The sequence below is a fragment of the Thunnus thynnus genome, chromosome 18 (assembly GCF_963924715.1).
Source record: "Thunnus thynnus chromosome 18, fThuThy2.1, whole genome shotgun sequence".
NCBI classification, from domain to species: Eukaryota; Metazoa; Chordata; class Actinopteri; order Scombriformes; family Scombridae; genus Thunnus; species Thunnus thynnus.
Window position 1 is genome coordinate 19,264,202 of NC_089534.1, and position 142,427 is coordinate 19,406,628.

At 42.4% G+C, this 142,427-nt stretch overlaps 4 protein-coding genes and 2 long non-coding RNA genes across 7 annotated transcripts; 4 read left to right on the forward strand and 2 right to left on the reverse strand.

Annotated features, from left to right (window-relative positions):
• Positions 1–222: 222 nt before the first annotated feature.
• Positions 223–5,608, forward strand: paplnb (papilin b, proteoglycan-like sulfated glycoprotein). Its single transcript, XM_067572136.1, has 13 exons — positions 223–381; positions 632–729; positions 1,076–1,185; positions 1,316–1,376; positions 1,598–1,700; positions 1,896–2,026; positions 2,278–2,595; positions 2,731–2,907; positions 3,037–3,187; positions 3,273–3,353; positions 3,770–3,926; positions 4,045–4,123; positions 4,615–5,608. Exons 2-13 carry the CDS (start codon positions 673–675, stop codon positions 4,897–4,899), a joined length of 1,710 nt encoding a protein of 569 aa, XP_067428237.1. The 5' UTR covers positions 223–381; positions 632–672; the 3' UTR covers positions 4,900–5,608.
• A 567-nt stretch (positions 5,609–6,175) lies between these two features.
• On the forward strand, positions 6,176–8,894 carry erh (ERH mRNA splicing and mitosis factor). The gene is made up of 4 exons (XM_067573149.1): positions 6,176–6,323; positions 6,786–6,873; positions 7,522–7,642; positions 7,749–8,894. Exons 1-4 carry the CDS (start codon positions 6,321–6,323, stop codon positions 7,849–7,851), a joined length of 315 nt encoding a protein of 104 aa, XP_067429250.1. The 5' UTR covers positions 6,176–6,320; the 3' UTR covers positions 7,852–8,894.
• Positions 8,895–9,202: 308 nt separating this feature from the next.
• On the forward strand, positions 9,203–24,976 carry smek1 (SMEK homolog 1, suppressor of mek1 (Dictyostelium)). Of its 2 annotated transcripts, none has more exons than XM_067573146.1 (15): positions 9,203–10,355; positions 10,675–10,730; positions 10,839–10,937; positions 11,082–11,699; positions 12,631–12,708; positions 12,812–12,928; positions 17,435–17,551; positions 17,771–17,902; positions 18,785–18,887; positions 18,996–19,154; positions 19,281–19,450; positions 20,232–20,374; positions 21,892–22,082; positions 22,748–22,959; positions 23,766–24,976. In XM_067573146.1, the coding sequence occupies exons 1-15, from the start codon at positions 10,214–10,216 to the stop codon at positions 23,886–23,888; spliced, it is 2,460 nt and encodes an 819-aa protein (XP_067429247.1). In that variant the 5' UTR covers positions 9,203–10,213; the 3' UTR covers positions 23,889–24,976. The 2 variants fall into 2 exon arrangements, with proteins under 2 accessions (XP_067429247.1, XP_067429249.1); XM_067573148.1 differs by having other exon boundaries at positions 20,235–20,374.
• A 2,924-nt stretch (positions 24,977–27,900) lies between these two features.
• LOC137169791 (uncharacterized) lies at positions 27,901–69,845 on the forward strand. The gene is made up of 3 exons (XR_010924540.1): positions 27,901–29,068; positions 68,129–68,400; positions 68,668–69,845. It is a non-coding gene; the product is annotated as an uncharacterized lncRNA (long non-coding RNA).
• Positions 69,846–72,326: 2,481 nt separating this feature from the next.
• LOC137169372 (uncharacterized) lies at positions 72,327–75,204 on the reverse strand. The gene is made up of 4 exons (XR_010924449.1): positions 74,047–75,204; positions 73,575–73,673; positions 73,310–73,424; positions 72,327–73,185 (listed from the first exon to the last, which is right to left on the reverse strand). It is a non-coding gene; the product is annotated as an uncharacterized lncRNA (long non-coding RNA).
• Positions 75,205–114,906: 39,702 nt separating this feature from the next.
• mycn (MYCN proto-oncogene, bHLH transcription factor) lies at positions 114,907–120,608 on the reverse strand. Its single transcript, XM_067572463.1, has 3 exons — positions 120,457–120,608; positions 119,367–120,012; positions 114,907–116,991 (listed from the first exon to the last, which is right to left on the reverse strand). The coding sequence occupies exons 2-3, from the start codon at positions 119,989–119,991 to the stop codon at positions 116,222–116,224; spliced, it is 1,395 nt and encodes a 464-aa protein (XP_067428564.1). The 5' UTR covers positions 119,992–120,012; positions 120,457–120,608; the 3' UTR covers positions 114,907–116,221.
• Positions 120,609–142,427: the final 21,819 nt, after the last annotated feature.

The following is a 142,427-nucleotide window of genomic DNA, read 5'->3' on the forward strand; positions in this document are numbered from 1 at the left end:
TACAAAAGCATTTTTATCGTTATAATTTTATCTTTATAATTTTATCTTTATAATTTCTTTAACTGAAACACAAGGTTATAAATGAAAAAACTTTACCATCAGTAGTATCACAGCCTAGGGGCCTTGACTACAAACACCCCCTTTTCCACAGGGGAAACCACAGTTTATATCTAAAGTCATCATATTTTGGGAATAAAAAAAGGCTGTGATTCTCTGTGTGGTTGAAACTTGATACCTCATGGGCTGTGGTGTTAGTGAGCAGAGAGGGTGAGAAGATAGAAAGCTGGGCGTCAGTGCCTACCCTCACTCCTGAGGTACACATCACTCTGAGCTGCTGGTTGAAAAGTTGGATTTCCCCCATTGGGCATTCACGTCTTGAAGGTAAGACACAATAGAATCTGATGATATTTATAAGAAGCTACTGTATGTGGAAACCAGTTTCATGAGGTAAATTTTTCACCCATACATTAATTTAATGTATGGATGAAGGATTATTAAAGAAATCATTGAGCCATTTAGGGAATTGAGCTATCAACTGCTACACATTCAAGTATAAATTGACTAACTGCACAGACATCATTCATATGAAATAATGATTATTAGAAGTAAAAGGTGAGTTATTTGATTACAGTCGTCATCAGTAGTTCTGCATTGCAGTGGCTCCTGGTGAACATGAACATCCTGCAAGTCCTGGGTCTTCTACAGCTGCTGGCTGTACCTGCATTCACTGTGAGTGTTACTTCTAGCAAAAAAACTGCACGTTCAGTACATGTCAGTAGCAAGTATTGCAGAGAGAATGCTTAGTACACTGTGTCCAAAATCTCATCATAAAATGGCTAGATACACATGTGCCAGCAATGATGCTGTTTTTATGTCACAGAGTAAGTTTATACATTATATGTTATGCAATATACAGGGGATGGTTTGTGGCTAAATGTTCCAGCTTCTATTTTGGTGCGCCTAGCGTGCTCTTAGTGTGTGTTAGTGGTTCGTGGTGAATTATGATATGGTTTGTGTGAGTACTATGTGTTCCAGCAGTTGAGTGAGTAGGAGTTTTACTGTATTTGTTTTTCAGCTGACACGTCCAACCCATGACTACTGGGGAGAGTTTGGACCCTATGGGCCTTGCAGTCGCACCTGTGGCACAGGAGTGGCAATGAGAACCAGGAAATGTATTACTTCAAGGTAAGATGTAGGAGGTTAGGATAATAGAATCTATAACTATTATTATTTGCATTTTTAATGTCAATAAAGACAAATGGCTTCAACAAGAGAGAGATTTATATTTGGTTTGACTCTGTGCTTTCTCCTGCAGGACAGATGGAGGACATAACTGTGTGGGATCCTCAAAGTCCTTCCGAACCTGTAATACAAATGTAATTATCCCTTTTGTATTTAAAACTGATTTGTGTCTTTTTTAAGCATGATCACACACACACACACACACACACACACACACACACACACACACACACACACACACACACACACACAAAGAGAAATATATGCTCACACAATCTCAACCAACATAGCTGAAGTATTGTATATGATGGGATATTTATATGCAATAATACCATGATATTTTCTGCAAATGTAGGCATGTCCAGTTGGATCCAGGGACTTCAGGGAGGAGCAGTGCTCCCAGTTTGACAGAACGAACTTTCAGAGCAAACCCTACACATGGGTGCCTTACTATGGAGGTATAAGACTAACCAAATTGTTAATTATACAACAGTTAAATTCACATTACACAAATAGTGAATGACGTTGCTGTATGTTTCTATGTGTCCTATTTTCCTTGCAAACCCTGGAACACCCTAGCTCTTAGCAGGACAAACCATATACTAAAAAATACGTGCAGATACCATTTGACCATTGGTTTATCTCTTCTGTAGCAACCAATCCATGTGAGCTGAACTGTGTGCCGAGAGGAGAGAACTTCTTCTACCGACAGAGACCTGCAGTAGTGGATGGGACACCATGCTACGTGGGCCGCACTGATATCTGTGTGGATGGCGCCTGCAGGGTGGGAGCAAAACTGTGATCAACAATATAATGACACCTGAGTTTTAGAGCTCTGTTCTGTATATCTGTAGACTGTCATTGGATGTTTTTTTGATTAATCCAAGTTCACAATATGTCTTCTTTTACAGTTGCACATTTAGCAGCTGGCCATAAAATTCCTTGCTCAAAGGCACTTCGACTGTAGTTGATCTGAAATCTCTCAAAAACCTGTTTTCACCACCTCTTAAACTGATAATATTTGATCTCTTCCAGATACTGGTCCATGGAGACTTTATGGGCTTGGATGATGACAGTAATTCTGTTCACTCTGCTGCTCCTGTTGTTGTGGCTCCTCACCCGAGGGAGACACTCACATACATCTATAAAGTTGGTGTCTATAGCGAGTGCTCTGCCAGCTGCAACGGAGGCATGCAGTATCGCAGCGTGGAGTGTATGGTTCAGGACCCAGTGAACCCCCATGTGGTGGAAGAGACTTACTGCATCACTCATCGCTTGCAAAGGCCACAGAGCCAGCAGGCCTGCAACATGCATCCGTGTACTGCTGAGTACAGCGTCTCCAGCTTCAGTGTGGTTTGTATCTTGCAGTAAAGGACTTAACTTTTGCGTTTTGTCTTTAATATAGATAGGCATTGAAAATGTTTTTGTTTTTTTTTTTGGTGTTGGACTGACAAGATTTGTTTTACTTTTGTTGCATATAATGAGCAGTGTTCAGTGACTTGTGGGGAAGGCCAACAGACGAGAGAGGTGACCTGTGTGGGGCCAGCAGGTGAACGTCTGGCTGACCGTGCTTGCAGCGGTTTGGCCAGACCCGCCTCTGTCCAAGCCTGCCGCAGACCTGCCTGTCACACACACATCAGCTGGCATGTGACTGACTATGGACTGGTAAGTGAAAGGATTAAAGACATGGAATAACAGGACGACTTATTTCTATTCTTATTATTTCTACATTCTTTACTTATTTTAATACTCAGTATTTATCAGTTGCTGACAACTCCTCTCTTGTCTCTGCAGTGCACCCGGAGCTGTGGTGGTGGCGTGAGGGAGAGGAGAGTGAGCTGTTATGATACAGATCTCAACCCCTACCCAGAGGCCAGGTGTGGAACAGCAGGCAGACCCACTGCTATGGAGTCATGCAACACTCAGCCCTGCCCTGGAGCACAAAGTGAGCTAAATCTGAACCAGCACACTCTTTGAGGTTTGATCATTTGTGCTTTCTTTTGTATTTACTCAATGTTGTCTCTCTCTAGTGGTCCCAAGCGTGCAGGACCCAAGGTCACATGAAAGCACCATGAGAGGATTTGTGCCCTATGTTCAAGAAGCCCACTCAGGTATGTAGAACACAAGGATGTTTTTTAAAAAAAATGTTATTCTCTTTCTCTGCATGCTTGAACATGCAATTATCTTATATACGAAGAGCCATGAACGTGCAGGCAGTAATTTTAGCATAGTTATTATCACTCAGACAGATTATTTTATAATGAATGCCTCCTCTCATGTTTTATTCGTTGCTGTCTAGACTGTGATTATGCTGCTCTCTCGCTGCTTACTTGTCCCTCATTCACAAACACAAAGTTCAAACTGTTTCTTTTGCTACTGAAGCCCATATTTAGATTCTAAAATATTATCTAGCCAAACTTATTACTAAATATATCCCTATAAACCAAAAGGCTAATCATATATTTTGCACAAGTCTATGGTGTGTACAGTATGTTTCTTTGACTGTATCTGTGTTTACTTACTTTAGCTTCCAGGCCACAGACAAACATTGTCTATGATCCCCAACCCTCAGTGATTGGTCCTCACTGTGCGCAGTCATTTTATGGCTGCTGTCCTGATGGCCATACCTCTGCCACTGGGCCTAGAAATGAGGGCTGTCCCCATGACGACTGTGTTCGCACCAGGTAGCACTACTTCCTCAATCCCACACTTGTTCCTGATACGTGACATAACTGACATTGTTGAATGAATGATTGCCTCAATAAAGTATTTTTTACAATGCAAAATATTTCTCTTCCTTAGGTATGGCTGTTGTTTGGATGGGGTGACTCCAGCTCAAGGGTTTGGAAGGACTGGATGTCCTGAGTACCAGACAAATGTGGTAGGAGTCATATCCGTTTCTGATCTTGTTTTTATTAAAATCATTCAAGTTGTTTAGTAATGCTGATTTATTTAAGGGGCACCCCGCTGATTTTACATGTCAAAGTTAATAAACTTTTCATGAAAGGTACTATTCTGCCTGTAAAAAAAGAGGTTTAAAGTCTTCAGTGGCTCTGAGAAATAACTGGAGTCATTGTGATGTCATCAAGGTAAAAGATTCTGATAAGTTGCATTATGGGAAACGTAGGATCCAGTGTTTTCAGAGTTTGACCCATTCTAGCAACTAAAAGTCAGGATATGTCAGCCTCTTCTGCAAAAACTTTGATCATTATTGTTGATTATTATTGATTATTATTATTTACAAGACTCCCAACAATCACTGGAGTGAGCCTTTAAGTTCAACTGATTTAAAATTATACTGAGCTTCTAAAATGCCACTTTATCTGCTATATATACCCAATTTACCGTCTCACTCTGTCTTTCCTCACTCAGCAGCACCAATCATCCCCGGCCGTCCAACCCACTGGTAGTGTGTGTTCCTTGCCGCGCGATGATGGCCCCTGTGATACCTGGAGGGTTCGGTTCTACTATAACTCAAGCACTGGCAAATGTACCGAGTTCTGGTTTGGTGGCTGCCAGGGCAATACCAATAACTTTGTTTCTCTGGAGGCATGCCAGAGAGAGTGTGGGGGTGTGGTCATGGAGCCTCCACCTCCACCTCGCAGAGTGACACCAAGGAGAGGGTCACCCAGGGGTGTACTGAGGGCAAGGGCATAACCATACTGAAATGATATTTGTAGACATGTATTATCTATACATATATGCAGACACACATGTATAGTATAACCACATCCAACATTTCATTTAAACATCTGACTTTACATTAAAAATGATCTAGATAGCCTCACATTATAACTGACATGATCCCAGCTCTTTGTTTTGATTATATTGTCTCTGTGATCTCTGATCATTTGTTTGATGCTCAGTATATTCATTTGTGTACTTTGGCTTATGGCTTACAGGTCTAAAATAAAATAATCTCAGTGTGACCCAAGTTAAATAATAAACCCAATCAATAAATTTTCAGCTAACTGGTATCCTTGAAAAATACTGGTGTGGTTTATCTGTGTCTTCATCTGCTCTTGATTCAATAAGTTTACTTTACTTTAATTTGTGAAAATTTATGAAACTATTGGTCAGTTTTTACAAAACAAAAAAACAGTGATGGGATGCAACTAACTACATTTACCCAACTACTGTACTTAGGGAAGTTTTAAGGTAATGGTACTGTACTTGTGGATTCCATTTTTCTGCTATTTTATACTTCTACACCATTAAAGAGACAAATATTGTACACATATTATGACATTTATTTGTCAGCTGCAGCTACTGGTTACTTTTCAGATCACAATATATAACGTGGTTAAAAGACATTTTAGTTACACATGAATGCATCAGCAATAATAACCAATAATAAATATTGTGATATAACACTGACACGAGGCATATCAGTGCATAATAAACACTTTTACTTTTGATACTTATTTTGAGTGAGATTTGAATGTACTGTGTATGGAATGTACTTTATGGAATTGCTACTTTTACTTAGGAAAGAGACCTGAATAATTTTCCCACCACTGACAAAATGTTTATTTTAAAGTCTCCCTCCACTCAAAAATATATTTGTCTTCTTATTTAACTTACACAAGTGTGTTGTGGAAACTTGAAGCCTCCAGCACTGATAATGGACTTTACAGTGAAGTAGGACACATCTTGTGTCCAGCAGTTAAACTTGTTAAATGAACAATATTTGCATATTTATAGATTCTATTTTTTAATGACGGAGAAGGAGTAGATGCCATTTTAAGGACTTTAATGAGATAATTGAACTTTTTGTGGAAAAACCATATTAGACACGAGTTATTATTCAAAGCAGAGTGTTTTACACATGTCAAAACATGTCTGGAGGGATCTTTTTCTAGATTGGTCCTGTTGTTTTATGGGTAGACATTTATTTTTAAAGTAAGACCTTATTTTGAAGGCACTCCACTTTACAACCGGAAATAAATTTACTTCATTTCCGCTGAATATCTTTGCTCAAACAGCTGCATCGCACGGGGTATTCAAAAGCAATAAACAACGATTTATCACAGTTTGGCATTCCCATTAAACAGACAGGGTCTGCAGTCAACACAAACATGGTAAGCGTTGTTTCGTTTTTCGTTGAAAGGTATAAAACTGACAGTATCAGTTATATTAGCTGCTGTTAATACATTATAGCTAAGCTAACAAGCTACGAGGCTAACATTTACTATACGTTACTCTGTCAAACATTTTGTCCTATTTCTTCTTTTGCCATAAACACGTAGCGTTTACGTTAACACCCAACTAACGTATCTCTGTCCGTTAAGCCTAAATGTGAATGAGATATGTGATTTTTTTCAGTAAAAGACTAGCTAATACATTAACGTCAGAGTCGGTGGTGTGTTGCTTGATAACCAACGTTACATCCTGTTTGAAAATCTCTGGGAAGAAGGTAAACAGTGCTTTGTATCAGATCAAGGCACGAAATCTCCGCATCGACTGCACAACTCGGGTGTCTTGCTGTTGAAGAGACTATTTGCATTGTTGTGTGTATTAAATATTATTAATCATTTTCACAGTCGCACACAATTTTGCTTGTCCAGCCGACTAAGAGACCCGAGGGCCGCACATATGCTGACTATGAGTCAGTGAATGAATGCATGGAAGGTGAGTCTTGAGTCGTTTTAAAATAGTTGACACTAATAAATCACGGTGCTTATTTGTCTTTACCTGTAGAGTAATAAGTGTAGGCTAAAACCATTACTCTGTTAATTGAACATATCATCTTTCTTTTTGACAATATTCCTCAATGAGGCCACTGAAATAATTTAATTTAGCTTTAAGCTTGTTATTATTGGAGTATAAGCTAACTCAATATCCCCCCAAAAATGTTTTTATTATATTATTTATATTATAGGATATGTGGGAGGGAGTGTGAATGCCTTTTTAAAAATTTATTTATTTTGTAATTTCATAGTTATTGAATGGTAAGTACACTGTTCACATAATGCACAGTAAAGTGGAGCTGAATGTATGATATTTCAAATCAACTGCATTTTAGCCTTATGAACTATAGAGTGATTTTAGTTATCACTCCTATCATTGAAATAACTTGCTTGATTGTCAATATTAATCACTTGAGTCTTAACCTAATTATTTTCTTTATCTCTTCTGTTTTACTATCTTTTTAGTGTGGTCTGTAGTGTTGTTAATGACGTAACAATCTCCGAATTGTCTGTAAAGTCTTATCTGTATAATTTTAGCTCTTTTAATGCACTCTGCTAAACGGCTCTGCCTCCTGCCCATTTCTTCCAGGTGTGTGCAAAATGTATGAAGAGCATCTGAAGAGGATGAATCCAAACAGTCCCTCTATCACTTACGACATTAGTCAGTTGTTTGACTTTATCGACGACTTGGCAGATCTTAGCTGTCTTGTGTAAGTGTGATTTGGTTCTTAGACCCCTGTTAATTTGACTGAAATCAAACCTTGCAATGTATGTGTTGATTACTTCCGGTAAATATATCATTTACATTTTACACAGGTACAGGGCTGATACCCAAACTTACCAGCCATACAACAAAGACTGGATCAAGGAGAAGATATATGTCCTGCTGCGGCGTCAGGCTCAGCAGGCAGCAAAGTAAAGGCAAGAGTAACCAGTTGTCCTGCTACACACATCTGGAAGGAGTTAGCGCTGCACTACATTTCAACAGCGTCTTATAGATCTGTGTGTAAGGACAACATTTTCAGTTAGATGAGGGGAGGGTTTTCATATTATACTGTACATTGGGAAGGGAAGGGGATGGAAATTTGGGGTTTATATAGAAGTGGAATCGCCCTTGGCAGCACACACATTTGTAATTTTGTTACACTATAATGCGAGTGGGGCTAATGGCTGCGAGGACTAACTTATTAACGAAGAGGGATCCCTATTGGGAGAAATGCTCCATGGGCTAGATAAAAACGTTTTTTTGTTTTGATTTTTTGTTCAAATTTTTAGTAGTGTGCATTGATTTTCTCTAAAAGTTGTGTGACATTTTTTATATATATCTTTTCTGGACAGTTGGATTTGAACATGTTGCAGATTTTGAATGCAGGTACTTCAATTTTAAAGGTCCAGGGTGTAGAATTTAGTGGCATCTAGCGGTACGGACTTGGCAGAAATGGAATATAATATTCATAAGTATGTTTTAATTAGTGTATAATTCCATGAAAATAAGAATTGTTGTGTTTTTGTTACCTTAGAATGAGCCCTTCATATCTACATAGAGATATGAAGGGCTGCCATGTTGCACAGCCATGTTTATACAGTAGCTCAGAATGGACAAACCAAACACTGGCTCTAGAGAGAGCCTTTGGGTTTTTCGTGAGTTTTTTAGTCACCTTAGGTTCCCCTACACGCTTGGAAGGGAGGGGTATTAATTTGATTGCAATCTGCAACCTCATGGCTAGATGCCACTAAATCTTACACACTGGAGCTTTAAATGACATGAATGTCTGCAAACTGAACCTCTGATCCTTATAGACTTATGTTTCATATTTCATCTGTTGTTGTTATTATGGTTTCTATAGTTTCTTTCATTATGTGAAATGCTGTTTTTGTAAACCTGTTTTTGCATAGCATCTGATTTCAACAATATATTGCTGTTTACTTTTGATTCAAACGTAATAAACTATTGTTTTCTGACTGGTTTCCACTCTTGAATATACAACCATTGAAACGCTTCGGAATACATTTTAAAATCAATCTGTATGTGGGCCCAGATATGTGTAAATATTGCCGGATGATCCATTGAACTGAATAAGTTGCTGAGTCGCCAGGTGGTAAGTTATGTAAACTATATCGAGCAGAATGAAGTTGGTGGTTGTAGCGGATGTAATTTTTGCTGGATGTTGCTCGACGAACCATTTCTGTTGATCACAATAAAAAAAACAAGTTATCGGCCGTTATGTACTGTCTCTTTAAATGTGGCGGGCTGCCCTGTTGTTGCTGTGCGGAAACCCCGTACTGACTCTGAAGGGGCCCAAGATGGCTGAATACTCACGGGGGGGCAGTTAGCAATTATCTGAACAAGACGTCGGGAATGAATGGCAAATAGCATTATAATGTAAAGCGTAAACTTTAAGTAATTATACGAGTACAGTTTGTCGGTTTGCATAATTTTTGGGATGCATGAATACCAGTAAGGAGAGAGTTGTCTCTCCGCGGCCCCGAGCCAGAACATGGCGGAACACTTGGGGAAGAAATAGCAGCTAACGCTAGCTAGCTGGCGTATTATTGAGACACATTTGGAAACATTGGTCCGGGGTAAATACGGCGTTTGCGGTCCGCAAGTGTGAAATAATGTTATCGGTGCACCGCTCTGGTCATTCTGCTTCAAATGGTTGTTTAACCTTAAATATATGGAGCGTAGGCAGTTAGCGTACTAGCTTGCTTGTCAAGTCGTTAAGGTTTGCTATTAGCTAACGTTGGCCGCAAGCGTACACACTGTACTAATAAGCAGGCAGAGTGTTTTGGGAACCAGTGATCGTAACAGCGGGGCTTATTCTGAATACACCCCTCTTAGCTATACGCGAGGACTTTGTCATGTCTGTCAGTCCTTGTTTTGTCGCCTAACACGGTAACTTAGCTAACGTCAATATCCTCCGCACTGTAAATTAGACTGTGGTTAGCTTGCTACAATGGTCTCTAAGCGGCTTGTATGTGGCGCGTTGCCCATTACCGTGGCGAGATAAGTTTTGAGGCAGCTCGTCAAAAATATTCTTGATATCGTAGTTGTAACTGCGGAGTCGGGCAGGTTAATCGACCAGGTGTTAACCAATTTAAAGCTGCTTTAAAGGACTGTTCGCCTGGTTGACCCCTGACACAAGCCCATTACCGCATTGTAGTAGTGAACAGGTGCAAAAAAAGTGAATAGAAGTTGTGGCGTTGCCTGGTGAAGTAGACACCGTTTAAAAGCCAAGTAGGTCCGGGAGTGGGGAAACCGGGTACAACCACCTGCCAGGATGACGGACACTCGTCGACGAGTCAAAGTCTATACCCTCAATGAGGACAGACAGTGGGATGACCGTGGGACCGGGCATGTCTCCTCCGGTTATGTCGAGCGATTGAAAGGCACGTCTCTACTGGTGCGAGCAGAGAGTGATGGTAAGTTTATTTAATCTGCGAATTTAGAGACCACTTGCATTTTACTAGTGACCATTATGTTTGCTAAATGAATACTACACGTCAACAATACCTTCAACACAGATTTATTTGAATAACCTAACCCACCCACCTTATGAAAAATCATTACAAAGGAATTAAGAGTTTATTATACAATAAATATGGCTCTAGAGTATTATGAGATGCACCACTTTATCATTAACTACTCTCAATTAGTATCTTGCTTCCCTGCAATTTGATTTTGGGTCATTGTGAATGCAGATACCCAACTTTCATATTACCTGTGTTTATCACTGGACAGGTTCCCTACTGCTGGAGTCCAAAATTAACCAAAACACAGCCTACCAGAAACAACAGGTCAGTATGTACCTAGTAGGCTGTACTGTAGTGTGCACATGTAGAATAGGGATTTCTTTCCACTGTGTAATGATTGTAAATTTTCTTTTTTTTTTCTCTTTTGAAAAGGATACGTTGATAGTATGGTCAGAGGCTGAAAATTATGATCTGGCACTCAGCTTCCAGGAGAAGGCCGGCTGTGATGAAATCTGGGAGAAAATATGCCAGGTAACTGCACTTCTCTTTGTGTGGGTGTGTGTTTGTCTGCTCCATCTGTGGATGCCTTCGCTGTCAAGTGCATTTGGGTGTTTCTGGTAATAATTTCTGACTAGCCGCATCGTACGTCAATAACACTTGTATCTCAATGTTAAGGTGCAGGGAAAGGACCCATCGGTGGACATAACCCAGGATGTGGTGGACGAGTCTGAGGAGGAGCGCTTTGATGACATGTCGTCGCCAGGTCTGGAGTTACCACCATGTGAACTAAACCGCTTGGAGGACTTGGCTGAGCTGGTGGCTTCCTCACTTCCATCGCCACTGCGGCGCGAGAAACTGGCACTGGCTGTGGAGAACGAGGGTTACATTCGCAAGCTCCTGGAGCTGTTCCGTGTGTGTGAGGATTTGGAGAACAGAGAGGGACTGCACCACCTGTACGAAATCATTAAAGGCATCTTCCTGCTCAATCGTACTGCACTCTTTGAGGTCATGTTCTCTGATGAGTGTATCATGGACGTCATTGGTTGTCTGGAGTTTGACCCAGCACTCCCGCAGCCACGGCGGCACCGGGAGTTTCTCACAAAGACAGCCCGGTTTAAGGAGGTGATCCCCATCTCTGATCCTGAACTGCGTCAGAAAATACACCAGACGTATCGGGTGCAGTACATTCAGGACATGGTGCTGCCCACGCCCTCTGTTTTTGAGGAAAACATGCTGTCCACCCTGCACTCCTTCATCTTCTTCAACAAGGTGGAGATTGTGGGCATGCTTCAGGTGAGATCGGCAGACATGTATTATGAGGTTTGCCTCTGAAAGTTATTTGCTGTTACTGTTTTTAAAAAATCAGAAACAAAACAGAGGATAGAAATATTTGTTAGATTTATAGAAACAAACTTTATAAATAGACAAAACTGTTATGACATCAAAATGTACACGGTTTTTATGATAGTGTTTATGCAGTGAGGACTGGAAATTAGATTGTACATAGGTTTTATTTTTGTCCCATTGTGCTTTACCCAGTCTGAGTTTGTCTGCTAGTTTTTATGGTCATGTGACCTTTGTGTTTTTGTACTGTGTCAACTCAGCAGTGTTTATGTATGGCTGTCTCCATAGAGATGGAGAAGTGTTGTGTAAATCAGTTATGCTGCGCTAGAGGAAAACTAAAACTGGCCTGCTGTTGACTCTGGTATACTGTGCTATGTGAAGTTCTGAAGTGAAACACTACTGATACGAACTATTTCTTCTTCACTTCGCATCAGGCAGTCTTGTGAAGCCAAGATCCAAAAATTTGCAAACCAAGTGTTAGCCGGTGATATGTTGGAGCTCAGGTATCATTGGATGAAACTGGGTTGCCAGTGTAAAACATCCTGTGTACATAATAACAGTGAACAACATGAATGTTTTTTTAAATTTCTGGTTAAGAATGGAATGGAAGGAGGTGTGTATAATGTCACAATATATTAAACAATAACTGAGCCTCTAAATCAGTCATTGGTAAACTCTGTGGATGGTTTTTGTCTTTCTGGTTATTTGTATCTGACACAAATGATCTGACTCAGTCGACGACTTTGTTAGAAAAGATTTGATGCAGTACACAGTTGACCCTAGATAAGCGTGAGGGTCAAGGGTGATTTTTCATATCCTGATCTACTGATTGTCTACATGATGCTCACCCCTCTCATCTCCCCTTCCCTTTTGATGTCAGGACGATGAGAAGTTCCTGACAGACCTTTTTGCACAGCTAACAGATGAGGCTACAGATGATGACAAAAGACACGAACTGGTATGCCAGACCTTCATCAGAGATAGTTATTTGAAAAAAATTTGCTCTTAATTTTTCTCCTTGTTCCTTGTTTCACCTAGCCATGTTGGTTTTTTTCTTGTAGGTGAACTTCCTAAAGGAATTCTGCGCATTCTCACAAACGTTACAACCTCAAAACAGAGACGCCTTCTTCAAGACACTGTCAAACATGGGCATTCTACCTGCACTAGAGGTCATACTGGTGAGTGCAGCAACTTACACAAATTTAACTTTAATGGAACTCTTGTTGTCAGCGGCTCTGATTTTTTTGCATTGTGATAACGGAATGTGGCTTTGTGTCTGTTGATAATTTAAAAGTAGAATTAAGTGACATATATCCAAGAAGACAAAAAAGACAAAACAGAAATTAGACAATTTTTGGTCAAATAACATAATTGAAGACCATATTGGAGTCTAACCCGTATCTTAGATGATACTGGCTGATAATGAACACCTGTCTGTTGTTACAATTGTGCATCTGTTCAAGGGCTGCAACAAATGATTATTTTCATTATTGATTTATCTGCTGATTTTGTTTTTGCTCAATTAATTGTTTGACTATAAAATGTCAAATTAGTTTTTAAAAAAAAAAGTGCATCGCAGGTTCTAAAAACCTTAGTTTCTGTTTCGTCCAACACGCAAAGATAATCAGTTTATTATCAAATAAAATTAAGAAAAGCAGGAAATCCCCACAACTGTTAAGCTGAAACCAGCAATTTTGCTCAAAAAATGAGAACTAAATGACAAATGTCAACTAATCGATTAATCTATATGGGATGGCACGTAAACACAAATACGTGCCATCCCATATGGGGGGGGGGGTGGCCCTTCCATGCCTGAGGGATTATTATGTAGCAGCACAATTAAGACCATTGATTCTTTGGTGTAACCCTGAATATGAGGCCAATTGGAAAAACATTGAATTATCAATATCAGGTATACCTATACAATCTTTGACGGGCTGCCCATGTATGATCAAAAACTCACTTGATATCCAGAATCAGTGGGTTTGTTTTTCTTTAGGCATATGGCTAGACTTCTTGAAGAAGTTTCAGATCCAGAAAGACATAAAATTACTTACTACTGGCCAGCATATGACCCAAACCCCAGCCAGCATACCAAGATTTAAGATATAGATAATGGATAAGGCATGGTTTCACATCGTATTCTTCTTCAGTGAAGGATGGGGAATTAGTAGACCTCTGGTCTATGTCCGAAAAATATGGTCTAGAGAGATAAGATTTTTACAGATACTTGCAAATGTGACACTATTATGTAAAAGAGGTGATGGGACCGAGCAAGGAAGAACCCTCTGATGTTACACAGCTATTTATTAAAGCATACATTTGGAACCCACCGGGTGGATTATTGGGGAACAGTATACAGACAAGTATATTATTGAAGCAAAAGTGGGAAAGAGTACTGGACATTGAAATCTCTCCAATGGAATGGACTCTCATAATCCACACCCACATGACTATTACAAACTCACAAAGTTGGAGAGACTTCTGCAGGGGGAACTAGGATTTGATATTGAGTTCACCTGTCTCTCTTTCTACTAAGGAAATGTCTAATGACTGGATATCAGAGATAAATATTTACTAAAAATTATCATGGAAGCAAGCAAGAAGGCAATTATAAGGCCCTGGCTTTTCCCACCCTGAACCAATGGATAGATACTGTAAACAGCATATACAGTATGGAACATATGACATTCAGTTTAAGATTGCAGAAAGAAAAAGGAGACGAGTATTGGACTGAATGGGATTCATACCTGACTAATAAAGAGTCTGACAGCTGAAACTATAGCAAATGCAATTGCAAAACATGTGACCTCATGTTTATTGTGTTATAAAACAGAAAAAAAACAAATTATGAAACAAAAAAACCTAATTGATTAATCAACTAAGCATTTCAGCTCTTGATTTATTACATGAAATGCTATCTGGTCGTCAGGGACTGTACACAGTACAAAAAGTCTTTATTGAGGAAGCAAAATCCTTTTTCCCAATTCCTATTGTTTCAAAGAATGGCATGTAAACATTTTTGTCACTAGACTAAGGGTATTTCCATACATGCTCCATTTCAACTTCTCATGTGGATCACAGCATTTTGTTCTTTGTTCCAAGTCAAATGAACTCAGACCACAATAAAAAAAAACACATTGGTTGTGAGTGGTCAGTATTACCCTTGAGGCTTCCATATTGAGCACACACAGTTGAGAAAACACAACAAAAACAATCATCAGGATGGCTGATGCAAGTTGTCATGGTACAATTTGGTATGAGGAAGAAAATTTAGAAAGGACCATGTGTTGTTTTTGGTGGTATTTCAGCCGAATTCTCTTTAGTCTTATCAGACACTTTGGTCGGCTTTTGGGGGGGTGGGCTACCGGTGATACACGGTGTTCGGGCACCAATGACATTACTTTACCCCCATACCAGCATTTTGCTTTTTTATATAGGAATAAAACCACTTTTTAGTTAATTTTTAAGCTTGTTATCAATAATAGGACGGGTGCTACAATTATAAACTGGAAGTTCCATGTCCGTCCGTAGCAGCAGCAGAGTCGGAGCACAGAGTAGCGGAGTAGGATATCTGTCCTCCCTCCTGCTCTCTGCTGTTAACATACATAGCTGTTAGTGAGCAACTGCTCTCATGTCTCCCTGGGTCACTGTGCTTGTTTTCAGCAGAAACCCTCCCGCTCTCTGCCTGCTCAGCCTGCTCAGCCTGCTCTCGGTGTGTCTCTCTCCGGATGGCAGGCGGGTTGCTCTGGTTTTGGGTCAAAACGGCAGTCGTCCTCTGGCTTGTCCCTGTGTCTGTGTGTGCCGCAGACTGGTGTCGCTGCAGCCTCACCATCACACACATGCTTTCTGTCGACTGCACTGAGCTATTCCCTAAAGGAGTTATGTTACATGTACAACACATTTTAGTTGAGAAAACATCTTCAAATACATTTAAAATTAATTCTTCAATGCTTGCAGATGAGGATGCTCTCTCTCTTTACCCCCGAGCTCTTTTGCACCGCTAGCCGAGTTAATGCTAGCTAGCAATGTGGCCCCCACCATGTGATGGCCTGCACATGAACTTGGAGTTCTGCCACGGCTCAAGAAACGCTTTCTGACCCACTTGCGTATATTTCCAGAGAGTAAGCCCCTGCCACCAAACAGTCTGCTCATGATGCACAATCCACGATCCATGTTTTTGCTGTTGACTCCGCTTTTCATCACATGAAACCTGTACCTGATGTGGACGTATCAGTGGTCAGCAACACGTATGGTGTTGTGTGTGTGTGGTGGCTGTATAGATTGAGAGCCTGAGGTCTTTCTGGTTGTTGATACCATAAATCGATTTGTTGAAGTCCCAAATGGAACTACCTACTGTCTACCAGGTGTGATAATCTTGAATATCGTTGAATCATATCGTTAATCACAGACATCACTTACAGTTTGCAGGTCCCCTGACCAGTATGGAGGATAGGGCACAATAGTTACTCAAACCCTCCTCCATACATATATATAATATCTCCTGTCAAACCCCTTTCAAACCCCAGCTTTCACCATACTGGTACTCACAAGTATGAGACCCTCTGTTAATTCTAACTTAATGTTTAACCAGAAAGGTCAGTTCTGTTATCTCCAGCCAATCACAGCTGCTCCTCAACCTATGAGTCTCACCATGCCTGTTAATTTAGCCCATATAAATGCAAGATTTTAACCTTACTTTAAACTTTTGCATCCTTAATGAGAGATCTAATAATTTTTCCTCTTGTCTTCTCTGCTCAGTGTAGCAGCTTAGCTAAGTTTCATGATGTAAATGACCTGGTTGATCAGTTTAATTCCTTGGACTCAAGAATGAACTGATTAGATTTTGGTGGTCAGAGGTGAAGGTCACTGTGACCTCATGTCCGTTCCATTCTCTCGTGAATGCAATTCTCAGTAACGCCTGGAGGGAATTTCATTACATCTGGCGCAAACGTCCACTTGGACTCAAGGATAAACTGGTTAGAATTTGGTGATCAAATGTCAAGGACACTGAATTCAGAAAATATTATGAGTCTGGACAGACATGGATGTAAACTGCAATTTGACTGGTTGGCGGAGGCATACAACTGCTTTTTCTCGTTTCCAAAAATAATTTGTTTAATTTATTTTACTGCATAGAAAGGCAATAGAATTCCCATTCAAGTGTGGGCTCAGATAAATTGTGACATATTTTGAACACCAAGAGGGCTGACTTGATTTGCTTTTTTGACTAAGAATTGCATTTGGAACCAAAAAAACCCTACAACATATTAAAACATCAAAAAACTTAAAGGGTACAACAACTGCCATAATATACATCTGTTCTCAGAAATTTGCCACTGCACTAAAATCCAGCTTCCTTTTATGTCACATTCAAATCAACTATTTTTGTTTTGACATCCTCTGTGCCAGTTTTTCTTGTTGGTGGAAACAGTTACTTTGCTTTCACTACCACACCAATGACTGCAGGAGAACAAACAAGTAGAATGGTTCTGATACAAGAGGACAGATTAGACAGCCAAATACACTTTGTTCTTAGACCAAAGGAAATAGCACATTTCCCTGTATCTAACCACAATCTGAGTTTGCAGTTTTTTTGTACCCCACAGTATGTTTTAGTGATGGATTGACCATTGAAATTTGTTTTAATCCACTGACAAATATGATGTATGTTTATGAAACAGGGGATGGATGATGTTCAGGTGCGTGGGGCAGCCACTGATATCTTCTCTTATCTGGTGGAGTACAACCCCTCCATGGTACGAGAGTTCGTCATGCAGGAATCTCAGCAAAATGATGATGTGAGTATGTGGACAAATTTAGCCAGACAGTGTGTCAGGTATTTTGTATAGATCTGCTGTTCAAGCTCTCTACAAAATTCAAATCATATTCAGAATTTAGCATCATTTCCCTGCCGCCAGTATTTTGATTTTGGAATATGAGAGCATGCAATTCATTGCACGACATAGGTGGATATGAACAAATGTGTTGTTACTGATGATTATTTGTTGGCCCTCCAGGACATCCTCCTGATCAACCTGATCATAGAACACATGATCTGTGACACTGACCCAGAGCTAGGTGGCGCGGTGCAGCTGATGGGCCTGCTACGGACTCTGGTGGACCCAGAGAACATGCTGGCTACTGCAAATGTGAGTTTGTATATTACTCCTAAGACATGGGTTCAATCTCAGAATGACGTGACCCTGTTCATGCTTGCTGCATCTGTATGATCATAAAATTTGTAATCTACCCATGTCCATGCAGGTCCATGCACCCCAAACTTTGCTGCTGCGGCAACCGTACACACTACAAATGCTCTACAAACACGCAATGCTTCTCATCCTGAGCATTGTGCTGTATTCCCCATCCTTGGTCTTATAATTATTATTCACCCAAAAAAGAAGCTGTTTTTCCTGCTGGCAAGAGGTCGCCATCTTCTTTTCTAGTGCACATGTATAGAAGCATGTACATGCTTTCTGTGCCCGTATTGAAGTATGAACAAACCTTAAGCCTGAGCAGTGCAATTCATACTTGGATTAAATTTTTCCATAAGCACTTTTGAACATTGTATCCTTTTTTTAGTCAAATGAGATCAAGCAAAAATACCTTCAATGTCATTACAAAAGATGTAAGAGTGTTAAAGGAAAGTGACTTCACTATTTTGTAGCAAAAAACTCAGCAGCACTGTAAGGACAGTCATTACAAGAAGAAAAGGGAGGTGGTGCCACATTAGTTTCTGTACATTCAAGAGAGAAAAATGTGATCTAAATGTGGATATTGGTTGTATATATACAGACAGAGTCATATCAGAAAAAAATATCCACCCTGGATACCTTGATTTTCTTGCTAATCAAGTTACCCTGCATTAATTGAGAAAGTTGGTGGCAATAATGATACCAGTGTAACAGGAAAAACCGGAGCTTTGCACCGTAACTCTTGATGTTGAGTGATGGGACTGTGAAAGCATTCATATCTATACATATCAGTATCATGATATAGATAAAATTGTTCTTTTTGTGTACTCTCTCCAGAAAACAGAAAAGACAGAGTTCCTGAGCTTCTTCTACAAGCACTGTATGCATGTCCTCTCAGCTCCACTACTGGCCAACACCACAGAGGAAAAACCTAGCAAAGGTATTGAATATCTGTGAGATGTTTGATGACAATTGTGTTGGTTTTTTGTTAAATATAATTCTATGAACAATCATTTTATGTGGCTTCCTACCTTCCTTCTTCTCTTAGATGATTTTCAGACATCCCAGTTGCTGGCCTTGATTTTGGAACTGCTGACATTCTGTGTTGAGCACCACACCTATCACATAAAAAACTACATCATCAACAAGGACATTCTCAGGAGGGTACTGGTGCTCACTGCCTCTCAGCATGCCTTCCTGGCACTATGTGAGTTACATATAATCACAACGAAATCTCTTCTTCTAGGTGCCTGTCAACTCAGACAACATCTTGCAACATTAAGCACATTTCCAATAGAAATCAATCATCGTTCCTTTCTCCCTGTGTGCCCAGGTGCCCTGCGCTTCATGCGGAGGATCATCGGTCTGAAGGATGAATTCTACAATCGCTACATAATGAGAAACTTCCTCTTCGAGCCTGTCATCAAGGCCTTCCTCAACAATGGCTCACGCTATAATCTCATGAACTCTGCTATCATTGAGATGTTTGAGTATGTCCGTGTGGTGAGTATTGCCTGACTCTGCATTCCTTTTTCCCTCAACTTTTGTGTTTTTATGTCACTTTTGATCTGTTGTGCCAAGAACTGAACATTTACATTTGCCACGTGGCACCGTTGTCTCACTTTTCCTGTCCATTTCTGCAGTTTAATACATGACAAAACTGAGCAACATTGAAAGAAAATGCTTCACATGTAAAACGCTTCTTGATTTAGAATGGGAGTTTTTTTTTTTTTTATCGTCAGGCTCCTGCCTCCTCTTTCCTCATGCTTGGCTTAGTTGAGGAAGTTGGAGGACCCCAATTCTGTTATTCTGCTTCACTCCTTGTTTATTTTTCTCTGTAGCTTGTATCCTCAAAATTGACACATTGATACAGTGGCAGAATATTTTTTGCTTGTCTCATGCTAACCAGTCATTGTGATATACCTCAAAAGTACATTTTATAGTATATGTTATTAAGTTTACACTGTGACAAACGTGTATTGACATGGGTAGATTTTTATGCATTTTCTGAGTAACCGATATATGTAGGTAGTCTAACCATGTTCCCAAAAGTGAGAATTTGTTGGCTGTAAAACATTTTATTGATTCATATTAACTTGTTTGGTGTGATCTCCCCTCTCTATTTCTGTCTCTCGCTCATTTCCTCCATACTTCTTTCCCCTTCCTCTTTTGCTCTTCCTCTGTCTCAACTTCCCATTTTCTTCACTTTCCATACTTTTCCCCTTTATTTTTCCCCTTTTACTGGCTCTCTACCTTCCTCTCTCTCTCCTCCCATTGCTCCCAGGAGGATGTGAAATCTCTCACAGCTCATATAGTAGAGAACTACTGGAAAGCTCTGGAGGACGTGGACTATGTCCAAACATTCAAAGGCCTAAAGCTGCGGTATGAACAGCAACGAGAGCGGCAAGACAACCCCAAACTGGATAGGTGAGAAAAACGAAGCTGCAGCACCACAACTGTTACAGTCAGGAATGATTTAATGGAGTGAGGACGTTCTTCATGTGTGTCTATGTCCCACAATAAATCAAAAAAAGAAAAGGTCAAAGTGACTTCCCCATTAGATAACATGCATTATTAAGTTGTAAAAATGACTAATATATTACTTGTGAGTTATGTGTTTTTCAGGATGTGAGTGTATTCTGTCACAGTGCCTGTATACAATCAAATGTTATTCCTGGGGATGATTATCGTTAGGATTTTATTGATACTACTACTCTTACTACTTTTTTATTGATACTCTACTCCTTATCGTTTCAATTCTTTATCGATACTCTCATCGATTGTTTTTCAGAACTAAAGAATTGCTTTTTTAAAAAATATTTTAATTTGAACAATAAATTCAGAACTGGATTAGAATTGATTAATATTTTAAACATAACTAAATGTAGCAACAGTAATGTTTACTTAGTAATATCTCACTGGAAACAAATCTAAAATGTCAATAAAATAACTAATATCCCAGACTTCTGACAAATACTGAGTGGAGTTCAGAAAGAAGACCTGCCTTCAGGTACTGCTGATAGAGAGGAGGGGCTGGTTTGGAGAGGGGGCTGCTGTCTCAGCCGGTAGCTGAGTTTACAAGAATTTTCCACATTTAAATATATGTTACAAACTAAGCTAAACAGTTAGGCTGCAAACAGACAGCTTTCGTTTTAGCTTGTTTTATAACAATTTGATGTTAGCCTAACAAGCAAACTGCGGTTGTGTAAAACATGCCAGCGGTGGATGGGAGACTGTGGGCAAAGCAGATGAAAACATCACTTTTCCACATGTTCATGCTTGTTGATGTTTTGATAAATTACTCTTTTTGTCTTTTTACCCGCAAAGGTTTTATTGCAGTTACAGTAATGAGCGTAGTTGTCCTTAACACAAGTCTAACGTTATCTTCACTTCACCTGGTTCACTGTCTCCACCACAGCTTCCCTGCTCTGCTGAGCCCGGCCGTTTGGAACCGGTTCCAATTCAGAACCGGGTTTCGGGGGGCGTCCCTAGTTATTCCACAGGTTTCTCAGCCAAACACTTGAGTGCTGTGACATGTAATGGCTTAGGTTGTGCAATTTACCTCTTACTCATCTATGACTGTGAAAGAAGTAAACACAATCTAATCAGAAAGTGAAACTCTGAGTCACTTAAGACTGTTAGTATTGTGGCGCAACTTAAACTCAGCACACAGGCCAACACTGCCAGTTTTCCCTTTTGTAATTATTACTTCATTCCTGTGAGATTTGTTTCTGTTCAATGTGTTTTACAAAGTTATTTTCAGAAACGGGTACAAAGTGGTTTTGGACAAAGAACATGATATGAGCTAGTAGTTGTCACTCACATTAGGAAGTTCAAAATACTCTTTAAGGGGTATGCTGGCTAAAAATCACCTTCTTAGGTTAGAGTATGGACAGTATATGTATTGTTTCTTTGACAACTAAGTTTTGCATTATCTTGTCCAGCATGCGCTCCATCTTGAGGAACCACCGCTTCCGTCGTGATGCACGGACGCTGGAGGATGAAGAGGAGATGTGGTTCAACACAGATGAGGATGACCTTGAGGATGGTGAAGCAGTGGTTCCTCCCTCTGACAAGATGAAGAGTGAGGAAGACCTCATGGAACCTATAAGCAAGTTCATGGAGAGAAAGAAATGTAAGCATGTTTTTTCCTACTCCGAGTAGGTATTTTGGGGTGAAATTGAGGTTGGACAGAATCACATGCTGTAGTCAGTTATTACAGGACAGTTTTGTTCTATAATTAACTAAGCTGTTGTTTGCCTGCATTGTATTTCATAGAAGAAAGCAACAAACTAAAGAAGATGTGAATAAGCCAAAGCCTATAGCTGATAGTAAAAATAATCAAATTTGGCATATTCCACTGGCAAAATGCCTGATTTGTTACCACAAAGACATGCCTCTACAATGCCTCACTGTGAAGGCTTGATCCTGTCGTCAGCTACTTTCTGCTGTTGTTCTGGTGCTGTTTCATGATAAATTACCTGTATGTATGGGCATGGTCCAGATTCTGGCTTGATACATCATGGCTGGGCTCTACCTAAACAGACTCTGAATCACTCACAAAACTCCCGAAACGTTTTTACATTCAGATTATATCTGTTAAATGTGGTTGTGAGTAAAGATAGGCATTTTTTTTTAAAAATACAATAACATTTTGGTTTAAATGACATTCAAACAATAAAAGAGAAATATGTCTTGGTTATAGGATAATATTTTGTTCACCCCTGAAGAGGTAAATTTGTATTTCCAAGAACTTGAATGGGGAAAATGACCATTTGTTGTCCACCTCTCCATCTCCAGTGAAAGACCCAGAGGACAAGGAAGTACTGGGGAAGTCGAGCTTGTCAGGCAGACAGAACCCTAGCTTCAAACTTTCCTTCTCTGGCTCGACCAAAACCAGCCTGTCGAGCCCTCCTTCATCTGCCTCATTGAACCCAGGTTCTCCGGGATCACCAGGGTCTCCGGGCTCAGGGGCACGGAGCTCACCCTCCACCACAGCTGTAACCACGAGGGTAACTGACTACATGTTGATTATTGACACTATATACACTGGAAATTGATCTGGGAAGTCTCTAAATTCCACATCAAATAACACACAAAATTCACCTGAGGTTTTGTTTTTTATTGCTCTTCAGTGTTTCACTATAAATTCTTATGCTGAAATATTCTCAAACTTAATTTGTTTTCTGTGAAGACAAAAATGATTTTTCACAATGTCTGTTCTGTCTGGAACACTAGTTAATTAAAAGGAAGTAAGAATTTGGTGAAAATTGAGCTTTGACTACAAAATCTTCACACTTAGGCTGTTTATTTTCACACATCTCCTACAATCCTTGTTTTGTGTTAGAGAATGATCACCACCAGCAATGTGTCATTGGCCTGCACAGATTTTATACTTGTCAGTTTTATTTAAACAGCGGGAAAATAGAGGGAGAGACAATAGGAATGGCACATAAACAATAGAACAGGATTTACAGGTCAAATCATTTTTAAAATAAGTGCAATTTTTAAACTCTGCATAAATGGACACACAAGAGATCCACACACTGTAGGACACAATTTGGAACAGTAGTTTTAGCACTAACAGAGTGTTTTTGACGTTGAACATCTTCCCAGAGTTAGTACATTTCTGTAATGGACAAGAGTGTTAAGAGTTGTGAAGAGACACTGAAGTAAGCTAACATCTAAAACATAACAGGGCTGCTAAATTATTGTTGCCAATCTACTACAAACTCTGCCCACTGACTTGTAGTAGTGTAATATTGATCAGGATCATGACTAGATACAGTATGTGATTTATGTTTCTTGTCCTGTTCAGGGAGGGTTAGTGGGATTGGTGGACTATCCTGACGATGATGATGAGGAGGAAGAAGAGGAGGACGATGGGGAGAGTAAAGAGGACCCTCTGCCACCTTCGAAAAAGTCCAAACTGAGCTCCTAAAGAAGCTTCACTGTCTCAGTTTGTGCTCCGCTCAGACAGTTTCAGCGCATAGACTTCACACAGGAATGATCAAACTTGTAAACAAATTGAATGAATGAAAGCCACCCCTCGCTGTCAGCAGGTGGTCAAAAGAGGAGCGGACTGTGAATGGTTTCGAAGCCTCCTCAGACTAGCCCAATTCATACAAGTGCCAATCAGGAGACTGGGAGTGGAAAACCGTCTGAAAAGTGAACAGACGAGTGAAAGTCGGGGGAGAAAAGATCGCACTCAAAAGATCTTCAGCGGACTCAGACAGTATGAGACAGGTTGGAGTTTAATTCAGCAACTGGAGGAAATGACCACATACAAAAAAAACACATGTACACACAGACTGAAATCCCAGAGAGCTTGCGAGCTTGGACCATAACCCACTGCCCCCCCGCCCCCCCACTCAGGGAAGGACATCACAGCGACCCAAATGGGCCGGCCAATTCAGACCCAGAACCACCACTCGCACCCCCATCCCCTCCTCAGAATCCACTTCCTCCCTGTTCCTTTCTACTTCTTTTTTTTTTTTTTTCCTCTGCTCTTTCTCCCTCTTTGTCTGTTGCTTTTTGTCCCCTTTTTTTAATTTAGTATATAGGACCAGACGGGAGGCAGCATGTGGCAAAGAGCTGTCTTTGTTGTCTTTTGATGATGTCATCAGTGTCGTCGTTCCTCAGCGGACATTATTTCTCTGAAGAGAAAAAAAGCCAGCAGTTTCTTCATTATTTTTCATTTTGTTCTCTATTTGTCTCTCAATCTTTCTCCTGTTTTTTGTAAATGACAACAAAAAAGACCTGCCTTTAAATGTTCAGGACGTTTTCAGTCACACTTGAACAGGTTTTTAAAGACCTCAGTAGGTGAGCTAGTTTTACCCTTTTTGCCCTTTGAAACTGCAGATTTTTTGGAGAATTTGTAATCCCGTCTTGATTAAAGATTGAGTGGAATTCTAGATGTGATGAATTTTGTCATATCTTCTCATTTTTTTCCTTTTACATGAGTGTACACTTAGTTGTTCAGAATATTTGGGACCATTAAAATGATCTTTGCTGTAAGATGTCCTACTACCCTTTGTCCTAATAACTCAACTGTTACCTTGATGCATCTGATACACAAGTCATAGTTTTCCTGGTGCCACGAGAAATTGACCCTACATTTGTAGCACAGATGACGCCGTCAGGTTCAACATACATCTATAAACTTTCACACCACCTTATGATACACCTTGGAATTTGAAGAATGATCTGTAATCCCACTGTAAAAACAAAAAATTTGAGTAGTGAAATATAAATGGTTTCTTCATAGTACATGTTTCAGCACTTTGAACAATGTCAGATATTTCTCTGTTATAACATGCAGCCTGTAGGTCTGTAAAGCTACAACATATATGGTCAAACTTCTTTCTTGCTCCAGGACAAACATGTGACTTCCCTTATTTTCCACGGTTCATGACATGCCTACATCTCTTAAGGTTCTTTCAAGGATCAAAGGAATGCCATTTTATTGCAAATAGCAGGCTTGGCACTTAATTTCATGGGTGGTCCTCAGTCGCTGGTTTCCTGGCGATCCACCAGGTGGCACCCTTGGTCCACAATAGAAGAAAATTGCCTGTTATCAGGGATCATTTCATCTGTAGGTTGTAATTGTTATGGCAAATGTGTGTGGCATGGTGTCGCTATTTACACTGTCTGAGAATGTTTTGTGTGCATTTGATGCATAACTTCTCCACAGTGCACAGCGTACTGGTTTGGTGCTCTAAGAAAGACATAACGTCTTTCTGTGCCGGTCAATCAAAGACAGAAAGGTGTTTTGAGCAGTGTACAGACTGACTGTCCTGGCTGGACATTTATATATAAAGTACATATAAAAAGTACCAAAAAGTCACTTCATATGGCAGCAAGACCATAAAAAAAATACAAAAGGCAGACTAAATATTTAATCGAACCTTTCAAAATTTACTGAACTGACTAACTTGGTGACCACATCCAGGAGGAGGAACATTGTGTTGATATTATTTGCTTATTTGTTAGATGATTTTTGACTGTTTTATATGTGTACATGGGATTTATTTTACCTACATAGTAAACTGACAGTTTTTCACTTTGAGAAAAGGTAGAAAATTGTCATATTCTTACCATTACATACTCCAGTATCATACCTGCGAGCTACAGCACTCTGGTAGACCTTGAAGTGTTTTTTTTTTGTTCGTTTGTTTTTTTAACAATGGGTGAAAATGGTCTACAAGAGGGACAAAGTGTGCACACATCCTGGCAAATTATTCAGGTGCAAGACAAAAGTTTTTCATAGCATGATACAAAGGAGTGAGGGCTGTACACTGTTAAGCTCCCAATAAATAATTTAATTCTCTTTTTTTGAGGCAACGTGTCGATCTGTAAGATCTTCCTCAGGCAAATGTAAAAAATAAACAGGTCTTTATTGAAGAGGCAGCAGTCAAATCATTAAAGAAAGGCCTGTAACTGAGGAAGATTTTAAAGATTGAAATGTTGCCTCAAAAAAGAGAATAAGATTATTTATTGGAAGCTTAACAGTGTGCAGACCTCACTCCTTTGAAAATAGTTTATGAAAAATGTCAGCACCTCCCAGCTTATGTGGTCACCTCAGTGGGAGTTTGAGTACGACTCCAAAACAAACAGCATCGAGGCCACCAAGGAGTAACTGTGTTGTCCCTCCAAGTGCATTGTGGCCTTCAAACATTGCTTATTAATTAAAACCCAACAGAAGAGGATCACTCGGTGCTCAGCGTGCAACGAGAGCCGTCACACAACGCCTATTAAGGGCTCCCATTCACATGAAAGCCATCTCCAGACAACGGCAGCTTTTCAAGAGCAGCCCTTCCTACCAGCCTCCGTTTGCTCCTCAGCAGGAGCGTGGCAGAGTGTGTTTGTGTGTGTGTGTGATCTCCCTCTTTGCCACTGGAGAGGCCAGTCTGCTGCTGGTGCCAGCCACTGCTCCACCAGAATGCCGTCTCCACTTCCAGTGCCAAGGCACTCACCCGGCTCTGCCCGCCTGTGTGTCTGCCAGCCTGAAGAGTCACCATCGGGGACACTGCTGTCCAGCTTCCTGCTGGGCCAATGAAAAGCCTCTTTGACAGCTCTCTTGATTGGCTCGGCTCCCTAAGCATCCAGTCTGCCAGTTATCAACTTTCTCTGGCGTCATCACATGAGTAGATATCTATGCAAATATGTATGCGACAGTCATATGGCAGCATATGATGCTGCACTGCAGACAACATGGTGCAGTGCAGGGATTACAGTATGTTGTATGCATATTTTCATGAGACAGTCATAATTACATATTGCAAGCGAGCCTGAAACTAGGAATTATCCTGCCGCCATCCTCCCTAACACACTCACTTTCCACAACAGCATCAATGCGAACCTAACCACTTTGAATGAACTCAACACACACCTCCAGATATTGCATAGGTACTGCCTTAGTCGCTTGTTTAAAGTCCCCCTTAAAGCAAAAATCTGTTTTTCTCTTTGTTCATTTAGTTGGATGTTTGTTTTTAACAAGATAAGTGAACGTTTTGTGAGAAAGCCACATTTTCACACAGAGGACTTTTATATATCTTAAAGCATGTCTGGAGGGAATCTTTAAAGCTTATCTAAGGAGGACAATCATGCACAAGAATCCATCACCATGTTTTATTTCAAAATCATTAGCTTACTAATGATCTGAGTTTGTTTCAGATAACTGATATAATATTTTTGATGTAAAAAAAGTGAAAACACTGCACACTCATAACTCAGATGAATTTAATACATGTAGATCAACAAATAAAATTAATTAATGAGTAATGAGTGTGCAGCTTTTTCACTTTTTTGATTGATGATTTTTGATTTTTTTGGATTGATGACTTTGATGATTTTTAGGTGTTTTCCTTTATTTTTAATACTATTTTTGATTAACATTTTCATTTAACTATTTTTCCAGGACCTGAAGGGTCAAGGTTTAAAGTAGACAGGGTTTATTATACACTTAAAAACCAACAAAGGCATTAATAGTCCAGATATTTAAGGGTCCTCTAAGGTTTGGGGCCCAGGATATTACAATCATTATAATCCAATATCTCATTGCAATGCCCCAGACTGAAAGTAAGTTTGAACTCATTTTCATGGTGTTTGTCAGTATTGTCAATATACAGTAGATCACACATAAAAGATGTGTTCACAATTTTTCAAGTTTGTCTGAAACAATAGTCAGGTGCCCACATTAACATTGAAACAGGTTTTTCTTGCCACAATCATTCCTCCTGTTCATAATGACCATTAGAAGATCCTCTCTAAATGTGCTTACAACGTAAGTGATGGGGCCCAAAAGTCTCCTTCTGTGCAAAAATGTACTTAAAAGTTCATCTGAAGCTAATATGACACTTCAGCCGTCCCAATTAGTCAAACCAAGTAGACATATTTCAATGTTACAGCCGTTTGTTTTAAGACAGACTTGAAAAATGGTGAAACTGTCCTTTAACTGTGGAAAACAGCAGGGTGATGCCATCTGTAGGGGGCGGTAGAGACCATTTCTGGAGATTGGTTGCAGTAAATTAATGGAGCAAGTAAATAACTCATTAGCTCTCAATTATAGTTGTTCACTTGATTTAAATTACTTTAAAATTAAACAAAAGTTTTCGCACAACATGTTTTGTTTTATATTCAAAGTAGGAGTTAAAAGACAAAACAGTGATGTATTATTTCAATCCCATGTAATCCTAGTTACCAAACCAGGATATGAAATAGGAAATATGGCACACATGCGGTTTTCGGAAGCTCAGCTGAGGTTGTCAAAACACCCGCACAAAGTCCACCTTCATGAGTCCCTACCGGGCCGGGCGTCGCAGCAGACAATGACCTGTGTTTCCCCCGCACAAAGTGCTCTCTGTGTCCGCCGCAGCTCCCCCGCCTTTAATGGAGGTGACTGGCCGTGTTCAGCGCAGCACGTCCGCCGCGCAGTGTGATTAATCACCGCGTTAAACGCTGGAGCTGAGCGGCCCTGAGGTGCAGAGAGGGCGGCAGGCAGGGCCCCGACCGACAGGGACCCCGGGCAGCTAGGACGCCCCGGGTCAGCAACTGTCGGTAGCAAATGAAAGAGTGGAGAAAAGTCATCATCCGTCACATCTGGTTTACATTAAGGCAGAGGTGAGATACAGTCACGAACAGAAGCCCAGGCTACTTTTCATGGGATCTCCTTTTAGGTGGGAATGGATGGCTGACAGATAAATTGAGCCAAGAGGTCAACCTACAGACTCCTAATATACAGCAAATCCCAAATGTGTGTAGGCCAATGCATTGTCTATAAAGGACAAGTGTGACCCCGTGGATTGGCCACCGTATAGGTCAGTTTTTTTGCTTTGAAAGTTATGATGTGATCCTACAAAACAACCTACTACTAATTGACCACAGCCTTCCTGAACAGAATTGCTTTGTTTGATATCTGCAGATCATTTTCCTAAATATGTGTCCTCTCTGCAGTTGTTTTGCCTCTAAAATACCTTAAAATCAGTCCAATGTTTCCTGCCACTTTTAGCTTGTGACCCTGAAATGCAAATCAAAGTCAACTGGAGACTAGAGCTGAAACATGACTTTGGTTTTGATTAATAGATTAGGTAATCAACAGAAAGCTCATCTGCAACAATTTTGCTGGTTCCAGCTTATCAAATTTCCTGCTTTAGTCTGACTTGCTCAATAGTTCTTAGGATTTTTGAGCTGAATAAACAAACAAAACAAGGCATTTGAAGACATCATTTTCACTTTTTTCTCACGCTTTAAAAAGGTTAAATATAGTTTAATTTGAAGCGTTTTCAGAGCCACAAAGAGGTAAAATTATCACAAAAGAAAACACTCTTTAACAAGATGAGACAAAATCCAGAAAAGTCATCAGTTTTTAACTTTATTATTCCTTTAATCATCTCTGTGACCCCTCAGATTTAGGGTTGGAAGCCATTCTCTGCCCATAAGTTGCATTTACTGGAGCTCAACAGTTCAGTTCAGAGCAGATACAACCTCTCCTCAGTGTGCACCATGAAGCAGCAGTAAGCCCATGCTTCCTTTGTTTCACCGTAGTAGGTCGTGGTCCCTTCATAACTCTTGTCACTCCAAATCAAAGATAAATCATGAGTTTTCCCATGGAAGGTTTGGGAAGTGGAAGAATTTGGGGCTGATCTGCCATTGCTAAATGTTAAGTGGTTGGTATTGTGCCTCAAGCATGGGGCACAGGAAACATGGATGTGAATGTAAGAGCTCTTGGGCTGCGTGTTAAATGGAAATGTCACAGTGATAAAGAGCGCACCTTCCGCACCCAGGAGTGTGTGTGTGTGTGTACGTGTTTGTGTGTGTATGTGTGTGATGGGTCAGAAGCATACTCAGGAGGCACGCTGTAAAATCTACACCATGAGCTGCAGATAGCCAGTCACACACTGACTTACGCCCACATGCGCACACACTTGGATCTATTCCTAGTAGCAGCGGCGTACTTTCCGGGAGTTTACATTTAATGGCGCTCCAGTAATGTGGAGTCACACGTTGGAATCTAGCAGATAAAATCCCCGCCTGCATAAATTTCTGCGCCTATTAAAAGCGCGTAAAACTCACACTGAATAAAATAAAACCAACTTCACCGGCCCTCTGGGCATGTATAGCTGGACTGAGCTGGAGGTGTTGTTGAGAAATGAGGCTGTGCAGTAGAGCGCTGGGAAAACACAACGGCTTCTGTGAAGGAAAAGCTCACAGAGAGAGAAAGAGAGGCAGACATCCAACATGTAAAAATCACCCAGGGCAAGAAGGTGAATGACCAAACCATGATGCCTGGGCTATTGAATTTACTTCGCGTAATGTAGCATGAATGAATCCCTTAAAGGTATCAGTTTCCAGTCAATAAACAGGGGAATCGGACACGTGGTTCAGCAGGAGTTGAACATGTGGGACCAGTCACACACACACACACACACACACACACACACATATACACATAAGAAGTGCCCCGGTCATTCAGTCAGGATACTACTGTATACATTAAACTCACTATTCAACTTAACATATCAAACCTCTAGCTATATGTTCAAGTCTTGGCAGGCTTCAGGTTCTGGCTGGTAACACAAAACTAACCAAACACAACTTTTCCCAAATACAGTAGCAGTCAAAAATAGTGTTTGACATTCACAATTTGTGTCCACGTTCGCTTCCAAAGAGGGGAATGCCTGTGTATAATCAAAATCTGTTTGATTTTTTTTTTTCCTTCTTCTTCTTCTACTTCTTCCATGCAGCCAGGCCTGATGGCTCCTGCTGCTGGAGTGTCTGACGCTTTGACGGTGGCTCCGTGTCGTGTGGCGTTGGCGTCCGCGCTGTGCCAGTTTCATCGCGCGGGAGCCGGCGGCGTGTGTGGTCAACAGGCGACTGAGAAGCCGTAGGGGAGCACGGGTCAAGGCAGAAGCCCCTTTCGGTTCGAGTCAGTGCCTCGCCATGTATCTGTTCAGTGTCCCTTCTCCGTGCTTTTATTGGCTTTCATATTTATATTTCTGTCTCCATCCCTGGCTGACCTTGAATAACTCTTACCTACTGTACGCATGGCATGTGCCCGTATCCTGCGAAGACATATTATAATCGACCCCCACCCTCCCTCACACACTTACACCTCATCTTTCTCCCCTCCCTCCTTCCCTCCCTCCCTCTGTGGCCTAGGGGCATATGGTTTGGCTGGGCAAGAGATAAGAGAGATGTGTCAGTCTGCGGCACTGAACAAACACATCTTTCATTTCTCCCTTTCTTCTCCCCTGCTTTGACTCCCTTTCCCTACCCTACTTCTTTCTCCTCTCCTCTCCTTCCTCTCCTCTCTTCTCCTCTCCCCTCCTCTCCTCTCCCCTCCTCTCCTCTCCTCTCCTCTCCTCTCCTCTCCTTTCCTCTCCCGATTTCCCCTCACCTCTTCCGTCTCTGTGACGGCTGGGTACAATTAGGAGCAAAAATCCTTTCGTCTTGTCGTGGAGAGAGACGTTGTTATATTTGCGGGTGATGGAGAGAGGGGAGGAGAGGGAGAGAATGGGCTTCAGATGCTCTCGAGGAGCGAAGACGAGGGGTCGGAGGGGAGCTAAAGGAGACGAGACAGATCTCCTCATGCTGAATGAAAGGCCCTCTTTCCTCTCTTTCCTCTCTGGTAGGGCACATCAGAAGCATGGGCTCCTCGCTTTATGGAGGGAAAAGTGGTTTCCACCGAACTCTGCTTCCATTTATCTCTGGCTCACTCACTCTACTCCCTGCACACACACACATCCGCACATTTGTACGGCACATGCACGCACATGCACATACTGTACGCATGCTAGATTTGCTTTGATTCCTGATTGCTTTGGTTTCTGCGGTGGCTTGATCAGGTTACTGTTCAAACTCTGTGCCAAGCCAGTGTGTGTGTGTGTGTGTGTGTGTGTCTGTCTGAGCCTCTGTGTGTGTGTGTGTGTGTGTGTGTGAGTGAGTGTGCAGGAGTGTGATGATGGTTCCTCAGTCAGTGGTGGGAATAGCACAGTTTCGGCTGCTATTATTAGCGCTCTGTTCCACAGGCCTGATTCTTTCCCCTGTCTCCTGTCTGACACCAGCGTTTCATTATTATCTGGCTCCAGCGCAAGAAGCTCTACGCTATCACAGCTAGCTACAGGGAGGACAGCCCCGCTTTCATTCCAACAAGGCTTTTTATAGGCTCCGCTACTCCTGCATACATTGTGTTACTTAGTCAGTGTGTCAAGGACTCAGGGTGTAATAGTTCCCGGAGCCAGGAGACACACTTACTTATCCTTTCATTGTGTACTCAAACACTCGCGCCAACACACAGTTGGCAGACGATACCCTTGACCGATGAGCGTTTCAAGGGCACAGTCCTGGCTGTGATCCTCGCATATCACGCTTCAATCATCTGAGCACAGTCACCACTCCCACATACTGTATGACGAAGAAAAATACATACATACGCTCACACATAGCACCCGGTCCATGACCCCCCACCTGACTATCAGTCACACAAAGTGTCTTCCATTACAGATAAGTGCAGCAGTGATATTGACAGGGTCACGATGGACCATAGCTGCTTTGACCTTTGAGACTACTATCCATTTGACCAGCCAGATGGTCAGAGAGGATGAAACAGGGAGGGAGAACTGGGCTCTTAGTTTGCTCATTTCTGTGGAAAAAATTAATAATTCCTGTCTTTAAATGATCCAAAAACTAATTTATTAAAACATATTTTACTTAAGGTAAGGTTAGAAATGTTAGAAAAGCTATAGGAAGGAGATCATCACAGTGAAGGGTCATTTTTTTCTGCTTTTGAGGGGGGGAAAAAAGTATAAATAAACATCATTTCAAGGATTGTATAAGATGCTAGCATGACGTAGAGAGGAATTTCCTTGTTAAACTCTTGGCAGTCCTTAATCACTAATGTGTGTGTTTATGTTTAAAAGTGTGCATGTGCAGCTATGTACGTGGATGTTTTGATTGCATGTGAGTCCTATGGCTCCGAACGAAAATAAACTTCCAATGAAAAGCATCTGCCACAGGCCAAAATCATACTGCTTTTCCCTTGTGTTTAATTTCTGACCCGAGACCAGTGTGATGTTAGTTTAACAATGTTGAGGATCTGTCCCTTGAGTTCTGGAGCCGACCTGGGACAAGAGGACTGTGAGTTTAGGGATCCTGTGTGACGGGTCCTTTGCGGTTTTTTGAGCCTGACCTTGGATCAGTGTGAGTTCAGAAGTTCAGGCTGTGGACTGTAGGAAGTGAACTCTGTGAAACTGTGTTGAGTTTAGATTAAAACATGTTTTTTTGTTAATATAGTCTGTCTTTGCACCTCTTGTCTTTAACTGGTGAAGTAGATTTTTCATGCTTTTTATAAATCAAGTGATTTAGTCTGAATATACATGGGAAGAAAATTTCTCTTCCTTGTAGGACACTGCAGTCTTTCTCTCTTTTACACACACTCACACACGCACTCTCTCATAGAGGATGTGTATGAGGATGTGAGCTGTTAGCCACGGTTTCCCTTTGTCATTTTATCAGCCTTGATTTGGGGTGTGAATTTATGTGAAATAGTAGCAGGAATAACAGCAGGAGAGAATCCACGGGGAACCGTATTTCCTCTTCCTGCTACAATACCAAGCTTTTATTGTTCCAACAGAGGCAGAGGAGGTGGTGATACTGGGTGTTGGGGTTCAGTTAAATCCTGGACCTGGTGGTCATGTCGCTCACGAGGTATTGCAGCATGAGTATCTGATGCTGGCTAATGGGCTGAAACGGCTCACTGTAAATGTCACTGGCCCACTGGGTGGTCATGTTTGTCAGGTTGGGACGTATAAACCCAAGTGGTGCTGAAAAGATTTTGGGCCAGGTCCAGAAAACAGTCCTCAGCCGGCCCTCAGCCCAGTGAAGTAGTTGATTTTCTCTTACTTTATGGTAGACTCAGTAGAGAATTACTTGATTACAACCTCTTCAGTAATTTCTTTTGTATACAATTGGCCTGACTTTGAATTTGGCAAAAATGTTTAAAAGACATAAATAATATTTCCTTTTGTGTGGTCCTTTTATTATTTTTTGTGTTTTATTTAACTTGTAATACAGTCAGCGAAATGTTAATCTGCCTTAAAGATCCATGTTAATTTTGATGTAACATTTAATGAAATACTTCCCAAAAAGATAAAGTTTAATATATAAATAGAGTTGCTAGTACTGCAGATCACACTGAGAATCAACAGTTTCCAGTAGCTCTATATGGAGAAAGTCACTAAATGCCCAGTAGGAAATGGAAGAGAGCCAAAACAGGCAAGTGTATGTGAATGAAGTCAAGCATCCAGCATGGGGAAGAGACCGAGAAGTTTTTGGACCAAACCAAGCCAAGTCTTTGCTAACTTTTTTAGCTTGGTGTATAGAAGCTTGTTGCCCTGAGTTTTTTTTTCCCCCTGAGTGTAGATTCTGCTCTTTAGCAGTAAAACTGTGGTCCAGCTTTGACCTTAACAACAGCAAATTAAGGTAAGTATCAGTGTGATATACAGATGGGTTGGAAATTGCATTCTTCCAAAAGAGTGCAATTCCATCTTCTTTGAAAGTTTGTTTGCTCTAACACAACAGGCTGAGGATAACCTTTCTTTCTACAAATACTATTGTATACTCTGTCTGTGTGGTCTGTTTTCATACATATACTTTATTAACTGTTGCATCACTCTTATCTGTCATCTCTCCACGAATCTCCATCTTATCAATGCTCTTATACACTCTACCCAAATACCACTACCGAAGGCAAGCTCGGAAAGGTCAAAGTTCACCTGTCTCTGATCTAACCCCTGCCTGACCTTTTCTGATGTGATTGACCGCTCACACAAAAGAGCCCCAGTGGCCAGTGATCACCGAGGTTCTCGGCCATCCGTTAGCCACAGCAGGGGCAGATAGGGGAAAGGTTTCCGGGTCAGGGGTCAGGGAGATGCCACATGCTCGGTCGTCTGTCACATGGCTCGGCCCCTCTCGGATGACAGTGGATGGCTTTGAGAGCCGAGCCCAGTCCCCCCTTACGGCCCACCACATAAGGATGGGCGCAATTTCATTCAGGCTATCAGTCTCCCCCCCCTCCCCCCGATGTGGACGGCATGTGACTTAGGGGAGGATCCAAATTGGACGAAGTGTTTAGATGCCATGTGGTAGTACAGCAACGCAATACAAAGCAACTGGTCACAACGTTTTTTGGCTGCGATACCTTTCATTGTAAATTAGCTGTGGACTTGTCACTTTTTTCAAGTCATTCATCTAGTATTGAGTTTTAAATTTTGTTTTTTGTGTCTGAAGTTTTTATTAATTTCAATTAATATCCCTAAAAAATTGAATTGGATAGTGACCTTCTTGAAGGAAATACATTTTTAAAAATTCAAGGCTAAATATCACAGATATCTCTCTTTCAGCTCTGTTTTCCTGTCTCTGTCTCCGTCTCACACACACACACACACAAATAGACAGACACATATAGAGTGGAGGTGACCCTGTCCAGACGGGATATAGGGCTCAGTTCCATGGCAAAGCGCCGGTGTTACTGCTGAGGAGGTGAAATGTGAGCCAGCTCACTGTCCTGGATCGATGGACTCGCCTCTGCTGCGGTCCCATGAGTCCGCTCGCTCTCTATCACTGTCACCACTCCCCGTCTCTCTCGCTTCCTCCCTCTCTACTCTCTCGGTCTCTTTCTCTCTCCTCGTCTCTTCTTCACTTCGTTCTCTTTCCCTTCCTTCTCCTCCCCGGTCTCTTTCTCTCTTTATCTATATCTCTGTCAATGTTGCCAAAGCAAGCGGTTGTATCACTAGTGAAACACAAGCAAGTAAGCAAGCGACAACTACAATTAAATTGATAGCTCATGTAACACACAAACACAAAATTAATGACATGAATATATAAATATCTTTTCTGTCTGTCCACATCCTGCCCCACCTCTTCCTCTCTGTTCTCTTTTGTTCTCTTTGTCTTTCTCTGTCTCCATTTCTTCCTCTGCTACTTTTATCTTGATGTTCGACTTTCTCTCTCCCATCGATCCACTACAGAAGCGACTGGTCTGTCTTTCTGCTGCAGAGGAGGAGGAGGAATGTAGCAGAGACGCTTTTTCATTCATATGGATTCAACTAGTGTGTATGTGTGTGAGGGCATACTGCAATACACACTGTAAAACTTGTAAACTTGTGCATTTACTGTGTATTACTGGGTGTGTGATTGTTTAGGCTAGCATGTGTCTGTGTGTATGTATCATCAAATATGGGGATTGTTTGCAGTTTTGTCATTCTGTCTCTTGTTTGTGCAAATATATTCTTGGATATGTGTGTCCTAGAGAGTATCTTTGTGTGGTGTTATTTCTAGCTTTGTTTGGTCTTCTACATTGATATTAAGGATGCTTTTTATGTTTTGGGGAAGTAAGAACATTTTGGCTGATTGACTTACTTAAAGGGCTGTTTAGCTCTGCGTGAAGAAATGCAGCCCTCTTGCTCATTTAATCGGGTGCCAATACAGAGAGGTCCAACGTGATATCATCAGGCAACCAATCCAGTTAGCCAATCACATACATGTAAGCGCACATTCCTGGTAGATTTTACTGTGACTTTTAATGTAAATGCTGTGTTTCTGCTGTTTAACTCGCAAACATCCTGACGAAAAAATAAAATAGTTGCTGCTGTGATAACCTTCCAGAGTTGTAAAACCCTGTCTGACTATTACAAACCGATGTGTGGTATTTAAGCATCTGATAAGAGTTTAAACACATTAGTCCGTAGTTTCGACTGAACTTCCTGGATCATATTTCATTGTTTCACCCATGGATGTAGGTTTGGTTTTAACTTTGGTAGGAGCTGAAGGAGAGTAACTGTATGCACATCACGTAGGTGCAAGGCTAGCAGAAAACAGCATCAATGAAAAAAGGTACTTTTTTCTATGTGCTTTATTGGATTGTTAAGTGTTTTGGGATGTTTATCACCCTGAGTGGTTTGGATGGTTAACCATACCTGCCATTATAGAGCTTGTCAGCCTATTGGTTAAAACATTCTGACCTGATGAAGATCCAATTAGGATCAAAACATTGTCATCATTAACTTTGGAGACATTTTTTGTCTGATGGCAAAATAGTGTATGTGCACTTGCTCTCCATCTCTTTTTTCTCTTTCATATGCAAACTCTACATGTTTACTTTACTGAATATGTATTTGCTGACTTGCCTGAAACCAGACTTGTATCATGATTTTTCTTGTACATGTTCTCTACATGTTATTTTCTTGATATAAATCTGAAATACAAGAAAATAAACATATAAACTGGTATGTGCTGCTCCTTTTAAACTTTAACCTGTATGATTTTTCATTCATCTCCTAAACTTATGGCTAGATCTTTCAGTGTGATATCAGAGCTCACTTGTCTGTGTGGCTCTGTGCTGCTCAGGCTGCTCCTGACAGGATTCTCAGAATAAAATGATACCTGACATTTTCAATTTTATGACATTTAAAACATTTAAACAACAAATAAGTACTTCAGATCTACAGCCGTTCATCACCTGCTAAATCATCAGGTCAGGTATCCCCTGTATCCCGCTCTCTACTCTTCATCATAATAACCCACGTTTTGCAGAAAACACACAAAACTGGCAACTCTGCAGAGATCTCACCATTAATATTATGTTAAGTTGAAATGGCAAGATCATTTGAGATCAGTAAAAATATTGGTATGGACAATTCGGCGACACCTCGACATTGGCAGAGACCATCCATACCCAAATGTAAATCCATGGTCTCACCGGTAACACGTCCCAACCAATGCAGCCTCTGGCGTTGTTCTGACACAGGGCTGTTTTTGGTCTGAACACAGCTTAAGACTTGGCTTTAGGGTTATTATTCAATGATAATTCTAGTTTATTAGAACTTGGGTCTTAATTAATTTCTTTGGCCATCAGTCCTATCAATAATAATGTTTCGTTGTACTCACCAAGTTAGTTGCTGAGATCTTGCAGCACAGCGACATCACTAAAAAGAAATCTGATGGGGGCAAGAAACCTCATCAGACAGGTCTTAAACAAACTCCATGATTAGCCAAACTTATTTTGGGGAGAAAACAAGGGTGAGTTTTAAAGTAATTACCCCAATTGTCAGTTGTAAACATCCATCACAGCTTACGAACAGACCTACTGGTTCAACTTTGACTTACAGTACTTGCTGCAGTTGTTCACAAACACTCACACTCACTCTTGGTTTTACCTTCAAATGAAGTGGTTTAGATTATCTGGCTAAACTGCTGGCTTCTTTACAACCATAGCTCGTAATTCTTGCCCCGTTGGACTTTATTGTAACAATGTCATTGTGTTTCCAGATGTCAGCAAAGTACTTTGAGTATAATAACTGATAAAAGTTGTTATAAACTGGAATTATCCATTAAGATTAAGTTTAGTGTAAGGTTAGGGTGAGGGTAACCATTAGGCATGTAGTTGTGATTGTTAAGGTTAGGGTTAGGGTTAGGGTTAGGAGCGAGGGAATTCATTGTCAGTGATGACTCTCTGAAGTATAGAAGTACAAACGTGTGTGTGTGTGTGTGTGTGTGTGTATGTGTGTGTGGCGACATGCACAGCCACATTCCCTTCATTATCACTTGGGGAACACTTTGCCCCGGCACAGGCATGACTGTGACCCTGTGTTTCGAGTCCAATATAAAAAGAAGGAGAATTCCAGCCAGGAGGATTTTCCTGTAAACGTCCTCCTCTGGGTGAGAGCCATCAATCCGCCTCTGGCAGCATTCCGCCCGGAAACAAGGATCACATCCAGTCAAAACAGGCCAGTGTTTGGTTTCCACCGCAGAACACGGTTAGACGCCAGTGGCGAGACCCTCGCTGTGAGTGTGTGTGTGTGTGTGTGTGTGTGTGAGAGCAAGGAAGGGAGAACCTCTGCTCTCCTGTGTTAGAGAGTGAGACACAGGTGAATAGCAAACCCCTTGTATCTAATTTGTTAATTTGCCCAGAAGCGAAGAAAACCTCGACAACCTCACTTTCGAAATGAAGTGAAGCTTTCATCTCTCAGCACCCTAATTGCTTGCCAGTGCCAGTTGCTGGGTTGCATGAACACGGGGAGGATGCCTGGTCTTCCCAACACATGTTACTGTGCTTTGTAATGAGTTGAAAACTCCCATGTGTAGCGCGCTCTCTGTTCTCCTTTCTTCTCTGGGTCAGAGAATATAAGCCATTAATCATCACCTGGGTGTGTGACAGCCAGCTTTGATTGGAGGTTTGATCCCAGCTCTTTGACAGCTTTCGCTCTCTGGCTGGTGTTGCTAGAGGGGCAAAGGCAGGGAGGCAGGGCAGCGGGGGTATGTAGGGGAGGGGGTTGAACACACATCACAGGAAGCATAATTGGCCGTGAGTGAGCGCTTACTGGATCAGCAGCGAGCTCCCTGACTGAGCAGTGTGTGTCAGCCACCCTGGACCCCCTCCAAGCAGCCGGGGATATTTTTAATTTACCTCCGACATCAGGCCTCAGGAATGCCCCCCCCCCCCCCACCCCCTCCCCACCTATAGATACCATACTCCACCCCCTCACCCCGTCTCCCTTTCATTCACTCTTGCTCTGCTTCCCATTATCTTTATTTGAAATGCAGATCTATATTGACTCATCAGAAACACATGTTAGTGACACACGTGCATATGCGCGCACAGCACATACGTAGGCGTGCACACAAACACACGTGCGGTTGTGCACACAAATTCTCTTGCATTCAGTCTGAAAGCCGATATGTGGGTTCACTGTAAAGTAGGCCCAAGGTGCACTCCGGAAATACCTGGAAGTAAAGCCAGGATGCATGTTGTTTTATCCTGTGCTGCCAGGTCACCAGAGTTCAGCCTTTCTTCACAAGCATACCTCTCTGATTGATCTGGATCGGAACCAAGCAATGGTTCTGCCCCTAGGTACAGTAGATCGAGTTGGTTACTAATGCACGACCAGGTCGGCTCTGGTTGGACGCCTACTGAAGGGGCCCTGCTGATCAAGCGCAGGCCTGCCCTGGCCTCTACCCCAGTGCTTAGTTTGACGACAGCAACTGGATGCTTTAATGGCGTGCTCGGTTTCGTTTTTGCCACGTGACGCTTTTTTGGACTTGTAACAAAGCAACGGTACCATGATGTAAACAGCTCTGTACCACGGCCCCAATACCAATACTTTTGAAATTCTTCTTCTTGTTACAGGAAGTGTTTTTCCCCCTCTAATTATGCCCCCGGGAAACAAGGCTTCTAGGAACCAACTAGTTGCACTCATACATAAACATACAACTCAATGCAGAAATGCCTTGTTTAGATGTCAAGAATTGCAGGAAGGCAGATTTCAAATTTAATAGTCAGTGTACATGTTTGCTCTTTGAGGAATATGATAATAGGAGTGTTAATCTGACATAGTGTTGACAAGGCAGCCTTGTACAAGGGAGGCTGAGAACATTTTGAGGATCAAAAGGTGAGGAAAGCCTTACATTTTCCTAGAATCCCACCACCAAGGTTACAGGGAGGTGAGCTTTGGCAGGGTTCACTGCCAAGGTCTGAATGTGTGTGTGTGTGTGCGTGCCCTCTCTGTGTCGTTATGAAGGTCCACCTGAGGAGAGGCTGTTTCCGCTGTCACGGTAAATTCCTGTGCAGCTCTCACAGTGTCAGCGCCGACAGCGGGCTGTCTTTGGGGTGGTCGCACTCAAGAGGCCCCCAGTTTCATAGCTCCTCAGGTCGCCCCCTGCCATGCCTGCCTAAAATAAAGAGCTTCTCTGTCTTTGTGCTCTGGAAACATCAGTGATATACTTCAGCCAAGTAGCTTGTGTTTCAGCTGCCAACACAGACATCGATCATTACTCTCAGTGGTGGACATGTTGTGTATGTGCAAAATGAAGATTTTTTTTTAAGTGAGAGGGTTTGTGTAGGTGGTCAGTAGAGAAATCTTCATATCTTCTCTTAATCTTAGAATAAGTCTGAAATAATCTTGCTGCAATCGTCTACCTAAATGTTTTAGAAGTTGGCATGCAATTAAAGCACTCATACAGATGATTTACAATGCAAAAAAGGCATTTCAAGAAAGTTATGTTATTGAATTTGATTAGATCTTCCTGTCAAGCACAATTTGCATTATATTATTCAACTTGATTACAGGTCTTTTCTATTTTCTATACAGTTAAGTCTGAAAATTGGATTGCATGGTTGTCACACTCAAAACCCATGAAGGCCGGATGCCTGAAAACATTTTGACTTGTTCTCATCTGTAAATAAAGTGACTTTTTGTCACTGAATCCAACCCTCCACACATCAATTAAAAGAAAACTTAGTAGAAGGCAATGTTTATTTATATTCTGCATTATATCCTCCTGGTGAACATTCTCGTAATCAGCAAGTATAGAAGCAGAAAATAATTTCTTGTTTTGATAATGAATTTCTTATTCTTATTATTAATTCCCAAATGAGCTCAATTAAGAGTCAAGTAATACACTTTCAAGAGCCTTTTTCTTAAATTTCTGGTTTATATCAAGTCTTTCTTTTAAGTACTTTAAAATCCCTTTGTATTACTTATAAAATTTATTCTCAAGAATGATTAATCCACCATTAAGTAATTACCCCATTGTCAGTTTTTTTTGTTTGATTCTGGTAGATTTCTTCACATTACACAATATTTTGCTTTGTAGAGGGGGATATTTTGCAGGGTACCATCAAGGTGCCCTTGAACAAGGCACTTAACCACCAGCTGCTCAGACTTGCACAATGGCCATTAGATGAATACCGGTTGTGCTGGGCGGCTTTCAGTTGTCAGTGCATGGAACTGTGGGAATGTGCAGAGGAGTGCAGCATTGACTTCCCATACATGAATACAGTATGAGCGAAAATGGCAATGATTGTCATTTAATTTCAGAACAAGTTTCCACAAGCACAAGATTTTAATCAGAACATGTTCTCCGGTTTAGAGGCATTGTGCATCAGATTAGAGAGTGATAGTGATCTCCAGCCAATTAGAGTTGAAGAACCAGATAATTGGTGGTCTCCCTTTGTCACTGCGTTCATTATCCTAATCATGTCGGGTGGAGGAGCCATCAAAATGCATATGTGCGCAATAAGTGTTTTATTGTTTTTGTGAATTGGACTGTGGACGGGGAATTGAATGTGTTTGTGTGGGGGGAGGAAAGGGGGTTGGGGGGGTGGGTGGTGTTATCTAATATGTGCTCAAGCTGATTTTTCCACCTGCAGATGTAACAAAGCCAGGCAAGCCAACTGAGGGAGGGGCTTACGCAAATTAATTTCCCATCAATTTCTTTGTCTTTAACCCTTTCTGTTTCTCATTTATATATACCGTACTTCCTCTTTCCCTCTAATCCCCCCGCATCCCTGTATTCTCCCCCCATATCTTTGCCCCCACAACCCCCTTCACCACTCATTGCTTTATCTCCCTCACCCTCTTTGTCCTATACATCAGTGCATGCGGTAATGGTATAGATACATGACGTCACTCTGGCGGTTGCACTCATTACTGTAATAGCCTAGCGCGCTCTGCTCGGGGAGGGCAGGCCAGACAGATTTTCTCGTTGTAGTCTGCATAGGTAGTGGATCATCTCCCTTTGTCTGTCTCCCTCTGTTTGTCTCATCCCCAACTCTCTTTGTGTCTTTGTCTGCAACCTACCTTTCTTTGTTGCCCTGTTTCTGCCTTTGTCTTTGTTTCTTTTGTTGTCACTGTCGCACTTCTTCTGCTTTTCCTCTATTTTTTCCTTACCATCTCCCTCTTTTTATACCCACCCCCCCCACCCCCCACCACCATCACGTTGATCTCTTAATCCCTCTACGCCTTGACACACACATCTCTCTGTTCTTCCTGTCTCTCACGGCAGTTAGCTGAGTGTGAGTGATGGAGCCTTCTCCTCGCCGTATAGTGCACTAATAACGATGACCCTGCGGTCTGATGTGCAGGATGTCTTCCGCCACTAGGACCCCTCTGGGAGGTGTCAGTACCACTCTGTGATGGGGTGTGTGCATAAGCGCATATGTTCCGTCTGTGTTTCGCTGGTAATGTAATGTAAATATCAATCACAGCAGAGGAGAAAATGGAAGATCAAAGCCGACGGCAAACGGGAGAATGGACTGCTGTGTCTAAATGTGTCTGGCCCACAATATCAGTGATAAGCCTGAAGTGTTTAGAAACTGAAGAAAATCCTGAGGGGCCCTGATTCCTCAAAATGAAGTTAATAGACGCAATTGATGAGAAAGTGGAGTTGCTGTGTGCGAGTGCCCATGTGCTTCATCTGGTACTTTCAGGACTACAGCACAGATTCTCATGCATCTGTGAAGTTTTCCTGTGATATAGGAGAAGGGAGAAAAAAGCAATTGAAAAGAAAAATGTGAGTCGAGGCCCTCAACTCTCAACGGGGCAATGAGAGATGATGGGTGGTGACAATACACCCTTCAACGAAAAATGCGCTTCCTCTCCACCGGCCCTCCACCTCTTGTCCCCAGGCCCCCTCGCAGCTGCCTTTGCCACGGGGCCCCGGCTTGAGAACCTTCGGAGGCTCCAGGACCCCACCAAGCCGCCCTCCCCAAAATGGAGAGCTGTCACCCTGGGCTGCCTCAGCCATTGAGCCCCTCTGCTGGGCCTCTGACCAGGAGCCACGGGAAAGCATAGGGAAACTGTAGAAGTCTTTTTGTATGATGTGGCCTGTAGAACAGTCTTGATATGAACCGAATGTGACAACAGCAAATTACCGCCAACGAAGGGCACAGAGGCCTGAGGGAAGCTATCACACAGTGGACAGCACAATGACTAGTACAAAGCTACTGTCCTGCTGCATTAGCTGTGTCTAATTTTTATTTTGCTTGCTCTCTCCGTCTCTCCGTCCCTTGGTCTCTTTTTCCCTCGCTGCTGTCATTCCTCCTGTCATGCTGAATAAAGCTGGAGGATGTCAGTTAAGTGGACACATGTGGACAAACTGTCAGTTATTGATCTGGTGTGTGAACAAATTTTGTATTTCATGTGAAGCCTTCCTAACCGAAAGTTGGATTAAGGTTTTGCTTCGCTCACGCCACGCTGAGACAGTTGTTTGTCTGCTATTGATCACGACCAACCATAATCAATCTTTGAAGTCATGCTGCTGTGGAGAAGAGGAATCAGTAAATTTGAGCGTTGCTGGAGAACTGGCCAGAAAGAAGTCTGACCCCGTCTGCTCCTCTGCAACATACTGATCCTGCGTACTGATTAAGCATGAATGTTGCTTCTGGTAGATTACTGTATATGATGCCAGTTGCATGTAATCTCACCAACTTGGCAGAGGTGCAGACCAGCCCTGGGTGGTCGCCGTGACAGTGTACCAAGGGTTATGTAACCCCCGCTGATGGAGTTGTGATTGGAGACTGATAAGGGCATGTGATCCCTGCAAGGACTTAACACATGCCTCACTTCATCCGTGATCCTGCTTCCACTCAACATAAAGCAAATTACTACTAACAATCTACAGGCAGGCAGGCAGTGGTGGCAGCCCAGACCTCTAGTGCAACAGGGACAATGCCATTGTTCTCCAACTCCCTCCCTCCCTTACTCCCCCAACAAATTATAAGTACCCCACTGGGCTCGAAGAAGCCTGTCGGCCTCAATTCCACGAAACTAGAAACTTCTAAACCGTCTTAGATGGCAGTGAAAAGAAAAATGTTTCTCCTTTTTTGTCTTTACCCTTTTGTCCTCGCGGTCCGTGATTGTCTTCTAATTGATGGTGCTTTGAGGTTCATATTCAGCGCTGATTTTCCCATGCTCCTGACGGGCTGTGTGCTGATTGGATGGACAGGGCTCTGGGAAGGTGCTGACACAAACAAACACAAACCCGACTTGACACCTGTGTAAGAAGTAACGAGATTTGAAAGCTGAAAACAAACAAACTCAAATTATAGAGTTCAACTATTGTGTAAAATAGGAGGAAATTCTCTATTAGGGTGCTGGTGAACACGTGGTTCCTCGATATGCATGGGTTGAAAGTCTCTTGTCTTTATGGTAAAGAAAGAGAGCAAAATGGAAAGATGCATGTGTGCCACTTTCTGTTTCCTGAAGGTCACCTCAGCACTCAATGAGAGCAGGTGTATGTGCCGGGGAGGGGGTAGTACAGAGCAAAGTGGAGTGATACAGAAATGAAGAGTAAGCACAAACAAAGGCAAACGAGACAGGAGTGCATGAGCTCCAGGGTCAGGGTGAATTAATTTTCCATGCATCAAATTCAAAATTGTAATTGCGGTTCACCTGAAGCTTTTATTCTTCCCAATCTGTTGTTGAAATGCTGAGTGTCCACTTTAAGGATTTTGAAGAACGTCATTTACTCAAGGCGGACTGTATATGTATTCTTGAGAGTGTGAAAGAGAACAAACTGCCTCAGAGGAGCGGCGCTGTCGTCCCCTGCGAACCCTTCACCTCAACGTTCTGCCTCCATCAGTGTCTTCTCCGGTTGTGTAACACCACCCAAGCAGCATTGGCTCGCCCTTGACTGTCACTCTCATCATTTCCATCACTCCTTAAAAATGGATATTGAGTGGGGAAGCTGCGATGGAGAAACATGTTTATCTTGCTACTTCAGCACTGCCTTTAAATTATGTGAGCTACCCTGTCTGGGTCACCTTGTGTTTTCCTAAGAGTCCCTTCGCATACAATACATTGTCCTCTTTTGATTTCACACTCAATGTGAAGAAACAATACAAATTTGAATGAATTTGCCTCGCAGTTGACTATTTGCATATCTATTTAACTAAGGATATTCTCATCATATTTCATCGATTAACATATCTGGAAGCTATGCTCAACGAGATTAATTAAAGCCATTTATCTGCTAAAGGTCCCCGCTGTGCCTAAGGACATCACCATTTGTCTTTGTGATGATTACTGTTCAGGGCAGAAAGGAAAAGCTTCACTGGAATGCCGTCTAAAGAAAGGAGTCACCACTTTCGGAGACAAAGGAGCGGTGAAAAAGCAAGTCTGCGCGTATGTATTGAAGGGATTTAAGGCGCCGACGCTCATGACATTCTGTACATCATCTCGCCGAGTGCACTATCCTCACTGAACCTCCTGTTGTTCACATCGCTTCCCCTCTCCTCTCCCTCCCTTCCCTTCTTTCTCTTGCATAATAGCTGCCGTGGCCGTGAGCTAGCAGCGGCAGCAATGAGCTCACAGCAGCTCACCCCGCCCACCCGGCCCCGGCTGGGCTCAGCCGTTACTGAAAAGCTGCCAGTATTTCATCATCCTCACTGTCTCCCCTCGATGACCCCTGCTGAAGTTATACCCCCAGTGGCCTCAGGGTGGCAGTGCAGCCATGCATTTTTCTTCACCCTCACAGCCCAGACACATTGTCCTCGTTGACTCTCTGTGTGTGTATGTGTGTGTGTGTGTGTGTGTGTGTGTGTGTGTGTCTAACGGCTGGCAGGAACACCAACCGCCTGGAGTCTGCAATGCTTTCTCTCTCTCCCTCTCTCTCTCTCTTTACAACAGTCTGGCACTGGCTAACACCAACAGACACAAGGGAGGGAGAGAGAGAGAAAGAGAAGAGAGGAGAGAGAAGGAGGGAGGGGAAGGAGAGAGACTGCGGAAAAAAAGGACAAAGAAAAAAGCAAGGAGGGAGAATTTAATGCAGAGAGGAGGAGGAGGAGGAGGTAGTGTAATGTATAGAATGATGAAGTAAGTGAGAAAGATGGAGAGAGACACAATAGGATGCTCCAGAACCTTGAGGGATTTAGGGAAAGGATTTAAGAAAGGGAAAGGGACTGAAAGGAAAGAGGGGGGAAAAGCAAGAAAGACAAAGAAAGAGACAAATATAGAAAAACAGACAACAGACTGATATAAAGACAGATGAGGTGAGAATACAATAGAAAGAGAGGCAGAGAAGAAGAAAGAGGCAGAAAAAGTAAAGGAGGAGACATCTACGGAGCCTGAAATTAAGTTTCTCTGAGCAAAAATCATCTGCAATGCAGAACACATCAATCTTCTAATCTGACAACAGCTGGCCATTAATAGGAGGGTACAAGGGTGTGCGTTTATAAAAGAAACACATACACACCTTAATGCCCGGGTTACAGTATGTGTGCTTTGAGAAGAGCAGCCAAGAGACTGGACTGGGCTCGGGTAGGATGGTGGCAGCGCATGTTGTAATGGGCGTAAAGGGGGCATAAGTGGACGTGTGAGGAGGAAGGAGAGGGGCACTTAAGTCAGCACCTGTCGCGTGCTGGCCCGGGGGAGGTTTTGTGTGTGTGTGTGTGTGTGTGTGTGTGTGTGGTGGGGGGACTTAGGGGAGGAGGGGGAAGAGTGGGAGGAAAAAGTGCTGGAATGCAGCCCAATCCCTTGAGGTTACTACCCCCCCTCCACCACCACCACCACCACCACCAATGTCGTCCACCATCCCCCCCCCCCCCCCCCCAAATGATTCCTCATCTCTCTTATATAACCCAATGATTCCTGCACTCATTACAGAGGCAGGCACAAGAGGAAGACGCCGCACACAACACACACGTGCACACGCTGTCCTGTGCGGAAAGGTGTTAGAGGTATTGTACACAGGATGGGACATACTGGCCGTTGTCCAGAGGAGGATTATATCACTTCCCTGTTGCTTTCTACTTCAATACAGGGAAATCCAGTGGAGCCCCAACTGTGCCAGCGCTTCCCCTTCCTCTCTTTGGCACCTCTGCACCGCCAGCTGCACATCAGCTTGGGGATTCAGGCTGGTTAGTAATTTACACAATCTTAATCCAACGGCAAATCCCGCCTGCAACAATAGAATATCTTTATGTCCCGGGGAGTGTTTTGCTGAGCACACATGCTCTTTTTCATCACCGTCATGTTTCGCTTGCATACAGTACACACACACACACACACACTTGGGAGCTCCTCGCTAAAGCCGTTTTTCAGCTGTAGGTCACTGAACAGCACTACTGGGCATTCTGAGGCTTAAGTGCCTTGCTCAAGTACACCTCCAGGGCTGGAGGGTTATTTCATTTTCATTCATGTAAGCTTTCACAGTGTTCCGTTTGAACTTACTCCTGTTAAACTCTCACTGAATGTTCATTGTTCATATATCATTTTTATGTTCCGCAAGTGCTCTGTAATTTCCGGGAGCTGTAATGGCAATAAAACCATTTGATCCCAAAATGATACGTATCATTTTCAGACATTAGCCCCGTAAAGACTCAAGGATCCCCAATAAAAAGCGTTAAAGTGAGCTGTCTGGACACTTTCACTGTGCGGTGACCTCCTGTCGTGACCTTTGACCTGCAAAGTGTACACACAATGGGGAGCAATGAAACACCAGGGATATGGTAAAGTAGTGGAGCTCCCCAAGGTCAATGACTTTATGGGCCGGAGAGAAAAAGAGAGGTAGGGGTGGAAAAGATTAGAGGAAAAGGAAGTGAGAGCAGAAGTGGTGTTGGTTAAAAAAATAACATAAAGAAGATTTTTATTACACACACACATACACACACACACGCGCGCGCACACACACACACACACACACACAATAGCCTACTTTCCCATTGTTTTGGCCGAAGCATCAGAGTTGAGATCCCCAAAGTAATTATGAAATTTAATTACAATTCCTCAGGGAGTGGTATGGAAATGAGCTCCCACGTTTCTGTGCCGCCAGGCAGAGAGCAGCGCAGCAGTGAAGTGAAAAATCTCAGGCCAAGACACTGCTGGAAACACCCAGCGTCATCATGACAGCTGAGGCATTACGCGACAGAGTTGACATCGAGCATGTGATGAAAGCACCGTGTCACCTGTGACAGCGGTGACAAATTCTCTCACAATAGAAATAGGCTTGGTGTGATCTTTTTTTTTTCTGTTCCCTCGACTTCAAACACAAGCCTGCACCTCTGTGGCACTGTTTGATCTGATTATGTAGAATAGGATAGAAACTGTGCCAAATACTGAATCGAATTCAACGCGGTATAGATTACAGACTGCATGACTGACAGAGATTCTCATGATGCGAGTCGGAAATAGAAAACACCCTGACTGAACTGCGGTCAACAAGCCATTAATCCTGCCTGGCAAACACACAGATGTGCAGCAAACAACACAATCCAATCACGTCTCCAAGCCATGGAATGCGGTCAGATGCCATAACAATATATGACATCAAAGCCTGTACGGTTGTAAGCTCCAAGGGGTTGAATAACCCCTCAGATTAGTGCTGTAAGTCATGGCAGCCACTCCTGCTCAGGGACCCAGACGTCATAAATGTCCCCAGACACTGAAAGCCAGTGTCGGGCTTGGCCTCGCTGACCCCTGGGTGAACAACCCTGGGTGGTTAGATTTCTTAGTTATCCATCTCCCGAGGTTATTCTTTGTTTGTGTCACGTTGAGTGTTTAAAGAGCAGCGGGGCTTTGTTTTTAGATGCTGATTTCTGACTCCAAACTGTGTGAATAGGAGCAGCTGTTTGGTTGGGTGCAACCATGGGTTGACCCTGTCTACCATGACCTTAAAGAGCAGAGATGTCCTTGAGTACCACCATAACAACAATGGAAATAAGTCAAGTGTAAAGCATTTTTTATCCTGACTCATTATTGATTTATGTAAATATTGCCCCACTTAAGGCGTCCTGACGGCTTAGACAAACCTAGAACTAATCCCATGTAATTACAGGGTTCGTGGGTTGTTTCTTTGTAACGTTCCGGTCTTGCCACTGTGAATCACCTTATAAATCATGAAATTAAAAGGCATTGAACAGTGCAAACCTCTGCCAACACTGAGTAGAGAAATCCTTTTTTAACGCTTGAGTTTCAATTGATTTCTTGACCTATGTGGAATCAAGTCCTCATCTCTCTCGTCACACATTACGCAAGTGGTGATTTTTTTACCTATAATTACAAGACTACAGGATGAGTACAAACACACATAAATCTCAAATATGTCTTTATTCCTGTAATTATAGGTAAAAATCTCCACTTGTGTAATGGCTTAACTATAAAATTCTAATTGTTTGGACACGCCTTGTTTGTCCCTAAGCCAATTTCATGAAAGCCTCATAGGTTTTTGAGATCCTGTTTGAGGACAGACAGACAAACAAGAAAAAAAATCTTGTTAGCAGAGTGCTGAGCTACATTTCTACACTTTTCTCAAATGTTTACACTCATCACTACTGTTCCTGCTGCTACTATATAGGCTGGTTTCTGTCATGCTGGCAGCTGCTTACTCTGAAGCCATCTTGTCCGAGCCAGACAGGACGTCCGCGCTCCTCTACTGCTAACAACAGGTGTGTGTCTTAACTAAGGACCACCCTATGGGGAAATATACACTCATAGAAAATACATGGCACACACACACACGCACACACACGCACACACACACACACACACACACACACAAATGGATACTCACAAAAGAGGGCTCAGAATAAAGTGCAGGCCAAAGAGTGGAGTTGCTGAATGAAGCAGGTTTAGATGAAAGAGGTTCTTTTTGACATCAGCAGGCTGCTGAGCCTCTGCTGGCAGCTACAGACAGGGTTTGTGCCAGTAGGGCAGATGCTGAGGCCCGGCCACCTGATATGGAAGATCTGAAAAGCAAGAAAATTAGAGGAGAAAGGGAAAGAAATTTGATAAGACAATGGGAGGATGGGAGCGACAGAAAACAATAGTGTTGAGACGAGAGAAGAGATCAGTTAAATGAGTGTTATGTGCCTTTTTTTACACTGGTACTAGCATTTTCCTTTCTCTCCTTCACTCTGCCTCTCTATCACAGACAGACACACACATAAACTGTCTCACATTAGCATAATCCTACCCATGAGCATGAGAGTCATGGTTATGCTCCCAGGCAGGCGGTGACTTATGTTGTGTGCTTCTAATCATATTACAGTCAGCCGTAAGCTGATGTTCTTGGCTTGGTCCCTGCTGATACGCATGTTAGACTCGGCCCTGAGCACTGTGCCGCCGGCTCTCTGCACCAGAATGATGCTGGGAGGAAAGCTGTGAATTTCTTACTTACTTTTTTTTCTCAAACAACTGTTGAGGTGATGTTTTTTTTTTCATTTTAACACTCCAAGAGCCACTGGTTCATGATATTTTATTAGTTTTTGCAGGTGTTACCCGTCAGAGATTGACATGCGGCAGGAGTGCTGCACTCATCCTACTCAGTGTCAAAAAAGGGTTTTCACCTTTGACAGTTGATGGAATACACCTGTTGTGACATCACTGATGGGATGTGGCCAAGCAAAGAAAAATCCCAGAGAGAGAGAGCAACAGCAGTTTTATGGGCTATGTGATTCAGTGTCCATTTAAAGCTACTGACACACTTTTTGACCACCAGAACCTACCCCCTGCTCTTGAAGTAGGATGCTGTGACTCTACTGGAGCAGAGTCTGTCATACTGAACATTGCAGAGTGGTCAAACACAAGGATCACCACCGCTGCTACTTCCATTCTTTCACACTGCAAGCAAAGCAAAGCAAGCACATTGATCCCAGCATCAACTACAGGACCTGGGATAGGAATTTCTTTGAATGTTATTGATGTTGAAACAGCTGTGATCAATGACGCCTGAGAAATACAAACAGGAAACGAACAAGGTACAGACGTCAGCAAGAGTGAGCGAGAGAAACAAAACAGAACTTTTTATGTGCTGTTTTTCAGCGCAGTTATGTGGTAAAGGCACTAAAAACATTCGGCACATGCTCGATTCCTTTTAGAGAGAGGCGTCGTGTGCTGTGACATTCTCAAACTCCAATTCTGCCTCTTCACATCTCTTTTCCAGTACAGATTAAAACACCTCAGCCGCACAACCATAAATTCCGAAGAACAAACAACTCGAAATTACGTCTCAGGCAAATCCATCACTCTCTAATCTGTTGTTGGTCCAATTTGGTGGTCTTGAGATTTGGTGGAAAAACAAACACAAATGTACCAATACTTGCCTAATGGGTTCACTTCACTTCCTGGGAATGTTTGGTTGATAAGACCTTGTGGTGCCAGGTTGAATCCAACTGAGAAATTCTGATCAGTGAAAGCAGAGTTCATTTCCTCCCTTTATCTACCTGTGAATGACTTTAAGGGACTTTTCTCCAGGTGCTGCAGTAGTGTTCCTCAACGGTTGACCGTTATTGTTTGCCAAACAAACCCTTCCCTGCCTAAACATTTGAAGAAGGAAAAAAAATGATTAACACATGTTCATCCGCTATAGGAGTTCTGATTGGTTTATTAGACTAGTTATAGAGAGGTTATAGAGCAGCTAAAATTAAGAGCAGATAGATAAACGACAAACAAATCTTTAATCACATTTAAAATCAGAGGAGAACAGTCTGTGTTGATTTAGCAGCACATAGAGATCTCCTTGTTTGCTGCTCCTTAAGTGAAGTGGAACACGCCAGTTAAACTCTATCAGATGGCCCGAGTGTTTTATAATGTTCAGCATAAGGCTCTCATCTGTTTTGTACCCCACACAGTTGCATAGGCGTAATGTGTGCGTACACATGTGCACACACAATAGTATTGATATTATCATCTCAACCTACACAGCTCTTTGATGGTCTGAACACGTCCTGTGCGTGATCCTCTGAGGGAGGAATCGAGGATGAGGCTTTCTGCAAGTCACAAAGACTCTTGGAGTCGTTGCGGCGGTCATGAATCAGCCGGGAGCCAGGCTGATTCACCGCTCCATCACCGCACACAAGGCATCAATCATCACCGTCACCACCTGCCAAAGAGAGGAATTCACACACAGGAAGTCAGCTGTATTGCTAACGGATGTCGCGTTAGCCTACATCACGACCGCACATGCACCCCGCCACGTGTTCCCAGGCTACCGGACGCTGGTAGCCCAGCTCGTGACGGCGGCGAACTCTCGGGTCCCACAGTCTCGCCCTCCGTGACATCACAGCACCACATATGAGCTTGACTGACAGGCGGTCTGTTTGTTTTCCCCCTTTAAGACGGAGTCCATTTCCTGTGCTCCCTTTGTTTTAGACTGTAGATTAAAAAAAAGATGTCCCTTTTAAACGCTGTGTTTACATTGTGTGAGCGCTTTGAGGGAAAGCACAAAGCCGCCACACAGTGGGTGGATTATAAACTTGGACCGAGTTTCAAACAGACTGAATTTATAAACACAGAATTCCCCCACACTCAACTCACGGGTCCCAGCCTGCTAGCATATTACTGTGGATCAAACACAGACGAGGCCTATCCTTGCACTTTGATGCATTTGTGTGTGCCTCTGCTTTCATTGTGTTTGCACCTATTTGTGTTTTTACGCTTCCAAAGCGGCAAAAGAGGACCATTTTAAAATTTAATTTCTACTTGGTGTTATCCATCAAAATACCTCAGTGATGGTGGCATCCTCCGCAGCTCTTTGGTAGGGTGATCTCTGGTTGCTATGTTGTACTGAGGCACGCGAGGGGGGACGACCTGGGATCTCCATGTCCTATCGAAGGACTACAAGTGCCTGAATACCCATTATGTGCCAGCTGTTCAGAATGAGGAGTAATTGCACTGTTGGCAAGGGTCCACGTGGGCCCCAGCGCTGTGGCTTCCCCCCACCCTGGGCAAGCTGCCAAGCCCTCCCGCATACTGCCTCCCTGACCCGTCCTACCACCACCGAACGGCACCCCACCCCACCCGGGCCCACCCCTACACCTCCACACCCGACCCACATCATCCCCCCAAACTCTTCCACCCATTACCACCAGCCCTCTGTTCCACATTCCTAGGGGGGCACTGGTTAAATCTAATCCCATAATAAGACACTCAGCTGTCCAGGAAAAGAAAGAGAACTTTCCTCTGGTAAATTCTAGATTTCCTTTTTTTCTTTTTCCCCCTCCCTTCTTTTCACCCCCAAGTGGAGGCAAGATGACACTTTGGGCCCCATTGGCCAGTTGCCTTTGTCTTTCTTCGGGCTTGATTTATCCTTTCTTCCTTTCTTTCGCTCCCTTTTTTTTTTTTTTTTTTGTCAGTAGTATAAGATTGCCTCTGTGTTGGGTCCAGGGTCCCTGAACACATGGGAGGGCCACGTTGCTGAAGGGCCACATGGCTCTGTTGTGCAAGACCGTACACACAAACACACACACATTCATTTTTATGCTCCCAACCCACAGATGTAAGCAATTTATACATTACATTGCCAAGTCCTTTAACATACTTGTGTCTTGCCTGCAATTCACTTGGCAAACGGCATAGTTGGGACATCATTATCTTGAGTAAAAGGTGAATCATAGATTTCATTTTGTACCTTTTACCCAAATTAAAATAGCCTGTTTTACATGTAATAGGTTGAAATAAACGGATATTGTGAAAATTGTGCTTCTTACATGCCGTATTTTGGACTGAAATCCCTACAGTAAGAACAGATTTTTGCTGCCAAGTGAAGTATTTGCTCATGAAACAAGACACAAGTGTGTTTGTATTTGTCAATTTGACTACAAATTCTATGACTTCACTGGGTATTGAAATCTGTCAAGTACTGATAACTTGCATCACATGTCTGGTCAGATTTGTATCCTTGTTTGCTTATTTTAAATCCTATTTCTTAATCATACAATTACAGATTTAAACATCCGTTTAAAAATAGATTTTATTACACAACATTTACCATTTAATAAACTTTTTTACCACTACTAGCAGTGCTGTTGTTATGTATAGAAATACCACTTTTTGTCTTGTATACTGACTTTTCTGGCGCATAAATTCAACACACCACATGAAATCAGATCATCCCCTGATAAGTCTAATGATTGAACAAACATCTGAATGTGTTAATCAGGCTGTGCTTGCATCGATTATTAGTTAATGTGATTAACAAAGATTAGACCGGGGTGTTGAAATGAAGTTAGCTGGAGTATTATCTTAATCTTAATGTAATTAAATGATTGTGCATTTATAAATGTGTAAATGCTGAATGTTGTTTGGGGTGCTCACTGAATGTTTAAATAGCTCTTGCCAAGTATGAAGCATGGCTTTCTTGTCAATGGGGGTGTCTCTGTTGTTTGTAGGTATTAGGTCAGTGTGTGAAGAGGGCTGAAGTGTGTGTATATATATGTGTGTTTGTATGCAAGTGGCTGGGTAAGGAGTGTGTGTTCAGGGATGAGGGTGTCCGTGTGGAAATCACTAAGCTGGGTTATCAGCTTTAGGAGCCTGGGAAACTGGAACAGACTGAGATACACAGAGATAAAAACAAAGAGGGGTACAGAGAGAGAAAGAAAGATGGAGCAAGAGGGAAAAAGAGATGTTAGCCATGAACTCTGTTATTTTATTATTCTTTCCAAAGGGATGGAGGGATAAGAACAATCAAGTCTTATAAGTTACAGTTTTTATAATGCCTTTGGATTTAAAAAAAAAAACATACTGTATTTATTTTTATTTCTTAAGCCAATACATCAGCTTTTCTCTGTCGTCATTATGAACTCATTGTCTCTCCTGCTGCTATAATCAGCTCACATACCTCTTTCTCTGTCTCCGCTGCAGTATTTACACTGCATGTTTATTCCAGTTGAAAATGAAGAATGATTTCAGGCAGGGGGGAGGGTAACGTTGCTTGTGGTCATTGGTCGGGAAAAACCAAAACAACAGATGGACCGTGTAGTGTCTTTAACCCAGATTTTACCTCTCTAATCCTGTCTTCACTGCAGGAATGTCCACATCGCATGCTGGACCTGACATGCCAAATGACCACGCGGATTTGAACCTGGCTGAGCCGGGGATAAATAGGCGGTTAAACGAATGTTGTGTCTCACCTTGGAGCACGTCAGGGTTGAGCGTTAGATGGAAAGAAGTCAAGGTCAACTCTCTGATTACTCCGTGATCATGGAGATCTTGTTATTTTGCCACCATTAAAACCTTGCTGTGAATAAAAAAAAAATGCGCAATTGGGCGGCGTGTTGTTGTTGGGGAAAAGCAGCCAATCTCGCTGAATGTGCCAGTGACAATAAATGCATGACTCATTTGAGATGGGTACTTGGGGTAGGGGGAGTGGGGGGGGGGGGGGGGGGGGGGGGGGGGGGGGGGGGGGGTTGAGGGAGCCAGACAGTCAGCTGTCAGGGGCTTGAGAGAGGTGATGGGGCAGCGTCCGTCAGCTGATTTAGTAGGCTGGGGGGTGAGGGGGGTCGCGTCAGTCAGCTGATGGAGTTAGAAAAGCCTGGGGGGGGGGGGGGGGGCGATCAGTCAGCTGGCATAACATCATTAGTAGACCTTATAAAACCAGGTCAGTGGTAGGATTACTCAACCAAGCTTGGTTACCCACTCCCCACTTCCCCCAGTAGGCTTCCTACACCTCTACATAATTACCACCCCTTCTTTTATTCTTAATTCATTAGCGTCTTATGCTTTCCTGCTTTACAGCACAAAGGTCTCCCCAGTTTTGATGGTTGCTGTCACCTTCAGCCGCATGTCCTTACATCACCTCCTTCTCCATGACCCCTAACTCTCCTCTCCAACATCCTACTCCTCAATATGCGTGATTTCTTTGCCCTTTAATTCCTCCCCCACCTCCTCCCCTTCCACGGCCGCCACCGTTAGGCACCCTTGCCTGTCCAAGGTCAGAGAGAATATGTCGAGCCTTTCTAGGTCAGGTCAGAGGTCCTGTTGGGTGCGAGGGATTGTGCTGTAAATTAGTTGATTAGAAATCCCTTATTACACGCCTCTAATCTGTCTGAGGGTGCCAGTCTCCAGCTTAGTTGTTGCGCCAGCTGCCTTGAGCACGGGAGAGAATGAGCAGAAGAAGAAGAAGAGTGAGGGTAAAGGAGTACAAGGGGGATCTGAAGGTCGAGGTAAAGGTTGTATACTTAGAAAAATGGCAGTGATCTAGAAAAGTTGAGCTAATGTTTGAGCAAAAGTTGGATCCTTGAAGAAACTTTTTGGGGGATGTTTTTTTTTTTTGTGATCTAATACAACCAAAGATGGTGGCTATTGTGTTGAACACGTAATGGACATTTGCCAGACACAGATTAGTCTCAGCATGGGTCACTGAGTTACTGCCGTACCATTGTTGAATTCATTACGACAGCTTAATGATATTATTGGTGTTAGCTTACAATTAGTAGTGTGAAATTGCCCTCAGTATTGAATTTTTCTCTGCCCGACAGCATCACAGCAGGTCAGTATTTATCCTTCTAGACAGTCAATGATGGCTGGTCAGCGCTTCTGTTGATTCTACCTAGAATCAATAAAATCCCAAGTCTGACGCTGCAGAACAGGAGCCAGACAAGGATCAATGAGTCTGTAATGGGATCAGAACCAGCTGTTAATACAGAACGACCAAGGTTACGGCTCTCACGCAGAGGTGTGATCGGACCAAATCTGCACGTATTAGAGAAGTTCGGTCATCGTCGGTCATCAATCAGAGCAAGTTTTTCAAGGGTTGTAAGGTTCAAAGTGAATCAAAGTCTGTGTGTGTGTACTTGATTTCAGCAGGTTAGATTCTGATGTTATATGCAACATAAAAGATGAAATCAACCTCTCCATTCCTTCTGCACACAGAAAGACATGTTGACTATCACAGCACTGTTCTCAGAGGACCATGCCAATAAGAAAAGACAGCAGAGGGAACTAAAGCTCAACAGAGACCTGTTGATGCATCAGAACCTTAATTCCCCCAGTCAGTTAATGATGCGTTAAACATAAAGCTTTACTGGGAGTGATGTTAATGCCCGATTGGGTAATCAATGAGAGAAAAAACTGGCCCAGTGTCACGTCCCTCGATGAGAGGACAGACACAAGGGGAGGTCCGTGCCTGTGGAGTTGAGCCGTGACAGAGGTCATGGGCAAATGATCTAGCATCCAGGCAGAAGAGGCCAGCTGAATCACCAGGGGTTACGGCCAGTAGGATGTGAGGTCAAGGGTCAAGGCCTTGTCCAGTGGCCCTCTGCCCTCCAGACAGCCGTAAACTGTGCCCTTCATTAGCAGAATCTCAATAGTGACTTATTATGGCAGTAACCGTTAAGAATGGGATGTGACAGAAGAACCAGTAAGTGTCAGTTTCAAATTTCACAACATTCTCAGGGGGTACTAGCAGGAATTTACTAGCGCAGAAATGATTAATCAATTAGTTAATTGACAAGAAATGTATTGCTATCAATTCATTTTTAAAGCAAAAATGCCAAACATTCTCTGGTTACAACTTCTCAAATCTGATGAATTGTTGCTTTTCTCTCTTTATGCCATTGTAAATTGAAAGTGTTTTAATTTTGGACATCATATGATGTCATGTTGGGCAATAGATAATGAAACAAATTGTAAGTTAGAGACTAGAGCAAAAATCTGTTTTGGATCAGGTGTTTCTAACTATCTGTAACAATTGAAGTAATTTTGAAGAAAAATTGCAGAATGTTTGATGATTCCACGTTCTCAAATGTACTGAAATGTAAGCAACATTTCTGGGTCTTCCATTACAGTATGTTGAAAATTTTGGGGGTTTTGGACTTTTTCAAGACATTTTAAGACAAGACACTTTGGTTTTAGGAAATTGTGACAGGAAATTTTCCCCATTTCAGATGTTTTATAGACCAAAGAATTTTATAGAACAGCAGATTAATCAACAATGAAAATAATCTTTAGCTGCAGACCTACACTTTATAATACGGTCATACAAAATTGGACATTTGAGTTTAAAAGTGATAATGTAGAGAACTTTGTGGTATGTTTGCAAAGACATGGCGAACAATGAACAATCAATGAGCAGTGAACAAAATCTCTATCAGTATATTGCTTCCAGTGGAAGTGGTCATCTCAGTTTGGGGATAGCCGTGCTGAAACGATTGATCAATCAATCAATTTGTTGACCGTTAGTTTCGTAATTTATCAAGCAGTATTGCCAAACATTTTCACGTTCCAGCTTCTCAAATGTGAGGATTTGTCACTCATCTCTGTTTTATTGATTATACATTTGGGTTTTAGACGGGTGATTGGACAGATCAAGTAATTTGAAGATATCACTTTGAGCTTGGGGAAGTTGGGATCATTTGTCATTATCTCCTCCTCTTCAATTAATTGATTTTTTTTTTTAAATCAACAAATGAAATGATAAAAGAATCTTCTGTTTCAGTGGATTTCTTGTGACTTTTTTTTTTTATTATTATTAAAGGAGCATGTGAATCAGCCGCACTTTGATGTGGCTATTCTCCTTTTGTCAACAGCAACTCGACGTGCTTGTGCTTTTTATGAGTATGTGTTGCTCTGTAAAACTCAGTGTAATGGACCATGTTGTTAAAAAGGCTTTAAAAATTAATGTGACTTGACTTCATCTGATAAAAATCTGGCAATAATGAAAACAGAGGGCAGGAAATGTTCACATAGAAAATCCTACTTGGCACCAATTAAACAGAGGACTTCTCTTTCCAGCCTACTTGCAGTGAAAGGCTGACTGGTTTGTGGGAAACATATGAATCAGTAAGAAAACACCTGAATACCTGCTTGACACACACAGACACACACTGTATACACTGTCAATACAGAACACTGTCAGTCTCCCAGTCTTTCAGTACTTGTCCTTAGCTTGCTTTCTTCTCAGTTCTGTTTGAACATGTCTCATCTCAAATAAATTAAATGAAATGTGACATAAGAAAATCAACTTGAGGCTTCACTGCATTACTGTTTTTTGCTCTTTTTTTTTTTTTAGCTTGATGCATAGACTCAGCCTATAGGCCTTGACAGTCAAACCAGAATGAGAGTAAAGTCGGTGAGTGGTGAAATGTGGAGAGAGGGAGAACAAGAAAACAAGCAGCAGAGGGAGGGAGAGAGCGACAGGCTGGAAACAAGGCAAAAGAGGGAGAAACAGAAGGCAGCGTTAGACGGGAGTGTGGGCGTTTTTATTGGTGTCATGAGAAGAGAAATCAATAAAAAGAGGTGAAAAAAGCCGCCCGGTTTAAGAGCTCCATCACCGCGGCAATTAAAGGGGCCTTCAAAGAGTCGGCCTAATCAGTGGTTAAATAAAGATAGGAGCAGGCGGCGCTTTGGATGGCCCTGCTCCTGTAATCTAACACCTACTGCCCCGCACTCAGTGGCCCCTTGAACTCAATGTGTGTGTCTGTGCATACCCACACTTGTGTGTTTATGTGTCTTTTTTTCTCCACTCACACACATGTTGGTGTACAGAGTGCCCGGACGTGTTTCTGACAGCTTGTATGTGGTTAACAGACTCTTAAAAGGCAGATTAACCTGTTTAAGCTTCCTCTCGGCGTCCTTCTCTGTCAGTCTCGTGTATCTGACCTCTGTCTAAACCAAAGTGAGACAAAGCAGATATGTGTGCTCAGCTTATATATTGCAGTTATAGCGAGGCAGTCTACCCTCTGTACCCGTGACCCTTCCGTTTACCTGCAGTCTTATCTGCCGCACCATAGACTCATTCGTCATGTGTGTAGGTTCTCACCGTGATAAGGTGCCGGCTGGTGAGTCAATACTCCAGCCTTGGGTCTGTCTTCGCTAGCCTCTCCCTTGCTTAAAGAGGCACTGTGTGGACAGAGCAGATTCCAGGCTGAGCAATGAGTTTGCTTTAGGCACACAGAGGCCAAGATAGACAGGTGAAAAAGGCCCCTTACACAATGTCATTGCATGTCATTCTGCAGTGTTAAAGTTTACAGGGTGTGTTGCTTTTCCTCAACCTTGGTTTGTGGAGTTGTGTTTGTTGACATTCATAAGCAGATGATGGCAGATTTATAAGCATGCACATATATAGGTCCAACAGCCACTTTGGATACGGTTTCAGATTGCCAATACACCTGAATTATTGGCTGATTTTTAGACAAAGAAATGCTACTCTTCATCACCACCGAACAAATGCCAATTATGGTTAAACAAGACCAACCGAATCTAGAGAGATGATCTCGCTTATCACGTCCCATCGATGTCAGTAGTCACCCCCAGTTAAACTTTTCAGCATGTTATATTAACATTTTTAACGTAAGAGTTCTAGTATTTGGAGCATGTAGTTGTATGCATGTAAGTATGTTGTGAAAAATAACAGCTTGATTTATTGTTCAGCATCAAAGGGTTATGCTCATGGATAATAGATACTGCTTTACAAGATGGTGCCCCATTCGTTCCTATGAATTCTTGATGCTTTCAGCTTCCAGTCATAGAAATTACCCAGATGTTCAGCACCCTTCTGTAATTTTGGGCCCATAGAGTGCGCGCACTAGAGTCAGCCAAGCCTGTTGAGAGCATGTAGTATATGAAATGGATAATATAATTTAATCATATGGCTGCTCTAGACTTTCACAATATTAATGGACTGAATGGATCAAATTCTGATAATAAAAAGAGTAATTTTGGGGGATTTGTGATGTTCAGAAAAATTTACTCACCGTTCCTTTTCCAATGAATGTGTATGGGATAAATGCTTTTTGGGCCAGTGTGCGTCATGTGATGTGAGTTATAATTACCCAATGTGGCCACAATGCCAAAATCCCCTTACAGCCCAGTGCAGATCTGGGGGCTTGGCTACACTGTACGCATATATGTCAAGGTTATGGCTGCTACTGAGATCTCACATTGAGACCGCAAGAACTGTGATTGGTCAGCTCGGGCTGTGTGTGCTTTCTCCTACAAATTTATGTGATGCCGGTAGAGATCGCAGCGAAGGCCGCAAGTTTTAAAACGTCTACAAAAAAAAAAATACTGCCTAAGGACACATATGGTACGTCACACATAAGTGCTGCGGTGGTATCACTGGGTGAAATCCAACACCGAACTATAAATCAATTCCTACACCAGAGGCACTTACGGTGAAACGCTGCACACCATGCTGCATAATTCCATCATAAGGAGGCGATGAATCAATGGGCCAGAATCATATTTGATCATCATTTCACACTGTATGTTGTTTATCTCATTTTCAGATAATAGCTACAAGTTGTCACTCAAAACTAGATTTTCTGCCTTCTCAGTCAACAAAAGGTGATCTCAACTGAATCTTTGAGTTTTAGGTGAGTTTGTAATAAATGTAGTTCATTTCAAATGTTGAAAAATAATCCAAAATAGATTTGATAAATGGATTCAGATTCTATAAAATGCCATCGAACCCCAACCCTACACACACACACACTAACAAACATCTTGCTGTACACACCTGATACTTGTACCCTGTCATTCCGATGTTCCCCAAATCCTTCTCCCTCCTCCCCATTAACCCCTGTCACCTTGCCCCTCCCGGCACATCCCCGTGGTTAAGCCGGCATTATCAGCGGGCTCATTAGGACAGCATTAGTGTCAGAGATGGACACAGTGATATGGCTCCACAGCTGGATCAGGGAAGCCAGAGAAGACCCCAAGCCGTTTTTTTTTTACCTACTTCCCGGCCTCTCAGTCTCTTCATGCTATTGTTTAGGGATGCCTCAGTTCTGACACTGAATGTCAGAGGTCACTCGTCCACAGGAGCCCATCCCGCTCCTTCTCCCTGGTGCACTGTCACTGTGATTCACCACTCACACGGGTCCCTGTCACTCGGCCCCGACACAGCTGTCACTCACGCTCGCATGCATGTGAATATGCACAGCTACGCTCGCGGGCAGACACATACTTTTATCACTGGCGGCTCCTCGCAGGCCCTCGTCTGCTTAGAAATCACAGCAACTCTTGATGATACACAAAAACCTCAGACAGTAGCTGAGGCTCTTCTTCCACAAACACAATAACCCAGTGTTGTTGGAGGCATGCTTTTACTCATACTCAAGGCGAATATACACCTAACATCTATCATCAAGGTCAACAAAAGATAAAGGAATGTATTTATTTAATTACTTCCTGCAGGAAAATCCAAGCCTAATATAGAGGTTTCAGCGGTTTCATTTCAGCTGAGATGTTCCTTCTAAGAAGTCCTCTGGTTCAACATTTAACTTGTTATCAGGTTACAGTCGTATCTGCCTGACAGGTGTTAATAGTTTAATAAATGATCTCCATCCTGCAGTGATTTATTACAGGCAGTTTGTTTATGTGAAGCTTGTTTGAAGACTTTCCAAAAGATAAAGCCAACTATTAATTGATTTACTATTCATCTCCATCTCAAGATAATGGTGATATTCTATGAGAGGCCTTGATTTCATTGTTGTCCAAACTCTATTTAGAACATATAAATAAGCCACGCTGTTGTCCTCGCTGATGTGTTTGTTTATTACGATAAACATGAACACTGTAGTTTATTTTCAGTGGATCCCGCGTACACTGTCCTGCTGCTGTGAATACTCACTAGTGCACCAAATCCATGGCTAAAAATAGTCCCTAACAAACACACAATTTACTTCTGTCTGAGTGACTGTTTCTTTTCTTTTTTCTGAGTAATTTTTCTGTTTTTAAAAATTAAAACAGACATAAAATTCACAACATACAACAATACCATGTGGTCAAAACCAGTCAATATCAATTTAGGAAAGAAAAATCGCCCTGTCGGATTGCCATGTTAGCATCTTTTCCACGTGAAGCAAACCAGAGTGTCCGACTCGCAGATAGAGACCCAGCAGCCTTGGCCCTGTGACCCAGATAGCACCACTTAGAAAACCACTGCCCACATTCCCATCGCCAGCAAATGGCTCCTTCTCCTAATCATTAACACACAAATGGACCGTGTTCCTGTGTGTGTGAGAGAGTGCATGTGTGTGCCGATGTGTGTGTTTGTTGCGTACTTGGAGCTTGACGCGAAGCTGTGATAGACATAAAAAGCTGAGACCCACTTAGAGCCTCGGTTTAAATATAGCAACACAAGATACTTGCAGTCATGGTCAGAGTCTCTACCCGTGTGTGTGTTGTGTGTGTGTGTGTGTGTATCTGTGTGTGCAATATGTGCTTGTGTACTTAAGAGCGGATGTTTGAATGGGTGTGTTAATCTATTTAAAAAAAAAAAAGAAAGAAAGAAACCGGTGGACATTGCTTAACCTTTTCATCTGCAGAGGTGCTGTAATTTTTATGATACAAGGAGTGTTTGATCTGTGCGGTGTGTGCGTGTGTGTGTGTGTGGAGCTGCATTCCCAATAACCTGCTCAAACCCGGCTCCCTCTCCTTGTGTTTATATCTCATAAAAGTATAAAAACCCAAAAGAAGCTGTCAGAAGTCTCACTGTGATTTTTCTCTCCGCCCCCTAAGGCCGTTCATTTAAAAAAAAAAAAAAAGAGAGAATAAGTGAAAGAAAGAGAAAGGGAAAGAACAAAAAAAAAAGAAAGCGGAGCAGGTGAAGAGATGAAAAGCCAGTGAAGGCCTGACTCAACAGTATCGGGTGTTGAGGTGTGTATACGCAGAGATCAGAGGTGAGAGGATGTGTGTGTGTGGGAGTGAGTGCGAGAAGGTCTCTCGCGTCGTTGCAGAAGTGATCGGCCTCACCTCTTGTCAGGTGACTGGTGTCCTTCTCAGCGACCCACCTCAGGGGAGGGGAGGAGGGGGAGGAAGGGGGGGAGGGGGGGGGGGGGGGGGGGTCTGATAGGCTGCTCAGGCCCTTAGGAGACAGGTGAGGGTCGAAGTTCAGAGCCTGACGGCCAGGGTCTTATGTGAGGCAAAGAGAAGGGTTCAACAACACCAATGATCTGAACTGATCTGCCTTTTAAATAATCATGACTGCCTGAAGACCCCCAACAGTATCATCATATTTTCATTTTATCCTTCATATTGCAACATTTTTATCTCACAGGTGTTGAAATTTCATTAACATAAAACATTAACATAAAAAATCAATGACTCAGTTACATTCTGTATTATTTTCAACCAGCTACTATCAATTATTTTCATCATCAATTAATCTGCCTATTGTTTCTAGTTAATAGATTAATAATTGATTCTATGAAATATCTAAAAATATTTAAAAGAAGGTGGTGCATTCAAATGTCTTGTTTGTCCGAATAACTCCAAAATCCAAAGATAATCAGTTCATAATGATATAAAAGAGAGAAATGCAGCAAATCATCACATTTGAAACAGTAAAAAGGCGACAATTTGCTTAATAAATTCTTTTGATCAGTTAATTCATTAATCGACTAATCATTTTAGCACTAATGCAAGCAAAAAAAGCATAAAAACATAGCAGATGAGAGCGTTCACATGTTTATACAGTGGACCTCCCCTTAAATTAGGAATAAAGAAATCTAAAAAAAAATTAAATAAACAGTTAAAATTGTTGACAATCATTTTTTATTACTTTTTTCACTGTAATACTGTATATGCTTGCTGCTGTTTATATCCTGTACTTTGCACTTTAATCCCTCTGTGTTTCTATTTCTCAACAATTCCCTCATTTTCCTCCTTATGACACAGAAAGGGAGAAGCAGGGAGCGGCGATATTGGTCTGATTATGAGAATGAATGAATAACTTCCTGCTGGTGGTGGTGGTGTTAGTGAGAGTGGGCGTGTAAGTGTGTTTGTTATCTGGCCCGGGTGTTTTTATCAGGATCAAACGGCAGCTCGGGCATTAGCTACAGAGGACTCTGCTCTTTTATCTGCACTGGCAGGGATAATAATTCTGTTCATGCAGAAAGCAGCAGCAACAGAGGCGGGTTGTGTTAAAGGAAAAACTACTAAGGCAGGGGATTTGGAGAAGGGAATTCACCCACATAAGTCTCACGCAACACATCCAAATCACTTAAAGACACAAGTTGCGCTGTCTGTCTGCTTCCCCTATGAGTGCCTTGCTCAAGAGCACCTTGGCAGGGATCATATGAAGAAGAGTCTGTGCACTTTTTCCCCTTTGGGAGCTGGACCAAGTCGCCTTCCAGTCCCAAACTTGTTTTTCTAGCTAGCAGGGTACCACCGCCTATCACACTTCCCAAACCTCTGGTGATTTTCCACTCTGCACCATTGTAGTGAACAGAGGTGGAGGTACAATTGTTCCAAAATGACTGCCAACAAATCATCACTGATGAACATGTTTGTTCTTTTATTTAAAGGAATTCTTCCTTTCGGGTGTGTGTCAGCCTGTTTGAGTACCCCCAAAGGAAGGGCAGTTATTATCCTGGAGCAGTTGCAGCAGTAATTTTTAGAATTGGAGAGCATGACGCATTTTGTTTTCCTTGCACAGATATTCTTGATCTTGGCCATAGAAACATCAACATTCAGTATCCAAGCCCGCTTCTGTAACCAGTGCTGTTATTGTTTGGTCAACACAGAGTGACAGAGAAACTCAGCTCTTGCCAAAACTATTGCCAAATGAATCCTGGATTTTGTGTTTTTTTTTGTTTATGCATGAACACAAACCAGAAGTTTACAGCTAAATAATATTGATATTTCCAAATTTATGAAGCCTCCTCTCAGACGGATCTATAAGGTTTCAGGGGACTTCCGCTCTCAGCTGAGGGTGGCCCCGCTCTAGACCTAAGTCGGCTCAGAGATCATCTAGAGACAGACGCAGAGCAGGTATGGATTAACATAATCCACCTAAATCAACTCTCTGGATGACAGCCAAAAAGCCTGAGCAGCTTGTGCACATACACTACACCTTCATACAGTATACATACTCCACCCCCGCCTTCCCCTCCTCTTCTCAGGTCATACAGAAAATCTTTGACATGATAATTACATGAAGTGCCTCCTCACTTTTAAAGAACACTATAAATCATCCCCGTTGCTCTTTTAACAGATGAACACACCTGCATACACCTGAACATCACTCATCACCTTGGGCAATCACTGTATGCAGAATTATACCCAGCAATTTGGTGATATTGCCCCAATTGAGGACCGAGTGTATAATGAGTGCATGGGGAGATGTACCCACGGTATATGTTTTCATTGCATATTAAATCATTGCCGTCCCACCCTGACAATGTCTTTGAACTGTCAGGGAGCAGACATTTTCATGCCAGATATATGGATTTTTCACCCAACCCCCTTAATTTTAGTACAACACAATGCAGAGTGAGGGACATGGAGGGGGGCGGTGAGGAGTGGGGGTCTGTCGTTTGATGTGTTCTTACCCTATCCAAAGTAAAATATCCCTTTAGCTTTGATGTGTTACCTTAAAACCCTTCCCCCCTGCTTCCTTGGTTCCCTTGCGGGAAGGTAAGCGTAATCACGCACACACATGCTTAGTTCTTGGCCTGGTATACATACAGTAGATGAGACTAATTGTGTGTGTGTGTGCCCTTATGTGCATGTATGAAGCCATTGAGGTTGCATAGCTTGCCAACATCCCTTTATTCTAGCCATGGTACAACAGGGATTCGACGGGGCTTTGGGAGATTTAATCGCTCTGGGAGTTTGAGCAAGTAAGAGGAAATACCTTTAACAAGCAGAGTCAAAGTGTGATTAGCGTTCATTTTTTCCTCAAGTCTGTTAGTTTATGTGTGCGCCGGCCTGCTCTGGTGACTCACATCCCTCAAGTAATGACACATTATCCCTCAACACACACAGTAAGCCCCCGCTACTTTACAGCCATGATCAAAAGCAGTAGGCATACATGTTGTTTCATCACTCCAATCCACTAACTGAGCTCAATCATTGCTTTTATGACAAGTCTCAAACTTTAAATCCAAGTTATTGCTTTTATGATAAATCCTTCAGCTATGTCAGGCCCAGCTTCTATTTATGTTGAACCTCGAAAGTCCCAATCCCGGCTTTCAGGACAAATCTGGAACGGTAGTTCTGTTTATGATGAACTCCTAACCTTAAGCCAGCCATGCAGCCTTAACGAGGGTTCTGCCAGTTCGGTCCGGCAGTAATACAGTCGCTCCCCCCCCCTCTTCCCTCCCCAGTTGGACACTAACGAGACGCCGCACACTGACCTCTGCAGTGGCTCAAATTAGATGTAAATTGTGCCTGATTTTTACAGGGGTCCCTAACGCGATCCAGATCCCCCCGCCATCGTGGCCAGCGGGTCAACGCCGTGAGAACGTCTTGCTCCCTAACGACATTTGGAGTGGTCGATGAGAGGGGTCGCGGGTAATGGTGACCTCACTGGCCTACACTTCACTTCCTTCTAATTAGAGCACTGGGCCAGATCAAAGGAGCCAACCGCATCGCAGCAGGAGAGCTACTGAAGAAGGAGGGAGGGTAGTAAAGACGAAGAGGAGGAGGAAGACGAGGGGGCAGGAGGAGGGTGAGGTAGAAGCCTTTTCTATAAGTAACAGGGTGCGGTGAGGATGGGGGAGAATTTTTTTTTTCATTAGTCCTGGGGGTCAATGGAGCACTCAACCTGTGTGCAGCAGTATGGATCCTCTTCTATAGGTGGCAGAAGTACCTTAAAGAGGAGAGACTAATAGAGAGGTAGTGGAGGGGAGAAATGTATTTGTGTGAGAGGTAGAGAGGGAGGAGCGAGGCAAGGAGGGTTAAGCAGAGGAGAGAATAAACCATTATTTCATGGCCTTTCAGGAGAAAACCTCAGCACTGTCTACTGGCCTGCCTGCTCTGTGTCTGGCCACAGCTGTGGAGACGGACCCAGACGCACAGGAAGTGGAGCATTTAGCACTTCCTCACCCCCGGATGTGTGTGCGGGTGGAGCCCCCAATTTTGAACATATGGACAAATGCAACGTGGCTATTCACACACACACACACACACAAACACACACACACACACCAAAAACATTAATCTCTTGTGGAAGCCTCGGACACATAAGACCGTCACACAATAACAAGCGCCAGATTACATCTGTTTCCATGGTTACTAATGAGAGCACAAGCAGGCTGGATTAGAATATATAATTGAAGGTATCCACATGAGGACATTTTGTTCCAGTTGAATAAGTATGTGAGGTACAAGATATAAAACGGCGGAGAGATTTCCTGGAAGTCACTGTGCTTTACTGTATTTCATGTTTTGTTTTACAGGACTGCCAAGTAAGGCCCAAAAATTATATATACAGTAATTGCTTTCAGAGAATCTGTATTGGATATGTTAGATGCACTGACTGTGGATTAAAGGAGACATGCTTTTTGTGAGTTTCTGTTAATTTTATACTGTTTTGATGTTTGATGTCTGTGTTTAACATGGTCAAAGTTCCAAAACTTGAGGTGAACATATGTAAAAATGCTCCCTGCAAGTCAAAAGCCAGGGCTTCAGCTTGCCCTGAATGCTTCATTTGCAATGTTGCCTCTACTTCCTCCTTGTGATGAAATCTGATTGTTTGCACATGCCCACAAACAACCGTCTGATGTGTAGCCTTTGTTGCTAACGTTGTTGCTAAGTTTGTTTCATTGGTTGTTCACGTTGTCCACTTGCATATCTTGGATCAAAATCAGGCTTGAACATGTACCAATGTATTTGAGGAGTTTATATTTATAGAAAGAATGAGGGAAAAAAAGTGAAATCCTGCTACTGTTTGTTTATGTAGCCTCCCAAGCTGCTGTTGCCAAATATGCAGCTTCTGGACTCTGGCACATATGCAGCTTCTGGACTCTGGCAAATATGCAGCTTCTGGACTCTGGCACATATGCAGCTTCTGGACTCTGGCAAAGATGCAGCTTTTGGAAGCTGGCCAATCAGTACAGAGTGGGCTCATCGGGAAGGGGGCCTTAAAGAAACAGGAGCGAAAGCGGCCTGTTTCAGATGGAGGCTGAACTGAGGGGCTCCATAACGGACCAGTATAAGACAAATAAGCAGTTTTTTGAACTGTAAATCATGCAAAGATATTCCAGTAGAGCCCCAGAATATAAATATAGACCTGGAAATGTGCATCATACGTCCCCTTTAAGATTTAATATTGCAAGTTGGGAATGAGCTATTTTATCTTAACATGCAATGTTCAGGTACCTTTTTCATAAAGATCCTCATATTCACTGCCATGTTTGGAGCAGCTTGCATGGTAATGAAAGAATTATTTTATTCTCTTGTCTGGTCATTTCCGTGACTCATCCCTAATGTGGTTATTCAGACAACAAAAATGCAACAGCAAGCAAAAATTCTAGTGAATCCAGTAACACACATTGGCCTCATGCAAAAAGAAAAGTATTTTTGTGTTAATTAGTTAAAGCTTTTTGATTCAATTCCCTACTCTGTCTGTGCGTTCAGATCAGAACAAAAAAGTCCACTGTTCATGATGATGTATAGGATTTTTGCAATCATTATTGTGCTTTATAGGTAGATACAACAGAAGGTGTTAGGATTAAAACAGTAAAAAGAGCTGTAACAAAAGGGTTAGTGACACAAATACTGTTTCAATATAGGAAACTTATTAAGATATTAGAATGACACTAGTGTTGCTATTGTTTGTTGGACTGATAACTAAGCAGATTAAGATATTTTAAACAAATCTAACGCAAGTATTTGATAAATCCTTATGATAGGTGTTAGTACAATTCAAGAACAGTCGTTGCAGATGATTTTATTTTTAAGCGACAAAGAATCTTTTGGGGAAAACACATAGTGCTCTTTAAGGGTTTTAGTGCATTAGAGAACACTGCGTTCTTTCACATCTATGGATCTTGTAAGTGCTTGGACACTATGTACTGCGGTGTCAAGTTTCAGGACTGTGCCCCAAAATGCACTGTGCTGTTGTGAATGTATGGCATGCTAAGTTCATTACGTTTGTTGTTATTGCTCTGGTTTTGCTTTTGCATTATAATTAGTGTGATTTTTTTATTTTTTTTTACAGTGCATCTCACCAATTTCAACAATTTAATGACCAGGCCTGAATGAGTGAGCGTGTTCCAATATTGTTTCTATAAAACCTAATCAACATTTTATTATTGTTAACCATATGGTCGGAATGCAAGCCAAGGTAATACAGCACAACAAAGTTTTAATGGTAATTTTCCAGTGATCTGCTATCTAAACTCAGTCAAATCCACTGGTTTCTGTTCTTGAGCTGGATGAAACAGAGGCTATAGCTCCAATGTGCTGCTGACCTCTCCTATGTGTTCTCATAAGCGTGCTGTGGATGGGAAGATTGGGAATTTCATATGCGTGGAGCTATGTGTAGGGATCAGCGAACAGTGAAACTTCAGCCTGGGAAGTTCACGGTGCTTTGATGGAGCCAGAATTCCTGGAGCTTCTCGTAATCGTGGGATAAGGCTGTGTCATCCCTGTCACTCACCTGGATTTATCAGCAGGAAATCTGGAAATGAGACGGCATTCCTGCCCCCTTCTCGAAACTCAGACAGGTCGAAACAGCGGACAAAGAGGGCCACAGTAACAGATGAGATGTGATCTGATGCTGTGCAGGTCTCACACTTTGTCAGAGTATATAATCTCTCAAAATCAGTTTTGAATGTTTTTAAATGAAGAACAGAGAGTTTTGCTAAAATAAACCTCTCATAGATCACAGTGATTAAAAACCTGTTTGTAAAAGTCAAAAAGCAGACCCTCCTCGGTCAGCTGTGTGCACCCCTCGGGGCGAACCAGTGAACTATACAACCCCCTACTATTGATGTTGACATGTTCACTGACCTAGTCTATCAACACACACACACACATACACACACACATAATTGGTCTACCCTTTCCGTGCTAACAGACCCTGATATCATCTGTGTCGTCTGATATGCTCTGATCCGACCTCAGTATGAGCCTGGGCTGCCCTCTGGTTCTGTATGTACCCATCAGAGCATAAGACCCCCAGTGGGCTCACTGACCCTGAGATGAGCTTCTCTCCAGTGTCCTGCAGGGTTAGAAAGCGCTTCTTTTTTTTTTTTAATTTATGGGATGTACAACCAATGCAGCTGCAAATCACTGACACCAACTATGTTGCCAGCGTGTGTGTGAATAAAATGTTATTTCAAAGAGCCCCATTCATAGAAATTCACATTTATAAATGATGCCCTGAAGCTAGCTATTCCTTTAATTTCTTTTTATAAAGAACCATTGAATATATTTAAAATCATATTTTGCATGCATAATTCTGGCTTTTCATAGGTCACAATACAGCTCTGTAATCCGTTGATTTTGCCAAATATATGAATATTGCTTAAAAGATTAGCTGATTAAGCAATTTAAAGACATTACCTTTTTTATGACATTTTATAGACTAAACAATTTATAGATTAGATGTTGAAATAAAAGTCTCAGATTGATCAATAATGAAAACATATGTATGAATAGGGGTGTGCAGGAGGATTCGTTTTATCATGCAATGGCGTATTAGTGACAGGTGCCTTTATAAACATGCTGCTTCAACATGCACACTTCTGCAATGTTTCACATGGAGTCATTCGGGTACAAAAATGCAAACAAGCCGACTAACAGCCAGCTATCCACACCAGCTCATTATGGTAACAATTATTGGGGTAATCAATTGGCCAAATTATAGACCAATAACTGAGGCCTTATTGTGTGACGGGGAACACAGCGGCCTTCTTCTCCGCCGTCCGTTCCGAGTGCATCATTTTGGGCTTGACCCCGTGCACCCATTCAACCCCTCCGCTCTCTTCCCCAACCCTAATACCTTCCTGTCTCCATTATTGGGCTGTGGAGGTCACGCTGTGTAAAGGTCAGGGTTTAGGGGTCATGCTGTCACTCAGACGGGCGCCAAAAATAGGTGCCGTGTGATTTTAACCACGGAAGAGCTGGGAGCTACGGTCTATCAGTGTGGTGAGTTATGTCTCCATGTCATTAACCTCCTTTACACAAAGCTTAACATACACTCCCAAACACCCACACACCTACATATTAGAGAATGCGCTACTGTATATTGACGAAACAACTGTATGGTTGTTGTTTGACCCAAATACCAAGTTCATTGTTCACAACACAAAAGCAAACTAACTGAAGGAAAACAGTTCTTGAAACTAGCCCACAGGAATCCAGTGATAATAGCTGTGAGGAGAGGTGGCCAGGCTGTTAAAACACTGGTAAAATCCTTGAGGTTGGCTGTAGCTGGGGCCTGGCCTGTATACAGGGCTCTTTGATGGATGTTTGCTGGCACAGACTCAGGCATCAGCCACGGTGCTAACGCTGCAATGTAAATCAAAGATGCTCTGTTAGCGCTGCAGCATAAATCAATCACATCCTCGCTAACACAGTCTGCAGGAGCTGAATGGACCTGCATCACAGGCTGCATTCCCAAACAGTGTCTCACCTGCGCTGCGGTGGCAACGTGACTGTTATGGCTTAGCAGGACTATCTCTTCCTGTTCTTCTTTTAACACACACACTTGCACCCACACTCTGAGTTATATGTCTCTCTCCAAGGAGCTGCAACATGAGAATACTTCTTAAGGCTCTTATGAATAGGACAAGGTGATGTACCTCATTAACTGACACGCAAGTGACAAATGGGCGCAGTGTGTTGTAAGTGTGTGCAGGTATCTACAGTTACCTGGAAGTTAAGAGGAAATAGTTTACCTTACAAGTCTGGTTATGCATGTTTAAGATTCCCTGCATCTGCCATGGGAGTGTGTTTAGAAGTCCTTATCTGGAGAAAGCACTGCAGAGCAAAGGGCGCTGTTAAGAAGGAGAGGATGTAAAATATCCAAAGTCAAAGACTTGGCAAGCGTCAGACTTTTTGTTTGGTCTTTTATTACTTGTAATGTAGTAAACGAACAAATATGTGATTGCGTGAGTTATTGCAAAATCTTGGCACTGAGGTTTTATTTGTTCTCAGTTTTCTGTTGTTTTGTGTTTGCAGTTTTGTCACTTTCCTCATGAGTGAAATGAGATTTCAGGTATTCGTTTTCATTCCAAACAAAATGCACATGAACTTGAAAAATGAACTTGAAAAATGAAGACATGGAAAAAAAACAACAAAAAAAAAACCCCTCCAAAAAACGTATTTGACATTTCTCTCAAAAGGAAGAAAAATGATAATAAATCACACCTGTGAGAGCTTTTCCTCTTCTAGTGGATGAGAAGTTTTGGAGCTGCCCGTATCCGCCGCTATGAAGATTCCTGCCTCCCCTCTAGTATAAAAACTATCAAATCATGTGATTGATCTCCGCTGAGAGGAGAGAACGCAACAGGCTGGATGGGCCACTGCTTGCCACCACTGAGGATGGTATGTGGGTGTGTGTGAGAAAAAAGTGAAGATGAGACAGACAGAGCTCAAGAGGGAAAGAGACTTGTTTAATAGGGAGAGCAGGGCACATAGTTTTTTTGGGGGGGGGGTTTGCCAAGAGAGAGATGACAGATGGAAAGAGAAGGCTTAGAAGACACAAGAAAAAAAAAGTGAAAAAACCAGACTAAAGAAGCTGACATCAAGAGGAAAAGAAGTTTGGATGAGTCAAAATGAGAGGGATCAGCGACAGAGACCCCATTAACCTGAAGCCAGGTGTAAATCACACGGAGAGCTGCCGGTCTGGGCCTCGCTTTCTGGAAAAGGACTTTGTTTGTTCCTCTGACCTACTGATTACTGCGCTATTTCTCAACGGCTTTGTCTCACAGTAGTTAGAATCTGAATGAGGTGACATTCACATGACGGATGCCCCGCGAGCACAATGAGCTTGAAAGCAGGGAGGAGCGGAAGAGTTGAGCAATTGTTCATATTCCATGTTGCATACCTGATGTCACATTTAAGTCTTTACAGCTCAGTTTTCTCAAAGCGGTTAGAGACAAGTGGCTGCACGTGTACATGCGTGTGGGCGTTAGGAGTTTGCATACTGTTAAATATATTTGTTGTCAACATTTCACTCAGAAGTTTTAGGTTACTGTTTGTGTACGGACAAGAATCAATTTTTTTTTTTTTTTTGGAGCGAAAATGTGTGAGTTCCCCAAACAGAGTAGAAGCTGTGATATACCGGTGTCATAATCCTCTTCTAATCCGATTAGTTTCATGTATAAACTCTGTCCTGCGGGTGATGAGGGACGAGGAGACATACACGAACTCTCTCCAAGACTTCGTCACACCTGGAGCCTCCAACTTCCAGGCGTCACACTCGACTGAACGGAAGTCTGATCCCTGATAAGGATTGCGGGTCTCTGGGATCGGGGTTAGAGAGAGAGAGAGAGTGAAACTGTGGGAAGGGGAGCGATGGCTAAATGTGGGGTTGGTATGTATGTATTCTTAAGTGGGTGGGTGGGTGGGGGGGGTGGAAGGTTTGCGCTTGGATGGGGCGGGTGACAGAATGATGATGGGGGCGGATCAGAGCCCAAAGCTGTTTTTTTTAAGGTGGGAAGGGTTGATTGATTAACGGTTTGAAGCCCCTGGGGGAAACCTGGGTTGAACTTCCTGTTCTGTTCTCACGTGTTGCCTCAAACTGTAGAAAATTTTAACATCCTCTTCCTTAAGAAAAAAAAAAAAGATTCAACAATACTCCAAGGAGATCTCTGAGTTTACTAGATACTGTTACTTAATTGAACAAATATGCTTGTTTTGCATCTACTTGTCATTGTCTACGTAACCGGCATGCATGTAAAACATCTTGCATTTTCTGTTGAGTCACCATGTCTTCAAGCATTGGCAATAAACCATGAAAACTTCAGTATGTAGAAATCATATTTCCATTCACGCTGTGGAACTGTAACTCAAGTAGCTGATTTACCTCGAGGATGCACAGGCAGCAAAAAAAGGTGCATTGTAAAAAATTTTTATGCATAAGTAAAAAACCTAAAGGAACAATAGAGTGTTTGTGGAGAACGTACGGAGCAGCGGGGGTAAGAGGCGGAGAGAGAAAAAAAGAGTGGTTTGAGCAGAAGTTGTTATGCAAGTTAAGAAGGAATGCAAAGTGTTTGAAAAGATATTAGATAGAGCTGGCAGAACATTCTCTGTGTTTGGCTGTGAAGCGATGCTGCGAACGCCAAGCCCTGTTCCTCCGGCGAGGCCCAGTACTACGACTGAACAGAATGCTCCGTAATACACACACACACACAAACACACAGACTATATGCACACAGACGCACATAACACGTGCATACAGCATTGCCCAAGGGGCTGCTAACAGGCTGCATAGCGAGATAGGGACTGGAGAATTTAGTCACTGTGTGAAATTGGTTTCATTAGTTTGTAACTGGCAGATTATATAACAGTTGCACGAGGCGCGTGACAACTCAATTTTTAAAAAAATATTTTATTGCATCTTATCAGCATTATAAGTAGCCCCGGTCTGTCAGATAACATGATCTCATAAAAATAATCACGAATGTTATGTAAAAAATCTAATCTAATTGTAGTATAACATTGTTCTGTGAGAAATTGAAAATGCAAGTAACCATAGAAACTGCACTGCTTGGCGCTATGTTACCAATGAACTGGTGATGAACAAACCTGTCTTTGTTTTTGTTGTCATTTGGTTAGTGGCCATGGTATAAAACTCATTATACACTTTGAAATGTCTTGATATAGAAAATAACGGACACTGTGTTGTGCATTATTATTTCTACTACTCAAAATCCTACTGTCAGTACTAATATATCAGCTACTTCTGTTATTACTTCGTCTTTCACTATGGTTACTAGTACCACTATTCCTATTGTTACTACTGCTAGTACTACTACTGCTGCTATCACTGCTTCAACTGTTACTAATACTGCTACTAGCGCTACCATTGCTACTACATCTCTGATGCTACTGCTACTACAACCATCAGTTTCATACTACTACCACTTCAGCAAGATATTAAATATTCAGGATGTGTTTGTTCAAGGACAGAAATCGTCCTAGTGTCACAATAAGGACGTAAAAAAGGTTAAAGATAAGAGATGGAGGGATAGGGAAATCCCAGACATTGATTATGTTTATGCTTTTTTAATGACCTCTGAGCAGAGGCACAGTGTCGGAGGAAGGCATCAGTGATGCATGTTAAACCAGTCACTCACTCACCAGCGACACAGGGAGCCTCTGGACCACAGAATGTCCCGACACAGCGTTTTTCATTTTCCATGCATCGCAGAGAGAGAGAAAGCACAGCGGCTGACGAGAGCAAACACACACACACACACACACACGCACACACACACACAGTGGCACTTAGGCCCTGGAAATCTGCTGACATGTCTGCTTCGACCCGGCGGCGCTCAGTCTGTGGTGCTGCCGAGCGGTTCAGCTGTGACAACGCCGGTAATGACACTCCTCACCCAAGGGTGACCAGAGGACAGAGCCGAGCTTACAAACGGCAGCGTAGAGACAGAGGAGGATAGGAAAATATAATTAATCATAGTTCTGACCGGTGAAAAGATGCGATTGTCTATACATAAACAGAAAATACATATAAATGTCAGTTTTGGGACGGCACATCACATATCTTGTTTTTAAGCTCTGCATATTTTTCTCTTTATTTTATTCATCTCCTGTGGCATTTTGCATATTTTAAAGTTATCCGATGCAAAAATAAATAAATAGATACACTTTTGAAGCACTGACATGGGCTTGGCAACAATATTTTGCTGACACACCTACAAGGGTTTCTAGACTGGAAATCAGACATCAGCCTTTTTGCTGTCGAGTTGTTTGGGTTGAGGAGGGGAAAGTGGGTCAGTCTGAAACACCCTGGGGAAGCGAGAGTCTGGATGGAGGGGTACAGGCATGTGTGTCTGTGTGTGATGTGGGGTAGTCTGTGTTGCACGGAGGAGAGACGGGACAAGGGTAGAGTAGAAAAGAGGAGTCGGGGAGACTCAGGAGGATGCTGTCTGTCTACTCATGCAGGAAGACTAAACTATTGAACCCCCCGATCGTGTCCTAAAATCACCGAAGTCGTGACTGTCAGACTGTTTTTCTGTCACCATGGTGCATTGTCTCTTAGTGCTATCAGACGTGTTCTACTGTTTATCGGGTATTGTTTGAATTTTTTTTTTATTCAGGCTGCAACTAATGATTATTTTCATTGTAAACTGATTTGCAGATTATTTTCTCGATGGTGTATCCATGGTGATGTTTTCAGATATGTTGTCTTTGTCTGACCAACAATCCAAAAGTGAAACGTATTCAGTTTTCAATTATATAAACCAGAGAAAAGCAGCAATTCCTCAAACAAACAACTAGAGAATACTTGGCATGTTTGCTTAAAAATGGTTTGTTCATGGTTTCTCAAAATAGTTGCAGATTGAGTAATTGATTAATCAACAAATTGTTGTAGCTTTGATACTAGTACCAATCAAATACTTACTTTTTGATACTGATATTTTCTCACTTTATACCTCACAAAACCAAACTTTTCGTTTAACAGAAGCTCTGAAGTATAAAATCTTGTTACAAGCAGCTACAAGACATTTTCCTACATTTAAAAAAGCCTAAAATTAGAAAATATTCACATGAGTAAACATAAATCAGACCTGATATTTGATGCCAGCTTTCGGTACTTAACACATTTTTGATATTCAACGTTACAGCCTCATTTTTTAGCACATACCAGAAAAGTATTGAGGTATTGAAGAACTTACTAATATTTCTTTTTGTTTCTTTTGTGTCTCAACCTTTACTTGACTTTCCCCTGAGCAGATGTGACAAAAACTGCTAAAGCAAAGAAAACAAAAAGGGAAGTGAGGGTGAGAGGTGCAGACAGGGGCAGGAATGAAATAGTAATGAGAGGAGATGGGCAGGGGCAAGCCGCTACTGAGCATCACCCTCTCCACTCTCTTCCTCACACCCTGCTGTGATAATGTCCCGTCTTGTCTCGTCTCATCCTCCCCGTCTCCCTCCGTCCTCCCATCTCCCATCTCTCCTCTACATCCCACCCTGGTTCTCTTCCTGTGTGCCGTGTGAGTTTTTCTCGCTGGGTTTAACTTCTCCTGTTTCTGTCATCGACAGCAGGGGAGAAGCAGCCAGGAGGGGGTGAGAGACATCGAGAGAAAGTGTGAGAGAAGGAACACTTTCTTCCAGTCTGTTGTATAAAGCCATCAGTGTCCCTGTTGAGCCCTGCCGTTCCCTCCGCCGTCTGTCCTCCTCACCCTCTGTCTAGTTATCAAAGTGTTTATTCAGCCTGGCATTGTTTCCACTCTCCTCGTTTTCAGAGAGAAACTTCGGAGGAGCGGAGTGTGATTCACTGCATTCATATACACACCAGTCAGTGGGGAGGGTATGAAGGCTTCCATGCCAGTGAGAGTTGGTGGTGAGGTGGTGCGGGAATGGAAAGAGGGGCCTCTTTGGACCGTGCCCCTGCTGATTGAGATGTACCCCACACAGGCAAACCCCACTTTGGGGTGGATCCGCGGCGCAAACACCCCCCTTAGCCTCCGGGGCGCGCCAGCCCGAGTCAAGAGCCTGCTGGGAAGCAGCGTGTGGGGGGATGAACTTGACGTGCCGCTGGACGCAGTCTAAAGGATCCCGCGGGTGAGGGAGAAGGGTGAGGCGGGCGCGGGGTGGGGATGGGGGGGTTCTGCTCGGTGCCAGGGTTGCCCGGGTTACGGGCAGAAGGAAGAGGCATGATATTCTCTCTCTGTGTTGGAAGGGGTTTTTCTTTTTTTTTTTTTTTGTGAGTGTTGTTTTGTGTGCGATGCTGTCTGGTTGTGTGTCGCTACGCCGCTGTGGGGATGCTCCGATCCCTGCCGCTCTGGTGTCTTCACCGCTGCCCTTTGATGATCAACACACACACACACATACACACAAACTGTATACACATACTTGCACACACACACAAGCATATGCAGAAAGAGTGAAAAAGTCTCCCACACTGCTTTGGTGTCTATCCTGTGTTCCTTTGAAGCTATAAGACACACACACACACACACACACACACACACACTCAGATTACACTATAAATTGAAGTTACTCAGTAATGCCCGGCAATTGGTCCTATTCAGTTGCTTTTATGATGGCCTAATGACAATAGTTTGAGAAATTACCGCCGAGCCGACAGATTGATTGTATGTGCAGTGAGGTGCAGTGTGTGAGTGATTATGCGGGTCTGGTTTGTATTAGGGCTCTGTCGAGGGATATAAGGCGGTTACTGTACTATGAGCTACTGAGGTGTTCTGGTATCCATTTGGATGAATCAGCACTGATGACTGAACTGTACAGAGAGACGGGGCTCACCCAGATAACTACTGCTCTTCCCTGATCAAACAAACCACCAGCGGAGACCTCTGTCATGCTCTCTCTCACTCTATTATCTTTATTTTCATCGCTCTAGTATTTTTTTTCTTTATCTCTTCTCTTTTTTTTTTCACCCATCAATTTTTGGATCTTTTTCATCCTACTTTCTGCCTCTTTTCCCCCCCTTGCATTTACTTTATTCCTCTCCCTCACTCCTATTTAATTGCCATCTGCCACTCGCAATCAGTGTTATTCATATACCCGCAATTTCCAGTGTCATAGGCAGCGGGTTCGGGAGATAAAGAGAAACAAAAAGAGAGGAGATGATGAGAGGAGAAATGATCCGTGATTCATCAGTAGCTAAAGAGAAAGAGGAAGCACTTTTTTTTTTTTCTTTCTCCCCCTGTCTTTTAATGCAGCAAAAATGATTCAAGTGGAACTTTAAAAGAGGCGTTCAGGCTCCCAGGTGGAAATGTTATACCTGCACGCAGATCTAGAGTGACACAAGGAGGGATGAGGGAGATCAAAGGCGGTCTGGGGGTAGAGGAGGCCAGGCAATCACGCTAAAACAGATAATTGGCCAGTGTGGGGTTTATAATGGAGCTGTCAAAGGGCTCCCTTTTCACAGTACAATGGTATTTGTGTGTGCACTTGCATCTGTGTGTGTGTGTGTGTGTGTATGTGTGTGTGTGCGCACATGCTACATGTATGTGAAGAAACAGGCTTTTAACATCGGGACTAAAGGTTGGGGTTATGGTCTGTACATGCCTCTGGGGGACATTTAGATGTCTGTAAAGACGGGCAATAGGAAAGTCGTATAGAAGAGGAGAGTTGGCAACTATTAAGATAATTTGACTTGTGCCTTTTATATTCTGCAACATCGTGACGCAACTACAACTGCAACTAACAATTATTTTCACAATCGTTTCACCTGTTTAGATTTTTTTTCAGTTAACTGATTGTTTGGTTTTTTAAAATAGTGAAAATAGCCATGACGTTTTCCTACAGTGTCTCCAAAACCTAAATATATTCAATTACAATGATATAAAACAGCAAAAGCAGCAAATCATCACATGAACCCGCAAGTGTTTGGCTTTTTTTTACTTTTGCTTTATATGTGGCTTAAATAATTAAACACTTGAAATTGTTAATTATGTTTCCTTTGGTTGGAAAATGCATGAATAAACTCATGGTTTCAGCACTAGAACTAACTTTTCTGTACATTTTCAACACCAGGAGTCAAATACGCTTTGGGTTGTTTCTAATTCCAAATCAAAATGAATCAAGGTAAAGGTTCACAGGTTTAATGAAGATAAAGGGGGTAAATGGAGGAGAGGAAAGAAGGGAAGAGCTAAGGAGAAGAGAGACTGACGGTCCTAATCCCTCCTTGGTGGCCTGGCTTCCCTTCAACATAACAGGTCCCATAATTACCCCCTCTCCTCTGGCAGCTCACACTCACAGCTCTAGCAGCAGGGAACTGGCTAATACTCTTCATCCTCATCACACACACACACACAAACACACACACACAGATGCACAGACTCTGGTGTTGGATCTGTCTTGAGACGGTGACACGCAGCAAGAGGACAGACAGAGGGGACAGTGTGGTCGCCGTGACGCTCGTCCAAAATCAGCCAGAAAATCATTCGGCCGGCAGAAGGTGCAGTCAAGTGGCCGTCGGGGTCGACACCGTTTTATTTTTTCAGTCTCCTCCTGTCTGCCGGACTCTCGCCGCCTCTGTGTGCAGCTCACCTAATTAACACAGTCACACAGCCAAGAGTGTGTTTGGCGGGAAAAAGATAACAGCTACACACCAAGGGCGTGACAGAACGTATGCGAGAGCAGCACAGTTTGTTTAAAGCATGTGTGCATGTGTAGGTACATTAAGATCCAACATTTGATATACAGGTCTGAACCAGTTTGATATACGGTATATGTATGTTAGGTGTATGCAGGTGGGTATATATACTCACACATATGTTACGTAATATACAGAATGGCCTGTTCTGGCACGTGTACGACATGTTTCTGCACTTCATCACCTTCACCGCAGCTTTATATCAGACACTTATTGTATGGTTTTGTGCTTTTTATGTTTATTTTTTTTTATAAATACTATATTATTGTATGGTTACAACCAACAATTATTTTCATTATCAATTGATTATTTTTCCTGATAAATTGTTTGGTCTTTAAAATGTCAGAAAATAAAGAAAACACTTGTTATAGTTTCCCAGCGTTAAAGGCCCTTTACATATGGTGTTAACATGTGATCTGTATCTGGATCATTATATGGAGAAAGACATCCAATCTTTGCATCTACACCTGGTATTAAAATTTCTCGTTTTCTCAGTTATACCTGCATTGTGATTGGATCTCAATATGCAAATTAGCCAGGTGGAGCTGGTGGACTCGTCATCTAACACGGCACGTCCCAGGTCAAGAAAACAGCTGCCACGAACAGACGTCATTCACTTTTTTTTTTTTTGCGAGGGAAGACTTCTAGCTACTGCTACTATTTGTAGTTTTTATGGGGCTTGCTTTAGCCAGCAGGAAGAGGTGGAGCTAGGTGACCTTACTGAAACATTTTTTTTTTTCTTATGACTGTGGTCGTGCTGTATGGATCACATTTACACCTGGCTTAGATCACAATGTGAGCCTGACCACCTCCAAATGTGATCTGATACAGATCGCATTTTAATGCCAGGTGTAAATGGGGTATGAGGTTTTTAAATCTCTTATTTTGTCCGATCAGCAGTTCGAAACCCAAAGATATTCAGTTTACTATCAGGTATCACAAAGAAAAACATTAAATCATCACATTTGAGAAGCTAAAACCAGCACTTTTTTGGCATATTTGCTTTAAAAAAAAGACAAAAACAATTATTTGATCGTAATCAGCAGCTTTACCTTATTGTATGGTTATTTGTATTGTGTTGAATTAATCTACCATTTTCCCTTCATCCAGAGTCCAGCAAAGGAAATTATTCCCACATGTCATTGTGGTCTGACAAATCTAAGGATGAATTCTGGAGACAGTTGTCATTTCAGCGCGATAATCAGTTTCCTTCTTTACTCAGACATCAGTACAGTTGGAAGAACTCAACACTCACTGAGTTATCATTTGTCTTTGCTTCACATTTTCCATCTGGGAGAACATTTTCTGGAAATTTCTCCTCAGCCATCCTCCTAAAACAATTTCCGAAAAAAGTTAGTAGTGAGATGTTTTATGTCTTAAATAACTAGTTTTCGTAACCGAATTGCGAGAGCTGATGAGTCATGTCATCATCTAGAGTAACTTCCTTACTTTGCTGATTAGTCTCTTACATATGTGAGTGGGCTGAATTGATTGTCAGTCGATGTTTTCCAGACAGAAATCTGGCAGCGAAACATGAGCTTGTGAGACGTCGTCTGGCTGCGTGAGGCTTATAAAGGTTTACTCAACATAGACAAATATAATTTCCACAGATGCACTCAGACTGACAGTTTGGTTCCATTTCTACTGCATATGATGAAAAACCGTGAGGGAAACCAAGTCTAAGGGGAAAGTGTGAAATATTGTGAAATTTTTCTCAGTGCTAGAGTCATCGCAGTGATTTTGCAAATTGTGAAACATGCTTTCCTCCCATGATCTGCATATTTACCTTTAGAATATATCCTGGTATAATAGTTATAGTGCCTTGTTAAAAGAGAAGGATCTGACCTACAGAAACCCAAGTGGAGAATGTATTTGTAATTCTAATTACATTTAAATTGGTAATTTATCGGATTAAGCCTGGACACAGCTAATTATGTCACAAGAAAAAAAAAAGACATTACAATCGAATGTGCTTTTTTTCAATTACCTCATATTCTACCCCCTTCACTGCCTCATCCAGTGACATCATTATGTTCTCATGACACAATTATGATATTTTAATGTGAAAGTGTGGCTTTTTAATTAAATCTGCAGCATTTGTTCTCAAACATACCTCTCTCTCCATATATATGTTAATCATGTCATGTTTTGTTTCTTCTTACTGAATAAAGACTGACTCATAGTGGAAAGATAAATTCCCTCAGGAATGTGCAGAGGTGCACCGGTTTAATGAACCGACCATAAAGGACGACTCAGGATGTTAATAATAGATTAGCACTGTCTGGGTCTTGATAGCTGCTAAATAGCTTCTGAACATGATGTGATGACATATTCCTGAATCAATAAAGGACACTGTGCACCTCAGACCTCGCACATACTTCAGCCTCAGGAATGTAGATCCTTCAGTGCTCGAAATTGATTTTCCTGCATCTCATTTTATTCATTATATCTTCCTCATCCGGGTAAACTTGACCACTGATCGCTCGCCTTTCTCTGTATAGCTGCAACGGGACTGTAGAGTACACCGACCAACCACACACACATATTGATGTTAGTATTGTATGTATTGTATTCTACTCCCTATAGTATGTATTGCACTGTTCTCACCCCTCCCACACACTCACTGCTTTAGGATGCAGGGTTCTTCTTTCTTTATCTGTTTTCTGCTTTTAAAATGTAGTTTTTGTTACAACAGTCTGACAAAAGAATAAAAATATATTGTCAGGCAGAACTCAAACACTATATATTCTTGACTAAATAAGCAATAATCTGTATTAAAGCTGAAAAAACAAATATCTTGAGGTTATCATTAATTAAGAGCTTAACACTTAAAAAGTGTGGGTGTTCAGATTTGATTATCAGTGGTCTCCTTGGCAACATTACTAAACACCCCCACAAATGTCATCAGATTCTAACTCCATTGCTTGTATTGCCAAATTCTGATTGGTGCAAAGAAACGTGACATCATCCTACCCAATTCAAACCAGCGGGAGGTGCAGGGTACAAATACTGTAACTCTCTCATGTGAAATCACCGAAATTGTTCCAACTTTGTTTTTTGTTTCTGTATTTATGTGGGACTAAAGGTTTTCAGAGCCTTTAATTAAAGCTCCTGCAAACTTTCCAGTCGCTTATATTTCTTTATAACATCAATGTTAAAGTTTAAAATCCTTAGTTTCTTTCTATGATTTAAGTTTAACACTCAAAAAGCCAGTTAAACTGCTTCATCAGGTCTGGATGTGATTGACAGCAGCGTCTCTTAGGCCGCAAAATCTCAATTGTCATCACATTCTGGCTCTTATATTGCCAAATTCTGAATAAATAAATGAAATATATAAAATCTAATCTAAAATATCCAAAATTGCTCCAGCTATGGTAGAAACCAGTGTATTCATGTAAACGCCATCACATCATTGTTGGATGCTGATTGACCAAACGGATTTTTAGGCTCAAGTTATTCAGGGTAAACTACAAAGACTTGAGTGGGGAAACTACAAATGATGGTTTCAGTCTTCTGTTCGTATGGAGTACTTCAAAGGCAATTTTATATATATATATTCATTCTTGTAGTTTTGGGTGTGTTCTGCTATTGATGACATTGTTACGTAACATCTCATTTGCATATCAAGGCAAATAGCTGAATTTTTTTTGCAGGAAGTGAAGCGAACCAAATCAAATCCATCTCCCCAACGAAGGGTTGGGTTGAGGTTAAGGGTTAAGATGAGTGTGAGTGTATGTAGGGAGGGTGTGTGTGTGTGTGTGTGTGTTTGTGTGTGTAAAGGAATGTCTATTGGAAATAGATAAACTTTCTTACAACTAAGTTTTATTCTGATATTTGACCTCATTGATAAAAACCCAAACCTGTGTGAAAATGATGCTGCTATATTTCCTACAGTCCTACATTTTTCAAGTCAAATACAATCGTGGATCAGATCCTTCATCCAGTGGAGCGCTCTCACCCTCATCACCATCATTCTGTAACTCTGTTACTTCTGGATAAGATAACCATCCTTAGTTACGCAGCCAGCCCTCCCCTCCCTCATCCCACCCACCTCAACCAACCATGACCCCCCCATGGGGGTCATACAATGACTGTCATGCATATCATTATTGGTGGGGGCCCTCCTTCCCCTCTGGGGGTCCGCTCATTGACCTCCTGACAAAGGATGAAAGTGTCCCGTCCGGGGGAGGGGGCTGGCCGGGCCGAGGTTGGGGTGAAGAGCCCTGCGTCCTCCTCCGGGTCGGGATAAGACCCAGCAGGGCTTTCTTCACGCTAATAGGCACGACCCCTGAACCCCACACAAAGAGCATCACTTCAGGAGCCATGGGCACTCAGTGTGGGAGAGCAAGGAGGAACCAATAGGAGCAGGCTGGGGGCTCTGGGTGCCTTTGAGAGAGTCGGACCACTGACTTTACAGAGGAAAGAAACAAGAGAGCAGGAGGGAGGAAAAAAGATGAGGAGAGGGAGAAAGGAGATAAGGGGAAGATTTTGTGTTTTTGTTTAGGGGAAAGGGCTTGTTGCAAAAGTTCAAAGGGCTTCTCTTTTAGTGCAAGGGTCTCCTTTTCCTGCTTTTCTTCTCTCACTCCTTCTGTCTGTTAATAGCTGAAGGTGGAGGGATTATTGTGCTTTTCAGAAGCCTGCTTAATTACTTGTTGCTGGTGTGTATTGTAAGTGTTCACACTGCGGTTACTACAGTATCATGTATAGGCATGCACATGCCTTGTGTGGGTGCATCCAATATATTGTTCAATTAGATTTTTAAAGTGACATTAGACAAAAATACAGTCACTGGGTTGTTAAAGTTGTTATGATGATGCTTTACTGATGAAGAAGCATTCATGTTATCAAGTCAACATCTTTATGGTAATGCAGCCTAACAACGTGCTGTATTTCAGTTGTAGAACAGCCAAGATGAATGTGCAGTCGCACAAATGACACCCTCTGGATACATATGCATTATTAATATAACATATGGGAACACAAGTTAAGAATTTCACTGAATTATTTTTGAAAGTATTTTCAGTATCAATGTTTTGGTTGGTTTTCAAATAATAATTTAATCTATAAATTGTGAACAATGCCTCTCACAAGTTCTCTAAAGTGATTATTTTACCCAACAAACAGTTCAAAACAACTAACTGTTCTATTTATAATAGTATAAGCAAAGGAAAGCTGCAGACCCTTGTTTTTGAACCTGGAACGAGTGAACATTTGGCATTTTGCTTGATAAATGACTTAAATTATTAATTGATTATCAAAAATGTTAGTAATTAAATTTCTGAAAAATGGATGAATGGACTGGGTGTGATAAAGGTGACCTACCACTGTACCTGAGGAAGTTAGACTGTGAAAAGTAAACTTAATAGCGAATGTACACATGGATATGCTCAGATAACATAAAGCAGTGCAGATAATAGAAAATGCATTGCATAACAAATACATTATAGTGTGAAGACTGTACATTGTACGGTATGTCTCACATGTTTGTTCTAGTTTTAAATTTAAAACACAGCTCCATGCTGTTGTATGAGCATCTATTTAATATATTTTTATTATATTACATTTTATAAGTGTAACTTTGATTACATTTTTGATGTTCCTCTGCTCAGACATGCTATGTGCATCCATGTTATTGTGAAGTCCCTTTGATAAGGAGCCGTTATCAGATAGCATGTGATCATGTTATGTTAGATAACAGATTTGGGGTACAGTAAAGGTCTTTTTGGAGGGGGGGTGGTGAGAAGATAATAGCTACAGTGGGGTTTAATGTGGGAACCAGAGGCCCCTCCTGGCCTCCTTGTTTCAGCTCCGTTGATCAGAGGGGAGGGGTGAGAGGGAGGAGTGGGGGCGGGGTACTGTACCTGCAGGGAGCTGGTGTGTGTGTGTGTGTGTGTGTGTGTGTGTGTGTGTGTGTGTGTGTGTGTGAGAGAGAGAGAGAGAGAGGGAGAGAGAGGGGTCCACTTTTGGTTCTGGTATAATCCATCCACAATGCCTCTCCTTCTCTTCTCCCTCCCCTCCCACTCCACCTTCAGCCTTCAGTGTGACAGGTCCCAAACAAAGCTCTCAGCGTCTTCACACACACTCAAACACAATCATGGAGTAAATATAGGCAGGGAAGAACGAGGGAGGAGTGAAACAGAAAAAGCGAGAGAAATGGAAAGTGAGAATCTCAAATGAAAGCAGGCCTTTTAACCTATCGGAGGCTGGCAAATAGGTTTTCTTCAGCTTAAATTACTTTTGTTGACAGTGGCTCAGGGGCGTCCAGCGGCGCTGCGCCTCAATGGGAGCGTTTTTGGGCAAGCTATAGCAGAAAATGACATTTTGTGACAGGATGTTGCGCACAAATAATATGTCTACCCCTTTGTTTGTTTGAAGCTAAACATAGATAGAAAGAAGATGTCACACACCTGATTGCACACCATCAATAAAGACACCTCCACATTCACAGCACACATGGACTCACACCACTGTGCACACATGGATACCCCTGTATTTGTTGGTGAAGGTGGCTCAGAATCAGCTTGTGATGGTGTTTTCATCCTCAGTAAAGTAAGATCCAAATAACATACAAGAGTAGAACTATTTTTTACCTACAGCAGGGAACTGTGTCCCTGGTGGGCTATCACCTGTGGAGATAATCTTTATCATTCCTGTAATTAATGAGGCTTTAATGATATCTCTGAGACTCTGCCTCAGGTCATTAGTTGCGGACAGAGACCCTGCCGCCGCCGCTAAGTGCTACTTGGCTCTCAGCTGTTGCATACCTTTTTGCATGGCTTTGAATTTCAAAGACGTGCTGTGAGAGAACAGAGAGAAATGAAGAGGTCATTTCCAAAACAGTGTTCGCAAGTTGATTAGCGCTCCGCATCTCTAATTGGATGAGTCTGATTCCAGTTTTTGAAGCCAGTGTGAGACACTGTTAAAGAATATGAAAAAATCAGCACACATATTGGTACTATTTCATTAATTTTATGTAGTCACACTTCATAAACAACATTCCTTGGCAGAAATAACACTTTTGATCTTCTTTGAAACAATAAACTTTCTACCAATTTGTAAAAGCAGACGCAGCTTTACCTTGTGCCCTAATAAACCATTTGTAGCATCATCTGGCTTATTATATACTTGAATATCCTTAATATCTCTACTATATGAAGCTTAAATTGTACACGTAAACAAAATGTCACTATATAATTTGTTTCAGTATGCACAATATGGGCCTTTCCCTCTCAAAAAAATTCGAAGAAAGTCCTAAAAACTAACTACTTTGGCAGGTGAACCCTAAATTGTGACGCTTCAATTAAAACAGAAATACTAACAATATACAAATGCTTAATTTTACAAGCCCATGCCTCCCCTTGAGATACTGGACACCACACACACATGCAAACACACACACACACACACACACCAACATGGCCTGGAAGAGTGTTATGTCAAGTACCTCCCATCATGCTTTGTTCCTGTGTAGTGAAGTGAGTGAAGCGAATGGCAATTCTTCATTCTCACCCTCCCCTCCCTCCCCAACTTTCATCCTCTCCTCCCTCCTTTCCTTCTCACCCCATCCTCCCTCTCCCCACTGTGGAGCTGCACTAATCCGTATTGAGGAAGCCCCCCCCCCACCAAAAGGTTTCCTCCCTCCCATTCCTTCCTCTCCACCTTAACAGCCTCCCCATTTCTCTTTTTTGCTTCTGTCAGTTTTCACTCTCGTTCACTCCCCCCATTCAACTCCTGTGTGCCTTATTTCCTCCATATTTCAAAAATTCAAACTGCCGACTGGAGATCCCCTTTCTCTCACCACATGAGAATCAGGGAGCGACTCGCGGCTTAGCGCTGGCATCCTCCCTCCCTCCCCTCCTTTCTCCCTCCTTCCTTGCATCGCTATCCACTGTACCGATCAATCAATCTCCGTTCTTACATTCCATCTCTCCTCTCCAGCATCCTATCGTGGACCAGAGACAAAGCAGGCTCCCATTATCCCCCCCCCTCCCTCCAACCCACCCACCCACCTACCCTTCAGCTTCCGACCAGGCCTGGCCGGTTAATCTTCCCGAGGCGTTCAGTGTCTAACCGACCCCCCTGATGCCAGCAGACAAAGAGAGGGCTCCCTAATTCTCCCTTTCTCTCCTTTACCCTCACCCACCCTCACCCCTCACCGCACCCCCCACCTACATTCTCCATCCACAGGGCCCCAGAACCAGCGGAAAGGCTTTGAAGAGGGGGAACAACCCCCCAGCTTCTGCCTTCCATCCCTCTAGTACCCCCACACCCCTCAAAAAAAAAAAAAAAAAAAAGAACCTGCACCGCCAAGGCTGTCAGGGTGGCCCTTCCTTCTTTCCCCCCTTTGTGGGGTCCTGTGTACCCCGCTTTACATACCCCAGAACCTAAGCATCTAGCCCCCCTCCTTCCTCCACATCCAGCTCATGAAAGATCGACCTGCTCAAGAATGTTGTTTTTAGTTCCTTCCTTTTCTCATTGAGCGGGTGATTGGTGATGTGCCCGGTTTTGTTGCCCGTATCAATGGTGCCACTTGATGACAATTTGGCGGGCGAGACGACCATTTTTAATCGGACGTTAATTTATTGCGCTGCACCCTTGCTGGCGTGACTTTGGTTAAAGGAATGAGTAGGGTGTTGTGTAGCTTTTTGTTCCTTATTTTGTTGGGGAGTGTGGCTAACATTAATAGCGTGTAGCTATAGTCCCTCTTTACAGAGGCCTCCAGTGGCACTGAGCCTTGCCTGGAGGAAAGTCCCTGCATTTTGTAAAAGACCTAAACACATCAGAGGGCAACTGCATCAGGATCACAATCACTTGGATCTTTCAGCTATAATAGATGTACAATATGTACTCAAACACTTACATAACAGAAAAACTGTCTTTTAGTGAGCAAGGAGACATGGATGAAGACAATAAGTCGTCCAAAGTCACCGACAAAACACGTCATTTGTAAATGCGTTTTGAGTTACAAAAGAGTGTTTTCTGGTTGAATACCTTTTATGTGCAGGACAACAACATTGAAAATGTTCAAAATTAATTTGTTTTATGAGGTTTGGTTAGGTTTAGGCACAAAAACAACTTGGTTAGGAGAAGATAATAATTTGGGGTAAAAGATCTACTTGGGGAAACATCGTGGTTCTCGTTAAAATTACTACTTCGTTATGGTTACCTTTGTTAACTTACACTGGGGTACCTTTGTTGTCATGGTTAAGGTTGGGCAGCTATCGTGGTCATGGTTAAAAGAAACATACAAAATCTGTTAAAGAGTCTGTTTAGTCTCAGCTGGTTAAACTTCTGTTCTCCATCATCACCTACACTGTATTTCATCACAGCTGAATGCACAGTTTAATTGTCGGTGAGCATGAATGAGAGACTTCTACAACTCATAAATGTTACTTATTAACCAGGCTTAGTCATATGATGAAATAAACACACAGGTTAATTACAACACTAGTATAGTGTGTGGGTTATATTTACATTTGAAATGGGTGACCACAAGAAATTTGGCAGCTACACAGTCCTTGACTTCTGAGCAGATTAATGGAATTGTTTTCTAAAAGCTGTCTGACATTAACCCTGAGTTTTCAGATTTTCAGATTATCCACACTGGGATGCGTTTTCAAAAAGTTTTTTTTTTGGGTGGTGAAAAGGGGTGGCTTAAGCCCTGGGTATTCTAGAAACAAACTAGTTCATACAACATGTAGTTTGACCCAAGGCTGTAGTGGAGGCTAAACGCACATAAATGCCATTTACACCACCTCTCAAATTCTGAAATACCGTTACGCAGTCCAACCTGAACGTTCACTTTACAGCTGTTGGCTCAAACCGGTTTCTTACCACAGTTTCCTGTTGTAGCTCCGAGGAACGCTCATTTTGATTTCCATTATAACACTGTATCTTTGTATGAGACACGGAGACGGCAGTTACTGTTAAGAAGGAGCAACCAACACACTACCCACTCCTGCTATGCTGGTTTTAAACAAACAAACAAACCCTGCTTCCATGCTGAAGCTAGTAGGCAGACTGGAGCTGCTTTCATAAAACAGATGAATGAATCAGAGGTCAGAGAATGATTTATGATATGAACTGACATGTGTGCCATCAAATTATAATCTGTTAGTCAAAATACAATGAAGTTAGTAGCTAGCAAAACTTCAGTGAGGCTAATGTTTTCTAAATTGACATAAGTGTTGTTTTAACTGTCCAGTTTATCTGGCGTTGCTGCTTTACATCACAGTAATGTTAATGTAGCTGATAGTTTGTATAGCTTGACTGCTGATACATTCCCACTGACTGTTGTTTGTCCACAATTACTGTAATTGACACCATACAAGTTAAAGTTCTGCTTCACGCTTACTCAGACTTTTAAAAGGAAGGCTTTTTACATTTTCAGAGTGAGTGAATGAGTTAGGAGAGAGGAGACAGAAATGAGGAAGAATCACAGGATGTAACGTGTAATGGTGTTGACAGAAAAACAAGGAGAAAGTAAAGAACTGATTCAAAAAGAGGAAGGTGCAACGGATTCAAGATTTAAAGAAAAAGTGAACAAATTCAAAGCAGAATGCAGAAAAAACTGGTAAGGTCTGACTTACACCTGTATCTAGATGAATTACTGTTCTGGTAAATAAATTTAAAGGCACAGTCTGTTATCCAAATGTAAACTAAAGGACATCCTAACACAAAAGAACAAGATTGAAACCTGTTATAAAATGACTTACAGATCTTTTAATACAGGCACTAACACTACACAACAACTCTATTAACATGATGTTTTCTTAAGCTGTCAAAAGCTTGTTGACCTCCGTAACTGTTGTAAGCACAGCAGTAAGACTGACAGTTTCAGCTATTATGAAACACAAAGTGCTGATTCATCATTCATCTGACTGATTTATCCATAAATCAAAAAAACATTTTCAGATTTAAGTGGCTTAGTGTAGACATAGTCTGAGGTGTTTTTCACTAAAGCGACAGGTTTTTGCGAGTCAGACTTCAGGAAACTGGTGAGGTTAGATTAACAGGTATCGTGTAGAATGGACAAGCTTGGCTGATCTGCCAAGATGAACGCTGGGCACCTGATACCTGGTCTCACTATATTAATTCACCACACTGGATTTATAGTAAACCCACAACCAGGAATCTGAGCTTGAACCATGACCAAAAATAATCACCGCTGGTCCTCTCTGTCTCCATCTTTCTCTTCAATGCACACTTCTCAAAACCACCCTCTGTCTGTCAGTCTGTAGGTCTTTCTCTCTTTCTTTTTGGTATCCCGCTTTTATTGATGCTAGTGGCAATCTATTCAAGTCCAGTCTTCTACCACATTCCAAAACCCATTACCAGTCAAAGTAGAAGGTGGGGGGGGAAGCAGCATTACTGTGTCTGTGGGTGGATACCTGGGTGAATGGCATGTGCACAGCTGGAAAATGATCCTACTTCAAACAGCGGTATGAATCAGAGAGGTATCACTAACACCACCCACTCAAAAGCAATAAAACAAGTGCAGGGAGGGGTTCTATGTCTGTGTGTGTGTGTGTGTCTTACAAGAAGTGAAAGGACAGCGGTAAGGAAGACATTAACCAACGGGCAAATTTGTAAAACATTAACTTAACCACCTTTTTCCTGGTTTTATGAATGAATGTGGGCATTGTCCTGAATTAAAAATTAAGCAGAACTGGATAATTTCCCAGTTTTACATGGCAAGTCTGATCACACTGGGTCCACTCAACCTCACAGCAATTGTGTCAGTTATGTAATCGACGTGCTTCTAAGTGCAGCTGAGGTATGTATAGGGGATTTACATAGATTGGGGTGCCCGCTCCAAGAGGGTTGGGGCCCCCAGTCAAATAAGACAAAAACGAGGGCAGGATATGAAGTCAGGACTTGAAAATACCACCATCGTGAGTAATACAGGCCTCGGGCTTTCATTGGATACACACAAGAGGTGTGTGAACCCTTCAGAGAAGATTGCCTGAAATGTGTGATTATCTCAAGGCAATATGTGCCACATCCAATATTGTTAGCGAATAATGCAGCAAGGTTTCATTTACAGTAAATGCATGCAACTTACATAAAGCAATAAAGCTATCTGTACTTCAAAGTGTTTTACTCCGCCGGCTTTTCTTTTGTTCTTTCTATAGCTTATCACAACAGGCTCCGATTGAGAACAGTACAAGGAGATCAAGTTTTAATGTAACTTTACAGCTTATTATCTTGGCGATGTGGAGAAAGTGAAAGGAAAACACTAGTGAAAGTATGTGTGTGTGTGTGTGTGTGTCCAGGGGTATGTGTGAATGAACTCAGATAATGTCTGAAGGTAATTAAACATGGATAAGAGAGAGAGAAGAAAGGAAAGAGCGGCACAATTCAAGAACACTCAAGAACATTCAAGAATGCCTCTGTGTTTGTATTGTGTTTCATCAGGAAGTGGGTTGATTTATGAGAAGTCATTGATTGGTTGATTGGATTTATATTAGATGGTGAAGTTCCTTGTTTTGTCCCATTATCAGTTTTGCAAGAACAATACATTGATTGACATCAAACTTCTTGAAAGATAAAACTTGATAACTCAGATCACAAAGTCATCCGAGACCTTTAGCTTTTTTTTGTGATGTGAACAACTTGCTTTGGCGGCGCATTGAACCGCAGCCTTTCAACAAATACACACAGCCAACTGATTGAAGCCAAGCTAGTAAAACTGTCACATGGTCCCATATACCCAAATAGAAATCATTTGGAATTGTGTGGAGCTATAATAGCAGAGTGTTTAAAAATTTAACCCCAAGCTCAGCGACGATTACTCCTCTACCCTCAAGCCTTGCTGTGCTGTAATTACACAGACCTCTTAGTTGTTGTTTATTGCCCTTTAACTCTTAGAAATTAGCTACAGGCTTATGGAGACCTTCAGTAGTCAAGTGATTGGGTGTTTATTAGCAGAGACAGCAAATACCAAATCAAATGTGACCTTAAGGGTGTAAAGTTTAACAGTTTGGTGGCTTTTATTAAGCTAGGGCTTCCACGTGTTACACTTCTGTTTGTGTTACTTAGTTGTGAAATGTTTGGTCATGTTCTTATTGAAAAGCAAACACGGTTCCTGCTAATTGTTGTGTTTTTTAATAACAAAGGGACGGAGGAAATCAGCTACCAATTGGACTCCTGGAGCATGTTCACACACTGCAGCTGCATCCTGGATATGGATTACATAATGCCAACACTCATGTATTGTTGTGTGTGTGGTTGTTTTTTGTTTTTTTTTTGCCATTTTTTACTCTGTTTAGTTGGAGCAACAGTAGGGCAGGGTTAGGGTAGCACTGTGTCCACCCAATTTGTTGTAGGTTTCCTCCTGTTTTATTTCCTTAGTTCACAGATATGAAAACCAGGTGAAGTGAAAACTCTAAATTACCTGTCGGTGTGCATGAGTGACAACCTGCCCAGGGTGTTTCTATTGCCAATGCATGCTGGGGTAGGTTTTGATCCTGGATCCATTCGAGCACCTTTTCCTCCAGCGAATTGGTTAGGAATTGTACATTCAGACAACTGTAGAGTATCTGCTACAACCTGACTAACCTGTTTTCAATTTTTTCAACTCCTCAAAGCACCATCCTGTACTCTGGCTATAAGCAGGGTTGTCAGAGCACATTTTCCATATCCTTCAACCATGCAAATGAACATTTTCCTTAGTGCTAATAGCCTTGAGGGGGGCAGGCCCCATTAATAAAACACTTATTGTAATTTCTCCATACCTTCATTCTCTGATTTCACCATCGCTCTTTCATATTTCTCTGCCATTCGTTACAGCCTGCGTCCCTCTGAGGCATATTGGACGCTCATGAAACATGATTTTAAGGCTAATATAAACCTGTTATGTACATAAAATCAGCATTTAATGGCTGCCCACATCTAATCTCTAATGTTGGCTTTGAAAGGGGGAATAATTTCAGGCTTTGAGGATGATAAAGAGTGATGGAGGGAGCTGTATGGAGAAGCAAGCATGCGTTTCCCATATCAATCAAGGCCTATGGATGGCGAGGCTAGTTAGCAGCTCGTGATTGTTTTGAGGCCCTTGGCTGGGGTTCCAGTGTATCCCCGAGGCCTGTCCCTTTTGGTTGGCCCAGTGGGGGGCGAGGTGGCGCCTCTGCAGCCCCAAATCCAGCCCACGTTCATGCGTCCGTTCGGATCCATCACTGCAGGGCGGAGTGGTGGGGCAAGGGCCAGCCTTTGTCCAGCATTGCATTCTTTGGCCCATTGTGCGCAGACCACAACCATTTAGGGATTTTAAAGGCTCATTTGCACAATTCCTTTTGTCAGCGACCCTCAGCACAGAAAAGCAGGAGAGCAGTGGAGGGGGGAGAGGCCAGTGGTTTTTCAATGTAAAAGGGAAAAAAAAGATTGAAAACTATATGAGAAAAAGGGAAGAGAGATGAAAGAACGGATGAAAAAACAGGTTTGTTGTTGATGTTCTTTTTTTAATTACATGACGCCCTTGGCGCAATGCATATGCTCCCCTACCCCTTCATTTAAGTCCTGTGTCTCGCTACGTCTTCATGAAAGCCTTGAATTTTTTCCTTGGCCAACAGGCAGGCATTCTTTTCTCATGGCACCAAGGCACATGTCGTAATGGGAATACAGATACCAGCTCAGACACATCACATGTTCTCATAGAGCAAAACAAATGCTAAGCATAACAAGATATCATGGACCACTCCCAGCTGCCTGTAGGAAAACAGCTTCTTATCAAAGAAGAATATTTTCCCTTTTCTCTGCATTCCTGTGAACAGGCAGAGCTGGTAGGGTCCTTGGTTGGAGAGCTTGTTTTGACTGTGATAAATGCGATGTGTGTGTGTGTCTGTGTGTGTTCTGTTGCATAACCCAGATCCTCCTGCATCCTTAATGACATCATAATGTATAGCCAGGATGCTTAGATGTCTAATTTAAAGGAGAGTCATTAAAGGCACTGATTTATAATCAAATTTGGTGAAGTAAGTATATTTTCAGTATTGCAGTACCACAACACATGTAGACTTCCTCGTCTACATTTGGGTCAGATCATTGAGCATCTGACACAACCTTCTTAGATGAATATAAAGCAACAATCACATGGATTTTATTGTAATATGCCTCTTATGCCTTTGTGAGATCTTACCCTAGAGGTGGGCGAATCAATATTAAAAGTATTGATACTACCAATATTAAGATTGATATTACTTGTTTGGAGACTCAGTATTTACATCAGTAGGATCAATATCAAAATATGGACAATGCAGCTATGTCTCCATGCACAAGGCGATCACATCATTCCCACAATAAATGTTAATTATCATGAGAAACTGTTTTGGGTTACAAGTCATTAACAAAGAATAGTGAAAGAATTGCAAATATTTGGCAAATTAGATAAGGTAATGAAAATGTGTTCAGCTGTAGCCTTAATGGTGCATTTAACTCATTCATGATGACTCATTTATCTCCGCCACATCATATTACTTGAGCTGCTTTGGATAATAAAGTGTATCAATATTGTCATTGGTGATTTTGGCCTGGTATTATTTGGTATTAGATCAGAAACAAATTTTGTGGTGTTGCCCAACTTTCTCTCTGAATTGTCTTAATTACTACATAAAACAAGGGCTGGGTGTTGTTTGAACTGTTTTTGATCAAATAATAAGTAAACAAACCTAGTTATCTGAAGTATTTGGTGCCAACTTTTAGATTTTCTTGACACTTAAATGCCCGTGAAAGTGTTGATGTGTGTCTTAATACACACAATAGCAGACCGCAAACCTAATGTAAACCTGATTTATTCATTGATTTGTAACCAACTAACTGTGACCAGATGGACGCATGTATGAGCAGAGTACCGATGTGAATGAGGTTTTGTGTTTATGTGTTGTTGTTTAGTGTTGGCCTTACATTGCACATGAATAGCCAGCCACAGGGGGGTAGATGGTAACAGGGCTAATCTGATGCTATGGAGGATACTTAAAGACTCCCTTAGTCCTTTTAACATTGTTATCATCCTGATTGGGTTTAGCACTCAACCAGAAACTAATGCATTCCTTCCTATTGTGCTTCATTCACCGGAAAAGCTGGAGAGAAACAAAAGAGGCCGAGCATCGCAATCTGGCCCTATTGTTGCTCATACAGTGACCAGCAGAGTCTGTTAGAAAGTTTTATTGACTTACTTAACACTTGACTGTGAGGAATCCTGGGAATCAATTACTATTTTTCTTTTTTTCAAGAGGCTTTTTTTTCAGATTGGATTTTTAGATTCTGATCCTCTTCAGGGAAATCGGGAGGACAATGAAGGAGGGTCATGACTTCTGGCTGAAGAGGTCAAAATTGAGATGACATGCAAGGTGGTGATGAAGCAAGAGGAAAAACAAAGCGTTGCTACGGGAAAGGCAAAAGGCATTTGAGCGAAGAGTGAGCTTTTGAGAAAAGCTGTAAAAGCTAGTCTCAACAGAAACTGCTGTGGTGCAAATTTGACAGACAATTATTCAAGACGTTTGAAATTACAAGTCCAGGCAAATACAAGTGGATTATTTTCTTAAGCTATAGGAACATACATTTTGCTCTCTGATCTATTCTATGTTTTTTCTCCCACTTGGACTGTTAACTCATCTTTCTGAGTTTGTAAATATGTTCTGGGCTGCCAACTTGCACAGGCGTGTTCTTTTGGGAGTCAAAGGATGGTATGTGAAGAAAAGACGAGCTCAAAGCTAACTCCTGTGATGCGTTGACTGATTTAGTCTTTGAATCAGCTAAATTCAGACATGCACAAAACCAGGGGTCAAGTGTGTCAGCATGCAAAGTCATGTGGTGCACCCCACGCACACACATTTATATAGGGTGGAATGCGTGCACAGTGGCACGGCCTTTAAAGCGACTGAGCAGACGACCTCCAGCTTCTGTTGGCACACCACCTGACCCTGCTACCACTTCATATGCATCCTAACCTCTCAGCTGTTCTTCTCCTTATTCTCCCTTTCTCTCTGTTTTTTATTATTGTATGGAGCTGCCCCTTCCAGCAGCAACCCACAGGAAGTCATTCACTTCCTAATTATCTGCACATCAAACAGGGGTCGCCACAGAGACGCAGACCATAAATTCAGCCCCCCTCCCCTCCGCTGTGGTGCGATAGCGCAGCAACAGCTGCCTCTAATTGGGGCTGTAGGTTCAAACTGCTAACATATGACTTCCCTCCCATTCTCTAACACACACTGTCTGCCTCTGCCAAGGCCGCAACACACAGACCAGGTCACCAGCACCAAGAGGGATGAGGTTTCAGATAAAGAGAGACAGAGAGAGTAGAGAAAGAGAAATACACCCCTTGATGGCACGGGAAGCTTGGTGTGGTTTTGGGTTGGGCTCTGAAGTGGTCCAGTGTGGCTCACTCCCGCCGAAGAGGCCCTGGGGTCAACAGGAGCTCACCCAGATTGACAAAGAGAAAGAGAGGGATGAAGAGCGAAAGAGCGACAGGCTGTGATAACAAAAGCGACCACAGTGTGGTTTCGTGGTGGCTCACCCGGTGAAAACCAATGACTTGTCAGATCCGGCTGGGCCAGATGTTTGCATCCCTGCATTCGAAAACCTCTTTTATACTTGTGTAGCAGTTCACCCAGCCATCACTGAAATGTGATGGAGCATCCCTATCTATTTCTCTGTACAAAAAAAACAGGCTTTTTTTCTTGCTTTCCACAAATGGCAGGTTGGAGGTCAGGGTCAGTTACAGAAGATGGTTTCTTTTCTGCTCAGACACTTTAGTAGATACATGGATAGGTACATGGTCAGATTGATTTTCATATGCTATATCGCTGAGAGATAATGAGCTATTTCCAACACATGACCAAGGGAGAGGTGTCAGAAGAGGAGTCCTTACTCCAAAAGGCTGAAGAGGCTTTAGTACCTGCCACTACTATGTAAATTGGACCCTCAGAAAGTGAACGAGCCTGCCTATTGTCTCTAATGGCCTCTTGTTAGAAAAACCGCCTACAGTGTGAATTTGACTTTGTATGCACGCTGCAGGGTACGTGCATATGCACTTCCTAGCTTCCCTTAAGTTTACTGCATTCAGCAGGAAACACAATTAGCCCAATCAAAGTGAAAGGAGGGGGTCACGGAGGGGGGGGAGCGTTTTATGAACATGGGTGGTGAAACGGCAGCATTGTGATGGCAGAGGATATTAGGTGCTGGGCGGCAGCTTTTTGATGTCGTGGAGTCTTTAGCAGGCGTCTGACTCTTGTTAAAATGGGCCGACGTACAATTAAAGATATATGGCCCGGGACAGCCGTGTGATTTGGATACATTAGCGGATTAGATTTTAAAGGGAGTTGTTTAAAGGATGGCCAGTAAATACTATTCAGCACTAATGTGTGCCCGCATGTATGCAGTGAATTAGGTATCATTTAAAAGCACCATTTTTAAAAGCATGTTAATGGAAGTCTATTAAAGAGGGATGTTAGGGAGATTAATTGTTGGTCCACAAACTGCTGTGTGCGCAGATCCTCATTACAGAAATAAAGTAATAATCCCAGATGTTCCCTGTCTCATTTATCTTTTTTCTGTCTCTGTCTCTCTGTTTCTATCTTGTCTTTATTTTCATCCCACCTCGCCTTTCTCTTAAGATGTTCTCACATACAGTACGTAGCCTTTATTGAAGGTACATTTCAAGGGCTTGCGTATGTTTAGGGAGCTATCTTGAGCATTCAGCTATTTCACAACATGCTTGAGGCAAAATAACATTACTGCTTGTCTCATCACTACTAGGGGTAAAGTCAGGTTGCTCTGCTGTACAATATTTCTAGTTTCTGACACCAGAAGGTGTTAGCAAAGTTGTTAGTGGTGTGTGAATGTTTTTTTTATTATTGTGTTAAGATAATATTTATGACATATCAGAAGCTGTTGGTTTTATGGGCAATTTATTCCCCCAATTTTACACAAATCATATAGGTAAAAAAAGCCAGTTCACATGTCTGTAGATCTAATGCCATGTCTTTGCTAATGTAGATAAATTTAACAAAGCGTCCTTTTCTCTCCAATTTGGGTTTTCGTCCAGACTTAGAACCTGAAACCAATTTTAACACACAAATGCGTTTTCAAATGTTTTTAGTGTTTCGTTTGTGTGCTAGGTGTGAGGACGAGACTGACTTCCATTGGAGGTATATAAAGGCAAGGGGGCCAGCTATTTAAAAAGTTATTGAATCAGGAAATTCCTCAAACACTCTGGGAGGGGGGGGTCACTGCAAGGCTTAGCTGACCCTCTGTATCCACCCCTCTCATACCCCTGGGTGGACTCAAAAGTGGGCTCACTGGATGTCCCTTAGTCAGCACATGCAGGGGGTGCGGACAAAAGGTCCATTCTGCCAACAATAGGGGGCATTTAGACCGTCACATACCCTGGTGACTCCAAGGGTGGGGATGTTGGGGGTGGTAGAGGAACGGAGAGAGAGAGAGGAGATAGGAAAGCTTGGAACTTCAATGGAAAAAAGCTATCTATAGAAAAGGGTCAGTGCTGTCCAAAAGCTAAGCTTACCTATGGGCCAGGTCAAAGGTCAGGGACTAGACACACAGAGGAGTCCCTGTGGTAAAGCAGAGAGATGCAGAGGTAATGGGGGTTGGGCTTAATCACAGAGAGAATGGACAGCATGGGTATGAAGGCCAGGTTATGCTAGAAAAGAATTAGTTCATACAATGTGTTGTCTGACCACTTTGGAAGGAAAAAGTGCTTATAGCTGTTTTGAACGACCACACTCAAAGGTAGGGTGAAAAACCGGCTGTTATAGAGAGAGCCCAGATAGCATACGGAAGTGGGCCACTTCAGGCAGTGATGCGGCACTGCTGGCCTTCTTCTGACCCGGTCAAAATGGATGTGAGTCTGAAATGGTCCATCTGGTTATCTGGTTTATTCTTGGTTGACATACGGCATTGCTATGGCTTGCTTGTGGCCCAGATCTGGGAAACAGGAGCAGACCGCCCAAGTGCCATCATTCCACACCGTATGTGGGCCTGATGAAAGTGTCAAAACTGTTGGGTGTGGGCTGGATCTGGGCCACAGCAATATTGATATCTGTGAGGTGAGTTAATCATTTAAGTACAGGACTAATGGCGCACATTTTTAGACAGTCTGTCTCAAACCCTGCTTACTGTCTCACCACCGCACACCTGGCCAATCACTGCATGAGGAGTGTGTTGACTTCAGAAAGTTACAGAAATTGTTGGACACAGCCGTCTCAATTCCGAAGTCAGAAAGATGAGGAAGGAGGACATTTCCAAAGCTAATTGACCGTCTGACAAGAAGTTCTGATGAAGTATACTGGCACCTTTAGGCTGATTTCAAGTCAACAATTGTGCTTGATCAATAAACGCAATGAGGCTATTACGTTGGCACAGTGGGGGCAACAACAGCAGGAGCATTGGGCAAAAAGTTGATCCCAACTTTTACTGCAACTCAGTCCAGTGGCATCCGGCAAAGCACTGTGTTTACTAGTAAAAGTAAAAAATATGCAAGCATACATTTCATAGTGAATACCTTGTAGCACAAGCTTCAAGACTGAGGAATTTTAAAGGCATCCAGACTCTGAGAAGGCATCCCACCACCCCGGTGAAAGTTGTTCTGCACAAACACCAAAAATGTTTTTTCTCTTCCTGGTTGTGTCTCTTTCCCTCGCCTCATCCTGTAGACTTTATATTAAGAGGATGTTACTAATGTAAACTAGGCTCTGGCTAGGTTTTTACAAATATTAAATCTTCATGGTTTAAGAAGTCATGATACGAAAGATAATCGACCCCAATCATTTACTGTTGAAAATGTCCTGTCAACAGGCGTCACGGTGGCCTAGGGGCTAAGATGCGCACCATGTAAACTGCAACATCTCAGGTTCACATCCGGCTAGGGACCTTTGCCCCCTCCCTTTCCTCACGTTCTCTGTGTGGCTCGCCACTCTGTATTGTCAATTAAAGGAAAAAAAATTCCCGAACTGAACGGGTGAGGTTGACTTGCCACACCATCTCCAGGTCTATTCATAGATCTTCAGTTTTGGTGACTGTAAGCCTCCAATCTGGATTTCCTGATCCGTATTTCCCCTTCTTACCTGTACCTGTAGAAAAGCCCCACCATGCAACCCTGTGTGTTCATAACACAGAGCTAGAGGGACAGTATTTAATGAAACACTTGCATGAGATAAAAAGTTGTGACTTCAAAGATCAGTTGCCCTTCACCGTAAAGCACACAGAAGCACAAGGGGAAAGTAAAAAAGCCACTTTCATCCACATCTAGTGGACATTTTTTTTCTCCATCCACTCACAACTCCCAGGTGCCCCGTGTGCTCTCCCTTCCCTTTCTCTGGCCCAAATCAAAGGCTGATACTCTAAACGCGATGAATGACATTGATCTTAATCTGTGAGGAGTAAGGGTAATTTCGATGGGTGTGTGTGTATAAGTGGAACAGAGAGAAGGTCAGGGGGTCTGTGGAGAGGGGGAAGATGATCTCTGTACTCCAGCAGGGCACAAAGCGAGGGCGCGAGCTCCAGGAGCGCTCTCCCTTACAATGCGCCCTGAGGATCGTTAAGTGATTGTGTTACAGAGAACAGGTGAACTGCGTCTCTCCGCCTCGTCTTTTATATTTTCTTCTCTATTATGATTTACAGGGCTATTCTTCTCTCCTGCCACCCCACCATAACTTGTGCTGTTCTTTTGAAGGCGGCCTGCTCGCTGCTATTGTACCTGGTCAGCTTTGAAGTGCCTAAGTCTTAAATGATGATGAGACAAGGAGAGTGCTTTTCTTTAACAGCCAGGGTAAAGGAGGCTCTTGTTTCTGACAGGTGTCTTTTATAGAAGGGAGTGTGCTGCACTGGTGTTTTGTTGGGGATCGGATTCCACCCTTCCCCATCACCTGCTAATTGAATAACATTAGTTAGCCATCTGTGGAGATTTACTGGAACTGCCCTCAATGTATTGTTTAGATTACAGATTAGTCAAGAATATGTGAAAATGAGTCATGTAAATAAAGCCCATTGTTCTCAATATGGCAAAGACACTCATGTTTCCGGCTTGGTGATGACAAATCATTGTGCTACGATTTCATCATCATCTGGCGGCAGACGCTATATAGGAAATAAGTAGAGGCACATGTTTTTCACTGTTGTTTTTAAGGATTGGTTCACCTAAATTACTAGGAACATACTGTACAAGCTCACTTGCCTCTATTGGTATCTAGCCAGGCAGATATTTTTGCATTTATTGCCCCAGGTTTTGAGAAGGGGTCCGCCGATTCCACTTTTTCTCTCACAGTATGATTACTGCATCTGCTGATTTCTGATCTGATATCAGCTCCCCCTTTTATTCACATTTTTAATCTGTATACCACACTGTGTGGAACTCATTGAGATTGGCTGAGGGCTAAGAAGTGAGTCAGCATCCGGTCATGACCCACTGAATGTAGCTGATTCCATGAGTTTCATAATGAAAATGACAAACACTCAATATGCTTAATAAGGTTTGCATCCCTAGTTTTGATGTGTCAGTTTGAGATTTCTTACTGCATCCCAATACAGTGGAAGTGAATGTATTGTGTTGTTTCATTTGTTGTGTTCAACATCTACAAAAAGAGTGTCACCATTTGTCAGAATAACCCACAAACCTCACTGTCAAACATTTTAATTAAAAGTCATTTTTAGCTACTTTGTACTGAAGAAATTAGTTATATGAAACCTGTGACAGTGTGAAATTTGGGTGAATGTACCCTTTAAATATCTCTTGTGCCCTTGAGCAGGGCACTGTATCCCAAACTCCACCAGAGGCGTTTATAGAGAAAACCGGCTGTTTCAGACTATTGAAGCTCCTCGTTTCCCACCACAACTACATTACAATTTGCTCACAGTGAATCGACCTAGTTAAATAAGGTAGTTCAAGGACAGTGTGTCAGTGAAAGCCCACTTCCACTCATGTACACTGAACACAGTGTGTAAAATCAGGATGATCAGCCAGAGCCCTGACAGACTCCATTCATGTGGAAACTAATCACATCAGCTGTTATCTCTTCATTAACTCCAGTCTAAACATTGCGTCCCTGTTTGGTGTGTGTGTGAAAGAGACACTGCAAAAATGCGAGGGCGCATGGAAATGCATGTAAAACAGTGTATGAAAGCATTTGTTTTTGTGTGTGTGAGTGTCAGTGTGTATGTGTGTGTATCTCAGCTTTGCATCACTGATTCCTATTACAACCCTGGTGTAGATCTACAGCCAGATAGCGGCAATGTGCAGGCCGCTGCGGGCCACGGCCATCTGGGCTTGGCCCGGGGCGGGTATTCTCTCGGGTGGGGGGTGTTGGGACAGTTGTGTGTGTGTGTGGGGGGGGGGGGGTAGAGGTTGCAGGACAGTATTGCGAGATGGGGGTGTGTGATTATGAGGCAGGGTAGAATAAATACACCCCTCCTCCCCTCCATCCGTCCGCCTCAAGCTTGTGGTATGATGGAGAGAGGGGGGACTGAACACACAGCTGTCCTCAGCCATTATCAGTGATGGATGAAGCCACAGCAGAGCATCAATGGCATGCCCAGCGCTCACTCACTCGAATGTGTCAGTGTATTGGTGTGTGTGTGTGTGTCTTATTTAGCTAACTGTGTGTGCGCGAGAGAGACAGAGGAGCAAGGACAGAGAGAGAGAGAGAGAATGTGATGTTGTGCCAGGAATATCCCGATGACGCAAATTAATCGCTTTCAATGTTTTAGTCAACAGAATGAGAGGAACAAAAGAGGAAATATGCGCTCAATACGTTTCCTGTAGTAAATCTTCCTGTAATGTGGCTGGATTTTGAGTGGGCGGTGTCTTATCGGTGCAGCTGTTCCAACTGCCAGGCCTTTTTAGCTTCCTCTGACAGCTCTACCTGTAACATGGTGTGACAGTACAGCATATGTCCTTCAGTGGAGGGCAGTTTTAGCTGTAAGGCCCAGGCGCACCAGCATGTAAAGACACAACATTTTTGCATTGAATAAATTATGATCAATAGTGGATTTGCTATTAGGGGAAAACTAAACCAGCTCAAACTTTGCTTAACTTTGACATGCAAATTTGCAACGCAGACTGATAGCAAACCGTTTGACAGTGCTGAGGGAACAGAGAGCCAGAGAAACCAAATGGAGGACGCTTATTAGCTATGTTGCACTTTCATTTAACCTGCTGCTCTGGTCAAGTGTAAACTGCTCCACAAAATAGACTGTGTGAACTCTTTGTCCCAATATTGACCAAGCAAGCTCGCTAGCTCCCAGAGCTTTTTTACCCCCCCATTTCAATAACATTTTATTGAATGAAATGACAATTATGAGAACAAATGCACAGTACAGACAATAGAAAGACACTCTGAGAGAAATGGTGACTGACTAGCACTAGCATGTTCCTGGCTTGCTAGCATGTTAGCCGTTAGCTACAGTACTTCAGCAAACGATCCATTGAGTAGTCCTTACGTCACCAAGCCTCTAGCAATGCCTTTGTGTGTGACTGGGGCTTTACACTTGCTTGTATGTATCAATAAGCAGGTCATTTTCCTTGCCAAGAAACTTGGAAAAATCCTGACTTGAGACTTTTTCTGTTTTTGAATCGATGTCCTTCAAGGACGTATTGGAGGACAATGGAAAATGCTGTCAAGGCCTGAGAGATGGAGGCATAAAATAAGGAATTTGTTTGATGTGAAATCCCAGATGGAAGTTGAATGCTCCAGATAATTCAGACGTCTGATGATGACCAATGCACTGGTGGATTGTATCTGAAGTGTGTGTGTGTGTGTGTGTGTGTGTGTGTGTGTGTGTGTGTGTGTTTGTATGTGTATGTGGGTAGGTGGGGGGGGGGGGCGTTTAAATCAAATCCAATGATGTTCTCCACTCCCAGTCCACCAATTAAAGTAATCAATGCCACGCCTGAGTTACCACAGCATCATGGTCTGTGAGCTGCTCCTCAGGCCTTCGTTCACATCAGCCTGTGGCTTGTGAATACTATTACCTTACCCTTACAAGCCATAAAGCCATTGTCCCTCCGAATCTAATTCTTCCATAATTAACCTTGTGTGTAATCCTGAGAGCTTGCTGATGGATGTCCAAAATGCTAACTCAATCCCCAGCCAAGGTTTCCCTGATTAGATTAGTGTGCACTGACTCATATTTGCACAATGCCGTTGTCTGACTCAACAGCTGTCAAACACAAGAGATGGGCATAAGCCACCAATTAAATATGCTAATATATTTTATCCTCTTAGATCGGCAAAGAAAGGGTGAAGGGGCTGGATTCGGGCGAGTCAGTCGTCCTAATTTGCCACATTTTCCTCAGTAATTGAAAGCTTCACTTCGTTGGGGGCAACCTCAGTTTGTCAGCACTCACTCTTCAGGAACAGTAACAACTGAAAGGAGAAAGGAAGTAGATGTGGAGTGAGCTGGTTTTAGCCAATCTAATAAGAGGCAGTGATTTGCATCTGTGTTTGGTCTGAGTGCAGAAACAGACTAGTGTTATTAAAATTGAGACTGGTGGTTGTGTCTCGAACTCACTGATCCATCAGAGACAAGTGACAGCCAGGCAGACAAGCCTGTAATGGAGTGGTCATGGACCAAAGACACCAGAGAATACACTCACACAAAGGCACGGAAAATACTGCGGTTAGTAGAGAAGATGACGTACAGAGGGATAAAAAAAAAATCAAAGAAGCAACAATCACATGTTCCATGTGCTACTTAACGGTTATATTCACAGTAAATCATATACATGAACACTCTCTAAAAGAAACAGAACCATTAGTAGCAGTCGCTTTGTCTTACACACATCTATGATCTATTGTTTAAAATCCTTTTCACAGGTCTAGATATGCCACCTACTGACCTCCCCGTCTCTCCCTCTCCCAGTGGTGTGCAGATGAGTGCTGGTCCAACTGATAATGACGGGGGGATATTGAAAGACGAGCAACCCTGCCGTTTCCCTCTCTCTACGATTCATTAACCCAATTTCCACTGAGCTCTGTCCCACATGTGTCAGCGAGGTGCCTGCTGAGGATTCTGCCGCCCCGCCCGGCCCCATCCTCTGCCCCGTCGCACTCTAGCTTGCCATCAAACTGACAGATAACTGTCGAGGAGCGGGGTCACCCCCGAAGTGTCAATAATCTTTCTATGTGTGCTCTTAAGGCTTAAGATTGCCCACTCTGATCGATCCTCTGCTCTCCAAGGTTCAAGGATTTAAATTTAGTGTCTTGTAATGATCTAGAGTAGACAGTTCCTTCAGATTTACAGGGCAAAAAGCCTAGAGATAGTCAGATTTAGATCTTATCTTATCAGCTATGAGGTATTAGTAGGTAGGATAAATAAGGTGAAGTAAAGCCTAAGCTGATATCACTATAACGAGCTGATAAATGGCAGAAACATGCAACTGACATTAAAAGAAGTTTAAATGTTCAATTTTTTTGAATAATAAGTTATTGATAATGATTATTAAATGCTATTTGTCTGCAGGATAATACAAGGCTTTATCAGATGCTAAACAATTTGGATTAGCTTCTGATTTTATTGCATTTTCATTGATGTTTCATTCACAGTTATAATTTGGTTGCCGGATCAATACTCACATATGACACAATCATCTCTAGTAGACTTCATGGCTCATGGAAGAGAGAGAATGGAAGGAAACTCATAAGTTGTGGTATGAGTTGTAATTGTAGCTTAGTTCATTAATATTTGTATTAGTTGTCACGCTGTCTCACAGCAGCTTCGATTGTAATTCACCCAATCTGAGTGTTAAATATCCTACATTTCAAGGAGAACTTGAGAGTAAAATAACAGCGTGTTTCTTATTTGGGGTGTGGAAGCAGCTTGCTGAACATGCAAAATGTGCCCAACCGCTTCCACTACCTCAGTACATCCTGCTCTCTCCCCCCATATCCAGGCCTTGTGCAAACCCCCCAGGGCATGCACAGAGGGATTTGCAGTGTACACAGTCATCACTGGGGCTTCAGCGGTGCCTGAGAGGGTCAGTGGATGAATGAATGAATGCACTGACTGGGCTGTTGGGGTTGACCAAGATATTATTCACTTTTAAAACCCTATCTATTTTTTTTTTTTTTTTTTTTTTTTGAAAACGTCCTCCTCTAGTCTTAACACTGTGACACAGTAGTCAATGAAAAGGTACATGAGCTACTAACTTTTGTCTGTTGCCATCATAAATTGAACAACTCCCGAAAACAAAAGAAACCTGTAGTTATTGAATAACTTTTATTTTTTTATTTTCTTGAAAGTTTCATATTATGTGAACTGGTGTAATACTGTATGTTACATACATTCTGACTTAAAAGATTAATATTATCCATTCTGTGAAGTATCCCAAACCACAATCTGTTTAATGGGCTTACCCCGATCTGCCTTTCGTCCACTTTTTCCCACCGGTCACTGTCAACCGTCCTAGCAGGCATAAAGGTCAAGGGTCAGACCCGTCCACGCTCACCAATGATCAAACACAGCACTGATTCAGCCCCCAGTTGACACCAAATGACCATTAAATCAGCCGTTACATCACAAGGGAGCATGGAAATCATCAAGAACCTTCAGATACACACACAAATACACATTCTCCGCTTTTTTTTTCTTCCTTTCTAATCTTCAAGGCGACATACTGGCTGATAAAAGTAGAAAGGACTCTTGTAGTAGAGTTTTGAAAAATGTAGTGGCCGAACGTGGCCCCATTCAAACACAAACTCATTGATTGGTAGCATAAACCACCAGGAAGTCTAGTAGGTCTATTTAGGCCTGAGGTGACATGGTACTCCACAATTAGCCCTCAATCAATATGTCTCTCATTGAGTTTTACATCAGTGCAGGACAGTTTACCAGCCGTGCTGAAGGTTAATGCAGAGGATGGTTTAGTTTAGTCTAATTTAGTTTACAGGCAGACGGTGTTTATTGGACCAGAAAACCATTTGTTATCTGTTTCCTCTGGAGGAGCGGTCATGAATCAATCTCAATGCATATGTACAAACACAGAAGCGCCCCAGTGATTACTCCAAATAAACACACACACAATGGTATAAGTACACACATACACGCGCTCATACGCATAAACACACATACACAGGAGAGGGGAAGAAAGAGGGGACTCGCATACACACAAACTGGCACAAACACACTCTTGTACACAGACACACACTTGCCTGAAAAGACCAGTTTGAGTTGTGCTTCTACACGAGGCCACTTCATTAATAAGCTCCTGCTGAAAGTGTGAATCCCGATATTTACAGTTGGCCAGCTTGTTTAAACTGACCACAATTCATGCTTTATCTTGTAGTCCAAGCATATTCAACAAGGAGTTTGTGTAGCAGTGATGCAATGCTGATGGTGGTACTCAACACAGTTAGTAACGTGCTGCTGGAAGGTCACATGCTCCACAGTACTTTTTCCATCCTTGTCAAAATAAATGTGATGACTTGGGTTTGAATCCAGTCTGAGGAAATGTTTGTGTCCAGAGATCGTGCACCAAGTTGTAGTGACGCCCATACCTTAAATGGTGTGTTCACTGAAATCACAACAAAAAGCTTATGTTTTATTTGTTTTGAGATCTCTAGGATTTCCGTCTCCACCCTAGTAAAGTTAAAGAGAATTGAACTTGATTGTGGTGCTCATACCATTTAAAAAATACAATAAAAAAATTTACAACAATGTTTCCTACGCTCCCAGAAACCATGTTGTGGTTAGAGATCGCTGTGAACAATTCCTCTGCCAAAGAAATAGTCCCTAGGACAACTGTTGACAGCACGCTCTGAGAAATATCCGGAGTAACAACAGGGTTTATTTGACATTGTTTGTGGGAAAACACATTGCTGTTGAATTCTGTGAGCACTACAAACAAAAATCTATTTACCTCAATTGTTGTTGAGTGGAGAAAAAAAATGGATGAAAATAAAGTGAAAGTGAATGAAATTGTGTGTGTGGTGCAGAAAAATTAAATTTAAAAAACTCAGGGGCAATGTGCTTTTCCAGAAACATTGAATAACCCCCCAAAAATGCTGTCAACAGTTTTCAATGGAACTATTTGTTTGGTAAAAAGTAGCGCCAAAGAAAACTTTTCACCATATGGTGTGTGCATTATCCAGAGTAACCAGAACAAGGTTTCTGGTATGTCAAGGTGCTGTCAATTCTTTAAAATCCTGTGTGCTGGACAAACAATAGTCTATTCACCTCCATTGTTTTTGGATGCCTGAAGAAATCTCAGAGGCAGATATCTCAAATACTCAGAACATAAAACCAAAACAGTGTGGCTAGATACCACAAGAGATTGATGAGAAAATATCCTTCCATCCATCCATTCTCCCAAAGTAATAACTATATGTTGTGGTTTGCGCAATTTGTATCATGGCGTCTGTCTATTCTATTTTCTGTGAAGCACTTTGTAACTACTGTTATGAGAAGTTCTATATAAATTACTCACTGACAGCTGAGTGTCTCTAAACTTAGGGCGTGTAACGTAGTGATTGAGATGACTGTTGATACTCAAACATTAAACCCCTAAAAGCTAATAGACATACTTTTACGCTTTCGGCAGTGCCGCCAGCTGACAGCATGTTCAGGCTGGTTTAGGACATGCTTGTGCCTTGGACTGTTAGATGTCATGTTGTGTAGGAGCTCAGGCGCTGACAGACACGTTGCGAGGACACTTGGCACAGTGCTCTCGTTGCTAGAAACTTGCCTCGAGACAATGACTTCAAAGAAACATGTAAGTTACATAAGAGGACAGAACTTCCAGTGATTGACGCCCTGCTCAACAATGGCAGCCAAGATCAATATGGACTGAGGATGTGCTAGAGGAAAGGATGAATGAAGGGATGTCAGCACAGATATATTAATGGATGCATATGCATTTCATGACAACTAAAAGGTATAGCGGGTGAATTTGTTTTGTTTTCATTCAATTAGTGCTTCACAGAGGCTTTCTTATTCTTTCTTCCCCCTTGTTGCTATTCTCTCTCCTCCCAGCCCCTATCTTATTCATTGCCTTTCTCTTGCTTTTTATCTCTACATCTTTCTTTTTCTCTTTTTTTCCCCCTCTCTCCCTCACTTTTGCTTTCTTTTTGTAGGTGCTGTATTGCGCAGCCAAGGCCGTTTCTTCCTCAGAACACGCTCTTGAAAGGCTATTCATGGATTCTTCAATGAAACCCTATTACATTTGTGTGTGTGTGTGTGTGTGTGTGTGTGTGATAGAGAGAGAGAGAGAGAGAGAGAGGGAAAGAGAGACGAAGAAAGAAAAATAAAGAGAGGGGAAGGTATTCCGGGGGCCGTGCTACAGTACCATCTGTATGCAAATCTCCTCAGACTTTGGTAAACTTTGATCAAACACTCAGGCCTCCTTTTCTCTCTCTTCCCTCCCTCTCGTCCCTCCCTCCCTCTCGCCCTCTCTTGCCTCCCTGTCCACTATGTGCTCTGCAATTACTGTAGCTCCATAGCTCTTTGTCAGGGCTGCATATTACTCAGTTAGGGCAACGGGTTCCCTCGAGGAACTGCCCTTCATCCCCCACCACACACATCCATGTTTTAATACCCGCTGATACCCTCCCACGGACAGCTCCTCTACCTTCCACAACCCTCACACGCACACACACACACACTATTACTTAGCACCTGCGACAGCACTGGACCCTACAACAGATGGTGACACCCCCCTCGCACACAAACACACACACACACACACACACACTCCCCTCACAGATAGCAGGGCTCTTGGCAAACAGAGCTCAGTGTGGCGCATGGGTGACGGGCATGCCTTTGTGCAGAGGTTGGGCACATTGCAGGCGCACACACACACACACTTGTGTATCCACACACACACACACACAGCAGCCATTGTTTCCTCCATATGGGAAGGTTAACATGTTGAATACAGATCCGCTGTCCAACAGGACAATAGAAATGTTGTGGCAAGTGTTGTCAATTAATGGCAGCGGTAATGAAGATCTCAAAACAGATGACAGACACAAACACATGAGGAAAACCCACAAACATGCCACATTATCTCCTGTGTAGCTTTAATATACATCCGTCAGTGGGGTGTAAGCCCATTAGAGTCGTGTTGTGTATGTGTCTGGGCAGTTCCAGCCAGGCAGTCAGTGGGCAGAAGGATAATGGGTATTAATCAGGGAAAAGCCACGGCCATATGTCTGTTTAACGTAGGAGATGGCTACTCCCTGAATGTCAGCTCCCCTAAAACAATTAGCCTCATCTCAGAGAGTAGATAACCTAACTGTGGGTGAAGTGTGTGAGCATATGAGTGTGTGTTGTGTGTGTGTGTGTGTGTGTGGGCGTATCTGAGAGGTGTACGATTTTATGTTTGTTAAACACAGAGTGGGCAGGAAATGTGGCAGTGGACACTCTTGAAATGTATGTGTGTGCAATTTCTCATTAAATGTCACAGTTAATCTCGACATTTTAAGAAAACTGTGTTGGGTGTTTTTTTTTTAATTTTTATTTTGTCCCTCATTTTTTCTGGGGGATGTTATTGTCCATGAATTTGTTTTCATCCTATAACCAAGTAGGATAAGCCATTAGGCAGATGGTAAGGGGAAGTCCCACGAGAGGACACGCACGCACATGCGAGCGCATCGCAAAGACACCAGACTCCTGTCACATACACACACGCACACACATGCACTGTAAGTGCGCACAAAGACACCAGACCCACCAGACCCCTGTTATGTAATCCACCAGCTCCACTCCCCCACCGAGAGGCTCAGTCTTGGGCTGTCTCAACTCCAAAACAAAGTCATCAGTCTTCATATAGCCCTGTCTCTTACATAGTGCTCATACTTCTGCATCATTTGGATGCTGCTCCTATGGATGAATGGGGTCTTAAATAGTTCAATGTGAAGAGTATGGCACTGAATGTGTAAGGATTGGAGTATGATTCATCCTGTGGTTCTGTAATATATTGTTTTTGCAGGAGAAGAGAACCTCTCTCATACCGTGCTATGCAGTCATTGCTTTCTTAGGTAAAAAGGATTAATCAAAGTCATCAACAATGTGTGTTTTTATGTCCTGTTAATTCCCTTCTCTGCAAGTCTCTTTCTCTTTCCCTCTGTGAACACACTGTCGTGCTGAATGGCTACTCAGACCGTGGCAACAGATTTCTCTTTCAGCCATCTCCAGAGAGCGCCTGGCCAGACTCCTGAGTGGCACATATTTGGGTCAAGGCCCGGCGCTGGAGCCACAGAGGGAAGGAGGAGAGAGGGGAGGAGAGAGAGGAGGAGGAGTAGGAGGAGGAGGAGGAGGAGGTGAGGGGCAGGAGGAGGAGGCCAGAGCCATGTGGCTGATGTTGGTAAACAGTATCCAGCCTTGTCCTGGCATCATGGCAGGCAGCGCACAACGCCGGAGATATCAGGCGCCCGGGCCACACACAGACCGGGACAAAAGGTAGACACACATATAGACATTTGTATTCATACACACACACACACACACACACACATGCGGGCAGAAATACACAGACTAACAGACAAATAAAAGACTCACTCTCTGTGTCTGCCACTCAGCAGCTGCTCCAGTTTCCATGGTAACAGCCTGAACAATGTAGGAAGAGCCGTGTTGGTGAAAGAGGGAAGTAGAGAGAGGAGAGAGAGTGTGTGTGTGTGTGTGTGTGCTCGGTGCACTTGAAGTGTGTGTGTGTGTGTAGGTGTGTGTGTGGGTGGGTGTGAGAGGCTACAGAGGGGGAGGTAGCCGCAGGGTGCTGAGACAGAGAGGATTCAGAAGACACTCTCTTTATTTCTTTGTGAGGATGAGTCTTTGAGAGCAGCAAAAACAAATACGGAAATGTAGAGGCAAACAGACAAAATGAAGAGAGAAAGAGACAGATATGGAAGGGTGAAGGGGTTAAGGGTGATGTTGGCAGATTCACTGACAATAAAAGATCCACAATGCACAAAGACGAGGATTTTAATGATGTCTATTTATTTTTCAAAATGAGGTATTTCAAAGTGCTATGAGTTGCAGCACTAAATGTACATTTTAAAAATGAAAAAAACAAACATCTTATATCCGTTTACCCAGTTCTATGCACCCGATAGTTACAAATATAAACAAAAGAGGAGGAAAGAAAAAGGCCAGGTACGTGAGGATAGAACACATTTTGCTGTACAAAAGAATTATTTGAGATAGAAGAAAAAAATGATGAGATAAAGTGATATCTACCAAGAACTCATTTTCATACGAAAATATAAGTATCAAATTTAGTATGTATCAGGTTCACACTAAAAGCATAAAGGTGTGTAGAATTAGTAATATGATACAATACAAAGAAAAAGAGAAAAAAAAAACAATATATTGTTATATTACAAAGTTTCATGACTCTCAAAAATCGAGGCCTTACAGTACTTTTAAAGGTATATAAACTTCCAGTCTAGTTATTGGCAGCTTCCTGACATGTATAAAAAAAACCAAGGACAAAATGTATTACAAAACAAGGCAGATCTGAGTGTATTTTTTGTCTGTACACTATTGTTATGTACAAAAGTGTCGGCTAGCAAGGTGCACAGTTATACATCCACTGACTTGGTTTGAGCACCAGTGTGATAGAGGAGTGAGAGAAAGAACCTGTAGTGGCATTGTTTATGTGACCCATAACGCCTCAAGTCGTCATAGTCTCTTCAGTTTTGCAGTGGTGAAGGCAAAGTAAGTGTGCACTGCTTCTGTACGTGAACTTTGAACTCTCCAAGCAAAGTGCCCTTTAACACCCGTCCCTGTGGGAATCACCTGATTCCAGGCTGGTGTCACAGTGAGTACAAAAAAAAAAAACAAAAACACGATACAAATAGAAATGATATAAAAGCCAGAGGAAGGGAAGACCAAAAAAAGGTGTGTCCTCTCTCCTTCCTCATTCTTTTCTCTTTTTATCTTTCCTCAATGTGACTGGATTGAAAAAGTAAACCCTAAACATTCTTAACGTCAACAAATGTGCAAAAAAAGTGGCGGCAGTGAAAGTCCGAGCATCCCTCCAGCAACCCCCCCTCCCCCTCTCCTCCTAGATGTTGTGTGCCGGCATCTGAAGATGAACGTCCTCTGAGATGTTTTGTTTGTGTGTGCACGTGTACGACAGATATGCAGGCCTATGTGTCTGTGCTTAAGTGTATAGGCCTAAATGTGTGTGAATCTAATTTGTGTTTCAAACAGACTGGGGTGAGGCGGGAGGAGGGGGGGGGTCATCCAGGGTATATGTGAGTGTTTCTGTGTTGTAGCAGTTGTTTGTTAGCGAGTCCTTGCTTGCTCCAGCCTGCGCATCAGCTGTTGCCTGCGGGCCTGGAGCCTGTCCTTCTCCTGCTGGAGCCTCATCTCCTCTGTCTCCAGCGAGCTCACATACTCGGTGGCCTTCTTCAGGATCAGCACTTTTGCTGCCTTTTCGTTGTGCGCCAGCTCTGGCACGTGGTCGCGCAGCATCAGGAAGCTGGAGCGCAGGTCGTTGCGGCGCTGGCGCTCTAAGATGTTGTGGTTGCGCCGGCGCTCACTGTCCTCTGAGTCAGAGCTGCCGCGTGGGCTGCTGTCTCCGCTGGCGCTGCGCTTGCTGCGTGCCCCTGATGTGCTGGAGATTGAGCTGCAGGATGTGGAGGAAGATGAGGAGGATGAAGAGATGGTTCTGGTGGGAGGTCGTGGAGCGTCTGATGTCTTTTGCTTCTTCGGAGGCGGGGTAGGGTCGTCGTCTGAAGCATATGGTGAGGGGGCTGCGTAGTTGTGTTGCTGCTGGTGGACTGAGCTCCTCTTCAGGATCAGCTCCTGAGGGGCTCGACTGACGAATCGACTCACAACACCCGACCCTGAAGCCAGGCCCCTCTGGTCTTGACTCTTGGGATGCACAGAGATGGTGACGGTGCCCGTCGCCATGGGTGATGCTTTGTTTGTGGAGCGCCTTTTCTCTACTGTAACCACATCAATCTCTTCCTCCTCTTCCTCATCCTCCTCCTCATCCTCTTCTTCTTCTTCTTCTTCTTCCTCTTCTTCTTCTTCATCGTCGTCTTCCTCTTCTGGGAAAGAAAAAGAGAATGCGTGTGACTTAATAGCTCTGACAAAACAAGTATTCCCACTATGTCAATGTGTACCAGCAGGTGACAGGTATGTACATGTGTGTGTGTGTGTGTGTGTGTGTGTATATATGTGAGTAAGATCAAGAGAGAGTGTGTGGGAGCGAGAGTGTTGCTCAACGCTGTTTGCACAAGCAGAAACCTCTTAATGCTTAGTGTCAGTCACTCCTCAACTAATCTACTCTGCAGGCGATGACACGTTCAGTCTCACTGCTGAGCAGACAGGCTGGATTTTTGCCTTTCATTCACTCTCCCTCCCTCAAAACTTCTCCTAATCTTCTCCGGTGAGATGAGACAGTTTTAGTCTGATGCCTTCAGTCTATCACTGCAGCTCCAGTCATGCTGACATTGTGAGATAGCAACAGAGGCATTAAGAACTTCACTTTTAACTATGACCTCCGATAAAGTTAAAAATCTCCCTTTTCTCGTTCAGCTGAGCTCTTCATCTTAATACCTGTGCAAATCGAACGGAGCGGCTAAGACTTATCATCCACTGGCGCCTTTGAAGATGAGAGGAAGTGGCCAATCATGAGGTAGAGAGTGTAAGGCCCAGTTAAAATGCCTTTGTGATAATGGCTCTCATTATCAGCTTAGGAGCATCTGAAGAGTGTGGCATTTTACAGCTTACAGTAACCCACTTCAGACACTGCTGCACCAGGATGCTGTCTCAACACACACACACACACAAACTGTGCACAAACACACGCAGTCTGGCACTGCCATCAAAACAAAGCCGGGCACAGCTGGGTGGATGAGGGGGCGTGGCTGGCTTTGCCACATGTGAGGCTGGGATTTAGCTGTTTGGTGTTTTGCTCAGAATGGAACAGCTCATTTACTGGAGCTGGGAGGAGTATAAATAGAAGAGGGAGCACAAAATCCCTGTCTGGGGAGATAAAATATTAGCTTAAAGTTAGAAATAAAGAGTTCTTTTTTTGGAGGGAGTTTATAAGAGCACAAGATCCAGGTGTCTCCCATGCCAGAACCTTCCATCTGTACAGCTGATTTTTGAAGTCATATAACTCGGGCGGTCACTTGCTCCCATGCAATGTCTTTTCAACAGGAAAACGGATAAACCCACATTGTAGCCTTTCAAAACTGTGTCTTATTGAAAGTGAGGAAAAACGCGTGTAACACAAAGAAGGACGCGTCTTAACGCTGCGAGCGGCGGAAGAGCATTGGCGCGGTACTGTGCGCAGGGTGGTGGGGCGGCAGGCGATCGGATCACCACACTTTAAGCCTCGGAGTTGGAGCGGCGCCAGGGAGACAGCTGTCGAGATGGAGCGCTTGTTCAAAGCTGTCACCCCCCTAAAAGAAGCAGCCAGAGCCCTCCTCCGTCCTCTTTCTTTTGCAGTGGAGGAGGTGTTTGGCAAGGCAGGCTGAGCAATAGCCTCTGTGCCAAGCTGGAGGCCTTTGTACTACTGTTTCACAGCGAAAACACGCTGATAATGACTCGTGAGTGTTTGTTTAGGGAACTTGTAGGCAATGATAGGTGGGAGATGAAATCTTAGGGCGATTAAACACACACACAGCTCATTTTCCAATCTACTACTTCCTACATTACTCCTAAAAAGAAACAGCAACACTGGAGTGTCTCAATCTGTATTCATGAGAGTATGGTTTTGTTGTAGGCAACCCTTTCTTTTGCCATGATACACTATAACTCATGTTCTCTCTCTCTCTCTCTCTAGCAGCTGATCTCAAGGCGGCAGTTTGTACAGACTGTCTAAAATAAGTGCCAATTTCTCACCCACTGTGCGCAAATTGTCCCTTAATCCATGCGTAATGAAAGCTTTCACAGCACCGTGAACCAGACACTTTATCAGCTCATCACATTATTGGACACCGTTTCATCTTTCCCCTCCTACAACCTGGTCCGGGTGCAGTCAGGTGGTGGTTTCTTTTTGTTTTGCTCAGATGCCAACTGAGTTCAAGGTACACAATTCCCAATTTTACTGCCATCTGCCGGATGAAGAGCCTGCTGATTACATAAACCCCCGTTCACTGTGTCACTACTCCACTGTGTGTGTGTGTGTGTGTGTGTGTGTGTGTGTGTGTGTGTGTGTGTGTGTGTGTGTGTGTGTGTGTGTGTGTGTGTGTTGTGTGTGTGTGCGTGGAATGTAACGAGGTAATCCGATTCTGGGCCAGTCATATGAACAAGCTCCAGTCACTCCAACTGGGAGGGGTACTGGGCTTAAAATAATAATAATCATCATAATCATAATAATAATGTTCCATTTAAGTGTTGGATGTTTTCTTCAGGGTTCAGGGTTTACAAAAGGAAAAGGGAAACAAAGACATTTGTTGACATATTTTCTTACCGGAGTCACTGGGAGCGCTTCCGTGGGTTGTGGATGTGTTAACGGTCACGGATGAGTCCCTGCTGCCGTTCTTCTTGTTGACAGGGAAGGGGAACACTACCGCTGGGTCCACACACTCTGACACCGAGCTGCGGCTCACCACCTCCGGCGCCTTGACGCACATGTTCCTGCCGCCTCCTGTGGCAGTGGAAATAGCTTTGCCGAGTTTCTCCGTGACCACCCGCTCCAGCTTTTCCCTGGCGGAGAACCCACTCCACATACAGTCCTGGATAATGATGCTGTTGGGGTTAGTATCCAAAGCGGAGCCGAACAGGTCCCCATCGTCAGATGCCCCCCAGATATCGTCCTCAGGCAGGAGCAGCAGCTCGGAAGCCCAGTCCAGTGGATCCCCTAAGCCGAAGCCTAGAGGGTCTGCTTCCGGGGAGGCAGTCGCCGGCTCCCCCGGTAGCGCGGCTCGGCTCGGGGAGAGGGGCGGAGTGGGCAACAACTCGAATTTCTTCCAGATGTCCTCCCCCGGTGGCGCAGAGTCGGGACCACAGAAGTAGAAGTCGTCCTCATCCGGGTAGAAACACGGTTGTAAGGAGTCAAACTCCAAATCGGAGTTTTTACTTGTGATCGCCGGCATTCTATCCCACAATCGAAAAACCTGTGAGGGAACAAAAGATACTTTAGTCTCCAAAAAGAAAGAGCGTCTCTTCCCGTTCCCTCTCTCCTCTAATCACACCTGAAAACTACGCCGTAGAAAAAAAAAAAAGCATGAGTCAAAGCCCACACACAGACACACAGTCTGCTCCACTAAATTCCACACTCACTCCTCTGTGGGGTTTAAAAACCACACAAATCTCACAGGAGAATGTGCGTAAATGTGACCGTGACGCACAAACTGTGCAAAGCGACGCATCAGCTCACCACTCACCAAACACACAAGAAAATATGATTAAGATACAAAAAAACTTGTTTACAAAATAATAATAATAATAAATGTAATGACAACAATCCAATCAAATAGAGGATGTGTTTTTGTGTGGAAAAAAACGTGAGAACATAATAACAAATGTATATTTGACCGCTGAAATGAGAGGATGCTCACCTTGTCCTGACTTGGGATGATAATGTGCGAACCAATTTGTCTCGTATCTCGCAGTCAGTAATACAGACACCAGATTTTGAGCAGTCATCTACTTTGGGAGCACAGACAGCCCTCTAACACACATTGTGGCTGGCTGCAGAGTGTTATACACTCAGTTCTGAAGGAAGAAACTCCTCCCTCCCAGGCTGGGGGTGGTACAGTCGGGCTTTGGGTTTGATGCGGCGCGGGAGACAGGGTGGCTGAGAGCTCTTTTTCAAGGTGAATCGAGAAATAGCCCAAACATTGAAAGCAAGAACGAAAGCACGGCGGCAAGACAGAACATAAAGGAAAGAATGGAAGATGAAACAAAGAAAAGAAAGAAACAAATAAATTAATTAATAAATAAAGAGAGAAAGTAAGAATGACTATATTATATTGATAGCCGCAGGCAAACCGTCTTTTCTCTCTCTTTATCTGTCCACTGGGATGACAAACAACAAGGAATCAGCTATGAAATAGTCGAATTGACTCCAGAGGCTGTTAATGATGTCTCAGATTGCTCAAGGGCACTGCGGCAGGCTGGATGCTATTCCTGGTTCCTGACCGGGAGGGGGAGTGTTACGAAATGTTGTAAATTGTGGTGGTAAAATAATAATAATAATATAGACATCAAATTCATAATTATACATCCGTTTTGCTTCTCATTCATACACATGTGGATGTCATTAATTTAAAATAACCCGTAGTGATGTATTCCTACACATCCAGCCCTTCTGCCCTCCTCTTGCTCTCCTGTAGAGCTCCAAATATCATTTTCTCTTTTGTCTGTGGGCCACCAGCATCCTTTGGATGAAAGGCGCAGTAAAAGCCTCAGTGCGCCCTCATACGGACACTCATAAAACAGCAGCACATACGCGCACCATCAGCTGAACTGAGAGAGCCAGCCAGACAAAGACAGAAAAACACTGTCGGGTTTTTTTCCCTTCCCCCCCCCAAAAAAAATGAAAGTTAAAAAAAAATAGCCACTTGGGAAAAATAATATACTTCTCCTGCGCTTTAAGGACCAGCATGTCCTCAGACAATAGGTTTATATGTGACCGAGGAGTGTTCAGCTGTCTCCGGGATAAGACAGGATCCGAGAGGAGCATGTTACGTAACCGCAAGCGGTGGTGGTTGTAGCCTGGAGTCATTCCCATTCCCTTTTCTAATGACAGCTTAGGAGGAATGGCGCATCTGTAATTATGCGCACAAGCACAGGCGCACACACAGTCCCCGATACTGACTTAGGGGAACGTTTACAAAACGGATTCCAGTTGAACGCCAGCTGTGATCAAGAAGAATGACTTCTGCCAGTGTTTGCAGTCGGACAATGAGAGATGATAAAACCAGAATTTTACATTTTAGGTGCATTGTAATAAAAAAAAAATAAAAAAAAAGAGGCTACATTTTTTGTTGTCTTATTTCAAAAGTTGAAAATTATTTAATCTAAAATACATTTTTCTTTCATTTCTCTTTTTATTCAAAAAGGCATAAATTAATTCACACAAAACTAATATCACAGAAGATTTAAGAAATATGAATTTAGTAACAATGCATTTTAATGCCAGAGACACACTTTTCAGTTCCTTCATGTAGAAATATTGGATTTTTTTTTTTTTTTTTCTTCTTCTTGGTGGGGTAGAGTTCAAACGACCGCAGTCAGTGAAAAGTGAGAATCTGCAGCTGTTTTGTCCTCAGAGTAGGAATAGCAGGGAGTTTCCTGGGACTGGCTCCTCAGCTCCCAGGAACTGGAGAGATGGTTTGGGAGTCAAAAACTCCCCACAGGCTCTTGTCCGCTCTTTTACTTTCTCAAACTGCTGCTCAGCTCTGACCCTCCAGCAGCAGCAGCAACAGCAGCAGCAGCAGCAGGAGGAGAAAAGACCGCAGCAGCTTCCTCTGTGAAATAGTCCAGAGAGTGGGAGTGAGAACAGAAGGGAAAGTTGTTGTTTTTTCAGGGGGATTTTTTTTTTTTAATGTCCAATACATATCAGAGTGAGGACAGGAAGCTGCACACTGCTGCTTGTTTTGTATAAAACAGCAGAGGAAACACTTAAGGAAACAAACAGATGGATGGAAAGAATAGTGACTACTGTGGCGTCTCAAACCTGCTGAAAGTGGATCTATTCAACAAACATGGAATAGATGCATGGATATGATCATTATGTCTGGTTATAGTTGATTTATATTCATATCAGTCCAGTTCTTATAACTCCTCCCAGCCACACATGCAAGAAAAGAAAAAAAACATGCTCCCCAGTTTACTATAATCCATTAGATTCATATTATTATTGCTCAATATACTAATATCACCTACTTCTTCCTCTTAAAAGAGACCTCTGCTCTCAATAGCACTAAGGGGCATGTAAACATAGATGCAAAGAGAATGACAGGCTTGTCAGAAGTGGAACAATGGTGGCGTCTTTGCCTGTTGTTTTTATGACAATCATGGCATGCCCAGTCTCCCTCCCCACCATTCACCACTGGATCGGGACATGGATGGTTAAGCAATTAGGCCAGTTTTGATAAAAGATTCATAAGTCACCCCGGTGGACGGTGCAAAGATGAGCATGTTTTTATGCTGCAGTGACATCGCGACAGATGGTGTTAGGTCAGAGAGCATGCGCATCGTATCAATATTTGAATTGTTTGTGTATGTGATTGCGTGTATGTGTGTGTGTGTGTGTGTAGGTTTTTAATCGATGTCATGGTTTTCAGTGTAAACATTGAGTGATGCAGTTGACCTGAATAAATACAGAAGTATACAGTCATCACTTCACGTCACCTCAGCCGTGATATGGCAAATATTCATACAGAGTACATCCTGTTTGATACTGACTCTCTCCTCTCTGCCTGTGATTAAAATGGATGCAGAGTCTCATATTACTACATATTACAGGACACTAAATAACAAATACATATGTATGAAGACATGCTCTCACATAGCAGACCGCTTCGTGTAGACAAGCTGTGTTCCACTCATTTACATGGTTATGTTTCTCTCACTCGGTGGTGGTCATAACTTAGAAATAAGAACTTCTTCTTAATTAAAAATGTGCTGGTTTGAATACCTTGAATAGTTACAGTTACACCTCCCTCAGCAACTCTATCCTTCAGGCTCTTGAGTTAGGCAGGGTCACATAAATTCACATATTTTCTTACTGATTTATGGCTACTTTCATACAATTTTGAAAGATAATATATTTTATTTATATCCAAAGTTAGTACCCTTTATGTTTAGTATATGATATCATCAGGTCATATTTCATAAAAATACAGAACTTCTACTGAGCTTCAAGATGTGAGTTTGTTTACTTGTGTGAGAATGGTTCGCCACATTAGTTTTGTTGACAGTTTAGGATACAGAGACCTTTATTGTCATTACATTACAACAGTTACATTCATACTTTTCAGTTCAATGTTACATATGAGGACATGAAATTGCATTTCCTGGGGCTTTGGTGAGGAATATATTACAGTAATAGTACATTATTTAAGAAGAATTAAAGTAAACAAAATGAATATAGTGTGCAAGGTTGAGTTGGTTTTTGTGTATAATCAGAAATGTTCTTGACACTATTTGTTCTGTTTTTTCTCTTCAGGTAATAACTTGTTCCTCATCTTGATGTTTCATGTGTTTTCAAGTATCTGCATCATCTAGATCAAATGAAAAAAAAACTGCTCCAGTGTAAGTAGAGTCAAACATCAACGTCGTGGAGCCAGAAAAGCCTTTGGTCCATCTATAAAGCTGCACAAGACAACATGAGCAGCTTGGTAACCAGTCAGTGGTTTTGTTCTTCAGTCTGTGTAAAGCATTAAGTCTCCTCTTCTTTAATCATGTCAAGTCAAATTCCACAGTGGCATCTTCTCCTCAAACAAGCCAACTGCAACAAGAGGCCATGTTTGTCCATGATCCAGATCATTACATTTCAGCTCCAGCGAAACCTTCCACCCCAATGCGATGGAGCCTACACCCCCCCCCCCCTTCCCCTTCCCTTACCACACCCCCTTCACCTTCACATCACCCCAAACTAAACCAAGTATTAACTTTATCCTTAAAGCCACTTAACAGCAAAACAATCACACATCAGCTTGAATCTGCTACCTCGGTCCCACTTTTACACTTTGGGTCAACTTTTCTTTAAGTCTTGGTGTTGTTTGCTTGTTCCCTTTATGCTTTCATGAATCAGTTTCTCTCTGTTTGCTGCGCGTTTGCAACAAAGAGAGTGATATACACATTTTTCATACATAGTACACTACACTTTTTTTGTGAACGGCATTGATAGTGATTGTGCTGCCACAAATTTCAAATATAATTTTTGTAATATCAGGTAGGATGCATGGATATTGTGCTGTAGTTGATTCTCTGTTGATTTAGTGTCTTGCTCAAGTCGTTCAAGGGCACTTTTCAATACTTACCGTGTAGAGTTTGACTGTACATGAGCCTCAGATGATGAATTGCTTGAAAAGAAGTTACTTTTTTTTTTTTTTATATTGTTCCCAGAGATGACTTTATCAAGATTTTGCAAGAGACTTGGCCTGTAGGGAAAAGCAGGAGCGAGTCGCAACAAAGCCCTTAGGAATTTGTATGAGATCTTAATGGCAATTCCTGAGTGAAAAAACCCCAGCAAAACATTTTGCAACATTCATTATGCTATTTTGAATATAAACCAATGAGACAAATATGCTTGGAGCAAAGAAAAAGTTTGTTTTCCCATGTCTATTTTTGGGGGACTTTTTCCCATCAAGTCTATTTTGGGAAGAAAAACTTGTCGTGAAAGTATTTTGGCCTTTTAGAACTTGCACATTTGATTGATATTGGATTTTAGAGTGCCAGAAGCGTGCCTGTGTGAAGGAAGTGCATTCTGTCTTGTTAGATCTTGCCCTCAAACTGTGTCTAAGTATGCCTAAAGATTTACCTATACAATTAAACCGGCACATCAGATGATTCATGGAGCATATAAACATCACTTTTTCCACTTGAGTAATGCCTCTGAATATTACTGCCAGGATCCCTGTTGTAATCCATTCCACCCAGGTTAATCCTTTCTTTGTCACAATAACAAATGTGTTTGGAGACAGTTGAAAAATGGATATAAACGCATATTACTCTTGGGAAATACATCTTCTCGCGTCTATAGTAACAGAATATATTACTGTAATGTAGGTCTCATTTAGCATGAAAGCTAATTTACATGAACATATTTCACCACGGACATCACCTAGAACTTTGTATCATCGTAACATCATGTAGCTATATCATATTTCAGCGTGAGACAGTGTTTAGTTGGCTGTTGAGGAAATACCAGACTCATTAACTGGAAGAAATGCAGTTACCTAACAGCGGACCAGGTGAAGAATGCATTAACAGATTTCACGCAGACGGTAACCAGTCATCCACTCTGTGTGGGAACTTTCATAGAGATGGAAAGTGATATGCATGTTGAGGTTTTATCATCGTTTCGCTAAAGTGAAAGTATAGATAAGAAACAATTATATGGGGGGACATAAAGTATATTCTGAAATTTAGTAGGCCTTTTTTTTCTTTGCATATGTCTGTCATAGATTTATTTGGAATGCCCCATATCAGTGATTTCTGTTTATTTATTCATTGGCTTGAACAACCTTCATCAGTTCCCATTAGAGCGTAAAATGGGAGGTAATTGTGCATCACTGTTGTTTCATGGATCGCATTACCAGTTATGGATCAAGTCGTGACCATGAATCAATGAGCTTGGCCCTGAAGGTGAACATCATTAGGAGGCCTGACGATCAACTGGAAATCAATATCAGTGATGGATCCACAGAATGGGCACCAGCAACACGATCCAGTGGAGTCTGATCACAGTGAAAGAGAAAGCTTCTCCACTGCTGCTGCACAGAGTCAGTTGGACACTGTATCACCATGAAATACACTCCCCTGACCCCCCCCCTCCCCTCCACCTCGCACCACCCGTTTTAAAAACCTCTCCTGACGCGCCCGGGGAGAAACGTTTAGCTCGACTGTTTAAAGTGTCGCACGTAAATTCAGTTTTGCCTTGACAGCTTTACAGGCCTATTGTTGCTCTTTTTTAAAAAAAAGGAGGCTTTGGTGAGTTTGTGGGGTCGTGAATCAGGGGAAGGAAGCCTTATTTGACTGATGTTGATGTGGGGGTCAGTCAAACAGACAGCAGAGCCACAGCCTGTTAAATGAGCACTGCTCTAAGACATGTTGAAATGATCAGCAATGTATCTGTCTATTCATCTCTCCATCCGTTTATTAATATACTGTATCTATCTGTCCATTACACCTAATTAGTTCTTTCCTTATACCATTTAAGTCAGTCTACATATTCTCATATCAGTATATGTGTGGACCTATTCATGACATTAACGTTAGCCTGCAGAGTTTTCTTGAAAACAAACAAAAGTTATGATCACGTTCGGTCTGTCTAAGCAAAACACATCTTGTGTATCCTTGAAATCCAACATAAATAAGGAGTTTTGTAAACTGTAAATCATGCAAAGTTATTCCAGTAGAGCCCCAGAATATAAATATAGATCTGGAAATGTGCATGATATGTCCTCTTTAATTAAGGGTATGATAAAAAAAATCTTTGGTCATGGTCTCATTTTTGTGCAAATCCTACAAATAGTAGACTTCCCCTCGCAAACAAATAAATGCAGAGTCTTTGCAACAACAACAACAGGCTCACTCTGACTGCATCCAATTGTTTCAACACAGACTATGTAAATACATTAACGGATGTTGTGTCGAAAGATGAAAAAAAAACAGAACTAATGTTAAAAGTGACACATCCGTTTCACGACCATGCAGGTGACCTCACCTGACTGGTTAGTGCAGCTGTTGGTTAGTTTTGATAGAAGGACTGATAACAGACAACACATAATGCGTTTTGTATAATCATAACATTACTGGTCTGATCACTGGCTTGAGATAGAGAGTCAATGTGGGTTTGAGGGGAAGAAAAGGAGCAAGATAGTGCTACGCTAAGTGACTTGTTTATTGTGATGAACACTGATAGAGACTGCGATACCCAAAGTCTTTGTTTGGATTTGTCTTCACCCCACATGAGAACACATGCAAGTACTGTATGTTCCTAAACAGCAACCACATGTGTAAAAACTGGTATTTCGTTCTTTCACTTCCTCTGAATTTAGTCTACACACGTTCATATACACATAACCCACAGAACCAAACAAGCCCTTGGCACTAGTGAACCCTGTGAAGCCCTCCTGGAGGTCAATGAGCTCTTTTTAGCATTCCCCTCCTCCTTCCCCTACCCGTCTTTATCTCCCTGCATTTGTTTTGATCCTCAGGGGTCATTAGCCAGACTAAATGTTTGTCTGCTCACAAAGGGTAGATGGTTAATATGTTTCAACGCATCCATTTGTCAGCTCTCTTGTCTCTGGCTGCACAGTGTGTGAAAGGGGAGCTCAGCGTCTCAACTGGCATTTCAAGACTTACAAGCATTTCAACACCTTCGGCAGGAGAGGCCTTCAGTGGGTTGGGTTCCCGGCTTCTTGGTCGATATATCACCCCTGACATCATCAATGTGCAGTTTGGAGGAGAAAGAAAATGGAACGTTTCACTTCCTGCAAACATGCTCCGTCTTGTCAGGCCGCGCTAATCAGATTAGAATGACTTATGAGAATTAGGAAGGGGTCAGAGAAGAGAAGTTCATTCAATGCAACAATTATTATTTGCTTGAGAAGTGAGAAAGAGGAAACCAAGGCTATAAATTTGAGGTGAATGTTTGTGTTGACAGGAAGTAGTGTTGTTGGCACTGTTTTAATGATATCACTGGTGATTTGCTGAACCCTGGCCAAAACAGGAAGTCAGTGGCCCAGAAAAATGGCTGTCCCAACAGCATTTAGCTATCAGTGGGCAAAGGATCCATTTGTCTCTGTGATGAGTGACTCTTTCCTCCTGTGCTGGACCCTCTTATGGTATTCTAGGTTCCTCTCATAATTTTAGCCCTTATGATGTGCCATGTCTGTTGACACCACATACGTGACCTGAATTTCTTTTGTGTGATGTGTGTTTGTGCGTGCATGTATGTATGTACACGTGAATGTCTACGGTGTGTAGATGTATGTGAGATGGTACAGCTGTATAGTTGTAGTGGTAATGCTGCTATTATTAACTATTAGCAGTAGCTGTCATAGTAGTAGTAGTAGTAGTAACACCAGAAGTAGTTTTATTACAAGAGGTATAAGTATGTCTGTAAGTATGAGTATTAGGATAATTTATGTTTGTACAAATACCAGTACAACAAAATGTAGTTTTTCATCCAACTAGACAGTGCCAAAGTGCTCATAGAGATATGGTATAAAGATAAACAAATGTACAGAATGGGGTAGTGATGGAAAGAGGAAGTATGTCATGCACAAAATAAAAATAAACTAACACACAAAATGTTCACTACAAGTAAATGCAGCTATGGTATGAGTGTGTATTTTGGTCGCCCATCACTTACATTTTAAGCACATTTGGAGGAGATCTTCTAATGGTCAGTATGAACAGGAGGAATGAGTACAGCGAGCAAAATCTTTTTGAATGTTCATATAGCCACTTCATATAGAGCGTTGAAAATACTAATAGGTAAAGAGTGTGAGTTTGTCTTTTTTTGTTTGTTTTATTCAGACAATGTTTTTATAATTAATAATTGCATTTGCAACTCCAATCAGAGTTATAAAATATCACAGATTGTATAGATCTCAAATATAAAAGTACAGAATACTAAACTGTCCAATTTAACAAGAAATAAAGCCAATATGTAAAAGAAAGAAGTGCCGGTACAAGATATAAATATAAATTGTATCCAAAAGATTTAGGTACTAGTAATCTGTAAAATATGAATATGATTATAAAAATATATATGTAATGGTGGAATTACATGCAATTTTTGCACTGCTTGCACTGTCTAGTCACATATTAGCCTCTATGTACATAGCTGTTACATTGTATCATGGTTTGTACAAGCAGCTAGTACTCCATTCATAGTAGTGACTGGGGTAGATTTTCAGGGATCCGAAAAAAGTGATTTTATGTGCAGAAAAAGACGTCTCAGATACAACAAACAGTCCTGTCAAGTGTTTGTCTGCGTGTGTGTGTGTGTGTGCATACTTACTTGCATCAGCTCACCTTGAAGTAATTTCTGGCAACCTTGCACGGAAAGAACAATAAGTTTGTTAATGACGTTTCACCTCAGATGTGTCACCTGCTCTTTATGCAGGTTGAGGAAGGTAAACAAGACTGAAACGGTGAAGTCATGAAACATAACATGCGAGCGTTTAATACATGTGCATAATTGGACAAAAAAAAAGAGACTTGCTAGCCATAGCGGCTGGTTGCATAATTACCTGAATTAATGAGTTGTGTCTAATGTTTGTAATAAAATTGGACGTGGCTCTCTAGTTTGGTCTGTCCATTCAGGAGCAGCAGCACATACTAATGCATGCACCCATTATGTGTGTGTAAGTGTTTAAACGCCTCGCTGTTAAAAGGTGGTTACATCCTAATGAGATGTAAATGACTGCGGGAGGTGGTCTCCCACTCACTCAATGGGATGCCTCTCCCCCTTTGAAGTCCTGATTTTGGGGGTCCAGGGGTTGTCATAGTGATGCTGCCTCATCCCCCCTGACCATCTCTGGAGAATTGGCTTTGATTGGTGTATTGACAGGCATGTGGCAGCCTCCTTCTCTTTCTCCTCTTCTCCTTCCCTCCCTTTCGCATCGTTCTCCCATGGGCTTTTTCACAAGACAGCTCTAAGAAATCGGACAGCCTGCCACATCAAGTACAACACTGGAAAAGTATTGTTCTAATCAAGAAATGTCAAGTCCCAGTGGCGTCAAACACCCAGATGAAAGCAGATCTGTGGTGTGACAACTTATGCAAAGTACTTTATATTTAGACGCTTTGGTTTTGAAGGTGTTTTGATGTTTATGGAGGTCAAACTGAAAAGCCGGGGATATAAATAACTCATGCAAGGTACATGCGCAGAGGATGCTTAGTATGTAGCTCACAGTTGCACATTTGTCTGTGTCTGTGTGTGCTGGTATGTGCATGCGCAGTAAGTGACTTTGATCGTCACCACAAAGGACAGTGGGCATCGGGTTCAGTCTGACCACCAACAAGGTAATCTGCCAGACATACCACACCGCTCCATCTGTTCACCTGTGTGTGTGTGTGTGTGTGTGTGTGTGAGTGTGTAAAGCAATCACGGACGTGTCACCTGCTGGAGTCTGAAGCTCACGTCACCCACTTTGCTGCAAGACACGTAGATAACGTGTGCAAAATTAGTGAAAAAAGAGAGAGAGAATAGACTCAGAGTTGGAGAAGAGTAAGAGATAATGAGAAAAAGAGGGAATGGGGGGAACAATACTCCGACCACAGGGACACTGTGTTCCTATAGGCACCCTTGGCCCAGCAGATCGCCCTGTCTTGTCATCATTGATCGTGCTTAGCTGTCAATTGATGTGAATCTATTAGAATGGAAGGTCTTTGTGGATGGATTCCTGACAGGCACCAGTAGCCTACAGGCCTGTGACCTTTGTGCCCTCCACAAGGTCAACACCCCCTCTCCCAAAAAAAAAAAAAAAAAAAACAATTCCTTTGCAGGCCTCTTCCCTCCTACCCTCTCCTCTCAAGACCTTCATCATGTGGTCCTCTAATCAATTAAGCCGCATCTTACATTCCTCTGGTGTGAGGTCACGCCAACGTTTCCTCCGGGGGTTTCTCTCTTGAATGACTGCTGCCCTCCTCCCTCTTCCTCCGCACGCCGAAATGTCTGCGCCCCCTCTTTTGAGTGCGAGCATGTGGTATTTGATTAACAAGCTTTGATTTATTCTTCTGCTCTGCTATGACCGAAAGCATTTGGAATTTGTCTTCAATTGCACTGGACCTGAGCAGCGGCAAAATTCGGCCATCTGCGGCAGACTGTACCTGGCCTCAGGATGAATCGGCTTAACAAAGCAGCAAAGGCCGTCATCTCCTTTTTTCTCTGTTTTGACCTTCCATCCACTCTCTAAGCTGGTATTTTAGATATGATTTCAAAAAATGCTGACTGATACTGACCTATGATTACATGTGACCTCAGGTGTGTAACGGTTACATGATCATTTTTTAAAAAGCCAAATTCTCTAGGCTTATTCTGTAAACACCACTTAAAAACAGTGGAAAGCCAGATAGGCTATGCAAGCTCGTTAAGTGTTTTTTTTATTTTTTCTCTATTGTTTTAGCATTTCAGTGTTGGATGCAAACTTTTAGAAACAATCCAAAACTGCATGAATGAAAAAAAAACTTTTAACACGCGAACAACATTTTTTCCACAGAACAATACAAGTCAGTATCGTAGGAATTACATCCGTATTGGATGATTCCACACCTCTCGATTTACATCCAGCGCCAGACTTCAGTAGCAATGCAGGAAGTAGTTTGTCCTCTATGTAGCAAAGCCAAGGAATCTGGCGGTGCATGGGCGTGTATGAGTTTGACTTTCATGAAGGGACTGGAGTTCATTCTCTCATAGATTTGCAGTTAATGTTTGCCTTTTTATTAACCATAACCATCATCTTTGAGTGTTTTAGTTAACCTCACCTTAACAACAGTTTATTTACCATAACTACAATATTTCCCAAACTTTAACCATACTGTAGTTGCCATTTAGAAATTAAGAAATTCAAAAATGTCGACACTGGATGGGGAAAAAAAGTTGTCACTTAACATGATCTGGTCTTTTGAAGAATCATCCATTATCAACATTCTTGTCTGGTGTTAGCTTTGGAAAAATCTGTACAAAATCATATCTGTCCTTCTCTGTTGCTGCTGCTGTAAAGGTGTCACAAGATCAATATATATAGTAGAAGACTGTGATTATACAGTTCAGCCTTTAAGTGGGAATGTTTGCAACTGACTGAATGTGCAGTAGGGCGTTACAGAAAAAGAACATGCGTGTTCAGCAAACTCCTTCAGTAAATACAGCTTAAGAAGACCTATTTGGCTCCCTTTGTTTGCTGTTTTGTCTGTCAGAAGGCACCATAGGGTTTACCTCATCAGGGTGTTAGGGGTGAGTTGTTATCTGAGTGCCAAAGAGTGCTGAATGCTGATAGGGTTGTGCCTCAGTAACACCAATAGTCTGTGGCTCAGTTGCAAACATGTCAGGTATGAAATGAAGGAATGAAAAAAAAAAGTCACTGATAAGAACTATCCCAGAAAGTTTCACCCTGAGTACCTCTGAGTGCAAGGTAAGGTAAGGTAACATATTCCTTCTCCTTGAACAATTGCATTGCCGTTTGCCCTGACCATGAAAGCTCACATCCTCTGAACAGGGACTCTGTGTGAGTCCCATATGATTTACATAAGACCACAGAGGCCCATAATCACACCCAGTAATCACTGTGCTAAATTTAACATGGGGGATAAAGGGGAAATCAGGCCCAAATCAAAGGCTTTGTTATCTGCTCAGTGCTCATAATGTAGATTATGAAACAGCACGGTGATCTGATAAACATATGGGCAAGGAGCAGGGCAAAAACATCTGCATGCCTGCTGGCCACACAGTAGCAGGGAAAACTCCAACTCCAACTGCCAGCCTTTAATGAAAAAGAGGAAGCCGGCCAAAAGGGAAATGTAGATAGAAAAGTTAGGTGTGTGTGTGTGTGTGTGTGTGTGTGTGTGTGTGTGTGTGTGTGTGTGAGAGAGAGAGAGTTTCTAGCAAACCTCTTGGTCATGACTTGCTTGGCAACGGGATGAGGAAGCAGTCAAACGACTAAGTTACCTCAGGGACCGATTGTGTTTGAGTGGAGGAAAGAAGGGGGGACGTTTTGGGTAGAGGGGTGGGTGGTGAGCAGGACAGGAAGACAGATCGCCTATGGCAACCGAGACTTCCTCTCAGATTCAGGTCAGTAAGTTGCAGCATGACACTAGGGGAGGGGGAAATGGTCTGTAATCGCAATAATCAACGTGATTAGCTTGAGCAAGCTGCAGCCTCAGACCTCAGTCTGCCACCCAGGCTGCTGCTGGCCTGCGAGCACCCTCAGCCTCCTCTCCATGGGAACGATGGAGGTGGGAGAGCAGGAGACAAGTACTGTAACTCACTGCCTGAAAGTTTAATAACTAGTGAGTAAGACAATTAAAGAGACGACTCCGCTATGGTGTCAGCGAGGACAGATATAGGCCACAAGTACATGATTGTGGCCTGATTTAGGATATTTGACTCAGAATTGTGGGAAAAAAGAGAGCAGCAATTTCTCCTCAGCTGGGTCGGTAAATGAACCAGTGCTGTGTCACAAACAAATAGCTCCCCCTGGGAAACAAACTCCAGACAGCGTAAAAACATTTTTCCCTTTTAATGTATGTCACAGTCCCCTAGAGCACCAGTAATGGCTTAGCCAGATGAAATATTGATTTGCACAACATATTTTTTTGACGTGGGAGGCAAATATAAAATGCAATTTGGATTTAAGAAAGGGCGTTGCACTCATGGTGGATATCATCTTGTGCCTGAAAAATATCACATCTGATCCCTGCAGATGCTGGTCTGTCCATAAAAAAGTTAGACAACCTACTCGCTCACTGAATAAAAAAAGGCAGCAATAGCCTATAAAATGTAAAATAGGCATAAGATAAATTACTGAAAATCAACAAGAAGGAGCCTTTCAATAGAAAACACACAAAGTTAAAATGAGAGATTGAATGTAGGTGAGCAACAGAACAAGAAAGCCACCATATGCCCTGCAGCAACTATATTCTAAATTCAGCCAGCGAGAGGTGATTTGTCAGTGAGTCAGCGTTCTCCTAGTATCCATCTCTTTGTGTCTAAACAGGCTGTCAATCAAAGCACTGGCACTTCCTGTTTACCTGTCCCATTGACCTCCTCTTTGGAGAGCCACCGGTGCTGAGTGCTCTGGGCAGCCCCGAGGACAAGCACTCACACGGCCAGCTTCAAAGTTAAGGCAAAGTTTACCCAGACTTGAGCTTCCACAGGCTTGCCCTGTCCACCGCAGTTGTGTGCTCAGATAAGAGGGCTGCTTCCTGGTCCAAACATACACACACAAAGAGAAAAGAAAGGCAGAAAGACAGACAGAAAGAAAAAAAAGGGGGCGGGGGGTTGGGAGACAAACAGTGAAGTGTTATCACAGGTATCATTTGTTTGAAAAGTGACTCAGTGATTTGGAAAGACTGCGGTTGTGTGTGGGTTTGTATTGGGATTTGCTTAATGGACACCGTGCTGTCAATGCTACTGTTAGAAGAGAATAGAAGAGAATAGCATAAAGGAAAAAAAAACACACAGTATCAGTGAAACAAGGACAGGTAGAAAAAAGTGCATGAACTTCATAAAATAAATGCGTAAGTGATTTCCTTTTTTATCACATTTTAGGAGCTGCAATTAACAATTATTTTCATTATCAATTAATCTGACGATTATTTTCTCAATCAATCATTTAGTCAGATAATAGTGATCGATGCCTGTTGTAATTTTCCACAGCCCAAGGTGACATCTTCAGATGCCTTGTTTTGTCCGGCCAACAGTCTAAAACCTAAAGATATTCAATTTACAATTACATAAAACTGAGAAAAGCAGCAAACATTCACATCTGAGAAGCTGGAAACAGTAAATGTTTGGCATTTTTGCTTAAAAATGACTCAAATATTTATTTCATTATCAAAATAGTCGATTGACTAATCATTGCAGCTCTATTACATTTTATAATGAATATACACAACAATAATGCAAAGTCACAGCACTCCAATACATGGTCTGAATGGGTGGCAAAGGAGAACAATGGACATGTCAATATTACATATTTGCATCCTTTTAGTGGCCAACACTGAATACCAGATGTGGAGTTGACACTAAATATGTAGTACAGTGTGCAAACATTCGATTCTGCAGTCCTTTAGAAATAAAACTGAATGCCAGACCAAAAGGCGTTGTCTTGTTTAGTGATTTCATAAGTAATTTACTAAATTAAACAATAATAATCACACAATGAGAATGAAAACTGTCAAAAAAACAGCAACATAAAAACAGTGTCAAAAAATCCCAAACAAGGGACGAAAATACATTTTAATGTAATCTTTTGGATAACATATTATAATACCACATATGTTTGATTTCGCCCCCGCTTTGGGCATTTTGTATATCCTTCATGTAGCATCCTTCTAGGTGTAATAGTTCACACTTTAGCATTAATTGGAGTCCTAAGCTATTGCAGTTAACACAGAAAACCCCTGGATGTCTGGCCCCCAGTACGTGACCATCGTCAGATCCTATGGAGTCCAGTCTTGACCGCACAGTGAACTGGGAACATAATGGCTGTTCTGTTCCTGCCATCTCTCAATGTAATAGTACTGTAAACCAACAGCCCAACAGCCCCCTGAGCCACATTGCCTCGCTGCCTTGGTATTTCTACAACAAATTAGAGAGGCAAACTTAAATATTGGGTCGTCTGTCAACATGATGGGTGAAAGGAAAAAAGAGGCAATTTAAGCCTAATGTATTTCAATTAGTGGCTAACTTTTAAAGGAAAAGCGAACTTCCGCATAGAGCAACATGTCTAAACTTGGGTCATCAGAGAGGGGATTCCAGAGGGTGTTTGGGTGGGGTGGGGGTGGGGGGCTGCAAGCATAAATAAGGCCTTGTGGCTATTAGCAAATGAGCAGTAATGTCCCCTGAATGATGATGACAGGACATTGGATTTTGATTGGGCCCTCTCTGCGGATGGGCCCCAGTACACACAGGAAGTGCTTGTTTGTCCCAACCAGCTCTGTTTCCTGTCGGACCGGCTGTGTGGGTGTGTGTATGTTTTCCACTGTGATAATCAGGACAGGCGTGCGTGTCTGTGTGTGCGCCTTACTCCTCAAAGCGCCGCTACTCGCAAGGACGGAAGCTCCTCACAACCAAGAATGAGATCACTGCGCGTCCAACAAGGGACTTCCTCCCCACACAGGAAGTGGAGGCGCAGCTGAGAGGGAAAGGGCTCTTCCTCTGCCACCCCCGCTCCTCCTGCCCCTGCTCTTCCCGTGTCCTCCTCCATGATCCGTGTTTTGTCTGAAATGAGATAAAACATTGCTCGCTCGCTCTCCCTCTCTTCTCTATTGGACCGAGCAGGAAGCGCAGCCTGCTTTGTTTACATAACAGAGGTCCTCTCTCCCGCCAAAGTCACCCAAAGGCCTCTGGGAAACGGGAATCCCCCAACTTCATATCCTCACATTTGTGAAGTGGACATCCGTCATGGATTGACAGAGCAGTGTGTCTGCATGCGTACATGGCAGAGAGACCTAGAGGGAGAGAACAGAAGAGCATCTGTGCCGATGTTGATGGCCCTTTCCTGAGATGGTTTTCCCTCTACTTAAGTTGACCCTTGCTGGAATGGAGGGGCTGGACTGGCTCTTGTTCAAGAGCCCCCATCATTTCCCATTCTGTTTGGCTCAGGCACTTATCTTCCTGCACATGATTCCAATAGTGAGCATTTGCACTCGTTGCGGAGTTTAAGCTGGGAGATATGAATGCCACCGGTGATGGATATCACACTGAGTCTGTGTGTGCCTTGTTCTGGGGGGGGAGATGTGGACACTCATGAGGCTCATGTGACTGGATGAGGGTCCACAGAGAGAGGGTCTATCTATCTGAGGCCCCCGGAAGAATTCCCGATGGCCATTATGGAACGAATGAAGACTTGTGAGCGTGTGCAAGGGGAAGTGGGTATTTAGTCCACTGGAGGCAGGGCTGGATGAGTATGTGTCTGTGAATTTCGGTATGTGTGTGTGACAAGAGAATACTTGTCATTGAATTCTACAGTACAGAGTAAAACCAAATATTTCTAATTTTATCAATAAACAAATAATTACAAATAAATGCAAATAAATAGATACTTTTGGGAAAGATTTAAATGTTTTAAAAAGAAATATGCTTTTTTTGTCTAAATGAAATATAGAACAAAAGATTTTGTGTGTAATCAGGAAATAAAAACTCAGACAATTCTTATCTTTCTCTCATCTGTTTTATTATTAAAGAGTACATGAAAGTAAATTTAAATAAATAAATCATAAACCCCCCTCACAAATTTCCAGAGCAAAAGTCTTCAAATTCCTTGTTCTGTCCAACCAATGGCTCACAAATCAAAGATATTTCATCTAAAATGATATAAAACTGGGAAAAGCAACAAACGTTGATATTGGAGAAGCTAATTGTTGTCGATTAATATTCTGTAGATGGTCTAATTGATTAATCATCTCATCATTTAAGCGCTAAATTTAGCTGAAAACCCAAACTATCCTACTGTATCTAATATTCTGTATGTGGGTGTATGTGTTTTTCCCAATCAGGACTGAGAAATGTTTGCATGAAGCACAAGGGTCCTCCCAGTGTTAGACAGCCCCTGGCTCTGCTTCTCTGCACTTACAGTGGAGGGTTTGAGTGGCTGCCATAAGGACTGATGGCCTCAGGACCTGTTGGTGGAGGTCAGTGAGTGCAAGAGGCGACAGCTGTAGAAACGCTGGGAGCCCAGTGCAGCATGAATACTGGCGATTATAGCTGGCATTGCACACACACACACACACACACACACACACACACACACACACACACACACACACACCCAGCAATCAGATCCTTATCTAAAGGATACATTGTTTAGAGGTTGCTGGAGCACCGCCTCACAGGATATAGGCCACTGTTAGTAAGTGTGTCTCCGTCCGTGTGCGTGCTGTATATGACTGCGTAACACACAATCAAAAAAGGTGAAGCTTGGTGTCCCGCTTCTGATTTTAAGGGGTCTATAGCATGTATGCGTGCATTTCCTGAAGTTATGCTAGTCCATGTGTGCACTCTCATGACTGTGTGAGGTGTTGATGTGGTCGTATTGGTTACAGGAGGCTGAACTGGCCTCAGTAAGTCAGTGTCAGTATGAGTACAGTTACAAAAACTGATCACTGAGTGACCCAGTGCCAGTTGATACCTTCTTATGTAAGCCTTCCATTAACATTAATTCATTAACATTCAATGTCTGACACTTCAGTAGGTCAATACATACAGACAGAGAGAAGTACCTTGCAAAAACTACAAAGAACTGACCTATTGTTGTGACCAAAATGCATCATCTTGTACGAAATGCGGTCAGCGATACCTCATGACCTGTTTCCATTTATTGAAAGGGTATTTTGGTTCCCTTGAATGCAAGACCCTTGGCTCTTCGGGAGGGACTGGGGTCATGGCCCTGGATGCCCAGAGAGAGGTGTTGCAGCTGGGATAGTGCTCTGGAGAGATGGTGCTGGTGCTGTTGGGAGCAGCTGTTGTGTGTTAGACTGTCAACACAGTAATGAAGGAGGGGTTAAATCTGGCACAAGGAGTTTTGGTTGAATTTTGTTCTCAGGTTACATTATCTACTTGGTTTCACTTACTTTGGAGATGCATATCTTCGAGGCATTAGAGAGGCAGCGAGAATGTACCTGGGTGATTCTTCATCAAATCATTGAATGTGACTTTTATCATTGATGACTCCTGTGGTGATTCTGCGCGGCCAACTTTATCGTCGCTGTCTTTAACATTCTGAACATCTTACACACCAAACATCTCAGCAGCATGCCATGGACATTGAAGTCCGCTGCTTCAAACCCTTCGCCGCCATCATCGTCAGGGTCTTGGATCTTTTAGTTTCCCCCCGGTCTCGTTCTCATGGGAACTTCACCGCCTTTCAATGAGCCGCCTGGTTCACCTCTCAGCACTGGCCGCTCTGGGGTTAACTCCAAAAGTCAAAGGTCACAGGATCACAGGCTCCACAATGCCTCAGATTGTTGATTGTTGATGCTAGGGCGGGCGCTGAGAGGAGGGGTAGGACTCTGTGTGTGTTTGATTGCATTTGTTTGATTGTGTGCGTATTCATCTGTTTGTGCATGTCGGCTTATGTGAGCGTTGGAGTGCGTGCATGTGAGCAGTAGTCAGTTCTTCTGCATGCATCCTGACATGTTTGCATGTGTACTCATGCATGCAGGCGCGGTGTATGTTAACGGAGGAACCTGATTGGCCGGACCACCGTGGCAGATGAAACTTGATGGACTGCAGGCTCTCTAAGCTCCTGTTGATGGGGATTTGGAGGCCTGTCTTTGAGGGGGGAAATTCAATTTCCTCCCCCTGCTCGCCGGCGCTGTTTGGATAGCTTGGCCCGGGATTGGAGAGGGTGTGTGACACTCACTGAGAGTCTGCTGAGAAAGTGGTGTCTGACCTGCAGCATGCCATGACTCAACACAGGAGGAATGAGGCACGGCAGAGAGCTGTCAGTCTGTCTGTCAGCCAGCCTCTACGTCTGTCAGTCCTTTCATTTCCATTTCTTTGACAATTTCTGAGTGACCTACAACACATTTGTTCAAAACTGCTCCATGTGGACACTAATGTTTTATTCAGGAATTGATCTTGTAAGGGCAGCGTGTATGCAAATCAAACCTCTATTGACATCTGTTTATCTATTGATGGAGGCTGATCAATATTTATGTTAAACCATTCATGGGTTGAGGATCCTCATTTAGTATGCTCAGCAATTGACTTTTTGCACTGAAGCTCATACTTCTTTTTTATATCTTATGACATAGACCACCTAATACAACTAGGTTTTGAAATTACTGACATCTCTGAAAGACCTTTCCCAAAGTGGTATGAATCTTTTAGAAAACAATCTCCAGAACCATTTGAGTGCATTGAATTTCATCATCAAATATCCAGAAATGCACTCACTTTGTTTCCTCTTTTGTAACACACCTCTCTGCTTTTAAACGTCTACACAGAATTGCTTTGTGCTGGTGTGAGAAAAATGAAGATGCTCAGATTCTACGAATCAACTTCAACTTTCAGTCAGTCTCAACTTAGACCTTTTTTTTCCAGTGACAATTGTCCATGATGGACGAAAAGGACAAAAAAGGTTTCATGCATCCAAATTCTTCTCCAGGTTCCACACCATCTTCCTCTCCACTGGAGGATGGAGAAACATAAAATATAATTCACAAACAGTCTTTGCTAGCCTCATTGTTTTGTCTTTCGAAATCTCTAGTGCATCACAGCTACCTGGCTCATGCCACACTTTCTCTTTGCACTGTTCTCTCTGTCCCACAGCTCATACCACTAATCATGTAGGCTAGTTCCTTTTATTTTTTTTTCTCCCACATCGCCATCTCCTCCCAAACACACACTCATACTTCTGTTTATTGTGAATACAGTCCAGTGATCGTTTTCCATTATAGCATCTATCCGCATTAAAGGACTGCATCATTATGAAAGATGTTGCACATTCATTGCATATTCATGAATAACTGACTAGTTATAAGTCCCTGAGAGCAGGGTGATGAAGCTGTCCAAACTGATCACACATTAACTTAACAAATTCCCACTTGCTGTAGCAAACACAACATCCTCCATTTGAACGTGGATACTGAGCAGCTAGTGAGCCTCGCAATGTATATTACATCTATACTACGATGAGTTTGAGTGCACACACACACACACACACACACACACACACACACACACACACACACACACAAAGTTTGCACAGCTATCCTTGTTAGGACATTGCATTGACTTCCATTCATTGTGGACTGCCTAACGCAAACAACCAATTCATGCCTATACCCTAACCTTAACCTAACCTCAATTCACACCCTACCCCTAACCTTAACCAGGACCTCAGAAAACATGTTTTGCCTCATTAGGACCGGGCTTTGGTCCCCGTGAGGACTAATGGTCCCGACAAGGTCGGTGTTTATACCGGAAAAGGACCCATTGAGGTAACAAAAATGCGCATACACACAAACAAACACATACACAATCCAGCTGGGGGCTGTGTTCCACCTCATCAGGAATGTCAATTACCTCGGCATTGTTTGTGCTGTCATTGTTTGTTTGTTTGGCCTGGTTAAAGCTGCGATAGGGATCAGGGGTTGGCGTAGTGTCGACGACACTCGAGCCGTTCGCCTCCTCATTAGCCTCGGCCATCTCTCTCTCACCTAGCCGTAAAATGGAGGAATGTCTTTAAAGCCTCATCCAATTTTTACTGGAGTGCTGACCACTTCATCATACGCAGATGTTGCTGAGTGTGTGTGTGTGGTGTTTTTGTGTATGTGTGTGTGATGTGTGGGAGAGGGGTTGGAAAGCAGGGTTATTGTTCTTGGAAAACCCTCTTGATGGAGAAGTGCATTGCCCAAAGACCTGAATTTACTGTCAGAACAAAAGGAAAAGGTGGAAGTAAAGGTAAAAAAAACAGGAAGAATACAAATTAAATGAAGGGTTATATTACCAAACATGCGTAGTTAATACTGACTCTTAAGTACATGAAAGAACATACTGACCCCACTAAGGATCCAATATTTAAGATTTAAAAACAGGTAATAGGCAAAACAGGAAATGGAAGTAGGTAATGAATAAAGAAAACAGAATGGAAAAGGTCAATGAAATTTAAATTTGTAACACTAATAATGTTTTTTGGTAAAGATAAATATACCAATTACTAGCAGAAGCAGCACATTAGCAGTAGGGACTATTCAGAACATTAATGTTAAAATAAACTGCGGTCATGACAGTTTATTTAGCAGGTATTTAAACACTGTTTTAAACATGACTCACCTCAGTTGCAGAATACAGAAAATTCATACAAACAGAAACAATAACAGAATAACAGATGACTCAATTTAATGACATAATAAAAACATGATGAAAATAGTTTTGAATGTGGTGATAGTCGCTATTGTAAGGCAACGAACGACTGAAAAGAAATGTTTTAGAGCTTTGAAAGCTACTAAGTGATTGTTTTGTTTCCAAGGTCAAGCGTGAAGCTGGATAAAAATGTCTTTAATGACACATGGAAATTGGAACATCACCAATGTCATGACATCTGGAAAATCCCCATCTGCTGAGGAAGATTGTATGATACGATTAAAATGAATAAATGATGTCATAATTATA

Excerpts from the sequence above, each read along its gene's own strand:
- erh (XM_067573149.1), top strand. Across the intron at positions 6,874-7,521 it reads AGTGAATGAATGCATGGAAG|GTGTGTGCAAAATGTATGAA; the intron begins GTGAGTCTTGAG and ends CATTTCTTCCAG. Across the intron at positions 7,643-7,748 it reads GCAGATCTTAGCTGTCTTGT|GTACAGGGCTGATACCCAAA; the intron begins GTAAGTGTGATT and ends CATTTTACACAG.
- smek1 (XM_067573146.1), top strand. The coding sequence starts at position 10,214 with ATGACGGACACTCGTCGACGAGTCAAAGTCTATACCCTCAATGAGGAC. Across the intron at positions 19,155-19,280 it reads GCATGCCTTCCTGGCACTAT|GTGCCCTGCGCTTCATGCGG; the intron begins GTGAGTTACATA and ends CTGTGTGCCCAG. Across the intron at positions 22,960-23,765 it reads CCACAGCTGTAACCACGAGG|GGAGGGTTAGTGGGATTGGT; the intron begins GTAACTGACTAC and ends TGTCCTGTTCAG.
- paplnb (XM_067572136.1), top strand. The coding sequence starts at position 673 with ATGAACATCCTGCAAGTCCTGGGTCTTCTACAGCTGCTGGCTGTACCT. Across the intron at positions 3,927-4,044 it reads GACGACTGTGTTCGCACCAG|GTATGGCTGTTGTTTGGATG; the intron begins GTAGCACTACTT and ends TCTCTTCCTTAG. Across the intron at positions 4,124-4,614 it reads CTGAGTACCAGACAAATGTG|CAGCACCAATCATCCCCGGC; the intron begins GTAGGAGTCATA and ends TTCCTCACTCAG.
- mycn (XM_067572463.1), bottom strand. The coding sequence starts at position 119,991 with ATGCCGGCGATCACAAGTAAAAACTCCGATTTGGAGTTTGACTCCTTA. Across the intron at positions 116,992-119,366 it reads AAGCGCTCCCAGTGACTCCG|AAGAGGAAGACGACGATGAA; the intron begins GTAAGAAAATAT and ends TTTCTTTCCCAG.